At 44.7% G+C, this 143,155-nt stretch overlaps 2 protein-coding genes across 4 annotated transcripts; one reads left to right on the top strand and one right to left on the bottom strand.

Annotated features, from left to right (window-relative positions):
* The first annotated feature begins 49,226 nt into the window (after positions 1-49,226).
* On the top strand, positions 49,227-113,381 carry HPCAL1 (hippocalcin like 1). 2 transcript variants are annotated; one of them, XM_084202169.1, is made up of 5 exons: positions 49,227-49,416; positions 64,973-65,016; positions 107,662-108,064; positions 109,180-109,285; positions 112,244-113,381. In XM_084202169.1, the coding sequence occupies exons 3-5, from the start codon at positions 107,687-107,689 to the stop codon at positions 112,339-112,341; spliced, it is 582 nt and encodes a 193-aa protein (XP_084058295.1). In that variant the 5' UTR covers positions 49,227-49,416; positions 64,973-65,016; positions 107,662-107,686; the 3' UTR covers positions 112,342-113,381. The 2 variants fall into 2 exon arrangements, with proteins under 2 accessions (XP_084058295.1, XP_084058294.1); XM_084202168.1 differs by having other exon boundaries at positions 64,973-65,019.
* An 18,384-nt stretch (positions 113,382-131,765) lies between these two features.
* ODC1 (ornithine decarboxylase 1) lies at positions 131,766-141,789 on the bottom strand. 2 transcript variants are annotated; one of them, XM_084202176.1, is made up of 11 exons: positions 141,546-141,789; positions 138,445-138,593; positions 138,105-138,278; positions 137,763-137,935; positions 137,343-137,477; positions 137,092-137,173; positions 136,678-136,761; positions 135,235-135,397; positions 135,034-135,146; positions 134,556-134,770; positions 131,766-132,226 (listed from the first exon to the last, which is right to left on the bottom strand). In XM_084202176.1, exons 2-11 carry the CDS (start codon positions 138,544-138,546, stop codon positions 132,085-132,087), a joined length of 1,383 nt encoding a protein of 460 aa, XP_084058302.1. In that variant the 5' UTR covers positions 138,547-138,593; positions 141,546-141,789; the 3' UTR covers positions 131,766-132,084. The 2 variants fall into 2 exon arrangements, with proteins under 2 accessions (XP_084058302.1, XP_084058303.1); XM_084202177.1 differs by lacking the exon at positions 141,546-141,789 and adding an exon at positions 141,288-141,385.
* Between the last annotated feature and the right edge of the window lie 1,366 nt (positions 141,790-143,155).

Here is a 143,155-nt window from a genome sequence, read left to right as displayed (position 1 = left end):
CAAAATTAGAGTTGATTCCCAGCTGCAGAATTCGTGCTTCCTTTCTATGCAGACACAAAGTCCATCTGACAAAACAAATGTAAAATAAGGTAAACTTCAAGTTGGAAACATGATCTGTACTTCTTAGAATCTACTCCCTCACTAATCTGAAGAGACAATGTTTTTCCTTTGGTCAAATATTTAAACTATTTATCCCAGATTTGACCTCAGTAAAGCACTTGTATTTATTGTATTGATTTTGTCTGCTTTACTGTGAAGCTACTGCACTGAATAACATCATATAGAAATTTCTAATTTTTTTTCTTGCAGGCTTCTGTCCTGCACACTATCTCTGGCTCACAGATGATCAACACATATTATTAGTATGGGATTAGCTGGAAATTGTTCAGCAGATAATATATCATTATCTTAGATCACTTCAGTGGTTAAAGCTACCTTTCAGCTCTGCAGCATTTAAAGGATTTTCACGGTTCACTTCTAGGCATGCCCAGTCCCTTTTCTTATCTTTATACAGCCATGGTTATAAATTGTACAAGTCAGATCAATAAAAAAGGATTTTGAAGAAGGGTGAAAATAAATGTCATGCTTCATAATTTCTTTTAAGACATCACTATCTTTATTATTGTCACACCTACACTTTGCTAAAAATAAGCACAGGTTAGAAGCCAGAGTTAAATTCATTTTCAGATATGTCCTTTTCAGGCGTTCCCAAAGAAATATTTGGAACTGATATTATACACCACCACTCTTCCAAGTTATATTGCCTTCAAAAACTCAGAAGCAAATCTTCTCCAGGCTTCCAGCCCAAAGGATTTGTGGCATTGTCACTCACTGTGAAATCCCCTGTGAGCCTCTTGGGCCCTAAAGCACTCTCAGAGGAAGCACTTGCTTGGTGCTGAATTTGGGGGCTAAAGTTGCTGGTGGTTCTTTTGTATTTTCACGTGTATAAACACCTGCTGGAAAAGAAGAGAGAGGGGAGTAAGGAAGAGAAAACCAGATGCTGACAGTGCAGGAGGCGCTGGGCCCACGTTAAACCACATGGAATTCCATCTGAAAACACTTTTTTCTCTTGTGAGGGTGGCCAAACTCTGGCACAGGTTACCCAGAGAGGCTGTGGAATCCCTGCTGGGGGAGATGTGCCAAAACCTGACCGGATACAGTCCTGAGCATCCTGCTCTGAAGAGGTGAGGTTGGATGAGTTGTCCTCCAGGAGAAACCCAGCTACAAGGGGCTGAGGACCATTCCAGCCTCATCCATTTTGTGAGTCTGAAATTTCCCACTGGCTCCAGGAGCTGCATGTATCCTGCAGATGCCTTAACACATTGAAAGAGATGGTGCAATCCAGCATCCCTTAAGAGAAATCTACCTGTGTGTCTCCTTTCACACGTGTGTGGAAACCTATTTCTTTTGGAAAACACAGCATACAGACTGAACACTTGCAGAGATCATGTCTGAATGTACAAATATAAAAGCAGGGAGGGAAGAGAGAATCTTGCTGGGCTGAAAGCTTTATTGTGAGTTATTGTCTCCTGCAGTGATCAGTGAAAGCAGAGGGAAGCCTCTTCCTGTTAGGAATTACAAGGTCAACCCTTCATCTGTGAAGACTAAAGCTGTTGAGAGAACCTGCAGAGGTTATATTAGAGTTATGGATTGACATCCCAGAGACGTCTAATTTATAACATCAGGATTACATTCCTCTGAATTTTCTTTGTGATCCAACAGCCGAGATGTGGTATAAATGCAAAAATAAAGTATGAAATATCTCAGCTCATTTAAGTGCTCTTTTGGTAGTTTTTCTCTCTTTAAGGAAGGTAGGTTGCTGTATGTATGTGGATACTTTTTGTTTTGAAGTGCCTTCCTTTACTTTTGTTACAGGTTTTATTGTGGTTTTACAGATGATGGGATAAAATAAAATTTAATGAGTCTGAAAGAAAAATGAAAGCTAGAGAAACAGCCCTTACTGCTTCCTCCTTGGTGTGTTCATGCCTGCTCCTGGGGTCTGGGACACTGCTATGTCCAGCAGCCTCACCAGACTGTTCCTAGCCCAGATGCTGCTTGTACAACACCAGGGTTGGGGGGATGTGGAAGACAGACCCTGTGATGTGGGGATGATTTGGAAATGTTTAGGAAATGCTGCCTTCTTTAGTTTTAACACTCATCTTTCTTTGTTCCAGCTAATAGTGTCTGTTATGCTTTCTTTACCAGGGGAAGTATTCTTCCCTGGAGTGCAGTGCAAGGAGAGGTATTCACATCTCTGGTGGGGCTTGGCTGTTAGGATTTATTGGCTGAGGCTGCAGGAACACTTGTCCTCACACCCCATTGCAATGGTGATTTCTGCATTTTCACAGATGCTGCCCTCATTTGAGGTCATCTTGATACATCTGACAGGCCATCAAAACAAGCCTGCAAATGACATAATCAGACAACTTGTGCAAATAATTATATTGAGAAAATTTTATGCACAAGGACTACTAATTAGGAGAAATTGAGGCAGAGATGGGGAAGGAGGCGTGAGAGATCAAGAGACCGGGAGTGAAAGATGGATCCAAAGCAAACATATGCCACCCATGCTGCCAAATTGTTTGTTTTAAGGGGGGATTGGGGTTTACCATGTGTGAAAGCACAGTACTGCTGTCCACCTTGATAAACAATTGTCTTGTCTCCAGTAGACAAAATTGGAGGGAATTCAGCATGCAGCAAGCCCACAAAATTGTCTGAAAATTAAGCCTGGGTGGAAAAGCTGAGAAATCCAAGACTGATCACAGCATCCTGAGCTTAAATATGATTGTCTGAGAGGAAATGTGATGGCTACAGGTACACAACAGGAAACAGTGAAGAGGTCAGGGATGGAGTATCACAGTTAATGAGTGAGGACAGAACAGAATAATGGGCTCAGTGTGCGGCTGGACTCAAAAGGTGACTACAAAAATGGCACAGTATCCAGGCAGTCTCTTTGTTGTTTGTGATGTTTGAATGGCTTTCCCAGGCAAAAAACTGCAGTTTAACAGTGAGCTGATGCAGCCTTGCTTTCTGCTCTGGGAGGATGTATTTGCAGCAGAGGCTCCCTTGGCAGGGGAACTTCTCAGCTTTTGCTGGTAGACTGGAGCTGCAGGAAGGCACAGCGTAGTGAGGGAGCAGGAACCTGGCTTGGGGCAGGAAAGAGGGGGTGCCCTGTCCCCCAAATCAGCACATCACAGGGTGTGGACACAAGTAAACTGCAGAGGCCGTGGAAAGAAGAAAAGTGAAGGAAATGGGCAGTGCTACCAGAGGGAGGAAGAGAGGAGGTACCCCTTAGGAAGGACAGCAAAGGAACTGAATGGACGCAGCTGGACAGCCCAGGAACAGGATGATTCCTGTGTGCGTACACCTTGCACTGACAGAGGGGCTGAACTTGCTTTACTGAGTATGTGAAAACCCCAGGGCTGCTGCTGCTTCCAGCAGAGGCGGGCAGCACTGCACACTGAATGTAGGGCTGCTCTTTCCTCACTCCCCAGGGTCCCATGCTCCAAGAGAGGGACTTGGAGAGTTCAGAGATGGGTAGTCAGAATGCTCCTTGGGAGGTGGGCAAGCTCCCATTTTAGAAGCTTGGAACTGCACTTTCTGAAAGCTTGTTTGCACTTCAGTAGCACTGAGTTAGGTTTCTTCCTATAGCAGACAGTAGTGTCTCATTATTAAATACATTGATTGCTTTATATGGAGATAGATACTCCTTAGCTTGGCTACCCTGTCTCCAGGTAATCACTTACTTTTGTGTCCCATTTACAGTATAAAATCCATTCCCTCTGTTTATGCCTTGTTTTGTGATGTATTTATTTAGAAAGTGCAATCATATTTCTTCTCTGCCCAGGGTGAGCAAAATGAACCATCTTTTTTCACTGCTCACGACAAATTGTAATCTCCTGCTCATACCAGTTAACCTCTCTTTACAACTACCCTGCTTTTAGCCCCTCTTTCTTGTGTGCAGTGGGCAAAACAAAGTTGCAGATTAAAGCCATTTTCTGTTGATACAGATTCTTCATCCTTGCTGGAAATGTATGATGGTTTCCTAGGCATTCATTACATAATTTTTTGAGGCTGGTGAGTGCTAGTAGAATAGGTTTGATTAGCCTGACTTCAACAGCCTAAAAGACTTGAAGACAACTTTGGAAACAAAGGAGAATGGATAGAATAAGGTATAAAGTAAGGGTGGATTCTGCTACCTGTACCTGGTGAGCAGGGCAAAGTGCCACTGCGCTGAGCATCCGTGAAGTGGTGTTGCAGGGAGGAATGACAGGAAAGCAGAGCTGCTGCTGCTTTAGCAACTGCACTGTCTGTGAGGAACTGGCTTACAGGGAGGGAGGATACTGCGAGGATGAAAGCTTTGGCAGCAGGAATTTGCTAGAGGAGTTTCCCTGGGCCTGTCCCTGTGGGAAAACTCCCAGCAATGTTTGCAATAATGGTCTTCACGCAAAGTGCAGTGTGCTGGCAAACTGGGTTTTGGCATTGCCTATAAATAAGAATGGAAGACCATTTTAGGATGGATCTTCAGAATAAATAGGGTGAATGGATGAAGGAGGACCCAAACAAAGGTTGTGATCATGACATGTGAGCTATGGAAAAATTGATGGGAAATAGCAGAGCATGCAGCTATTGGGGGTGGGGTGTCTAACTCCACAAACAGAGAATTTAAGGGAACTGGAAACTTTACAGACGACTCTCACACAGACTCAGTGGCAACTACCAAGTTGTGTTGTACAATATGGCAACTGCCCAGTATGTTGTACAATAGTTTTTGCATGCTCCCATTAGTAGCTCTTTTGCTGTGAGGAAACTGAACATTGTCCTTGCCATGTATCTGTGTCTGGCTGGGCTCCACAGGCTCCTGTGAGGCTCTGAGCAGACAGTAAAGCCCATTTCCACATGGACCCCTGGTCTGGACCAAGACATCTGTCACTCTGATATCACCAGCAAGTGGCTGCGTGGTACCTACAGCAGCCAGGAAGCAACTGCTTATCCTTAAGGAGATGGAAGACTCCAGGATATAAAGGAATGCTTTTGCCAGGCTTGCCCATTGATGCATTTCAGCATTACTTTCACAAATGCATTACTTAGGTCTCTAGTTGTAAAAAATCACTTATTCAATATTTCAAGTAATTTTAAAATAATTGTCTCCTTCTTGGAGGGTGTTCTTTCTTGTTAATATTTCCCAGTAAGGTGGTACCTGGTCCATATTTTAAGTCATTCTCAGGAGTGCAGGATCAATCAAAATACCTTCTGCAAAGTATGACTATGCTATGGAACTTGATGCAATTTGATTCCCTCTCTGATGTCATCCTGAGCAAACCCTTAACAAAGGACAACTGACCTTGAACAATACCCAAAAAACACATTCCCATTTTGAACTTACTTGAGATTCTCCTGCACTGCACATTCACAAAAAATTCAGGGTGAGGTTTTAGATGGGAGATGTGACCACGGGGGGAAATGTTGTCTGGCAAGTGCTTGTGGTTTGTTTATCTCATCAAGAGGAAGGACGCTTGTGTAAAGCGGTGTCTAAAGAAGTCCATTCCCGGCTGTGCAAACAGCAAAATCTTGCTGTCAGTAGATGCTTGTGTTTCCACTGCAAAGGTTTAGTGGTTCTGTATTGCACAGGTCCTGGAGTAATGGCAGCAAACTCTCCTTCTGGTGGGGATACTAACGGAGCTGCAATAAACTTTCCTCCCAGACGAGCAGCCCATGGACGTGGACGTGGTTGAGCTGCTGGTGCCTCCATCACAGCCAAGGGGGTTGGAGCAGGATGGTGGCACAGCCTTCAGATGGAGCTCCCCACAAATCTGGGATGAGGGCTGGAGGAGGAAGGGAGGTAAAAGTCTCTGGAAAGCCAAGACACACTCGGGAAGAGGTTCTGGCAAATGTCCATCAAGGCTGCTGTTAGAAGGATGAGGAGTGTGATCAGACTGAAGTAAAGATTTGAGACGACTGACATACCGCTGGGAAAGGAAATACTAATTTCTGAATGACTCAGACTATAATATTGTTGCTGATGGCTGTTTTGTTTCCTTAAACAACAGTTTGCATGTATGCAGTATATTTAAAATCAGCTTTATTTTATCAGCTACTTATAAAATCAGCTTTATTAATCAGAAATTATTTTAACAGCTACCAAAAGGCAAAGGGATGCACCTAAGATATTTTTACAGGGTGGGTCATCTGCCTGTAAGGATGACCATGACAACATGCTCATTTGATAGGTGAAGGTGTTATTGATTCATACCCCTGTACCCATCCTGGATGTTGGGTGTACAAGGGATTGTCTCCAGGATCTCCTGACCTGGAATGATGAAGGTGCTGGACTGAGAGAACAGTCACAATGTAGGTTTGAATCCCAGTGTTATTTATATATTCCTAGTCACTGAAGTTACAGCTCCACCTAAATGATGACCATGACACTGGTAGTTGTTGCAGCATCTGAAAATACACCCCATGAAAGGAGAGGAGATTTTCTCTTTTCTGTGAGTTGAGAAATCTCATACCGGCCTCTAAAAACAGGAATAATATAATTTATGCAAATTTTACCTACTAATTTGCTCATTATAGACTGTCAAGTGTAAGAGTATGCCAAAGGGATAGATGATAATTCTATTGTAATATTAAGACATAAACTCTTGCATCTTTTTGTTAAGCAATGTGAATGTACAAAATAATAATGACTTGCAGAAACAGTGGAAGACTGCCTCAGATTTCTCTGCTTTTTTATATATGTAGCACTGGATTGTGGCAGTAAATTTAAAATTGGTCCTCCTATATTCACAACAGCTTGAGTCAAACATCTTGGCAGGACACTCCCCTTGAAATTACAGAAGGGAATTAATTTTTTCAGTACTTGAACTTGTGGAAATGTTGAAGCATGTCCAGCTAGACGGCTGTTAAATGTCTTTAATCAGACAGGGTTTTAGGTGAAGCTTACTCACCACAATATTAACTTCTTCAAGGATTTTCTTCCTTCTCTAAGCACATACAAAACCACAGGGATGATGGACAGATACTTTATTCCTGAGTACTGTTAGCTTTTTTACAATAACCTGAGTACTTTCTTGCTATCATAATAAATTTAGAAAAAACCTGAATGTATGTGCTAGAATTTGACACGAAAATTAGGTTGAATAAAGAAATATTAGAAAAATATTCATTTAATGAGGCATATCTTAGCTCTCCAGTTCTGACTTCACATTTTCTTTTCAAAGTGTCCATATGTTTCAGGAATCTTTGGGTTAGAAGTGATTAGGTATTTTTATCTTCAGCTCCTGGCTGTCTCCACTTCTCAGAACTAATGGAAGTTGCTCCTCTCATTTTTTCTTGAAATTTGACAATGGAGAGACCTCTCTGCTTGTGTGTTAACAGAGTTCGACAGATTATACAAACCTGCAAAATATTCATCTTGCAGATGAAGGATGTCAAATTAATTTGAATTATCCCTTTAAAGAGCTTGCACACTGATTAAATATAAGTGACATTTAAACTTATAAATTGTAGCTTTGTACAATTGCATATAGTAATGTAGCATTTCTAGCACGCATGGCTATAAAAATGCACACTCTCTTAAGAGCAGTGGTTCAGCTTTAATTTTAAGAGGTGTTCCCCATTTTCACCCTAGAGATTTAAAGGTGCTACAGAGGAATGGTCCATGCAAGGTTTTGGGATGGAGAGGGTTACAAAGCTCAAGTCCACACTCAGCTGTCAGCAGCAGGGGTGTATCTGTCCCTGCCTTTGCCCTGGCCCTTATTCATGAGGATGCCCACTTCTGTAGAGGCTTGCCCAGCTGGACTCCTCTGCAAGACAGGGCCCTTTCTATAAAACAATACGGAACAGTCCCATATCTGCCACGATTTCATTTTTTGATGCAAAAAATCTACATTTCTATGAATAGCTGCATAAAAACGCCTTGTGTAGCTGAGCTGGTGTACCCCCAGTCCCCCTGGATGTGACCACTGGACCCAGCTGCTCCAGCACCACAGAATCCCTGGGATGCACCTTCAGGCAGGGCTGAGCTGGGGAGCGTAGCGGGCTCCTTTGGGGTCAGCTGTGCTTTGCTCTCCAGGCAGGGCTGTGTGTGCTGCACCTGCATGCACACTGCTGGCACGGGCTGCACTTGTCTACGTTAGCAGCTGAAGGGGCTGGAGCTGCCCAGGGATCTCGTGTTCCCTGTTGGCACAGATGGTGCAGCACAGGGTGACAGGGGCTGCATCAGCCAGCAGGTCCCAGCAGCGCTGGCTCTGGGTGCCCCTGCCTGTGCATGACAGATCCTAATGCTCCTCCTGTGCTCTGTGCAAGAGAACTGATGCTTCTTAGTGAGTGATATTGTAGGCATAGTCAAGGACAGGAGGAGTCTGAATTATCTTCTTGGTAGCTCTGTCATAAAGCACAGGGCGAGGCAGAAGCCTGAATGCTCTGAGCAGGACATTTACTCAAGCTGGTGGAGCTATGTCCTCTTACTGTCACAGTCTCTCTGATGTGAATTTGTATTATGGTTCCTCTTTGATACTGAGGACTTTGTGCTCTTTAAAGTTCTTGAGTGGGTCTTTTATAAGTGGGAACTAATGTTAAATGCTTCCCTGACTTGGCTTGTCAGCTGCTTAATGAGTCAGGAGAAGAAGGGCTGCAATATGTTTCTGCCAGTGGAGTTTAGCCACTGGCTTTTCTGATTTGTGCAGAGCTGCTGGGATATCAGCCCCCTGGCTGGTCTGGCAAACTGGTCTGGCAGTGAGGTTCTGGTTTGAACCAAAGTGCTCGTTTAGAATGTCATGTCGACATGAAGCAGAGGAAATGGGTTTAGCTTATACAGAAATCCTCACAAAAATATACCTCCTTTTTGTGTTAAATATTTTCTAGCTTTCAGTTCTTTATAATTAAAATAGATTCTCCCATTTCTAGCCTTCACCTCCACATAATGCCTGTTTTTCTATCTATCTACTACAACGTAGACAAAGATACATAAATAAAAGATTCAATGAACTGCCATTCAGAATAATTCCTTTCCCTTTGATGCTCCACTGTCATTTTCTTATGGAAACAATATTATCAGGCCAAATAGGCCTCTTCCCCTCAAGACTCCTTCACATGTTGTGTGAAACAATACTAAGTTTGTGGCATGTGAGATGTCCCTTTGAATCAATATAGGAGTGAAGTAAAGGGTAAAAAATTAATTATTCAGTGTGGTTCAGATTTGCTCATGCAAGTGAGTAAGCTCAGAGCTCTGAAGTGTAGTAGCAGTCAGAAGTTCTGCTGCCAGCCTTCCTCTCATAAAATCACCTGGTTTTTTCCTCCCTGTAGTCAATGTTGCATATAATATGCACAGATTGACAAGAAAACACTGCCTGCAAGGCTGAAAGCAGAGCATTTTGTGCACTAAAGTGCTTACTGAGCACTTTTGGGAGTATTTAGGTTCTCAACTCTTGGAGACGGTCTGTGGGAGCTGTGTGTTGAATTCCCATGTACCCACTCCAGAGAGAGGGAAGGACCCTCAAAGATATATCCTGATTCTTCCTAAAACTGCCTTCATTCCTTTTCCAAATTTTTTGGAGCACTGAGCTCACTTTGGGAGTACAAAAAATTAGGTCTGCTGCTCTCACTATAGATGGGGACACCTGTGGTGAGTGGACAGCACCTTCCTGGAGTCCAGGTTTGCAGGAAATTGAGGGGAGGGAAAGGTTTCCTGTAGTATAGCCAGGTGACAGGGGAGGCAATGTCAGGAATGGTGCAGGCAAGGAGTGAACCATTTACCAGTCCCTAACTAGAGCTTGTACTAGGGAGAAGACTAGGGTTCTCCCATACGGATTCCAAGGAAACTGGTTTAGAAATTCTGCAGGATGTGAGGGATGAAGTAGAGGCACAGGCACAGTGGGAAGTGCTGTATTTTTGCTGTGTTACAGTCTCTTACCTTTGCCTACTCTTGCTAAAGAGAAGAGGTATCCTTCGACTCAGTCAGAAGAGCCAGCTATTTTCACATCCACCTAATGTGATGGATCACTCCAAAATCAGGGGCCAGAATATCTGGAGCTAATGACTGGGGAGGGAGATGGCAGCTCACATGAGGAGAAAAATGAGACATGGTGTGAAGTACTCAAACACAGGGAAGAAATTGTGCCCTCGTGAATTCCCAACTCTCAAATGCAAAGTCTTCGTAGTGGCTTTAACTACTGCTCAGGGGTAGTTCTGAGAATCACAGAATATTTTGAGAATATTCTGAGTTGGAAGGTTCTCACAAGCATGATCAAGTCCAGCTCCTGGCCCTGCACAGGACAGCCCAAAACCCCACACCCTCTGCCTGAGAGCATTGTGCAAGAGCTTCTTGAATTCTCTCAGGCTTTGTGCTGTGACCACTTCCCTGGGGAGCCTGTTCCACTGCCCACCCCTCTGGATGAAGAGCCTTTTCCAGCCTAAACCTCCCTTCACACAATTTCAGACTGTTTCCTTAGGTCCTGTCCCTGGTCCCTACAGAGAAGAGATCAGTGTCTGTTCCTCCTCTTCCCCTCAAGAGGAAGTTATAACTGCAATGAGGTGTCCCCTCAGTCTCCTCCAGGCTGAGCAGACCAAGCGGGCTCAGCTGCTCCTCAAAATATTGAGTAGTTACATCTCTTCTGAAGATGAAGGCCAAAGCTGTTATTACCTTTCTATCATCTCTTGCAGATGGCATTCTGGCTTAATTCTGGTATTATTTCAATTTACATGGCAGAGAATCACAGCTGTAACTGCTGACATTTACTCTTCTCTGCAGAGAAGCCACGTACAAGGACCTAATTCAGCACAGCAGTTTAGTGCAAAGTTTGTCTTCCAGTGAAGTCTGTCAAGCTCCAAGATAAATGTGTGTGTGTGAGAAAGGGTCCATGGAAATGTCTGTTCAGCCAGAACCAGTGTAGGGTAACACCTGCCTTCCAACCCCAGGTTAGCTGGTCCAAGTCATGCTGCTTTACTGAGGCTGAGAGGGCAACTCGAGCCCCTCTGCAGAAAATAAAGTATTTTCAGTCTCCAAGGGTGGTGTCTCAGTACTTTTTGTAACATTTAAATCATTTTAAAGGGTGTTTAAGAATTTACAGTAAGCCCTCAAGTTCTTCCACAAGCCACAAATTAATTAGCTTGTTCCTTAAATTCCAGCAAGTTAAGTGGAAATGCTTCAGAAGTTCCTTTCCTGGAAAATGTAAAACATCCTTTGATTAACTCCCCACTTCATGATAATGAAGGCCTGGGGTTTTTTTCAAAGAGCTTGATGTGATTTTTAAATTTAAGATCGAAGTAGGGTTTTAGTCAGTGTTGGAGATTAAACTGGTACTTTACTCAAAGTTGGAGAGAAAAAATTTAGTTGGCCACCAGCAAGGAGAGACTCTTCTGCCAATGAGAGAAGGACCATCCAGCTCTGCCTGCTGGCTGAGGCAGCTTGCAAAAAAACCTCAAAGCAATGTACTACTGCAAGTTACAGACAGAGACAGAGCAGAGGCTGGGGCTGCAAACCTTGTGGGTGCATGGTATCATGAAACATAGAATGGTCTGGGTTGTCAGGGACCTTAAAGATCATCCAGTCATTGGCAGGGACACCTTCTACTAGACCAGGTTGTTCAGATGCCCATCCAGCCTGGCCCTGAACACTTCCAGGGGTGGGGCATCCACTGTACAGGATTCACCTGCCAGCTCAGTGCTCACAGCTCTCTGTGTCTGTCATGGACCTGCAGAATGAACCATGGCTCAGCAGACTGGAAAGGGTGTTTGAGAGAGACCTGTGGACACTGCCCCTGGGCCAGGCTATCCACATGTCCTGTCAAACCATTGCCTCGCCCTGGTGACCAGTCAGCCTTCTTTCCTGCCACAGCCTCTGGAGATTTGGGGATCCTGATGTCTCCTCCTTGGCTTGCCTTTCCTTTAATGCATACACAATTGTCCATCTTTTTCAACTGCTCTCAACGGTAGCATTGGCTTCCCTTCCCTTGGTGCTTGTTTCTAAGTCCTGTTTCCTGGATCCCCTGGCTGGCAGATTTGAAGTCAGATCTCCTTATAGATGACAGTAAAAGGAAACTAAGCCTCTTGTTTAGGAAGCTGCTGAGTGAAAAGGTCAGATAAGATCTAAAGGGATTTGAGAGACTGCAGAGAGAGAATGGGCTGCATACAGGTGCTGAAAAACCACAACCTGGCCAGTTCCTGAGCAAAGAAATAATATTGTCATCTACCTGGAGATAAAATGGCAAGCGGGAGGTGTTATTTCTTGCAGGTCTAATTGCAACCATCTAGCTGAGGTAGGTTAATTGCCAGTTGCTCAGAATAGGTCCTCTGGGATGGGGTTTGGATCATGGATCCACAGAAGCAGAGGTTGGACATTACACCTGTCCTGATAGTGAAGCCTTCTCAGACATGGCCTTGGAAGAGCTCTGTGAGCATACACTGCAGTAGAGAGTTGTCAGCAGGTACAGATGAGGCATAACTGCTAAAATACACAGCTTTACTGTGAAACAGGCAGCTGAGAGCCATATATGGTCCTTGAGCCAGGGAATGGCTTCAGGCAAGGCCTGAAAGAGTCAGCAGAGCTTAAAAATCAAGTTTAACCCACTATATCCCTGTTCTCAGCTCGTGTCTGCAGTGAGACTGAGGGCTAGGGAGACATCTCCATGGCCTTCTGCATCCATTTTTACTTAAAAACTGCTGTTCCATGTCCTGGGGTTCACTTTCACTAAATTCTGGATGAGAAAATTTTCCCACTGAGTTAAGTGACATTTTGCTTTTTAAATCCTGAAATGCTTCATGAGTGAGCGTTATGACACCTCCAAAGGGGTGGTATTTATTTTGTGCCAGTGCCTGTGAGCCCTGACTGTACAAGATGACTCCACAGAGCTAGGTGCTATACCATTATGACCAGCTAGGTGAATTTGGAAAATAGCAGATACCCTACAGTTCCTGATGTGTTTAACATTTCTGCTGCCCCACAGGATCCAGATACACAGGTGCCCTGTGACATGAGAGGGCTCATTCCCACTGGCTGAATGGTAATTGCCTTGCAGCCCATCACACAGCTCACCTCTCAGCAGGCCCTGGGTGAGATGTCCCCTGTCTCCTCCTTGCCCTTTTCTGCTTGATCCTCACCTCAGATATGACATTTTTCTCTTATGAAGTTGCAGGGGGTCAATGGGCCTCACATTTTTGCCATCTCACTGAGAGGCTCAGTTTGCTTTCCCAGTACTGGCAAAACCTTTCCAACAATGGGTGTATACTAAAGTGTCAATAACCTTGTTTTACTTATGTAGTTTGATTTGGACAAGGCAAATCTTGGCCTTGGTTTGTTCACTGTTGAGGAATACTTGCAGTATGTGTAGAGTGTGAAAACCTCTACAAGCTCTCCTGGTGGCTGTATCCTTAATGCACAAGTTACTACAGTATGGTTGCTAAAAAGGCTGTGTTGTTTTGCATGACATTGGTTACTCAACACTAAAATCTCATTCCTTTAGAGGGATAGCTTGGTTGAGTAAAGCAACTGAACTAAAATTCAACTAAAGATTCTTCTAATTACTTCATAAACCACAGAATTAAAAATTTTATGATTATCTGGCTCATAAGGGATTAGACTTGCAGAAGGGAAAAAATGTTATACCTGATCTTTGTTACTAGCTACGTAACAGCTGATTTTGTTTTCCAGAGGAAACAAAGTAGGAAGTTTCAAAGGATGAAAATATCTGGCAAAAGACAGTTGAGGGGAAAGTCAAGAGTATAATAAACTGAAGCCTAATGAAAAGGCATTCTTAGAGGGTAGACAGAACAAATACTACAAATACTTGTGCAGTAGGTCATGAAAGTCTGGGGAAGATGATCAGCCCAGCAAAACACTGCTACAAGGTGGTGTTTTTGAATTACAGCTGTTCAGGTGCTTTCATCCATCTTCAAAGTAAGAATAATGTTAACCTCTCTCATACTCTCAGGTCAAAATGTACTGCCTTATTTTTCCTTCAATGGAGACATTATGGAAGGTTATGAAGTAGAAAACATTGCCCAGTTACTGCAGGAGAATTGAGTTCCTCTCCCTCTAATGACAGTTTTGCTCTGTAATATATCTATGTTTTTATACCAGCCTACTGCTTTTTTTATTTAGGTTGTGACATAAGGCAGGATACAGATTGTGTACTTCAATGACTGTAGTACTATTTAAGGAAATAACAAAAGCCAAAGTAGCTGAGAGTAAAATACTCTACCTTATTTTAACGGGAAAACTTGCAAAGCAAGCGTGCTACAAGGAAAGGCAGTTGTAGAGTCTCAGAAAGTAGGTTAGGGTACCCAAGAGACAATTTAAATGAGCTAGTAAGGAAAAACAGATCTGGGACTGTTTTGAGATATTCCTCTGATGATATTGTAGAAATGAGTAAATCCAAGAGAAAAAAAAGTCACATTTCATATCTACTGTTTCATGTTGTGCTGATTTCTCAAGACCTCAGAGAATCGTTTGTATGTAAACTGTGGGAAGAGGGAATGCCAGGAGGAGACTAACATCTGTGACCCGGTGTAACAATAATATAGCAAAATTTACAAGGAAAGGCTGGGTTTTGTTTCCTATGATTGAGTGTAGGAGAACCTTTTGGGGCCTTTGTTTTTTTGCTGTGCACAATGTGTATCCCTGCTAAACAGTTATTGTTGCTACCAAGGTTCAAGAATTAAAGCCCACCCTGACTGGGATGTCACACTTTAGCAAGATACACAACAGGACCTAATACAATTTCTTGGAAGGCGCAGGAGAAGAGTGAATCATGGCACAGCTGAGATGAGGAACATGAATTGTGGTGTGTGGGCTGGGAAAGGCTCTTGCTAAGGCTGCTCTGAGCACTTTACCTGTGCCTTTGGCAGCAGCATCTTGGCACAGAAACTCATATGGTGCAAATAGCAGCCAAAAAAGTGAAGCACTGCAAAATACAAGCCATCAGTTTAGGCTCTTGCTAGCCAAAGGCAAGTCTTTTTGCCTGAGGCTGCTAATGGAGGGGGCTGTAGGCAGTCCCTGCTGCAATTTCCGTGGCTGTGGGCACCTCTGGGGTCTGGTGCTCTGGGTGCTCTCATTCGGCCAGCACAGGAGGGGTTCTCAGTACAGTCAAGCCTCAAATCTTTGAGCTTGGCAAGCTGGTCATTTTTTCTCTTAATGTAGAAAGGATCCTTCATTTCAAAGACAGTAAAATACTGACAGGCAGAATATTCAGTGGTCCTAGAGCAGCTTTTATGCCTTTGTTCAGTTACGCTCTAGTTGTTCTGTCAGCTGAGAACCTGCCATAGGGGAAAACACCACTTACGCCCTGTCCTTATTCCTTTGTAGCATCCCCAGGTGAACAACACAGTTTAAAAAAGCCCTCAGCATGACCTTCTATCTTCTTTATGACATGGCTCACTCACCTGAAAATAAGATTTTATCTGTTGGTAAAATTAGAAACCTTTGTGTGAAGTCAAATTTATTTCTACAGCAGTTTGTAATGACATTTATTTCATTTGGGATTAAATTCTGCAATTTTCAAAGCAGTAACTGTGAATACTGCTGAACCTTATGCAGCAGAACTGCAATTCTAAGCCCATTACAGACTAAGATAAAAGTTCTAAATCAGCTGGAGCTAGGTTTACAGCATACAGATTTTCACCCAATGTTACCAGTTTTAACCATTTGGTCATATAATTATAGCAAAAGAAAGTGTGTATGCAAGTTTACTTGCAAATGTTGATATTGATATAGAAAACAGAATTCAAACATTTGAATAAAAATCTTGAGGAAAAGCAGTGGTTAAAAACAGAGGAGAAACTCTGTCCAGCAGTGTGTGACAATCAGACTGATCTTCCATCCCTCAGGATTTCCAGAATCGAGTACTGTTTATATTTCTACCTACTGGATGATAAGAAGGAACAAGCATTTTTGTGTGCACAGGTACAGATGAAGCCTAGTTTCCAGTGTGCTTGTCTGACAGTTCCCCTGGATGTCTTATCCTTAGGGAACAGAGGGACCTCATAAAAAGGCTCATGTAGCTGGGCATTGAGTTGTGCCTTGGACTACAGCTTTTCCATTTGTCAAGGCACTTACAGCATGTTTCTCTCTCCACTACTTGCTCAGCCCTTGTGCTTATGATACTTGAGGAACTAGAATATCTCTGCGTTTTTTCTCTTCTTCTGTCAACTTCTGGCTGGGATGAGCCGGAGGGTTCAGAACTTATTAGAAGGAAACAAGAAGAAAGTGTGGAAGCATTAAGCCTTGTTCCCATAGAAACCTGTCTAAAAAGCATTTTTGTTGTCAGATGGCAGGCAGGGAGAGCGGCTCGATGTTCCTGAGAGCTTGGCCACAGGCAGGGGAATATGCAGGTGCTCTCTGATTTGTATCTCCATGTGCTCAATTCTGTGTGCTGTCAGCAGGGCAAAACTAGGCACCAGGAATGCCCCTCCTGGCTGCCTCCTTCTGGCTGCTGATCCTGGGTGAGGTGGAGACCATATTTTGAAAAAGGACTGCATGCCTGCACCCAGGGAAGGAAGGCATGTTTTCAGCACAGCCCCACAGAGAGCCAGGAATGGGCAAAGAGACCAGGCAACTACTGAGATAAGCACGCTTCCAACTGGATTCAGAGAAGAGAGACTTCTCCTTAGGGCTTGGAGGGACTGCACAGGGCAGGCTGCAAACTAAGGGCCTCCATGAGGAGACCAAAGTTTAGCCCAGAGGCTGGGATAGAATCACAGAACAGCCTGGGTTGGAAGATTACACATTTACAACCCCCCTACCATGGGCAAGGACACCTTTCACTGGACCACGTTGCTCTAAGCCCTGTCCAGCCTGGTCCTGAACTCATCCAGGAATGGAGCATCTACAATTTTTCTGGGCAACCTATTCCAGTGACTCATCACCTTCACCATAAAGAATTTCTTCCCAGCATCCAACCTAAACCTATTCTCTTTCAGTCTGAAGCCATTCCCTCTTGTCCTATCACTGCATGCCCTTGTAAAAAGATCTCCAATTCCCTTGCAGGCCCCCTTTGGGCTCTGGAAGGCTGCAGTAAGGTCCCACCAGGGCCTTCTCTTCAGACTGAACAATCCCAACTCTTTCAGCCTTTCTTTATAGGAGAGGCACTCCATTCCTGCAATCATCTGCCCTGCAAGGTCAGGGATGGCAAGGAAAATACTGGCTGACATCTTACCTGAAAGCTGACTTTTGCTACATACAATCTTATTTTGCATGTGAAACAAAGTCTCAGAGTTGACACTCTCTGACTGTTTTGAGATCCACCTTTTAGTTTGTACTGTTTTGTGGTGAACCAGTGCTTTGCCACTGCAGAGCTTCACTCCCCATACCACTTAGCTATAGCATAAAGATGCACAGCAGCAGAGCATGGCTGCTTTGAGCTGGGAGAGGGAATGGTTTCACTGTGCCTTGGTGAAAAGGACTCTGTTCCTGGAGAACACATTCTGCATGGGGGCCCTGTCACTGGGAGTCTGGGGACTTTCCTCATGGTTTATTGAGGTACACCAAGTGGAAGTCAGCCAGAATGAGCAGAGTTTCTAAAAACTCAGGCCAAATTCACATATTTCATCATTGTGTATTTTAAAAAATTATATTCCAGTGTCCAAGTTTTCATGCTGTATCAGGCAGCATGCTCAGGCATTATGGAGAGATTTTTTTCCCTCTAGGTCCTTCCACATTATTTTCCCAGGCCAAGCACAATATGTCCTAAAGCATCTCAACTTGTTCTGCACACTGAGGGTGCCCTTTGCACTCCTGACCACTGCATGTGCTGGGTCACTGTGCAGAGCAAAAAGGATTATCTCTTGAAGATGCAGGTTGCCAGCTCAGTGGACAAGATTCTACCTAGGTTTGTATGAAGGGTATTTTCTGAAAAACCTGTGTAGGGTCTTCCCTGAACCATTTAATAATGAGGAAAGAAAGGGCAACAAAGCCCAGACAAAATCTCCCAGAGGAGCACCATATTTTGGGCTTCGTCCATTGCTTTTGCTGATTATCCATTTCCATGTATTCCTAAAACCTTCTGGGACCACATTCTGCTCAGCAAAGCTCCTTGTTTTGCCATCTTCAGCAGGATTTCAGCTCTTAAATGTACTGCACTTAATATAAGTTGGCATTATTGTACAAATCTGAGCTGACATTCCTGTATATGAGTGGTTACTGTGGTCATCTGAGCTCCTTTTGGAAACATTGTTCTTAAAGAACAGAGCAGTTGCAGTCTTGGAAAAATGGAAAAGAGATGTGGAAGAATAATGAAAATGATAATTGGAAACCACAAAAAACCCAGTTCATGGCTTGAGGTGACTCCTATTTCAATTTTGACAGTGTGATTCTGTTATAAATGTTCTTTTCTCTTTCCTCACTGGGATGATGTTACATTTTGGTGCTGATTTGAGATGGCAGGGTTGAAATGCCAGGCATTTCTACCCTCCTTACTTGCAATTCTGTATCAAAGAAGATGCAAAGTCTTCCATAAATGTGTATGTAGCTGTGGCTGAGGGGTGAGCAGTTGGCATTCTGGTAAAGGCCTGATAATGCTGAGCCAATTAAAGATAATTCAAAACTAAGTTTTGATTCAGTTACTGCAGGCCAACAACAGTTTTTGCAGAAAACGAATACATTTTTTCTCTAAGCATTGATCATTTTTTCCATCCATGTCAGTTGAATCTGACAGCTGCAGATTTATGTCAGACAAATTCCTGCTTCTTTGCATTAAAGTTTTTGTAATGTGTTCTGTTGGTGTCTTTGAAATCCTGAGGTTTTTTTGTAACCTGCCTAAACTCGAGAAACTGATGAAGACAACCAATTTAGATTTTCTTAGAGAAGAACTGGGTCAAAAGTTTTCACCTAAAATGTGCTGCTCCTTTTTAAACTAATTTTCCCTTTATTAAATTATCTAAAACATTGAAATGGAAATCTTCAGACTTCCAGAATGACATTTTAAAGGCACAATGCTTTCTTAATGTCAACAGTTGTTTGTGGGCGTAGCTTGCAGGTTTTGGAAAACTAGTTCACTCTCTGCCACAAGAAAATGTCTTCATTTTCCTCATATAATGAAATGTGAAGCAAATACTGGAGAGGAAAGTCTTGCACAAGGAGATGAAGTAAGTCACTTGTGGTTGGGCTATCAGCCAGTTGCAGGGCTGGCATGGGGGCTCGGCCCTGGAGGGTCTCACCAATGCAGCTCACTCAGTTCCCATCATTCAGCTTGAACTGATGGTTTTTAACTACAACTTCCAGCTGGAAAAAATGGTTGGCTGTATCCTATTGTGCTTCTGGGGATGCTGGTTACTTGGCAGGGCTGAGGGCAGAGTTGTTCTAATGCAAACTTTGGGGGTGTCATCCTTTGGTGGTTTACAATTTCTGTTCCTGTCGAGGGGTGTGCTGTGTGATCCATGACTGAATGTAGCCACAGAGACCCATCTTATCAGCATTTCTACCCATCAACATCTTCAGTCTTTATTCAGAAATGGGAGCTATTTAAAAAACAGCCTATGAATACGGATTCAATGATGTTGTTGTAATTACTGTACCAGACAAGATGGCTCATTTCAGGAAGGGGAAAGTAGTTACAAATGCAGCATTTCATAAAAAGAGACTTTAATTAAGTTGAGAGGCAAAATATAATAACAATCTTCTTAATGTAGACATGCTGTATCAAAGGTCCTCAGACTCACAGGAAGATTAAACTGGTTAAGGTTTCTACATCAGCATTACTCTTGAATTCAGCACTAGCCAAAATGAACAGGATCATAAAATAGGCAGGTTCTTATATAGCAAACAATGGAAGGTTTGCAGGATTTAAAAAACTTTTTAATTTGGATGAAAAAACTTTTATTCACAGTGAATGGTTTACTAGTGCATGCATTGGTATAATGAGAGATAGAAGATCCCTGAATTAATGAAAATTACCCAGGTTCCACCTCACTTCTGCCCAATAGAGCTAAATCCTGGCCAGATCTTTTCATATGTATAATGCTATTCATATGTGCACTGCTCCTACTAAAGCACTGCCAGTCATGGTAGCAACTTCAATGGCTTTTCCCATGTCCAGTGGGAGTCCTTCCCTGGTGGTCCTGTGATGTTCCACACTGAAAATCTCACTGGCTTTCCCAAGGTTCTCCAGCTCTTGTGCCCCGCTGGAGGCGTCTTTACATCCTACCCCAGCTTGTACATGTTGAATTATTTCCTCTATTTCTCAGTTTTTATTTATTCTCCATCCTTGGAAAGTGACAGGGCTTCTCTTTGGGACTTGGCATACAAAAATAATCTCAGTGGAAGCAAATACTTTTTTTTCCAAACTCTTTTTCTCCACATAAGCAATAGATTCCTTGTGTTTTTTAGAAAGCCAGGCTGTGTTGGCATGATCCCTAGGACTGCATTGGAATGAATGGTCAGCCTGGGCCAGCTCCTGGGTGTCCCTTCTGCTTGTATGACATCAGTAAAGCCCCTGGGCTTGGCTGCTCTAGCAGCAGATGGGAACATCAGGGGCTGGCACTGGAGCTGCTACCCCAGGAAGGAAAGGGTGAACTTTTCTGGTCAAATAAGCACCAAGTGCCTCTTGTGCTGTGGACTTGTGCTGCCAAGTCCTTAAAACCTTGTGTAACCTTGGACTTAAATCAGAGACTTCATTTCCTATCTTTGACACAGACTTTTTTTTTCTGAGTCAGGTAGGTCAACGTCACTACAGATAACTTTATAAGCCCAACTCCACTTGCAGTGATAATTTCTGGTTAGCTTCAGTGTGACTTAAGCATTTGGATCTAAATTTTCTCTGTTTATGAAATTTGGATCCTTTGCTTCCTATTCGCCAAAGCTGGCAAGTGTGTTCTTTTGTGCATGTGAAAAAAATTGTATAATAGGAAATGCTACAGTAATACTATTAATTATTAGTGAAATTATGGCACAGAATAGTAAATGAGGGTTGTGAATCACTATTTCCTTCAAGATCTTCATTGGGGCTTTAAAGTGGGGACCAAACCAAGACTATGGTGCTATATGCTAGGCTGTCATTTATTGGTAATTTTAATTATAATGACCCTTTTGGATGAAAGATATTTTGCGAATCAAAACATTTGTAATCATTCAATATTTCAGAGCTACCCTCCTATTGCTGACTGTCATTACTGGGAAGAAGCAAGCCTTTTGGAATTCAAATGATTTACAGAGATCACCATTCGCTGGGATGTCTCCACTTTAGTTGGCAATCTATCAAATACGCTGTCAGTGGGAGTCCAATTCTGCAAGATGAAGACCAGTCAAATCCACTGGCTCCACTGCACCCCATACTGGTTTTCAGCCCAGTTTGGAGATGGGTTCCCAAACATCCATTCCCAGCCACGGCTGGTGGCAGGGTTGATCACAGCTGCTTGAAATACTTTCAAAGGTGGGAATGTTTCACTGGCAACAGGAAAGATGCTGAAGGCTCCTGGACAAGGGTCTTGTTTCTACAGCACCAGCACTTTCAAAAATATCCCCAGAAAAGCATTTTCTCTGCCTATAATATTTTAGTTGTTTGTGGTTCTTTTCTGCTCATCAGGTTTGTTGACAATGATCAGGTTTTGAATAACAATGTAAATAGCATCTCTTTTCACTATAGTATGTGCACAGTACCCTTGGGAGATAAATGACCTTTGTCTGGTTAAGGGTTTAGTTGGGTGACTTCTGCCATCTACATTTAACTAAGAAAATACAGAGGGCATTCTTTTGGCCTGGGGCCAGGAAGCAGTTTCCCTGGGCTGGGGTTATCTGTCTGCATGTTTGGGTCTGCTCTCATGGCATGCTCCCACAGACAGGGACTCATTAGGTTCATCTGGTTTCATGCAAAGGCTTCTCTGAATGATTTTTTGCTGAGCTACCTGGGAAATCCCTCCTCAGTCCGGCTGCTCTGCAGCTTTCAGAGGTATCATTCAGCTGTTTGATTTCTGTTCTGGGGCTGGCTATGCCATGAACATTCCTTTCCTGCTCTCCTTGGGGGTCACATACACCAGGTCCCTCACATCCCAGCTGTCCTGGGGCCCTATTTCCCAAACTGCCAGGAAAGCAAGGTCATGGCAAAGAAGGGGGAGGAAATGTTTTTCTTCCCATCTGTCAACCCCCATGTTATTAACATCTGCACTGTGTCCAGTGGTGGACAGTCTAGTTCATCTGAACTGGTTTGAGGCAAGTGCTTCTTGTTTTTCAGCCCAAAGTGCAGAGATCGGTGCTCAGTGTCTGTTTCCCTGACAGCAAAACACTAATTTTGTGGAGAGGGAGACACTTGGGAAGATTTAAATCGGGAACCTTTTGGCTCTTGAAACACTGGTTTTGTTCCTGGCAGATGTTCTTAGCACAAGTCTTTAAGAAAGTAGGATATGAGGCTGGGCTGTCACTGAATGCCTGGGTGGTGCAGGGTGGTGCAATGCACTGGCAGAAGATGGGCTGGAGGAGACATGGCTCTGCCTCTACACAAAGTGCTTGAGAAACTGATGAAACAGAGGGGTAAATATGAGCCTGGTGATATCGTTAATGTTGTGGTTGAGCTGTTGAACCAGAAAAAATTGAGAGACCAGGGTTCTCCTTTTTGTCCCTTACCCTCTCTCTTTGCCATCTTTAGCTGGCCTCTGCTCATCATGCCCTCCTGTCACATCCAGTGAGCAGCTGCAGGCTCTGGCAGCCTTCCCAGCCCTCCTCCACTGCAGCTGGAGACAGCCAGGGCTGCTGCTGGCCACACTATCCCAAGAGGCTGGATGAAAACACTTTCATCAATCAAGACTAGGTAATTACATTCTTTAAAAATAATGAGACCTAGATATGAAAGCTCTTCTTGTGTCTCCAGCTGCACTTACACCTCTGCAAATCCTTAAGCAGCAAAGTGTCCCACTGCTTGTTGTGGTAAGGTGTAGAAATAGCTCACTAATTTATAGATGCAAACCCATGGTAATATTGCTATGGCTAAAAGCTCTTCTTATGTACTGCTGTCCATTTGGGTAATATTAATGTCTGAATAGGTGAAAGGCAGTGTTGGGTTTCTGTTGTTTTAAGTTCCTTCTAAGTTGCTGTCAGTTTGGGAATTTAAATACCTATGTGGGTAGAGTTCCAGTCAAGCTGTAGAGGTCCCATTCGGATGATGAGTATCAGGGTTATTTTCTGATCCATGGAGATACTAAAATGTGCTTTGTGTGAGGGAGGCAGGCAGTGGTCAAGGATACTTGCATCTTTTATGACTTATTTGATAACTGAATCTTTTCTTCCTATTGCAGCAATCAGACTAATATATTCAGTTTTCTGATTACTTTCTGAAATCATTCAGCAATTGCAAATGCTTAAGCACCTTCACAGATTTTGTTATCTGCAATACCAGAATTAAACATATTAAATAGACAAGAGAAGTAAATATTGCTTGCTTTTCCATTAGAAGTATTTCCCATTTAATTTCTGAGATGTCACCAGTATCTGCATGATGCCGGTATCATACTTAGAGAATGGATTTGCCTGGTAAAACATGAAAAATAATAGTATAATATAAGTTACAGTTTCAGGAACAAGGAATTGCTCAAGTGCATAAACCTGCCTAGGTGATGATCCAGCCCTTCCCAGAAACATGGTTATTTTCAAAGTTATAGAAGAGTGAAGCAAGAAAGTGAGCGTGTGGTAACACGTTCACACCTTCTTTCCATCTGCACCTCCCATCTGTTGAGAGGCACAGGTGGTATTTCTCCAGGTTGGTACTCTTCAGTGGGCTCCTGTCCTCCTCCAGATTTGTGTAACTCCGTTTTTTGCACCCACAGGCTTTTTGTAACCTGTGGCAAGGAGCACTAGAGATGTTGTGTAATCAGGTATTTTCTGCACTCTCAAAATTTTGACCAGCTGGAGAGGATTAAATAAAACTGATAGGAGACAGGCTGAGAAATTATCATCCTGCTTGTCTTCTCTGTCCCACCTGGACTTTGGAGCTCTCTGAGGTGCCTCTGATCTCTTGTCTCCCTGGCCTGAAGATGGCCACTCTTGAACCTGCCCTGTGTCCCTCCCAGCTCATCAGTGCTGCTGGAGATGGAGGGCACCTGACCCCCCACCTGACCTGCAGGTGTTCTCTGCATGGCCCCAGCACCACAGGGACAATTTCTCTACTGTTCTTTGCTTCTCTCCTTACTTTTATTATCAGTACTTCTAACTGCAACTGTGCTGAATTTTTCTAAACAATCCCATCTATTAACAATATGGAAAAAGTAATCTGAAATTCATCTTAGGCAGGATTAGATTTTTTCCATGTGTGTCACTATGTATTTTTCCATTAATTACCTACCAGCTTGCTGCCCAAGTACTGCTCAATGAGGTCCTTCTGAAATTCTTCAGATTTTTTTTTGTTCTAAATAACTCCATGTCAGCAGTAACATTTTTTGATATCATTATTCAACCTCTTTACAGCTCATTACATCCATTATAACTTTAGCATCCTTTTCCTGAGTAGTAATGGATTGCTCAGAAACCTCTATCATGGAAGTAAAGCAAGAGCTGTTCTTGTCTATTTATCCACATTGAATTTAATTTGCCATTATAGAAAATTATGTTCCTTTAAAAAACAGAAGATATTTATTTAAACTAGATTTTTTTAAAGAAGCAAATAATGAAACACAAGATCTGTTTTGAGATATGAAATTATGAAAAGTGTATTAGGGCAGAACTTGTTATAATAGCTGAGAATTTAAGTTAATATAAATGAAATAGACTATTTAAGAAGGATACTGCTTATTTTCAAAGTTAGAAAAAGTAAGATCATAAAGCTCCTAAAAACCACCTCACAAGCATCTAAAACAAGGGGGTTTTTTTTGTCAAAATAAGAAGTTTTACCGGTGTTTCATCTCAGCAGGAATGCAGCAGTGGGGTTTTTTTCAGCAAGTTCATCTTGTTGAGCTTAAAGCAAAATTAATTGAAAGCTGAAAAACTGTTTCAAAATAGAAAAAAATGAGTGTGACTTTTCTGCATTCTCATAGAAGTGGGATGTGAGGAGAGCAGTTTTAATGGTTTCAATGTCTTGACTGACCCTGTGGTTACTGATGGCCAGTTCAATTAATTTACCATAGAAAATACCTAAGTTAATAAATAAGAAACTTTTTGAATAGCAATCATATCTCATTAAGGACTTAAGGACTATACAACCAAAATAATTGTTGTATGATTTTTAAGTTGCTAATATGCTTTGCATCTGTATTTTTAGACAGAAAAAATTTGATCCCAATTACCTAAGGGAAAAAACACATGCAAATAATAAATCTTCAACTTATATTTTAAAACAGGAAATTACGAGCTACATTAAAAATTTGCAAGCCAGATGTACAGAGAAAGCTTATCCACCAGTCCTCAGATAGTACCTCGTGTATCTCGATCTTTTATTAAGTTTTAAAATGTTGTATCTTGGTGAATGCTAGAAAATAAGAATTATTTGGTTTTTAAATTTAAGTAACTTATGCAAGATATGAATAGAATTAATTTGTTTCAATCTGCAGCTGACAGAACCTATTGAAACATGAAAATTGCAGGTGGTCAGAGTCCACCTTTTAGGAGAGAGCTGCTGCCACTGGAGGTGTCCTAATCTCCTGATCTTGCTTCCAAGCCTCTGAGCAAGATCCCACCAGAGCCAGAGAGTCACACACTATATTGGCTTATGGCAATAGGTTAAAATAAAGGCAAATGGCTGGGTTCTTGAGAATATTCTGGCTAAATCTTGATGCAATTTAGCAGCTATTCCAGCTAAACTTAGTCGTTGAAAACAGAGGTCTCCTGGTTTGGAAGAAACCAGGTATTCCCTTCTTGTAATACTCTGCTAATGCCTCCAACACACTGAACTTGGGCAAATTTGGATTTTTAGGGGCCTTGGTAGTGACCTGCAAATGGCCATCAAATGCTGCAGCTTCTGCTGGGTGAGGTCTGGCACTAGGACCTTCCTTCATTTCCACAGGCTCCTCCTGGGCTCTTCCAGCACTGATCTGATTCCCAGAACATTGACTGCAAAGGAGGCCTGGCCTTGTTTATGCACGTGTGTGTTTTACCTCTAATATAAAAGAAACGTGGTAATTGTTCATGTTGGTAATTGTTCATTCTGGTAATGGTTGCTCTTTTTCATCTGCCCCCTTTGAAGTATGAATTAACTTCCTTGCTTCTTCTCTGATGAGCTAAACAGGGTGGCCTTCCTGGGGGAGGATTCAATCAACATGCAAATGCCAGATTCTGTGGAGAATAGATGACACCTCTGTCTCAACCTTTGGGAACTTAATTCATAAAGCATTGTAAGCAAAATAATTGCTTCTCTTTTGAGTCTGCAATTCCCCAGTACACTATATTTGGTGTTCAGGAAGAAATTATCACTGTGCTATCAGATAAAAATCTGGAGCTAATGGGAAACACAAAATTTCATGTCAGGGAAATACAAAACAAGGTCATGTAATTTCTGCACATAATTGTGATAATGTAGGGCCTAATTCAGTAAGACCATGAAATTCATTCACTGAACAGAAGTCCTGATCAGACGGGTAATTCTGGGAGTGGATTCCTTTTTAAATAACAATCGTGAATAACATTCCTAACTAGATTTAAGTTGGGATAACAAGGCACTGTGGTAAGCATTCAGATAAGACACATTAGATTTGATCATAAGATGCATATGTAGATAACAATTTAAAAGTTTCAGGAGTCAGCTGACTTGTTTTTGTCACATATAGCTTTTTAAAGCAAAATATAAGAGACTGCCTGATTAGGGAGATAATATCTCAATTGCTGATTTGAGGGAGAACTTGAGAGCAGATGCTCTCACCTCAGATCAGTGATGTAGTACAATCAGGCAGGTTTCTTTTGACTGTGGTATTTTTGTGGATAGACCAGATCAAGGAGATGGATCTTCTCTTAAAAAGCAGATTAAACATGTAAAACCAAAAAATACCCCACCTTTTAAGCAAAGAAAATGTGACTAGAACTACAATGTAAAGGGAGGGTGCTAAACTTGCCAAAGCAAAATACCTGTAATGCTGTTACCAGCTTCAAAAGAAGCCTTGTGTTGGCAGCGTTGCCCCCCGCGTTAATGCAGTGCTCCTGCAATAGCTCAGGCAGCAGAACACTGACAAAGCTGATTATTTTTAAAGATGAGATGAGGAGGAGACAAAAAATATCTCTTAATGCAAAGCAGGAGCAAGAAATGGCATGGGATAAAATAAGAGGTAAGGACTAGAGTTCTGTGCAGGCTCTGCCTGGGTGGCTTGGAGCAGTTCAGAAAGGACCATGCCCGTCCCTGGGGGCAATGCCCAGCAGGCAGCAGGAAGGGATTACTGGATAATTGCAAGTGCATGAGGAGGTGTGAATGAATGTGGGGACAGGTGCAATCACAGCTGGGTAGGAACACGGCTGGAAACACTTCCCATGCCCAGCTCTCCCAGCCCTGGCAGCTGGTGGCAGGGAGGGGACAGCTCCTAGCAAAGGGACCAGGCTGGCCACGCTGCACGTGGCTTGGCCCTTGGGGAGGACCGGGTGAAGTGCTTTGCAAGGGTGAATAAAGGTGTCTGTGTGCCCATCAAAGGAGATAATCTGCCACAGCAGCTGGGAGCCAGTCGCTGAGGCAGCTGGGTGCCCAGCACTGACCCCACCTGTCTTAGTGCAAAAACATGCTCTGTATTTCCATGTACGATGCCCCAATGTGCCATAGCTGCAATCCTTCTGACAGGAGGCAGAAGCACCTCATTTCCTCTGCTTTTATTGCCACTTGGTACAGTTCATGGAAATGAGCATGGCCGTGCCTTGGACTAGGTGAGGGAGTCAGCAAGCTCTGCCACAAAGCTGCCCATTGAGAGGTAAGATTATCCCTTGGAGAGAGACTTTCTTGGCTGTAAGATAAATCTAGTCAGGTTTCCTTGTGCTTACATTTATGAGTATGTTTGAATGAAGAAAAGACATGCTCCTGTTTCAGGATTCCTTGCTGCCTGTGTGGCTGTGCCTGCCCCTCACCCATGTGTTGGTACCCGCTGGCAGCAGCCACAGCCTTTGCCAGCTGAAACTGCAGCTTCTCACACAACAGGACCCCAAGTCAGGGCATCTGGATGCTACCATGGGGTCAACAGCAGCATTGGGTGGAGGTGCACAGCATAAAATTTGGGAAAAAGAGATGTTAATATGGGACAACTGCCACTGCACTCCTGAATTTCAGAAACCAATACCTTCTGCATGCACACACTGCTCTGTAACTGGGATTATTGACAGGACTGACAGTGCTCTCACAGCACTGGAGTGACATTGCAGTAATCTTCATCTCTTTCATTACCAGCTCCAGAAATAAAGGATATCTTATGTTGGCATCTGCATTATTTGCAAGATGTTCTCACTATTCATCACAATAATTTTGTTCCTTCTCTCTTTCCTCTTCTCCCCTTCTGTGTATAAATGCAGCATATTATCTAGGTTCCATGATTTTCTTTCTCTTATTGTTTCTCAGAATTGTATTTCCCCATAAGACTGACCATGCAGTCTGATATTGCTTCCTTTCTGAGAGTATTAGATTTCTCAACAGATGAAATATGGACACTATTAGATGGCATTGACTTTTTTAAAGCTGTAAGTAGTGGCTGATAAAATCAGTAACACAGATCATTTTAAGTGACCTTTCATCCTAATAATTCTTTGGCTTTGTCTGATACGGAAATTAATTTTACATAATGTGAGAAGATATATGTATGGAGTCTTGAAAGAGCATATTTTCTTCTGAGTTACTGAAACTTGCAGCTGTATTTTCTCTTTGAAGTTTGTGTCATTCTTTGTGGTAAATGACTGAAGATGCTCTCTGGCTCAAAACTTTGTGCAGTGAAGATGTGGCTGATGTGCTGCACAGGTATTGTGGTCACACTGTGAGTTCTGTAACTCTGTGAGGGTCTGCAGGAGCCCATCTGTGGCTGGCCCTGCCTGGCTGTGTGAAGGTGAGGGTTTGCAAGGGTTTGTTGTCAGAGACAGCAGCACCTCCACCACAGTGATGTCAGTAAGGATGGTGTTGTGAAGGTGGAGTGGCAGAGGGGCCTCTGCAGTGCTGGAGTGCTCTCAAGGCTGTGCCAGCAGCTGGAGAAAGCATGTGTGCCTGAGGAGGAGGGTGGTGGGATGAAGCTGCCTGGCCAGGGACTGTGCTGTGCAAAGAGGTCCAGCAACTTGTGATCTTCAAGGAGGAAGGTTTGCATAAAGAGCTGAAAGAAGGTCCAGCAGATCTGTAACCCAGAGGTGTTGGGTTTTCTTCATTTACCATAGACAGATGGGTAGAGTAGATCCCCAAATCCAGAAAAGCCAGTGCCCAGCCTCCTCTGGAGAGGAACTGCAGGGACTCACTAAGCAGAAGACAAAGCTCCCACTCTTACCCAGAGTCTCTGTCTGCACATGTGAAAGAGGACTGGGTTGGGAAAAGCATCCTGTGGCATTGGGGTTGGGGTGGGATGGAGCCAGAGAGTGCAGCTATTGCTGCTGCTGGGGAGGGACTGATGGCACCTGCTCTCTCTGAACCAGGGAGGTGGAAAGAGCAAACTGGGGGAAAGCTGTGCTGGTGACAGAGCAGTGATGCTGTTGACTCATCCTGGGGTAACATTCAGAGGGCAGCTTTTGGGTGTCTGCTCTGTTGAATGCTGGGTGAACAAGTAATTGCCATCAGCAAATGAGAACAAATGTCAGCTTTGCTTTGAGGCAAGAACACCCTTTAAATGAGGGTAAACTAAATCCATGAAAGGCCCAAAGTGCTTGAAAATGTGGTGCTCTGCAGTATAGTGCAGGGTAATACAGAGAAACATCTTTTGTGGGTAACTGAGCATGGATTCCTGGAGCTGTAACACATGACCATGGAAGGTCTTCTACCAGCTTCTAACTTAATCTTGCATATTTTACTTTCAGAAACTGTAACTGGGCATTTTAAAGGGGCTAAAGATGACTGCTGGCACCAAACTTTGACTTTTTTTATGGCACTTGAGATAAAACTTGTTTAGTGTCTAATCTTTGCTTTTACTAAATATGAATATTATTACTAGTAACTTGTATTTCAATACCTTTTCTCTGTGCTTCCAGACTCTTGGAGAAGAAGGACATTTAAATTTTCACAGCTATGTGAGTTTAGAATTACTAAATAATTTCCATTCTCAACTCCTGTTTTCAGCTGATTCTGCCTTATCAAATAAGATTGAATCCAAATTAATGACATATTATACTACCTGTCCCAGAGGTTGGTGGCTTTGCAAGCTTCAGCAAATTTGATCCATCAAATTTGGAAAAAGCCTGACACAAACCAGTTTAATTTCCTTAAGTCAGAATTCTCGGAGCTCTTTAGCCTGAGCTGCAGTGCCTCATTTTGGAGCAGGAAATGAAGCTCAGTGGGAGGGTTGATTTCCCTCTCCTCAAATCTGGCCAAGACATAAACCTCTGGAAAAAAAAAAAATCACTGTTTCACTTACACTTTAGATATATGGTGCTGAGGGTGAGTTCTCAGGTGATTCCATCTCCAGACTCATGCTCCAGCCCAACATAATCTCAGGAACTCTTCCTCTGTAATCGGGCATGGGAGCCAAGGATGAAGGAGTGCCACACTTGCAGTTCAGGCATACGGATGCATAAGGCAAGGCTGTGAAAAGCAGGTGGAGGCAGACTAGGGAGTGGAGAACAGATGTAGAGATAGACAGGGTGATCTGGAAGGTAGCAATAGGAGCAGGGTAAAAAGCACAGTAAGAAGCTGGATATGAACAAGAGGAGAGAGTGGAGAGGCAGGTGGGTTGGTAATCAATGGAACATAAAACCTTCTAAGATCAAATTCAGGATGGGCGAGTTTCTTCAGCATGTGCCCCAACAAATGGACAGGAAATAACATCAATTAAAATGTGAATGTCTTCCTACATTGAAGATAAAGGTTTGCTGTCAGCTCCATGAGCTGAGTTTGAAGGGATTCACAGATTGAAGCAGCCTAGTGGGGTAAGGACTGCTTTGGGGTGGAGCACAGAGGTGATTGAGGCGCCTCACACACACAAGAGATGATGGGCTGGTGCATCAGAGGGAAGCAGGAAAGCTTCCCTGAGAATTCCAGTGGAAGGTCTCCTCAGGCACTGTGTGGAACAAGCCACCACAGAGGAACACTGCTGCCATATTAAGCAGACGAGTCTCTAGTGATAGCATTTGAACAATACCATCAAAATGCTGGCAGACATGTTTCAGAACACTCTAATATCTTGTATAATATCAGCTAAGGAATGAATTGCTTTTCCAAGCTTCATCAAGAGAACTGGGACAGATTGGCAGAGCACATCATACTGCAGGATGCGTGACACTTTGAAGGAGGGAAGTACAGGAGACAGGATATACTGAATTTAATACCTTTTGTATTAACCCTGACAGCAGGAAATAGAGCTCTCTGTGTTTCTGTGCTAAACCTGAAGGGATCCATTCCCCATATATGCTGAACCCTAGCACTTTTTGCCAGCTGGGTTAAGGGTCTGCTTTTCTCCTCGAGGAAAGGACTGTGAAGGGTTGGCAGCATTTGAGCAGGGTTGATGCAGAGACATAATTAAAGGACAAGGCAGTATGAAAATTAGTGGGCAGACACAGGGCATTGATGGCAGGAAAGTGGCAGTCCTGCAGCTGGAGCACAGACTGAGTGTGATACCTTGGCTGGGAGAAGAAGTGAAAAGCTGGCAAAGAAGTGAGGGATGCAGTGAGTCATGAAGGAAGGAGGATGGGGGGGGGTGTGGAGTGCTTTGTGCTTCCATTCAGTGCCAGGGAGATGTGAGCAGCAGTATTTCAGTTGTAAATGACTGATGCAGGCTTGGTTTGAAGAAGTAGCCTTGAATCTCTGCAAAGCATTTTTTGGAGGCAACATTTGCAAGAGCCATTTCCAAAACGAGATCAGTGCTCTCAAATCCAACTGAGGAGGCTTTTGTGGAAGGTGATTCACCTTGCAGGGAGATCAGGTGCACCCTTGTTGGGGAATGAGGGCCAGGAGAGCACTGAGCAGTTTCAGCAGACCCCCAGAGCAGCCTTGAGGGGCTGTTGGCTCTCAGACCTCTCTTGAGTGCAGTTATGACATTCCTACAGGGAAGGAACCTCTACTGTGCTGCCAATTGCATCCTGAGTTTGACCACCTTGATGGGATGCAATACAAACCATCCCGTGGTCACAGAATGGTTGTTTGTAGACTGTTAAAAAAATATGATTTTGTAAGAGCAAACTCAGTTAATTGAATTTACTCATTTGGAAATTTTTCCTGAAGCCTTTTTTGAGATCTGCATGCATTTAGTATGTGCCTGTCTTGTAAGTGCCAGAAGAAATTGAATATGCAGGTCATGAAACAGACCTTTGGATGGCCTCTCATTTAGGGAAATGAACAGATATTTCAAGCAAGACTGAAAAATTTCCCTCCAGGGAGATGCTTTTCTGGCAGAGATGGCCTCAACTGTCCCTTTTGATCGCCATATCAATGCAAAGAAGTGTGTTGGGGTCTTACTTTTAAAACTGGGCAGGTTTTAAAACCCTCAAACACTGGATTTAGCAGAAACACATAATGTAACAATTTAATGTTAACAATATATTAATGTAAACTTCATATTGAGTGCTTCCTCTCCTGCCCTTGGACTGAGACTAAAACAGAGCAGTTCCTTGCCCTGGCCCCTTCTGTCTCAGTCCCCAGCTGGGACCAAGCTCAGGGTTTCCTTCCTGCAGAGTGAAGGGAGAAGTTGGCATGACCAGAGTCCTAACATGGGTCTGGGCAATGTCTTGGTCCCTCTGCATGCAACAGAGCCTTACAAATATTGTTGGTATCATTAATAGTTCCCTCAATAAGATTATTATTATCACTATGGGCTTTTTCTTGCCTTCCAAAGGTCTGCATTAGAGAAACGAGCCTCAGGATGCATTTTCAGTGAAGAAGTAATGTGCTCAGAGAATTTAGGATTCATCCTAAAGTAACACTTTCCTGAAGACAGCTTCCATGGGACATTTTCTTTGAGTACTAGTTATCTACTTTGGAAATATGATTCTACAACTTTACTCATGTTCTTCATATAAGTAAAAGAACATAAATTATGAGCTTTGCAGTCTGAGTCAGGGCAGATAGGTAACACTTGAGAGGGTTTGCAAACTGGTTCTCCTGCTGGCTGCATTATATTTCTATAAATGCTGGATTCAGGGCTGATACCATCAACATGGGCCTAATGAAGCAATGCTGTGTCAAGAGAAGGAAATAAAGAGAGAAGGAAAAAAGCTTCTGTTTGGAGATGAAATTTACTTTTCTTCTTCTAGTCTCATTGGTTTTGTGTTACTCATTTAATTCTGTGGTCACTTTTCAAGATCTCCTGCAGGGGATTTTGCCTCCTCATCTTCCCTGGGAAGAAGGTTATGCAGGAATTTTCCAGCTGTGCTCAAGTACTGAGCAAATATGAAATTTAAAAATGAAAAATCTCTATTTTTAAAAGGTGAGAGCCAGACATCTTTGCACAGAGTTGCAGGAAATGATAGATGAAGTTTGGAAAGTTGTTATGAACATGAGTGATGCAGCTGCCTGATCTATTTGTTAGGTACTCAATTTGTGGCTTAGCTTTAAATGAAGCTAAATGCCAGCTGTCAATCTAGCTCAGAAATGGTACAAAATCTGAGATTCTGGCTGCAGAACTCGTGTTGCTCAAGGCAACCTGCATTAATAGTCTGAGGAAGCCCATCTTGCTTTTCTTACAGTACACAGTCAGCCATTTGGGTGATGTATATGCTACTGTCTACTGTAAGTGTTGGTGATACTTTCCATGTAGAAAATTCCATCAGTGTGACAGATATGCACTGCCAACACATCAAAATGGAAAGCCTGCTGCAATTCAAATAGAAATATCCTGGGAGGTTCTCAGCAGTGTTGAATTAAGGCAGGAAGAATAGATCAAATGTTTTTTCCTAAGCTCAGTTAACTCCATGAGAACAGGACACAGCTGTGAGTCCCTTCAAGGCAGTACACTTGTCTGCCAAGTTAGAAGGCAATTATTCTTCATAAATCTGTCTTTTTAAATCCAGGCAGATCGATAGTCTCGTCCATCCTTTGCCTATGCAAGCACCCAGAAAGGCTCTTTTAGCACCACCTACCACGAAGCACCCCTCTTCTCAGGAGAGCCACACCACGGAGGTGATGGAAGCCCTGGCAGCCCTGCACATTCCTTTACAATGGTGGATGTAAAGGTATGTTCATTTTGCTCCCATTTTTAGGGCTTTAACCAAGAAGTCTCTGTTCTGGTTTTAAACATCATCTTGGCTTCAGGTATCTGACCTCTATGCAAAGAAATAGAATACTCCTAAAAATGTGTTGTCTAGCTAACAGACGGAAAAGTGTTGCAAGAAGACAGGGTGGTTTCCTTACATCCATGTCATGGTTACATCAGTATAGAGCTTCCAGAGCTGCACTAAAATTGGCTTGGTTACAAGACAGTCATCTCCTAATAGCCCTATTTTGCCAAATCACCCAGGCTCTGAAAGTCAAAATGGCTTCTGCCCTTCCTGGTGACCTGTAATCATGGGCAGACATCCAGCAGATCCAGCGAAAGCAAAATCTGTTTGGTGCAGTTGTAAGCAAAGCCTACATAAAAATACGTGCTCATTTTGATCTGAGTAACACACTGGTGATTTCATGGGGGTTTTTTTCTGCTTTCAGATTGAGAGAATGCTTTTCAGTATTTGCAAAGTGCATTTTGAGATTGTCCTGACTACAGTCATTACTGCTATGGTCTGTCTTCTCTGGCTGACATTTGGCCCTAAAAACCCAACAAATGCTACATGAAAGTGAGAGGAGTTGGCATAAATTGTTCTCTCCCATGCTGCTGTGGCACAGCAATGAAAGAAAGGGTGTTCATTTTTCTTCTCTTTAAATTTTATTTTAAAGACCATATTGATATGTTTCTATTCTGTTATCATGAAACAAAGCAAGGAAATGAGATGTTTGTCCTTATTAACAAGCCTCCAGACAGAATCCAGCAGGAGAAGTGAGACGAGGGGAGATGAGGGGTGGGATGTGGCGTGGAACAGATTCAGCAGCAAGCCCTGGTCCAGCTGCTTGGTGACACTGGGTATGACTGGGCAGCCTGCAGACACACCCTAATCATTGGCAATGTAAATACAGTGGGAAAACATGTTCTAGGTATGAAAAAGTATGGGAAATTCTGCTGGTACATAGGAAGTTTCTGATTTAACTCTGTTGGCATCATAGAACAGTCCCCCAGTTCTTAGTCCCACCTCTGATCACAGTATGATCAACTTAAAAGTTAGGTGATATTGTCCACACCCTCATTCCACTGAATTCTGAAACTCTAGGATGGAAAAAAACCATTGTTTCCCTGGATAACACATCCAGTGCTGGACTATTCACCCTCATGATGAAAATGTCTTGCTTGATTCTCCTGCTGCATCTCTGACTGCTCTCCCTTGTCCTTTCGAGGTGTGGATCTGTGAAGAAGTGAAACACCTTTTGAGAGGCTTTGTCCTTCCCTGTAACCCACCATGCTATTAAACAGCAGGAGGCTCCCCACCTCCAAAAATGCAAATGAAGAAATTAGGCCTAAGCCAATATATTCATAATAGTTTCTGTGAGATTGAAAGGCCATGTGAATCTCAATTTGTGAATCATTTCTGCTGCAAAAGCAGAACAAATTCACAAAAGTGAACAGCTTGGCATTGGCACTTCCAGAACAGGAATTTGAGGGGGTTTTCTATAATCTTGACTTTGAAGAGACTTAGAGGTTGACAAGGAATTATGGAAAAATAAGGGTTAAACAACCTGGAAGATGAACAGCAGAAACACTGCTCTTATTTTGACCCATCTGTAATTTGTTGTTTATATTTCAGCTCCACACAAATGGAGAGAAAAGCAATGAGCATTACTTTCTCAGCTCCAGAGGAGACCAGAGCAAAGCCTGCTGGTGACTTCATGGGAGCCTTGCTCCAAAAGTGGTGAGGCGTCACTGGGCTTAGACAAGAGGGCTTCCACTTTCTCCCAGCATCTCCACTGAGGTGTTGAACTAAATTTTAAAGCCGTGAAAATGTAGAAAACTGCAGCTGTGAATCCTCTGATAAATCACAGAAGTACAGGGCTAGAAAGAGTCACAAGGGCTCATTTAATTTTTTCTCCAGCCTCAAGGCAGGTTGTACCACTTCATCATTTCTAACCACCCCCTGTCTGACCTGCATGTAGGATGATGGAAATTTCAGTCTCCCTAACTGCTGTCCTTACCTGCAGGATTTTTTTTTCCAATGCATGCTCTGAATTTTTGCTTGCTTTAATTCAAGCTCATTGCCCCTGCTTATGGTATACATCCATTTATGACAACATTTTATGTAGATGGGGCATTATGTTTCCCTTCAGGCTTCACATATTTAGGTTAAATCCCTGTTCAGTCAGCCTCTGCTCCTGGGGTGTTTTCCACCCTGTTTGGCAGCTGGGCTCTCTGCAAGCTCCACTCCTCAAGACCCAGCACATCACTCTGTCTGGTGTGGAAGGGCAATTTCCCATTGTATGGGCTCTTCTCCTACTATATCCACACTAGAACATCCATGCTTTGAATTGTCATTCTGCCCTTTTCCTGCCCACAGCTCCCACCTGCTTTGCTTTATCCATAAGCTTACAGGCATACTTTCCATTTCTCCATCATCTGAACCCTCGGCAGATGCTCTTCCCTTTAATTGACCCTAATGTTTTCAGACACAAGGGAAAAATATGGGATGCCTTACCTGCCACCCTCTTTAGAGCGCTATAAAGCTGAGTTTCAGAGAAATGGATTTTGTTCCTCTGGGAGCAGGAGCCCCACAGCAGAGCTGAATGCATTTTTGGCTGATGCAGTAATGCTTGCTTCCTCTCTCCATTTGCTTCATGTCCTGTCAAATACCTCCTGCCCTTGCAAACGAAGGAGAGGATATCTGCTTATAGTGCACACCCCTCTTGTGCACTTTGAATGGCAGGGGCAATAGAGGAGAGCCTTTTGCTTTGGAGGACACCAATGCTCTTAGTAAATGAAGTCTCTGGAAAATCACAGTTCACCACTATGAAACGAGCCCTTGTTTGATAATGTGCTATGGCAGTGCCCAATAACTTTGTACTGCTGATGAATAATGCCATAGCAGGGAGCTTGTGGGAACAGGAGCTGACACAGGACAGACCCTCTGCCAATTCACAGCTGTCCTCAGTCAGGAGCTATGACAGGAAGTGCCTGGTCCTGTGCCAAACAGGACACTGGACAGTAAAACAGCTCCTCTGAAGTAGTGGTAATCTCCTTATTGGTCTGTGAGTAGCCTGCCCCTTCTGGCTTGCACAGAACTGAATTCTCAGGTGATCTGCTGCTGTTACTAAGAAAAAGCAATAAACTCCTGCCTCTCTGTGGGTGTGCTCTTTTACCAGAAAACAACAAGTAAAGGCAGAGCTGGTCTGGGGGAACCTGTGCAGAGTTTTGTGGAGCTCTCTGAGATGCTGGGGGCTCTGGGACTGCATGTCTGCCACAAACCAGTCCCCCAACACTGGCTCCTCCAGCCTCAATTAAAACATGCCCAGTACACAGCCTGGCTGCACATGTTAGCCCATCAACTATAAAAATCCCACATCTCCCTACCTGAGAGGGGTGAGTGAAATGGGCAGTCCCAAAGATTCAACATCTAATTGGGCACAGAAATGACTGGCTTTAAACTTAGGAAAATGAAAGAAAACTTCTGTGTTTGCTTGCTGATGACTCAGGGCTCAGGTTTTAATGTTTTCAAACTTGCCATGAAAACTATGGACTGGAAACATAACTGGTTAGGAAATGGAAGGTCTGTGTCTCCAAGCAACACAATAATTCCAGCATCTGGGGCTTTGAAAAAAGCCTAGATGTGATATGGTCTGCAAAAACCTGGGACTTTATGAACTAGTGGTAACACAGTAGACATGGCAGCGGAAGCAATGTAGAAGGGAGACAGGTTAAACTAGCATGTAACAAAATATTTCAGAAAATATCACTCCCTATTTACACCTGGGACATGAATGCTAACCTGAAACAATTGTACTCCTTTCTTTTATGCTTTCCCTACCAAGCAGTGTTACTTTAGATTTCTTCTCACTTCATCAAGTTATCTGGTAGGGGCTGCTTTCTCTCCCTGGGCTGAATCCACCCCAGGAGGAGCTGTCTGTAAGACTATGCAATTCTGCCCAGTCTGAATTTGATCCACTATGCTCAGTTGTCCTACTAATGCATCTGTCTTGGGTCTAAGTGCTCTCCTGGCTTGAACTATAATTATCCTAAAACTAGATTTTTCTAAATTTCATTCCCTTGTAGCTTTTTATAGTTCTGTGAATTAATTATTCAGAGCTGTAGAAGTTCTCAGCAGTGCTTTTCCATAGCCTTTATGGACATGGATGCATTTCACTCATGTAGAGCAGAGAACTTCAGATGGGGACAAGGGAAAGACTTTGTCCAAATGTTAAACACACTGAGTTCAGCACGTTCTCCTCTGACACCATCTTCTTGAATATTTTGAGGCATAGATAATCTCTGAGGCTAAAAGTGTCTGTATTCCCTCCCTGGCTTTTTTAGGCTTTAAAGTCTCCCTTTTCCTGCTACAGGTTGATGGCACTTGTAGCACTGTGGGGCAGGTGGGGCTGCTGTGAGCATGAGGAGCAGTGTGGCTGCAGAGCTGAGCACTGCCAAAAACACCTGCACATTTTGGCTGGGACGGGGGTGAGTGCAGCTGGGGTGCAGTGGAGAGGGAGGACACGGGTTTCTAGCCTGGAACCAGAAGCTGGGGAGAAGTCAGCAATCTCATTTTGCTGCTGAGAGAGAGTGGATGTGTGTTTGGGGATGGATGGCCAGGTTCTTGGGGACATGTGAGATGAGTCTCTGGGATGGAGGCTGGGGAAGATGTGTCCGAATAAAACACAAAGCTTTGTTTGCATTTCACTTGAGCAGGAAGTTATTAGGGATATTTGAAGGTTGTGGAGGCATCAAATCACAGAGCTATTGGGCTGCTCCTGGCACAGCTCCTCTGGCTTGCTCAGCCAGGCCTGAGCAGTCCCCAGAGGAGTTGTGGGGGGAGATGTGCCCACATGGAGGTGCTGCTCCTGCCCTCAACAGGCTCACCCCATCTTCCCAGGGAGTTGCAGCCCCTTCTTTCACGGGACCCTTTCCCCTGGAAAGGGCAGTCACACACTGGGGGTTCCCATCACCCAGAGCAGGGAAGGGGAAGGTCTGTGCTGCACTGCCAGGCTCTCAGCAGGACCCTGGGTTCCCTGCATTTGGCTCTGCAGAGGCAGCACAGCAGCACCAGCAAATGAGATTGAGCCTCTTCTGCCTCCCACATCCTCCTTTGGGTAAATGCAGAGTGTGTACTTTAATTAGTGATGATACATGAGGGAGACAGGAGATGAAGCAACATTCAAATTAAGTATCTGCAGAGCTGGTGAGAAGGTAAATATGAGCTCCTAGACTTGGGGATTTTCTTTAGTCCCTTCTTTTTGCCGCAACAGTTTGAGTTTTAATTCAAAAAGCAAACAAATTGTTGTTGCAACATTTTTTTCCACCAAAACACCTCTTTGAGGTCCACCTCCACAGACCTCTGAGCCTTATGGCGCTGCAAAGCCCAGGGTGGGTTGGTGGGGCTCCCACTGCAGCTGGGGCCAGCCCATTCCCATGCACAGCATTCCAGCAGGCAAAGGGTTGTTGTTTCATGCTGCAAACCCACACTGAGGGTGTGGGGTGACACCTGCACCATGCCAACCCTCCTGCAGCAGATCTCCCTCTGACAGAGGCAAACCACAGCAGGTTTGGGGGTTTTCCTCAGGGGCAGAGGCTTCAGTGCCTGCTAACTGCCTGACTCCTCTCTCCCATCCCTTTGCTCGGCCAGGGGAGCTGTGAGGACACCTCTGCCCCACCTCTGCCTGTATTTCTGCTCCCATGATCAGGAATGCCTGCTCACAGCTGTGTACTTTGTACCACTGCTCCTCCTGGGACACCTGAACAGCTCCTTCTGCACACTGAGCATCCTCTTCCCCACTGTCCTGGATGGGCCTTCCAACTGAAACTGGGTGGGATGCTGAACACAAATATTACACAGGTGCCAGAAGGATAAATGAAGGCTTATTGAAGAATAAATTAACCTTGCATTAATTTTTTTTGTAAGTGCTAAACTTCCTCTGTGCCTTATATGACAGATTTTTGTTTGCTTTTGTAAGTAGTAGAGTATTTAATTATTGGACAAAACACGTTTCATAGCAAAACACATTTTTTAAAGCATTTTGAACGGATAAACATCAAGTATTCCCACACCCTTTGCTATGATTTCACTTTAATAATGATTTTGGTGTTTCAGTATGAGTCAGGCAACAACAGAGGAATTGCTGAAGAAATTTTGCTAAGAACCTCTCTGAAAAAACAGTTATGAGTCAGAGGAAACACAACTGAATTTTACTGGCTCGGGACTGGCTTGGTTGGATCTGTAATTTCAGAAACCAAATTCCACATCTGGAGCTGTCTACAGTTTAGCTATTAATAGGATGTCTGTGTTTTTCCTTCAATGCCACCCCTGGGAGATGGGACCTGCCCTGAGGAAGGGGTGGCTGCCACCCATACCAGGCACAGAGAGCCCCACCACAACAGGAGAACTCCTGCAGTGATGACTCAAAACGAGCAGCCTTGTTTCCAGTGGAAAAATGCATTGTCAGTGTGAAAGAAAAACATAACTAGCAGGGGCCAGAAAAGGAACTGGAAGACCCCAAAAGCTCCAGAGTCCTTACTTTTGCTTTCTGCCCCTGCCAGTGTAATTTGTTTACCTATCTTTTTGTTACCAAAAATTAAATTTTGTGTGCCATTAAAGGCTGGTTGTTTCTGACAGGATACCAAAGAAAAGCAGCAGTTGTGTCATTTCTGGGAGCTCATGTGTGGAAGGCCAGAAACATGTTCTTTGCCTATTGAAGCCAAACTGTATATTAATTAACCAGTGCTGAAACTCTTACAGGAAAGGTGACCCAGTCCAACACTTCTAGGAATACATCTAGTTTAAGAACTTAATGGATGCTCTTAATTATTTCTCAGTTTCTGTCAGCATGAAGGCATGCCTTTAAAACCTCTGTCAGAATAAATTTTGCTCAGGTACCACCAGCATGGAGTAAATAACTAAATTTCTCTTACTTGCCTGGATATAATTTGATATGAAACACCTGGTATAATGATAATATAAAAAAATCTGGTGGTATTTGCATGGCATTTGGAGCTCAGAGGAGCTGCTGTGGCTCCAATAAGCTGTGCCTTCAATGCTGTCAGGAGGATCAGCTGAGCCAGAACACCAGTGGGATGCTGATAATAACACAGTGTCACACATTGTCCAGGATCCTGCTACTGGGCTCTTTTATTGGATTATTGCCTGTTTGGAGAGGGGAAAATATCCTCTGCTTGAAGCAGAGTGCCTCATGGTTTGTGATGTGATAAAAGGTGATCAAACATCCATGGAAACTGTGAGATTATATTTTAGTTGCAAAGTTGCTGCCTCTCTCTCTGTTGGTTTTATTTAAAAAGTGCATGTTTTGGTAGTGCTGTGGCAAAGGTGGTGCAGGATGCTTGGCAAGGCTGGGAAGCAGCCTGCCCTGGGGAGAAGCCCTGTCATTCCAGCAGGAGCCCCCTACCCTTGGCTGTCACAGCCCCAGCAGGAGGATCTGCTCCCCTGTGCCTGCCCCAGACTGGCTCTGTGGGATCCCCTGTTGGGCTCTGCAGCTGATGGGAACACACTCATGGATATTTCAGGCCAGGGATTGAACGTGGCTGTCTGCATGCGCGCAATTAAGTGTGGTTTTCACTACTTGAAGTCAAAGCTTGAGGCAGGAGAATCAGGACATGCCTGCAGGAGCATGGAGGATCTGGTGATTATCTAAATGTGTAATCAATACCCCCATTTACTTACTAGTGTGCATTTGTCAAATGTCCAACAGTGTGATTACCCTATTTCAGTATTTTCTTCAGGCATAAAGCAACCTTTCCAAAATTACTAACTTTTTTCTCATCGAAAATGTTGTTAATTAATACTTTTAGTGTCCTCCCCTGTGATTTGCTTTCTCTTAATTACCAACATGAGCAATACAAGAGTGCTCCACTGCCAGTGCCAAAATTAAACTGACTTTCTCCAAATTGCACTGACTGATCCACATGGCTGTGCCTTCAGGTACTAAGCAGGAGACCTCAATCCCATGGGAAGTGCTGCTTTATGAGGCACTCTGTTTTCACAGAACCACAGATTGATTTGGGTTAGAAGGGACCTTTAAGAGTCATCTAGTCAAACCCCCTGAAATAAGCAGGGACCTAGATCAGGTTGCTTAGAGCCCCAATCAACCTGCCTTTAAAAGTTTACAGGGATGGGGCATCCACCACGTTTCTGGTGGATGTGCCAGTGTCTCACCATCCTCATTGTAAAACATTTTTCATTCTGTCTAGTCTGAATATGCCCTCTTTTAGTTTAAAACCATTACCCCAAGTCCTGCTACAACAGGCCCTGATAAAATGCCCTCATCTTTCTATAAGCCCACCTTAAGTGGGCTTATTTTTAATGGAAATTTAATGGAAATTAATGTCAATAATAAGTATTTCAGGGTGGTTTCATGCAGATGGGAGCAGCATGAGGACATGGGTGTCCCAGCAGTAAGGTTTGAGCCCTGGATGAGAAGTGCAAACATGGTGCAAAGTCCCTTAACCCCAGGGTGCTGGGGAAGCAGCATCCTGCTGCCAGAGGAATGGCCTGGCTTTTGCAGGGCTCTGGAAGGTGTCCCAGAGCATGCAGGCTGGAAGAGCTCTGCAGCACCATCTTGTTGGCTCCAGCATCCCAGGAAGCGCTGTCAGATCTCTTTATCTTTCTCTTTTGTTCAGCCATATGAAAATATGGGGTCTCAGCAAAACTAAAAGATGCTGTGGGAAAACACCAGGCTTAGAATATTATTTTTCATTGCCCTGATTGAACAAATATACCTGCTTTAGAAAAGCTTGGCAAGGCAAGAACTAATTTTAATTTAGACACACCAGTGTTTTTTTCATACTTATTTTCTGACTTTTGCATTCTCCAGTTGTTTTTCAGAATAGAAAAAAGTAACAGTATTGATACTTTCTGCTGCAGTGAAACACTTGAGTCTTCTTGCTCTATTTCCCCTTTCTCAGCGTAAATTTGCCATGTTCAATGACAAAACCACAGTTCACTCTGTTACATCTCACAGAAACGAGTTTTTCAATGGCTACTTCTCTCTGTGGGAACTCATCCATTTCAAGGGCTCTCTGTTATTTTCTGCTCAAATTAGACATGTCATTTTGTGTTTAGAAATTGCTGCTGCTGCCAGCATGAGGAAATAGGCTGGGTGGGGATGCCAAGCCCAGGTGGGAATGCCAGGGTATCACGGGCAGACACCCAAGGCCCTGTGGCTCTGCCCTGCTGGTGGAAATGTTTGTGCAGAGACCCTGTGGGACAGCAGGGTTGCTGGTAGATGCAAGTGGAAATAATCATGAGCGGGCTATGAAGTGTAGGGAATTCCAAGTTTTTGCTAACAGATACAGCTAAAATGCCCCTGGCCCCAAATTTTGTTTGATGATGAATCCTAGCAAATATTGTAGCAAACCCCAAAGTGAAACTCTCTAGCAAAGCACCGTAGTGAGAAATGAAGCTTTTACATTTTCCTTCTTTAGCAAAGTCTTTCTCTTTTGGCGTAAGAAACTTTAATATTAAAATCTTGTCTAAAACACCTAACTTTAGTGTCTGACATAGCAACTGCAGCCTGGGAGGCAAAATCAGGTCCTTTTTAGGTTTCCATGTAATAAATGGGTAGACAACAGTAAATTAAATGAAAACGTGTCAGTTTAATTCATAAATTCTTCACCTCTGTCAAGCCTAATTTTTTTTAATATCTCCACCCTCAGTCTTTCTATAATGGGAGAGAAAAACCACGCAGCCAATTTTCCTTTATGTTGGTTTAATTGTTGCTCTTTTTGACTTTGAAAAGGATACCAAGTGTTCTCATATATGTAAATGTGCCTGATGGCTTTGGCTGTTCAAATACTGAGGCCCCCCCCCCGTAGTCACTGGGGTATCCCTGGGGTAACCTTAATACAAATGTAGGTAGAAAGAGCATTTTTGTATTTGTCCAGCTGTGCAGGCTCACATCTGCTGTTCTCAGGCTTGCTGCCAATCATTGCAGCCCTTACCATTTATTTTTCCTCGCAGGGGAAGAAAGCACCCGAGACAATCCTGCTAAGAGAAAGGAGAGCAATCATGCAAAGGTGGACTATTGACACTATTTTTCTTACTTTTTTTTTTCATCTATCTGATGTTACTGGCATAGTGGTAGGCATAGTAAGTAGGTTGGAGATGAAAAAGCATGCAAAAACTACATTAAATATTGTGTTGTAGCTACATTCTCTGAACACTCATTTTCCCTTGCTTTATGTTATATTAGTCAAAGTAGACAAAGAGCCTTCAGAGGTAGCTAGCAGATTTCCTTCTCCTGCCTCTCGCCATCCCACAAGGTCATCTAAAACAGGCCAGGGAAGTACACTAGAAAATACTGCAGGGAACAATCTTGCTTTGGTAGGAAAATGCATTATAAAAGTCTACCTGCTCTTTTTCACTTCCAGTTTCTGTGATCCAGGTGACTGGCAAAACCCCTTGGCATATTTGTTTCAGTAGTACATTAAATACTAGGTCTGCCTGTTCAGGTGATGCTGCTTGCCTGTACAGAAGATAAGAACCACGGATGCAGCTGGCATTTCCCAAGTTATGTTTGCTTGGTTAGTCTGACTTGGAAATGCAAAGGAGCACAAAGAGGGGTTAAAGCTCTTAAATAGAGGGGGCAAAGGTTCAAGCCCCAGCATCTGGTAACAAAAATAAGAGGTTTTATAGATGAACATCCATTGGTTTATCACTGGAATTCAAAATCTATCAAAGAAAATAATGTTCTGATAAACAATTTTTCCTCTTATTTCCCCAAGCACCTGCCAACCAGCTTGATTTTATCACAGGTAAATAACACAGGCTCATGTCTCCCTTACCGTTCTCATTTGAATTTCTTTAAAGTGATCCGTCATTAAGGGATTTCCAAAAACAAGATGAAATGAGGATTTAAAAAAAAAATTACACTGCCTTTTGAAACGATGCTTTCTTCTTCATCAAACATACATTGTGAGGAAGCTCAGTGATGGAGGGGACCTCAGGGCTGCTCCTCCAACCTCTCCTGCAAGGTTGTTCTGCAAATGGCCCAGCCAGGCAGGAGCTCCTTCCCAGGCAAAGCTGCTGGCCAGAAGCTTTCCTTGGGGAAGTGCCCTGTGCCTCCAGGACTGCAGCGTGGGGATGACTGGGATGACCATGTCCCAGCTCAAAGGCAGCAGACATGCTCTTGGCTGTCACTGTTTGCAGAGGAGGCAAGTCCTGGCTCTTCTGGGAGAGGCAGATCAGAGCCAGCCTGACCCCAACAATCTCCCCTGCCAGACACCTGCCCTTGTCTGGAGCAATTTGTCACCTTCAAGGACACCACCAGCACTTTCCATCCCAACAATCATCACAGATATCAGAAGACCAAGGGGAAAAGAGGACCTCAATCCTTAATTCTTGCCAGCATTTTCTTCTCTTGCTTTTTGCTGGGCTGGCCAGGTCAAGTCGATAAACTGTTCAAAAAAGGTAAATACCGCTTTAATCTCTTCCTCCAGTTAATCATGGCAAACCACAGGAAGGCAGATAGCAATTCAAGATTAGCAATAGCCTTATGAAGCTCACATTATTACCAAAGAAATTTAAAAAGCCACACACCTCAAATACCTTAGTTTTCATCTAATCCTTTGATAATTAAACCCCAGACAGAAAAAAAAAAATCACACATTATCTTCAAATTTTGCATAGTTGGAATGATGCAAATGAATCAAATTTAATCCCTCTTTGTTTCTCACTCCTAACTGTGAAAACAGAATGAAAAGCAGAAAGAAAAATCAAACAAAAGGTGAGATTCCAGAGCAGTGGTAGATTTAAGTTTGTGAAGGTCCATGCTGGGTCATCATGGGATTATTACTGACAGGCTTAGCAAACACATCCCATCAAAAGAAGAACTTTGAATCAGCCACATATACCCAGTGGGACCAATTTTGCAAATGTTTTCACAGAATCAGAGAATCATTTAGGTTGGAAAAGACCTCTAAGATCATCATATCCAACAATTAACCTAACAGGGCCAAGTCCACCACTAAACCATCTCCCTAAGTGCTACATCTACCCATCTTTTAAATACCTCCAGGAATGGTGACTATACCGCTCCACCCAGGGCAGCCCATTCCAATGCTTAACAATGCTTTCTACAAATAAATTTTTCCTAACATCCAATCCCAACTTTCCCTAGCACCTTCCCTTGAGGTTGCTTCCTCTCACTCTATCACTTATTATCCTAGAGAAGAGACCGACATGCACCTAGCTATAACCTCTTTTCAGGTAGTTGCAGGAAGTGATAAGGTCCCCCATGAACCTCCTTTTCTCCAGGCTAAACTCCCCATCTCCCTCAGCTCCTCCCCATAAGACACGTTTTCTAGATCCTTCACCAGCTCCATTGCTCTTCTGGGAGGGGAGAAGCAGCCCTCACAAACTCGTTGTAGGAATGGATCTGCAACCTCTTTTCATCTCAGACTGTTTGTGAGCAGTTGTCAGCTTTCTATAGCCACTTTTCTTAATTTCCCCAGGGATTTCTGTAACTCAGGAATTGATCTTTAGCAAGCATTAAGACTCTAAATCATCTGTCATCTTGGTGGTATTTCTCCGATTGGCTGTCTATCTGGAGTGAACCAGCTTGCATGCTGGAAAGCTGCGATTCTCGAAGAAAGAAGCTGGACATAAATTATTGCAACATCTCATTTGGATCTTGTTGTGTGTTCCCCAATAGTTGTTGAATACAGAATTATTTTCAGTGTTTATGCAATTACTTGTGGGATAATACACATAACATTAGAGGGTCTGAAGAGAGCAGCAGCCACAGGCATTTCTTAAGTAAGCACTCACTGCCCATGGAATGTCCCTGAGCCTCCCGATGCCGGCCGTTCCTGACAGACACGTTCAGAGCTGGGCTGAGCAGGGTGCAGAGCAGCACAGAGACCCATCTGAGCATCACCCCCCCAGAACACAGTACTCACAGCTGCCAATCCCCGTGGAACCTGAGCAGCCTGGAGAAGAGCCACTGCAGCCCCACGAACGGCTGCAGCTCTCATCCCAAACCTGTCCCCCGCAGGTCACAGGGCGGCGCACACAGAGGGAAACCTGCTGGGGCGACAGCCACGTTGATAATGATAGTGGGCTTGAGCACCATGAACTGTTTTCTCTCGCCAGACGTGAGCCCTGAGGGCTGTAAATTTGAAGGAGGCCCCAAGTAGGTACCTGTGCCGTTGCCACCTAGAGCTGGGCGGGGTGGTGTTGTCACCTGTGCCAGCGCCCTGGCTGGCAGAGCAGCCGGGGAGGCACGGCCCCATCCTCCGGTCCAGCCGTGCCTACGTGGGCAATGCTGGCACAGGGAAGGGTTTGCTGGGAAGCCAAGGGCATTACTCACATGTCTCCTGTGAGGAGAATCCAGCTTCAAGCAGGTGAAGTTGGCAGTGCTGGTGGTTAGATAGAGTTTTCCATTATATGTTCCTGGTTCAGTTGCTTCTAGTTTAAACTGTTCAGGTGCTTTAGTTTCCAAGTTTGTTCCTTTCCTTGGCTGACATTTTTATTATTTTCTTTTTAAACTGGCAGGATGGTTCAACTATTTTTGAAGGGCCTTGGAGAAAATGGTTATTGTTAAGTAACATTTTAATCTCTGCAACATTTTCTTCTTTTTGCATCTATGTATCCAGATTCAAAGTATTCCAGCTTTGGAGTACATGTGAAAGGTTTGGTTTCTTTGTGTATTTTTGGTTGGTTGGTTTGTTTTGGTTTTTGTTTTTTTTTTTATTTTCCCCGGTCCCTATGAAGATCTTTTGGACTTAATGCAAAGATAAGCTTTGAAAAACTGCTTTGATGGTTTTTAAATTTTTCTGTTTGTTCCCCACCCCCCTGTTTTGTCGCTTAGATCTTTTAGTATCTTTTTCCCGGTGTGGCCTTGATTTCAGCTCTATTCAGTTCTTATCTCAAGACAGCACTGAAGGTGCTCGTGGAGAATCCTATAAGGGGAGGCTGAGTGAAAGCTACTGATAAGGCACAATGGCAACTACATTAAATTCTCCATATATTTTTGATTTGAAACTGTGCTGGGCAGGAGCTGGGAGGGGGCAGGTGGGGAGGAATATCCTAACAGGAAGATTCACTTTGTGCTACATGCCGTATTTCTGAGCAACGCTTCCAATCACCTTCCTCAGGCAGCAGATTAGCATCAATCCCTAAATCCCCTCCATTTTGTGATGGGGTACGGGGAGAGGCTTTGCAAGTTCATGTCTTGCACAGAAGAGCGAGCGAAGGGTGGGCGCCTGTCTCCAGCGAGAGGGACGGCACCCGTCCAGACTCAGCCGACAGCACCAAGTTCACCTGTGCCGCTCTCCACCCTCTCGGGGGCCATGCCGACACGGGATGGGGGCACTGCGGTGGCAGGGGGCTTGTCCCATTGCTCTGTTCACCGGGAAGCGTGGGGTCCATGGGCTGGGAGGCGGCTGCGCTCGCTTCCAGCAGCCGCTCCAAGCGGCTACTGCTGCCGCCGTCCTCCCTCCGTCCCCGCGCACCCAGCACGGACACCTTCAGCCGCGCTGCGGGATACGTGCAGGGCCTGGGGGGAGCTGGGGCCGCGGGAGAGGTCCCTGTCCGGCGTTCTTTTGTTTTGGGGGTAAACACCACAAAAGAAAAAAAAAGGAAAAAAAACAAAAGAAAAAAAAAGGGGGGGGGGTGGTTGAAACCCTCCAACATCAAAAATCAGAACTTTTCCCGCCCCGGTCCCCGTCCCCGCGGTGCCGGTGGAGCCGGCAGCGAGCGCCAGCGGGGCGGGCGCAGCTCCCCGCGGGCGCGCAGCCCCGCGGAGCCCCCTGTCCGCGCTGCCCCCCCGGCCCCGCACTTCCTGCCCGCGGCGGCGGCCCCGGCGGGGCCGGGCAGGGCGATACCAAGTGTCCGGCGCGGCGGGAGCGGCGGCGGCGGGCGGCCCCTGCGCGGGGCTCGGCGCTGCGCACGCCGCGGGGCGGCCGCGGAGCGGCGGTGCGGTGCGCTCCGCCCCCCGGCGCGCCCGCTGCCCCGCCGGGGAAGTTGCGCTCTGTCCCTCGCTCTCCCTGGTCCCTCGGCGACGGCTCCTTCCTCCCCCTCCCTCCCTCCAATGCGCCTCCCGCTCATTTCCTCTTTTCCTCCCCGCTCGCCGCCGCTCCGCAGGCGCGCGGCTCGCCCGGGCGCCGCCGCGGAGTTGTAGCTCCCAGGAAGCCGCCGCGCCCCCGCGCAGCCGCCGCCGCCGCTTCCAGGCCGCCCCGGGACCCCGCTCCGCCAGCCGGGTAAGAAGCCGGGGCTGCTCCGCCGCTGCCCGCGGAGCGGCGCGGAAACTTCGGTAGGGCTGCGGGAGGTCTGCGCGCTCTCTCCTGCCGCGGGCACTGTCGGAAAGCCAAGCTGGAGGGAGGGGGGAGATTCCTGGCTTTTGCCGGGGGTATTTTCGGGGAGAGAGGGCTCAAAATGTCCTGTCTCGATTGTGGGCGCGGGGCGCTCCGCGCATCTCTCACATCCCCGCGGGGCGCGGAGCGGGGCGGCTGCTCCCTTCGCCGCCAGGAGGTGCGGAGCGGATCCGGGCGCCCTCTTCGCGCCCGGGGGATGCGAGCGGATCCCCCCTCTGCCGCCGCCGGGCTGCGGTGTCAGCCCTCGCCTCGCCCCGAGCGGAGGGAATTGCCTGCGTTTCCCCTGCCCTTAAAAAACCCCAAGCCGTGTGTATGTGTGTCCTTGTATGTCTGCGGGTGTACGGATATCTGTACATCTGTGTGTGCATATCCCCGTGCAGCCCGCGTGCGTGTTCGGCTGTGCGTGAGCCTCCCCGATGGTGAGGGGCGTTTCGCCGCTCTGCTTTATGGTGGTTAATGGTTTACCCGGAGAAGTTCCCGACGCATGAATGTTGCAGGGCCCTCTGAGTCAACTCATACAGACCCGGACTTCCTATTGCCAACCTTCCCAATCGGCCTTTTAAAAATGCTGGCGTTTGCCTCTGGTGAGTTGGCTTTTTTGTCGGTCTCCTTGCCTGAGAGATGTTTGGGGCTGTGCTGGAGGCCAGATGGCTGCGGCCAAGGTCAGCCCAGTTCCCTGGAATCCGGGCAAGGGGGGACACCCTACTCCTGTGAGGTTGTGGCAGCGAAGGCATCCGTGCCTTTGCTGCCAGCCGTGGTTTGCATCAGGCTGCTGGGGGACCTGCTGGAGCACATGGCTCCAGCACACACTAGCTGCCGAAGTAGGGAGAATTGCAAGAAAAAAGAAATAGAACAAGGCAAGTGTGTTTACAAAAAAGTTTCTATGTAAATAAGTTCCTGCTCGGTTTGGGAAAAGGTCATCTAATGCGTTGTCAGGAACGAAAGGTTTGCTGAGAAAAACAGCTGGGTGCTCAGTAGGTCTGTCTCCTGCTCATAGCTGGGTGATTTATACCTATGTGAAAAAATCCTGAGCTTTTTCACAGGAATACTTGTAGTCAAGCACTGTAGCTGAGAAATGTCCTGTAATCTCATTCGCAAGTAAAAATCTGATAGGAAGATCAGATTTTTTCTGTGGGAGGAAGAAAGGAGGAAACAATCACTCCCTCCTCAAAATATTTTCTGTTTTTCCTAATGGGAGCCATTTGTTGTAATTTCAGGTTCAAAAGCTCTTCTTGCCTGAGATGAAATTTGAGCAAAGGCTGGGGGACTGTTTCAGCAGCCACTGATATGCTGTCAATGCTGGGGTCCACCAGCATCCTTGGGTACTTTGTGCCAGGGAGCAGAGCCAGGAGGAGCCTCAGTGCTTCTTCCAGGGCTGAGTATCTACCTCGCTCCTGACCCCTCAACTCTTCTCAGGTGCTTGGATTGAGAACCCTGTGATTCAGGTGAATGGATCTTAGAGCTGAGTGTGTTTGCCTTCATGTAGCGTGGTGGGGCTTGGGGAAGAAGGTAGATCATCTCACATTTTCCTTAGGTTTGGCAAGGAGGTGTTGGCCAGGCAGCAGGACGCGCATCACCTTGTCCTCACGCCTGTTCTCTGCATTTCTTTGTTTCTTGCCTTTCTCTGTGTAGAGGTGGAAGTGTAGGAAACTGTGAGGGGAGAAAATGGGTGCCACTGTAGAGTGGCTGTTGCAACACTGTCAGGAGCTCTGCTGAGGAGTCAGCCCTGCTGGCAAAAAAAGTGCTTTTGTTGGCATAGCTTAGTCTGTTCAGGGAATTGCTACAGTGCTGGAGTGGGGTTTGCTCTTGCAGCCGGCTGCTTGCACTGGCAGGAACTTGTGTAGACAAACCTTTCTAGCTCTCAGATGAGGCTGCCACTCTGTCGGTGCAGGCAATGCTTTGCTCGCTGCATGTTGCAGCTGGTACTGTGGTGCCCCCATTGTACCACCCGAGCTCATGGGCATGGAAGTAACATGGGCCAGTTGTTGGGAGACGGGGATGGAGATTAATTTGTAGCCTAAGTAACATTAAACTTGGATTGTGACTCCACAAAACAAAAAAAGGCACGTAACCGGGGTTTAGAAATGTTGCAATTAAAAATACACATGTGACGTGGTTTTTTTTCTTTTTTTTTTACAAGCAAGGCAACATTCTTCTGAGTGTTGAATAATTTGACACGGGGAGGACAAGAATGCTGGTAGACCAAGGGGGCAGTGTGGATTAAAATTCTGTATCATTGAGTTTTTTACTTCCTTTCAGTGATGTGAAACTGTAAGCAATGATGTTGCACTGTTTGCGTGTGCAAGATGCACTGATACTCATGGGAAGAGGATCTCACACTTTTCCAAAGAACTGCTGGAATTTCCTTCAAGCATGACTTTTAGGTCAGATTCAGGAAAAATGCAATGTGTTTTCCAGTTAACAGAAGAAATACAGACTCTTCTTTTAAAATATGTTTTCCGTCATGTTCCTAGGATGCTTTTTAATATATGGGATCAGTTTCTTTGTTCGTTATCTGTATTAGAAAATTGTTTGTGTCCAGCATCTGCTTCTTCATTGAGCTTAACTTGGATACAAGTTACATTTCTTTTGGCAAGAGGTTTATCTTACATTGTGTTAACTGTGTTACGGTATTGTGTGTGATCCTACCCATGGATAATGAAAAGATTTGCTTTATCAAAATTGTTGAAGTTTAGCTTTAATGAACAGAACTTGTTTTCAATCAGTGCCTAAAATTTCCATTGTTCCAATAACCCTCTACCAGCCGGAGAGTATAAGAAATGCAAACAGTTATCTTTACTACATCAGTCTTTTGCTGTATAAACGGTTCCACAAGTCGGTTTTGTTTTGCTAACCTGCTAATTAACCCATTGATTTCTGCATTTCTCGCCTCACCCAGATATCACCCAGGTAGATATCCTCTCCCTGTTGTCGGTGCTCTGCTGGCAGAGGAATTGTGAATCCTTGAACAGTGGGGGCAGATACTCCATGAGGAGTTCCTTCCTTTACCTCTCAGAGTCTTTCAGTGGATAGGAGAGAATTTTCATCTGACTCTCCTGGAAATGTGACCTTTCTGGAAGTCTGGTGTTGCTTAATGACTGGGAGACCCACAGGGTCGACTACAGGATGAATTATGCATTCTCCTGCTCTGATTGTGCTGGAATTAGAAGGCAGGAGCTGAGGGGGGGAGGGCAGATCAGTCTTGTAATCTAAGTAATATTGCAGTTCTGGATTGCACTGCATGAAAGACGCCTTTATTATTATTAAGAAACGCTGCTTATCATTTGCACAGTAGGTTTGTAGATACCTGTGATAACCATTGTGAAAGAAATGACAATGCTACTTGGGTTGTTTCGGTGTTTCTTGTCCTGTAGGTGTGCATCTTTTTAAATTCAAAAAGAGTAGCAAGTAATTTAAGGAATTCTCCCTGATGATCAATGTTAGTTGAGATGCTTGGAAACCCATGCCAAGCGCCATTCCGTTCAAGAGATGCCAGCCTTTTTCTTCCCTTGCATGCAACGTATTTCCCAGTGATTGAGCTGCCTGTCTGAAGGTGCACAACCTACTTGAAAAAGCAGCAAGAAAACTTAGACATAGCTATAGTTGTGTATGCTTCAGGCATCAGCCTTTGAGAGCTTCTACCAGCTTTTCTGGTGACTCCTTCAAATATGTTCTAACAGTTTTTTCTTTTTCTGCCCTCTGTTTTTAAAGGAAATCAGGCTGTCTGATGGGGAGGAGTGCAGCTGCACAATTGCATGTTTAACAGCTGGGGGGAAAAAAGAAGGACGCTTGCTAGTATTTCAGTTACTGTAATCTTAATGCATTCAGAGAGGTGTTTAAGCTGATGGTATCCCTTTAAATACCCACTTGGGTTGGAAAACACTGAATTGGTGACAGAGACTTCAAGGGTGGAAGGCATGGCTTGCACCTACAGAGATACTTGCTGAAAAACAGGCGTACTGAGATCCTGATATGTTTGCCAAGAGCAACAGCTAAACTTGGGCAGCTGGTTTAGCAATTAAATAATGTTTTGTTTTGGACAATGGGTTTATCATAATGAATTAGCCGGTGGACTAGTCAGAGTGGCAAAGGGGTTTGTTTTTGATTCCCCAACCATGCAGGATACCTGCTTTGGGCACGTACTTCCCAGCAATGGAAGTGCAAGAAGCATTTCACACGAATTGTCTGGGAGTGGGAGCGGGTATGCTTGTGTGTCCCTTGTGTGTAAACTCCAGATTCTTGTAATCTCTTGAAAATAAAAAAGTGATGGATGGTATAGCTTGGGCATGGAATGAGGAAATTCATGGTGCCTTGTGCTTAGAAGTTGGCGTGTGGCTCATGCAAAGTCATTTTAGAATAGTCGGGGGCGGCGGTGGGAGGAGGGAGGAAAAGAAATGCCTTCAGGGGGCTGGGAGCCAGGCGTGGGCGTGCTGCAAGCCGTCCTCGCCAGCCTTCCGTGAGCTTCTCATTCACCTCTGCTCCGCACAGCCTGGCCTGGCTCTGCAGAAAGGAGCTTTTCCTTGCTCGGAGGTAGCAGGAATTTTTTTCAGGTTTCTTTCTTCCAAAAGGGCATTATGCGCAGGATGCTCTGTTCTTGGCAGCTCGCCCAGTGTGTGAGGGGAGAAAGCTCACTGGTTTGGCCACAATGCAGATAGCCACTGTCAAAGCCAGTTAGCATATGCAGGGCATCTTTTCCTTTTTCTCTTAAATAAAGCTTTTTTTTTTTTTTTTAATTTAGTAAGCAAATTTAGTTTCTCCAAACACAATCACTTTCTCTTTCTTAAAACTTATCTGGGGAGAATTTCTTTGTAGGGCAATTGGGGGTTGCTGGCTGAAAGCTGCTAGTGTGTGAGAGGAGAGTGGGAGTTCCATGGGAAGGATGGATGCATAACCATTAGCACCAACTTTGGTTATGAAATGTGTGTTCAAAAAATAAAAGCAACCAAACTTTGCAGCGCTTAGGAAAGGCCTGGAAGCAGCACCTGTTCAGTGTGTTAGAAGGCATTTGAAAACCCTGTATCTCCCTCGCCAGAGCTGAAGGGAAGGCAGCAGCTTGAAGCCTCGGCTTGGGAGCAGGGCCTGGCAGGAGCTGCCTGGCCAGTGCGTGTCACAGGCAGCTGCCTTTCATCATCTGCAGAGTGATCAAAGCACTGTCCTGGAACAAGCTGAGCTTTCTGCTTTTCCTTCTAGTTTCCATCCAATTCAAGGTTCTTTTTCAACAGTCAATACCCCTGTGTCTTGTGTCATCTCTCTGATGTCCCCTCTGTGGTGTCCACTCTCCTAAAGCTCTTGTGCTGAGAGAGCTGGAGTCACTGTACAAGGGCAGGGGGGGAAGAAAGTGGGATCAGTATAAAACCCTCCATGGTTAGTCACCACAATTTTTGCTGGGCTGACTTCTATTGCTCTTGAGCTCATGTATATCACATTTGCTTCAGAGGGGTTCTGGGAGGCTTTCCAGAAAATGGGTGCTCCTGTGTGTAAGAGTTTATTAAAGGAGGCACTTATGCCAAATAAAACGTGGGTTGAAAACACAGATGTTTGACAGTAGTGGAATCACATGTGTTTCTGAAAGTCAGAACCATTTAAGTGGGAGTTAGCACTTGCTTGTGTCCAGCCTCTCTAGTGGCGTTGTGCAGTGAACCCTGGATGGTTGCATCCAGCTGGAGGATGGCAGACCAAGACCATGCCTGACGTTTGCCCAAGTCCCATGGCAAATGATTTCCCTTGGCTTAGGCTTGGAGTGAAGCAAACTGGCTGAAATCAGTTGTGGGAGACCTTTTAATTTCAGGTGGTTCCCTGCTCATCGGCTGGGGATGGTTCACTGGGTGCTGCACTCTCAGTGACGGCTGAAGCTCCTTCTCTGGATGTCAGGAGTTTGGTCACTGCCCCTGCCTGTCCCCACAAGGAGCACAGTGTGAGCCTCAGGGGCTGTGATCCTCCATGCCAGGCTTGTCCCAGGAGCAGCAGCTCTGCCAGGACAAGTCAGGGTTTCTTCTAGGGTTATCAGAAAATGCATCAAAAGATTTTTTTTTTTTTAATGGAAATAAGATTTCATTCCAGCTGAGGATAATTGAAGCAGTGGTAATGGTCTGAAAGTAAATGAGATTCAGCTCTGTAGACTGCAGCCACAACTTTCTGTTCTGCTGGTGTCACGCTTCTTAAAATGGCATTCATTCCTAAATCTGGCCCTAAAGCTCTGTTTCAAGGAGCTCTGTTTGTCTCAGGAGACAGGAAAAGATCACGGTTTAATTCATTCTTTAGCCCTCATCTCCCATCTCCTTAAGGATTCCCTGAACCTGCAGGCTGAATTTCCCATGGGAAGCCTTCTGACCTGGTGGGATTTGCAAGGGAGCAAAGAATCTGTCTCATCCTGTTCAGATGGAGCAGCCCTCCAAAGCAGCTTGCAGTTTCAGGCTGAATAATCTGTGACTCCAGCAGTGCTTCTTTACCAGTCACAAAGAAGAGAGGAATCTTTGCGGGGGGAAATTCCTTTGCTGACCCTGCCGAGGTACCACTGCACTGTGCAGAATGGAGGATGGGTGCAATTCTGAGCCTCTCACAGCGGGGATCTCCCTGTCTCTCTTCTGACAAAATGTCTTTGTATGCCAGATCTGGTCTCTTCAGTCACACCAACTGTGATTTCCCTTCTCTCAGGTTTCCTGGTGTTCGACTGTGTCTTTCATGGCCCCTGCTGGGGACTGTTGGCAGGCTGTTCACATGGTGTGTGCTGTAGCTTCCCAAAGTCCTGCCCCTTAAGTAAGGCACCCTCTTCCGAGCTGATAGCACCAGAAACAGCTGAATTTACTGAGTGCTTGCTTTTATGGGTGTAATTCAGAAGGCACAGTTTGAAATGAAGGTGCACTTGCTGGCCATTTTCAGAGCTCTGATTTGTTGCAGGACAATTCAAGGATGATCTTCCTCATATTGCCTGAGCCATCACCTTCTGAGCACCAGAGGCTTCACAGCCAGGTGTTGGTTAGTCCCATTTGTGTTGAAACATTTTGAATTAGCTGTGCTGAGCTTTGTTTTCAGATGTTTGATGCCCAGTGCTGGTGCTGGGGTCTTCTATGTATCACTAATGGGTTTGATGGCTTTTTATTCTTGGTGGGGAGACATGTTTCTAACAAAAACCTGTGCACTGTTTGCTCAGTTCCAGGAAAGCATTGCAAAAACATTTTGGTGGAAGTTTTGGTATCCTTAAGGTGTATGTATGCAAAAGTGCAAGCTGACTATTGAATATTAATGGCTCCTCAGTGGCTTGTGAGAAGTGAGCCTTGAGGTGGAGTAGCCTTGGATGGAAAGATGGACTGTGGTGTGTGAGTACCACGAGGGGTTTGATGCTGCGCCTGTGGCTCTCCATGCCAGCACACTCTCTGTGTCGTGCCCAGTGCTCAAATGCAGTGGGGCCTGAGGAAGATGTGCAGGTGCTGGGGCAGAGCAGTGCCACAGGCTGAGCTGCTCAAGGCCAGCCACCAGTGCCATGTCTCTCTGTGGCCGTGACATGCCTGTGCCAGGTTCCGTGTCTCTGGCCGCAGCCTGTGGCTGGTGTGCTGCAGGGCTCGTGGGGTACCAGTTTGTCAGTGCTTGTCTCCCCTCCTCCCCCATCTCATCCTGCTGCCCACACCAAGCCATGGAGATGCCAGGTCCTGCTCATGATATCAGCCTCCATTTAAAGCCATTTCTTAACCGTTAGTCAAAAGTGGGTGAAAGGAGAGGGAAAAATCCCTGACTGGTGTGGCGACAGGGACAGGTCTCAAAGACATCAAGGTGGTCACTCTCAGACTTCTCCAGGAGCCTGGTTTCTCCCAGGTCATGGCTCACACCGTGTAAAAAGACAAGGGGACTTCCAGCATTGTTACCCTGGTGTCCCTGTGGCTCCTGGGGAGGAGTGTGCCCAGATGTGTTCCAGAGAGCCCTGCTGCTGGCTGAGCCCATCTGCACGTGCCCTGGTTGTGCCGGGACAGGCTGTGCCAAGGTAAATTGTGGGCTGCTGGAGGCTGCCTGTGAGGAAGGGACAGCCTGTCCTGGCAAAGCAGGGAAGACCCCTCAGCTTAGAAAAATCTTTGTCACCTGAGGTTGGTATTTTACAACCTCTGAAACTGCAATTGATGTGTGCTGGAAGTTTTGCACTTAACGTTGCTTTTCCAGTTCTCTGGAGGTTAACAAGACACTGGTGCATCTGGTTTTTGCTTTGCTTCCAAGATGGTTTTCCCCTTATAAAGATGAGAGTGTGTAGATTTTAAAAAATTAATAAATGATCTGCCCAGGAGCACTGGTTTGTGATAAACTTAATTTAAATGCAGCTGCATATTCTGTAGCTGGAGTGTGGTTTTATGTAGCATAAAAGAGCCTCAATATGCAGAGAGGATTAAGGTTATGTGAGGCACCTTGGCTCTGGCATAACAGTTTATATCACTATAATTTGGGGTTTGAATTAAGTCAGGTTTCATTCAGTCCTTGGAAAGTTTTTGAACTGTTTCAACTATTGATCTCTTATATCCCTCCATCTGGTATCTTAGCCAATATAAATTACAGTCAGCTGTAATAAAAGGCAGTTGACATTAGGTCCTGTGTAGCTGCTTAGCAAATCTCATTTTAGCAGATACCTCCCTTCCCATGACCTTCCTCATTCATTCTATCGCTCCCAAATCTTTATTGAGTAACTTGAATGTAATGTTTAGTTTAGAGCATCCTGTGAAGCAGAGAAATGCAACTCAAAAAGGGGCTAAAAAGGGGAAGAGAGAAACTTCCTGGCCAATGAACGTGTAATTGCACAATTTGGTTAATTGTATTGGAAAAAAAGTTTAAGAGGAAATAGGATAAATAACTGGCACTGTTGTGTCCCCAGCTGCCTGTACTGTGTTTAGCTGAAGGCTGATTGCTGGTGTGCAAGTCAGACCAGGCAGTGCGTGGCATTTGTCAATAATCTTCTTGGGGGAAAACCCCAACATCTAAGAACTCTGTGATTCAGGAAAGGAAGTGTGGGGACAGGAGCCAAAACTAACATATAATGCAGACATGCAATCTGGAAATTTGGGTTGGGGGAATTTCTTCTGCCTGCACCGAGATGAACCTGTGGCGGAGTAGCCCATGATGTGTTTCATGAAAGGCGGGGTTGGCATGCAGGTTTCTCCTTTGCACGAGCTTCTTCTGGCTTCTGTTGATTTCCCTGCTGTTTCCCTGAACCTGGCAGGGATCACAGCTTGTTATGATAACATCAGTCAGAGATAAGATTCCTGTACAGAAGGCTTCAGGCTGTCAATGGTTTAAGTACCATGTTGCAACTGTGTTCAATAAATAAGCCTTTGGGAATTCTCAGAATGGGGGTTTTGGAGGTGTGGAACAACAGTCACTGCAGACCTAAGCTACTAATGTGGGTCCTACCATTTTGGAGTCTGCTCCAAGTGTTTCTGTGCTATAAGGAGAGCTCCAGCAGAGCAGATATGCAGTGAACATATATAGGGCAGCATGGAGCATTTCCTAAAATCCCACAGGAAAAATCTAAGGCAAGAGATGTGTTCATTTGGTAGGATTTCTGTGACTTCTGTGAGCCCAACTCAGATGTCTCACAGCTAAGGTGTGGTGTTCCTGCTTGGGCAGGAGCATAAGTCACAGCCTTCCAGAGAAAGATGTTGGTCTCTTACTCACTTGGAGAGTTTAATTTAAGCTCCCAGGTGAATATCTTGTGCTCTCAAGGACTTGTTGACTTACCTGATAGACTGATTGCCAAGGGAAACTGAAGGAAAGCAGGGCAGAGATTATACCACCATCCCTGCACCATCCAGCAGACCCACTCTCCTTTGTTTTAAACTGGGTTGTTTAATTTGGAGTTTTGTTTGTTTTGTTTTGGGCTTTTGTTTGTTTGTTTTGTGGAATTAAATGGTTTTGGTTTTTGTTTGGTTTTTTGATGGTACAATAAGGGGTAATGGTTTTAAGCAGAAGGAAGGTTGCTTTAGCCTAGATGTAAGGAACCAGTTTTTTACTATGGGTGTGATGAATCATGGACACAGGTTGCTCAGGGATGTGATTGTTCCCATCCCTGGGAGCATTCAAGGTGACATTGGATGGTGTTCTGAGCAACCTGATCTAGTTGAAGATGTCCCTGCTCATTGCAGTGGTGTTGGGAATATCACCTCTAAAGGTGCACTCCAAGCCAAACTATTCTATGATTCTACCTCCACAGTTCTTTGGGGTTTTTTTCCGTCTGAGGGGTGGACTTGGCTTTGCATTTCACTTCACAGTTGCAGGTTAAATTCACCAAGCAGTGCCAGGGTGGCTTTGAGAACACATGTAAGTACCAGTGATACAGCAACAGGCTTCAGGTTGCACAAATTTATGTTGGAAGGTTGTCTAAGTAAACTGCAGAAGGGAAACCCTGGAGGCAGAAAGCTGGCAGGAATTGGACACCTGCTAAAAATGCAGGCTGCTTTACAGCATGTGAAATCAAAGCAGCCTGGGAGCCTGTTGAAGCTGTTCTGTCAATAGGTGTAGAAGGTGTTCCAAATAAGCAATACATGGCCTCTGAAGGATGCTTTGAACACCTCCCTGTTGCTGTTTCCTGATACTGTCAGTGCCTGGTGTTTCCTCCATGCTCTGGCATTCTTACCATTATTGCAGTTACTGAGGGTGTTGCAAGCACATTGCTTAGGTGAAATGGTAACGGGAGAGGTGCCACTAGAGGAATCTGAGGCAGAAAAAGGAGGGCAGCTGTGGGCACAGCCTCAATCTCTCTCAGCAGTACCAGCCTCTCAGGTGATGCACAGCCCGAGGTGTTTCTGCACTGCAGCCACAGCAGGGTATTGAGAAGAACATTTGAAATAGCTTTTACATTAGCCAGTGTCTAATTCCCTAACTGGAGCACCCTGGAGGTCAGGAAGGGCTGCAAAACCTGCCCAGGAGCCTGTGCTGGGCTGCGATGGGCTCTGGGCTCTCTTGAGTCAGGTTGGCATTGCTCTTGGGCAGTGACTGTCCTTTGGTGGCCAGAGTGAGCTGACCAGCAGCTCTGCTGGGATGCAGGGCCTTGGGGCCTCTGTTTCTGCCAGGGAATTCGTTTCCTGGCGTTGTGGGTTGAATCACATGTGGAGGTGGGTTCCAGGCATGGTGGCCTATGGGCCTGGTGTGAGAGATGGGGAGGAGAAGGGAGTGAGATGTGAGTGGGAAGAGACTGTGCCTTAGAGGAAGAGGTCAGTGGACATGCTCCAGTTGGTCACCCAGCACAAGTGCTGGCATGGCTGCATGTGCTGTCTGGATGCATCCACAAGCACATGCAGAAGTGAGCAACCAAAGCTGAGGTGCGGTGCTGGGTGATGAGTGAGCTGCCTGGGGGGGCTGGAGGAAAGTTAGAGTAGAATAGAACAGCTCAGTTGTAAAGATCCTACAATGATCATTGAGCCCAACAGGACAGTTAGTTCTTGACTGTCCATGGAGTATTGCTGCCCACATGTGAAGGGAACTGCAAAACTGTGTGTCCTACAAGCCTTCATCACTTTGTATTTGCAAGGAAAAGATTTAAAAAATCCCACCACATATTTATAAAATAGCAGAGTCTACTTGAAAAAGAAATTGCAAATAAGAGAGTGCAGAGTCTTGATGTAGTCCTGGGAGCCTCTCGGCTGCTGCGTGCGGCGTTTGCAGGCAGGTCACGCCACCCACCAACGTGGCAATGTTAATAACAGTAATGATTTGTCTTACTGCAGTTATGAAAGCTGAACCTCAGAGGTGTGGGAGGGCTTTATTGGTAACTGGCATCACGACTGATGGAGGATGGTATCAGCCAAAGGGGAGCAAATGGAGGCTAGAACAGGGCAGGGTGAGACAGTGACCAACCCAGGAAGAAAATAGCCACAGCATGTGAGGCTTCTCCATCGAGTAGAAAGAAACCTGCTTAAAATGTAATGCCTATGACTCAAAGTAAAGGAATGGGGTTAAAATCGCTTTGAAAAACAAGACAAAAGAAAAGTAAAGGTGTCTGCAGTGCCTTTGGTGCAAGCCAAGGCCTGTCCAAGGATTTTGCAGGACATGGCAGAGCTGCAATGCCCGTGGGGCAGGCAGGGTGGGTGATATCTGACCCCTCAAAGGGAGTTTTACCCCTGTCAGATCAGAATGTGTTCTGAAAAAATAATTTGTCACCTTGGTTTCTCAGGTCTCTCAGTTAAGCTCTCTTTGTAAGGAGGATCTTTACACATGATTATTTGGAGCCGTCTTCTTAAGCTTTTTGCTAGCAGCTCTGAAAATAGTAGACTGATGTACTCACCTCTTCCTGCCCAGCCTCCAAAAGTTTCTGACATCTCTTCCTTTAATTCTGCTTTGTAATTGAATTTCTGCCATGAGTTTCTTCTGCTAATTCATTTATAGCATACTTTTAATTGTCAGTGAATCTGAATACTGCATGGACTGTAAACACAGAAATTAATGTGTGCTATGCAGCTACCCTTTACTCCTGCAGGTTGGAACAAAGGTTTTCTATGATTTCAGACATCCCTGAAAGTCTTTTGGGATGCCAAAATCCAGCATCTGGACTGTGAAATTCCATTTACTTTGAGCATATAAATATGGCCAAATAATATTGCACTGTTTGGCTTGTTGGATGGGGAAAGTATAACAATTTTGTGGCAGCAACACAGAAGAGAAATGAAAAGTTTGTGGGTTGTGCTTCCTATTTTGCCATTGACCAAGTTCAGTCCCTATGTGGTTTTTTCATTGGGGTTCCTTTGTTTTGCAGCTTGGAGAAATAACATCCATCACTCTGTAAGATAAGGATACTGAGTTTTTGTGATAAAAATATGTTGAATCTAAAATTATTTGCTTAAATGTTTTTGTTGCTGCCAGGTTGCAACATTTAGGAGTGCCTGTCCAGGGATCTCAAGAGTAACAGAAAATTTCAGGGTAACAGAATGGTGTATTAGAATTTACTTCCTGGTGTAATTAAAACCTGCCCTGATGGGGGAAGCTACCAGGATAAAATGGGAACACAGTCATTTAGGGGGCACACACTTAAGGGCTTTTCTCTTTGCCTTTATTTTTCCTTCTAGGCTTTTTTGGGCTTTAGGGAAGTTTGTTTGAAACTGCTCCCCAGATGATGGGAAGATGCATGTGGGAAGTTTGGTTTTCAGTACAAGCCAATTAAGCAGCATCACTCCCCAGTCATCAGGGGGGAGGGCACCCTCAGGGGATGACTGGTGACCCCATGTCAGGGCAGGATACCCTGACCTCATCTCTGTGACACTTGTTTTGTTCTTGGGATTTGTAGAAGGAGCTGTGTTTCCACTGGCTGCTTCACTTCTTTTCAATTTGTTCTTGGTGTTTATTTCAGAAAACCTGTGGAGAATTTGTGAGGTTACCATAACAATCAAAAACCAAAATATATAGTGCTAATTTTTTTAAAGGAGGAGATGGAATTGCAGTGCAGTCACTCTGACTTTTATTACAGTGTTTTCCTGGAAGTCAGTAAATTATTTTCCTCCTAGTCATCTTCTGGGTGCTTATGAGTAACAATCAGCATGGGTTAGTTTGACAAATAATGTCAGACATCCTAATTACTCTCTGGAGCAGGCTAACAAGTCCTAGAAAAAGAGAAGATGATATGATTTACTCCAATCCTAGTTAAGCTTTTGGTGATGTTTTGATATTCATAGAAAAAAACTATGGAAAAGAAATTTGGTTGAAACTTATGGATAGTGCAAGGTAGGTGTGCTGACCACAATCCAGACTTAGCTTCTGTGTGTGACCAAGCTCAGTGTTGTGTGAGAATTTCCAAAAGCTGACCCTATGGCATGGGTCATTGTTACTGATACATTTGATAAAATGCTGGTTCAGACTCCACAAGTAGCACCAAACTAGGGGATAGTGTAAGTACCTGGGGGGAGAAAGTGATTTGATTTTCAAGTAGCTTTGGACAGAACCACAAGATGACCTTGGAGGGTCCATCATTCCCACCAAAAGGCTTTTAGTGTGGGCTTGCATTTCTCTCTGGTGCATGGGTTGGCTGTACAGAACGCTCAGGGGTGGTTGGAGGGCCTCCTCTGAAAAGTGTTGTGGGGCCATGGTGGGTCATACGTTGCTTTTGCAGCATCTTCCTGCCCCAACAGCCACAGACACATGCTTCCATAAACAGGGGGATGGACTTTGTGCCCAGTGTTGGGATCTCCTGGTGTTTTGGCATTGCTGGAGTACTAAAGCCTGCTTGGGGCACTGCACCTGAGGGAAGATGTAAAAAAATGGAAAAGGCCAGCAAGGATCTGAATAGCAGGACTCAAGAGGAAAGATGGGAAGGAATAAGGGTGTTTGGTCTGGAGAGGAGGTGTAGGATTGGCACGAGGAGTTTGCAGTGTCAGCAAACAGCAGCAGCTTGCTGTAAGGGGAGAAATATGAAACCCTGTGTCTGTAGGGGTTAGGGCCAGTGGAAATGAATGTGAGTGGTATCATGAAAAGCAGGAACTGCTGCTTGCAGGGACGGTGAGGTGCCAAAGGAGACTGTTGGGAGGCTTTTTCTGGGATGTCTGTGGCTGTGGTTTGGCGTTGGGCAGACCACGTGTGTGTGCTAGGTGTGGGCTGGAGGCACCTGGGAGCTACACACAGGGGGATTTTGTTTGCAGAAGTTACAGGATTACTGGGTCAGGCAGGAATCTGGCAGGAAAGAAGTTTGTCTATTGGGTTGGAGAAGATGGATTCTTCCCATCTGAGCCTGGCCTTGCTGGTGGAGGAGAATCATGGTCAGCTCTGTGAGAGAGGGAATCAGAGCAAGTCACTTGCTTTCGATTTTCTAATCCACAGATTTTGAGAGATTAGGAATCACGGGAGAAGGTGAACCTTGCTGCTGGTGCTCTGATCTGTGACTCCTTGAAGGCTGATGAACCCTCAGCATTCAGAGCTGACAGATGCTGATGGGATGCAAATTATTTTTTTCCTTGAGAAACATGCTCAGTGAAAGCAAAGTGATTTCTAACCTTTCAGAACAATGCTTAGTGGCTGCAGTAAACTTGGAACTGGCTCTCTCATATTCTTCCTTTGTTTTGTTCCAGTTTTTACATCTTGGTGTAGTAATATTCTGTGGTATGAGCCAAGCAAGCCTTCTGAATCTGAACCTGATTTTTATTTTGAAAGATGGCTTTTTACAAAAAACTATTTAAAATAAAAAGGATGATTTCAACAGATTATTGAACATCAGAAGAATTTGCTGTCTGAATTCAAGACAAATCTGTACATTTTTCAACACAGAAATAATTCTTATTTCAGGACAAATAATAAAATGCAAATACACAACAAAGCTGTTTCCCGTTGTAGGGTAAGAACCGGAGCAGGGTTTTTGCATGTTTAGACTGTTTCTGGAGGTTTTTTTGAACTGAGAACAGTAGCTTTAACAGGAGAGGGCAAGAGTGTGAAGACTGTCACTTAGAGAAAAGCTGTTATGTAAAGCATATTTTGTTTGTGCCTTCTCTTCCAGGTAATCGAGCCCCGTGGACTTTCTCTGAAGAGATTCCAAAATAGGTGGTGAGTACTTTGCAGACCCTGCTCCTTTTGAGGCACTCTATAATTTAGTAATAGTAAAACTAAATGAGAAATAGAAAATGCAGGCTTTTTGTTCTGCATTGAGTGCAGAAGTTTGCATTTGCTGAGTTAATGGTGTGCTTTAAGTTTAAACCTGGCAGGGCTAATCTTTAAGCAGGGGTTGTTGTCAAAATGTTAAGATTTGCACTTAATAGTAACCTTTGCTCTAAAAATAATTTCCTGAGATTGGATAAGTGAACTGTTACATTAAGAAAAAATACTTGACTTTAGGGATAATCTGTACAAATTGTGCTGCATTTTTTGCTAAAAGCCTACACGTCCCACTGGGGCAGTGTTTTCTGTGTCAGAAAGCCACCTTAGGATTTTTTTTCCCTTCTGTTTTGTCCAAGGTGTTAATCTAAAGGAATGCAACTTCCAGAGAGTTATATGAGCTGCATAACCCATGCTAATCTCTGCCACATGTGACTGATTTTGTTCTGCCTGCACCCAAAAATCCATGCATTTCATTTTATGCACTTCATTAGGTTCTTATTTGTGAGAAAGTGAAACATTAAATCAGTCAAGAGCTGCAGGAGGATGAGATTGCTAAGAACTGCCAACTGGTGCCATTGCAGGTGCAAAAGGTTGATGTCAGTCAGAGCAATTTTTTTCCTCTGCTGGAGCTGGTCTCTGCAATGGTGCCAGCTGAGGTCCTGCTCTGTAACACCCTTTGCTGTTTGTTTTTGTTGTTCTAGAGAAATACGTACTCTATTTCCTTTTTCAGTTCTAGATTTCTTTCCCATGAGATTAACCAGATTATGTAATTACCCATTAATTCCTCAGGAAGTTCATTCTTTCCTTGCATTTCCCTAGTGCACAGGATACAGGCCATTAGAGCTCTTGTGTGCTCAGGCTGGCTAATGAACCGTGGCCGAATGCCCCAAACCTCTAATGGCCCAAATCTGTGCATTCCCATCCATCAGATGCCTTCTGATACACACGGTCCCAGGCTGATTTGAAGTGTCCATACAGGTGAAATGTAGTCATCTGCACTGGTAATTTCTCAGGGCAGGGGAGGATGATGGAGTTTGGTGTGTCTGTCCACCTAAATATGTGTTCATTGTGCTAAAAAATGGTTACTTTGTATTTATAAGGGGCTTATTTAACACCCCTTAAATGTCTATCTTATCAACTCCCTCTTTCAGCAATGGAAACATCCCTTCCTTAATAAGCTGTTTTATCCTTACTTTCTTATCCTTATTGAGGTTTACGTTCCTAAAACTTGAGTTTTACAAGCCAGAATCACAAATGCCTTTCTCAAGAATGCTCTAGTGAGCAGTAGCTTATGAACCCCTCTCTTTCCCAGCCCTGCAACTAGAATGGGGTCTGTATTGTAAACCTGCATGGTTTGTATTGCTGATTTCCGTATTGGGACCTGAATATTCAGTGGACCTTCTTTGAGAGGTTGAAAAATAAAACAAAACTCTTCTTCTGAGGACAGAGAGGAGTATGAGATGGATGACAGTAATACCATGTGTGCAAAATCCAGGTAATTTTAAACTGTCTCCTTAAATTGTACTTAAAGTTGGATTTTCTTGTTTTCTTGTTTCAGGTTACACCTGAACAGCGTATGAGTAAAAAATCACTTGTTGGTACTCCAGACTGTTTGTTTAATATGTTTTTCTCCTGGGTAGTCTCTTTGGGTAGTGCTTTGAAAAGCTCCTGCAGTCTTTCCTGGGAGCTTGGGCTCCTGATGCACTTTTGCTAACAGAGCTTAGAGTTGGGTGGTTGCACATCACATTTTTCGATGCTTCAATGGTCTCTATTCCTCACGTTTTCAAGTTCAGGTGTGTGCATGATTTCAGTTTGGGAACTCATATGATCCCTACCAGAAGAAGGTACATCTCCAGAGCATGACAGCTCTGTATGGAGCCTTGCAGCAGTCAGGCTGCATCAGTTCATGTTTAACATGGAGTAAGAGACAGACTTGCAGGCAGACCAGTGCTGAGCCTGATGGGCATTTCCAAAATGTAATGTGTGGCCAGTTGCACCTGGATGGCTTCAGAACACAGTATGAAACTAAAATGTGTATGAGCCTGCCTGAAGGTAGCTTGAATTTTACCCCAGCTACACACATCTGGAAGTGAGGGTGCTGGCCATGGAAGGGGGAATTGACATTTGGATGCTCTCCTGCTGGGATACCACAGGTCTGATGCAGCAAGCTGCTTACCTGTGTTTCTGCCCCTAAGCACATAAGCAGCTCTGGGCAGGGAAGACCAGGGAGCCAGACACATGATGGGACATGCACAGGACACCTGAATGGACAGCTGGGTCAGGGGCTCCATCCTTGGCCTGTTTCAGGGTGGCTGTGCTGGGAGGGCAGAGCTGGGATGTGGGCAGGAGGGCTGTCTCTGTCCTGGGTGCAGGGGGCTGTGGAGGGGGCATTGCTGTAACCCCTGTGCTGCTCTGGAGGAGCACATGAGTGACTGTGGCCTGTGGCCAGGGAGGGCAGAGGATGGGACATGAGGTGGTGTGAACATCATTTCAGAAACTGCCTGCTGCTAGCATGGGCATGGGGCTCTGAGTCTGGAAGAGGGCTCCCCACTTCTCTGGTCCAAAGCTGGTGTGTTTGATGCATGAAAGTGAAACTTTTTGCAGCCAGACTGACAGACCTGTCCTACCAAACTGGCTTTGATAAAAATTCTATTTTTAAACTGAAAGCTGAATTAAGACCTCTGCAGCCTTTGTGTTTGTGGGGAGTCCCCTTGAGTGGGAGGTTGCAAGAAGTACTGGAGGGTTGAGCTTCTGAACATATCTCAGGATCACCTGGGGCAAGACATGGAAGTCAGGGAATGTTCTTGCCATGGGTGTTGGGAAGTTTGTTGGAAATATGCTGTATGTTCTGTGCACAGAGCAAGGCATGTTCCCATGACTCTGGTCATCACTAGACATCCCCCCTCACCAGGATCTCCTCATCCTTGAGTCCTGGTGCCTTTCAGCTTGGCTCTGCCTCTACTGCCCTTGTCAGCATTTCTCTGCCTTCTCTATGGCCTACCTGTATCCCCATATCCAGGGTCCCATGGGATCACCCTTCCTGTGAACATTCAGGCTCTGCAGGAAGAAAAAATCCCAGCAGCGGTGCCAGGCTGAGCATTAGGGCAGAGAAGAAGGGAGCAGGCAAGATAAGTGGGAATTTGAGGCTGTGTTCTCCTTCCCCTGGGCATCAACTGCACTACAGCCTTGAAAATCTGCCTTGTTTCAGAACTCAAACTCAAGTCCTCTTGGGGAAAGGAAGACCTTTCAGTTCTGATAACTTTTCCTGTTACCTTTCTCTCCTGTCTGGAGGGAGCTGTGAGGGCCACGTCTGCCATATGTCTGCCATACATAAATCTATACTGTGGGTGCAGGGAGGGGAGATGGAAGTGCAATTAACTGGAAAATGTGTCTTAAAAAAGAACAAATGGGAGCACAATAGCAAATGAAGTACCTTTTGTGAGTAACTTATGTAACAAAGTAATTGAAGATAATTCATTATGGTTTAACGTGTCTTCAATCAAAGCTTCCAATTTTTTCCTTAGCTACCTTTAAAAATGCTATTTGAGACTTCAGCTTTTGCATTTTTATTATAAATAGGTTTTACTGATGTCTCCTCTGTTTAGACTTTTCTATGTTGTACTGCATGTTTACTTTCCATATTCACTGTTCAAGGATGTTAAGAAAAAAACCCCAGAATGACTGTGCAATGCTGCTGTTCAGCTGTGTTTGTTTTTATGAATGACTCTCCTGCATGAGTGCTCACAGCCTTTGGGATTGCTCACTTTTCAAAAACTTTTAAAATTCAAACTTTCTCCTTCATTCTTTACTGTGATGGGGAAAATCTTCTAAAAAGAAAGCAGATTTTCTTTCTAAAAAAGTAAGCTCTTAGCCAAGATTTCCAAGCTGGAAGACAGTGGGTCTCTGTAATTGCCCTGTTTTCCCCACTGTGCACTGTGCTCCCCCAGACACCACCTGCCTTCTCCATTTTGTAGAGATGTTGCTATGTAGCATGAGCAAGGAGTGTCTCCTAATGCAAGTATCTCGTGTTGATTCACTGCTATAGAACGCTTCATCCCCTAAGAGTGTGGGATTACAAAGCATTATCATGCTCAGATTGACTCAGGTAGTACTATTTTTATTTAAGCTGTCTTAAGGTATCGTTGTGAATCTTTGGTCTTGCAGCATGGGTGTAATACGATTTACTATTTTTATAAAAAATCAACATGTCTGTACAAATCCTGTCTATGGCAAGAGCTGCAAAGATTAGTCATGAACTCAACGCTTTTTTTTCACCCCCTCCCCCCCCCCTACAGTGAGTTGTTACATTTTTAATTTTCCTGTGACCTCTACCGTGTTAACCAGGCTCAGAAAAAAATGAGGTGATGCCTTGGCTTATGGTGTCAGGGACTTGGCACTTGCTGGGAGAAACTCTGGTGTAAGTGGGGGGCTTTGGTGTAAGAGGGAGCAAGGTTTGGGAGAGCTCAGTGGAGTTACTTGGGCAGTCACCAAGGAAGTGCAGTGGGTTTCACCTGCCTGAAGCCTTGAGGACCCTTCTAATTCAAGCAGATGAGACCTGCCATGACCAGCAGTTCTGTCCATCAACCTTGCTGGCTTTTGTATCAGGCCCCACTGGCCTTAATTTTAAAAAATGGTAATTTAAAGTGGATCCTTACCTTGTTCAGCTCCTTCTCATTACCCTGCAGCAGTTTGGTACCCTGGTAATGCAAAGAAAAGCATGCATCCTAGGGTAGAGGTTAGCTAAGGGATGCAGTCAGAAATACCTACAGACAGCATGTCTGTCCAGCTGCATGCCTGCAGGTTGGATGGACTGCCAACCACTGTGTTTCCAGAGGGGAAGAAAAAGAAATCATGGCCTTTTTTGGAAAGGGAATGCAATGAGATGAAGTCTGATTTTCCTCAACTGGGACAAATATGAAGGTGATCAAAATAAGTTCCTTTGCTGAGTGGAGTTACCCACTAAAAGTCAACGTGGTTTGCAAAGATGGTGGGTGCAAAAACTGCTTCACTACACTGCTTTGGTGATCTAGGAATTGCATAGCAGAGTTACAGTAGCCCAGGAAATATTTCCCTAAAGCTGCTTGGATGCAGCTCCCTTTCTGGGAACTCAGTAGAATGGACATTGCCACTCCTAGACTTCCCACCTCCAGAATTCACTGGGATGGGGGCTGCTCCAGGCCTGGGAATGCAGCACTGCCTCCTGAGGGGGAGTGTCTGGGAGCCTTTCTGGCCTTCATCAGCATTTGTAAGGAGGGGTGATGGAGAGAGAGGCTGAATGTGGGCATCCTCCTGGGCTCTGTATCCTGGGACAGCCTGGCTGGTGAGCGGCTTAATTGCTGTAAGCGGCTCACGGCACCCAAGGCAGCAGGAGGCAGCCATGGCTGCGCTGAGTGTGGTCTGCAGTTGTGTATGAGCATACAGACAGACAGAAGGATCATTTCCATCCCCACCAAGCCTTCATTTGAAATGAAGGGGGCATTTCATATGGGGGGGTTTACAGTCTTCTCCTTAATTACCAGGAACGCAGAATAACGTTCAATAATGCTTGACTGCTGCCTTAAGCAGAAAGGAACTCTGTGGTACTGGTTGGAGGCTCCACAGTTCCGTGTGGGAAGCACAGTGTCCAGTGAAGGGGGGAGAAGATGCTGTGGGTTTGCCAGTGCAGGTCCCCAGCCAGCTTCTTGCAGAGTCCTGTTCCCTACAGACCACGAGCTGTTGCAGCAGGTGTGGATTTCTGGTCTCTGTTACCCCACTTAGGCTAGAGGAACATAAAGTGCCAATTTTGCCACTACAAAATATATGGATAATTTTGACATAGGATGCACATTGCTTTGTACATGGTTTTGTTTGGCAGGCTTCGTTTGGGACTTTTTGGGAGGGGGCAGTTCCCCCAACACCACCAAGTGCTGCCTGTACATCTGCTGTCATGTGCAGACATTGCCCTCCTCCTGCACTGTGTTCTGGTGAAGTTCCAGCAGAGCATCAGTGGGGTTGCTGGGGTGAAAACTTTTTGTGTGAACAAAGAGAGTCTCAGCTAAACCAGGCAGTTTTGTTTCCTTCTCCCTATGCATTTGGTATTTATAAATACCACCCTTGGGCTACCATAAAATCTGGTCTCTTAGCAGTCAAAATCCAGCTGCTCCTTTCCAGAGAGCTGACATGAATTCCCAGGAAAAGCAGACATGGCCATCAGACCCTTGTCTAGATTTTGTTGTTGTCTGGAAAGAAGCATTGGGATCTGCAATTGGACTAGATGAGTGCTCTGGGTCTTCTTCCAACTAAACTACTTTGCTCTATTCCAGTGCAGACAGGATTGGAGAGCTGGAAGAGGACAGGGCTCTGGGTCCCAGCTGTAGCTGTGTTCCTGATTTCGAGCAGGAGTGGTGGGAGAGATTTTCTTTGCTAGGTGCTTGCTGGCTGACTATCTTAAACCCTAGAGCCCAAGAATTCATTATCTCAATATTGAATTCATCAGTAAATTGAGTGTAGTAAATCTGTTACAGTAAAAATGAAGTGGATTAAACTACAGAACTTTGTATTTCACCCAAAAAATCGCATTTGGCCTCCACTGAATTTCAAAGGGAATATAATTATTCAGTGAAATGCACAGGCAAAATAATTTAGGAAAAATGTTACTTTTTCTAATTTGGGGAGGAAATTTCATTTTAGGTATTTACCATCCAGAAATTTTGTGTTTTGTGGCACATCAGTATTAAGACATATCCTTATGGGTGTATGTCATGTCTCCTTAGTTGTTTAACATTACTGCCTATTTGTCAGAATAGCTAATTATCTAGTTCTGATAATTTATATTGGAATCACTAAGGCAGCTTGTTTTCAAATCCTTTTTTTTTCTAGGTGAAAATACCTTCTCTCTGAATTATAATGAAATATTTTAACGCTGCAACAAGGAGCACAATAGATAGGTATGTTAATACTAGTGCCTGAAAATATAAAATTGAGAATGTAAAATCTGTGCTCACTGGTTTCAGAATATGCCAGGAATACCTTCCCTGAGTTTTCACATGTTTTCTAACTGTTTTAATCTGAAGAGAAGAGCTTTTTTCTTTCATTTTGGTTGGTTATTTGTTTTAAGTTTGACAAGTAGAGTTCACAGACTCAGCTCTTCAGTCACAGAGTGAAGTAAGAGGATTGAATGGTCCCTGTTCTCCACTATAAAAATAGTGGGAAGTGAATTTACCTGCAAAGTGGCAGCTGAATGGAGGACTGATAGAAGATAGCAGGTGCAAAAGGAATTTCACGGCAGACAGGTACTAAATGATGCATTTTGTGTGGTACCTGGGAAATGACTTCTGAGTGTCCTCCTGAACCTGTGTGTTTTAAAGATCATAGCCTGGGACTCTAGAAAAAAGGGTTTGGTTTTACAGCTTATCTGGTTCTCCATTTGTTTCCAGATGTTTAACAACTTTGTGGTAGTGCTCCCCTCCAGCCATGTTTTCTCTGCACCCTGGATAAAGAGTGACTTAGTAGGAGAGTGGGCCTTGTCATGCTTTCCACCCCTTCCTGTGATGATAAAGAATATCTAAACAAAGTATAAGTTTAATTTTATTTCTCATTGCATCTGAAGCATCCTTCTCCCAAGCTCTGCAAGATGCCCCTGCTGGGGATGATGGTGTCTCTGCCTGGACAGCCAGGCATCCTGGGGGAACTGAGCAGCATCCACCTCCATGGCAGCACCCACACAGAACACAGGGTTTGTTATGCCTAAACACAAGTCAACACTTGTAAGAAGTGGTTTAATAATGGGAATATCAGCAGACCCCTGAGTATAATGCTGCTGCTGTATGCTTTCATAAATCTAAGGTTTAGGTATGACAGTTAGGATACATGGCATTGGGAGTATGTGAAACAGCAGTCATTAAACAAAAATGAGCTTTTAAACTAATGACAGCTGCCTAAATGGCTTTGCAGTGAAACAGATTCCCTGAGGCTACCATTCTTCAAATAATACAGGTCCTATTGACTTTAAAAAAAAGCAGGGAAATATTTTGTTTTCATGCTGTAGTACTGCTTTTACATTCATCCCAAAGGTCAAGCTGTGAAGCGTTGGCTAGGCTTTAAACTGGAGGTGTTAGAAAATAATGAATTGCAATATTTCCAGTAATTCATTCACTGTTATTCCCCTGAATTAAGCCATATGCCATACCAGGGATTCACACCTGTTCCAAAATGCATTTAGAAGTATGGGGACACTTTTCTTCATCTAAATGCAGCTTGGTCTTTAACTCAGTAGGTAGTTCTGCACAATATCTCTGTTATACAGAATTTTATCCAAATGTCTTTATCAAAACCTCTTTCAACTCCTGCTGATTTAAAATTATACACAATAAAGCAGCATGTTACTTTGTCTCCTTTGAGGACATCATTCCCAGCCTAAAGCCAAAGGCTTAAAGATGCATGTTTTGTCTTTTCCTTCATGCCAGATGTCCTGATGGACCATGGCTACCCATATCTGAAATGCACTGGCCAGTTTCCTTGAAGACACATTTTAAGCAGGTTGATGGTGGCAGAAGACCACCACTCTCAGTCAACCACTTCCACATCCTTTTAACTTTGGCTTCTTCCCTGCCCAAGTTTGTTTTCTTCCTGAAAGTGCTTGTTTGGCTTCTGTCTTCCTGTCCCCCTCATTCTTCACCTTTATCAGAACTCATGGGTTTTTTGTTCCTCCTTTTATTACCAGGGATAGAGGAGAGGACAGAATAACCCATACTGTGAAAGGATGTCAAACAGCAGAATTTGGTTGTTTTGCATCATATCTCTTCATACCATACACAACTTGGAGTCCACTTCTTGCTCTATAAACCCAGCCTCAGTCTGGGGCTGGCCTTGCTTGCTGAAAAACTCCAGATAATTCCAATTTTTTATAAAGCAAGCAGTTCCACTACAAATGTATGTGAAATCTGTTGAGAGCAGTCAAATTTCACTTTCTTCCTGTCATGAGATGGCAATTTAAGCTGAATGTTGAAATGCTCTCTGATGTTCCTTGGAGCCCTGCAAGACTGAGCAGAGGTTAGGAAGGATGGGCCAGAGGTCTCCTGACAAGCCAGGGATGTTGTGTGCAGCTTTCAGAACCTGACAAATTCTCTTGCAAACCTTGCAAATTTCTCACCAGAAATCCTGGCTCTCTGCAGGCTTTGGTGCTCCTGGGAGACCTGGATAATACACTGTTCTTGCCACCACTTTTTTTGTTTGCCTCTGTAGCCTGTCCTAACCACAAACCTGCTTTCTGTGGGCAGCTCTCTGTGGACGAGGAGGGCTGTCTAGTTGTGGTGACTTCAGCCATATTCTCTCCTAGGGATTTGTACTCTCATCTTCCTAGGGAGTATGCTTGAGTCAGGAGAGAAGAGTGGAAGAAGAGTTATATTAACTAAAACACGAACATTTGAACAGATGGCTGACCTCTGTAACACCAAGAACTGTTTAATTTTAGAAATTTGCAGGCTGTTTCAAGTTTGTCGTGCTCCTTGCAACCATCTGAGCATAGATATGCAGTGATTTATTAGCCTACTGCAAAGCTTTGTTGTTTGATTTCCCTGCTGTTTGAAACACTGAGCTTTAGGTTGAATAAGCAGGATCCTGGATCATCAATGGGATTGGTTCCCTTTGTGACAACTTCCTTTAAACCGTTGAAGGCTGAGGGGGAAGAGATGCTCCTGCTCATGGTGGAAGGAGCTCAGCTCCTCTGTTTTTCTCCCTTCCCCAGCATGCTCAGCCCTGGCACAGACAGGGGCCATGGAACAGTTAATTGTGGGCAGGGAGGAGACAGATGATCATCCTGCCCCAAATCACTTAAACGCCTTAGGAGTCTACCCTTGCCTGTCTGAGCGAGCCAGCTAATCTTGCAGTGAGCTGCACAAGTGGGCACTGAGTTATATATGGTACAAACAGGGAGATGACACAAAATGATCAAATTCCCCTATCCTACCCCTACCACAGCAAAACCTGCGCATCCTTTGCTTGCTTAATAGTAGAAGAACATCACTGTTTGAAGAAAATTGTTTCTGGCCATGGGGAGTTCTCGTGCTCTGGAGGCTTTTAGGTCAGGGCTGCACATCTTTTGAAAGGTGCTATAGGCCAAATGGGTGGTGACTGGGTGCCAAAATTCTTGGAGAAATTATTTGAATGAAAAGGTGTTGGACTAGATCAGTGGTTCTCAATGCTTTTTGTGAGATCACAGTGAATTCCAAAGAACTGTGCTTCAGGAACTCGTGTGGCAATTTGAAAGAGCAGTATCTACTTGGTGACCACACATAAAGTCTTTGGTGCTGTCCTGGAGACCTGCTGGGATTAGTGATGCCAAGAGTCCCAGCTGGGATTCAGTGAGTCAACATTGGAAGAATAACTGAAGGACTTGAAAAATATCTTTATAAGGAGTGTACCATGTTAGTCCACCAAAAAGTGAAGGAAAAAATAAATCTGTATCAGTGCAGCATGTATTTCTTTTATAGAGATCTGGCTTATCACTATGGTTGGCTCTTCTTAATTACTGCTAATGATTCTGAAGGCTGTGCAGTTGGAAATGGAATGTGGCTGGCCCAGAGTCAGGGCACAGCAGCTTTTATCAGGGCCACTCAGAGACAGACCATCTGCAAAATGTATTTATTTTTTTTCTTGGTTGTCTTCTCAAAATAAAAATGTGATGCTGTGAGAATGTCCATTCCATCCTATTCCTACACTCCACCAAAGCTGCCATTTTCTGAAAAATTTTTTTGAAAGTTGTAGTTGGAAAATGTCTGTTGACTTAATTCCTCTCTTGTCATTGCTGCTTGTCCATGAAACCCAGATCTCTTTGCATCCAAGCTCAGCTGTAGCTCAGCTCAGAGTATCCTTTAAAGTGTAGTTGCTTCATGCTCATTTGGGGTTTTTTAGCTCCCTTCCTTTGGCAATGGGGGAAGTGCAGGCATTTCACACCTGATGGAGGCAAAGCTGGTGCCTGCAGAGCCAGGGGCTGTTAGAGAAGGGGTGACACTCCCATGTCAGGGTTCCTTGCTCAGCCAGGAGTTGGAGCTCCAGCACCCCTGCACCCCCTAGCAATAACACAGGAGGTGAACAGGGATTAGGTCTGTAGCCAACAAAGGAGACTTCGTCATTACCGTCAACAAAATTGTCTTCTCAGGAGAATTCTTGGAAGAAGTAGCTCTTTTTTCTTTTTCAGAAAGTATTTTCCCTAGTCTTGGTGCCCTCTCTGAAGTGAACTTAGCTGCTTGGGACACTGGGTTTTGTTTTAGAAATAAAATAGTCCTTCATCATAGAGCTCTATTTAATACTGTGCTGTTCAAATCAGTGGGGGAAAAGGGATAGTCCCTCTGTGACACTGATTTCATAACATTTTTTTTAAACTGATAAACTTAAGGCTTTCCCTGAAAAAAGCTTAAGCAAATCATGGCATGTTTTCCCCACAGTTACAGTGATGTAATCCAGCTTTGGCCATCCTTGCCTAGCAGTGGATGTTTCTGGAGGAAGGTAGAGAATAGGGGACTGTAGTTAGAAAGGCAAATGCAATTACAAGAGCAAACAGTTGTTTATATTCTATAAAATTGGTACTCATTGCTCTCACCTTCCTTGCCTTAAGGTTTTCTCATTAGAAACAGTTTCTGTAAATACCATCTCTTCCTTTCCCCTTGGAGAGATCTCAAAGAGCTGGGCTGGAATTAGCATCTGGGTAATCAATAAACTCTAATCTACATGATGGGCTTTTTTTCCTTTAAGTTGGTTCTTTCCGTACTGGAGAAAACATGTCTAAAGCAAATGTAAAATGAAGAAGGGTTAGATTCAACTTGACTCACTGTTACTATATGTGCTTACAATTTTGCAATATGAAAGTCTTCTAAAACAATTAGAGTTATTGCAAGGTTGACAACTAAATTATTAATCTACTACCAGACAGCCAGTGCAGTAGTGTCTTTGAAACAATTTTTGTGCCTCTTTCCTGCTGTTCTTTTCCTCCAAGTCTGATTTAACGATAAAACACTGACCATAAAATAAATAATGGTGTGTGGCCTGCTTCTTTTTCAGTCTTCTCCTTGGCTTCAGCATTGTGCTTCTGTCTTACATTGAAAAGTGTGTAATGAAAGGATCCAAAAACTGCCCTGAGCCAGAATATCCAGTCTTGTATTTCATTTGAGGCACATGCTTAAATTATCTTGGGGTTGGCTGGATTTGTTTGTGCACTCAAGTGCAGTCTTAATCCAGGTGAATAATGATACTTGAAAGATTTTGTTGATGGGAGGTCACAAGTGTTTTGCTTTGTGTTAGTGGCGTAGGTGCAGAGCATGGGAGAATATTCATTGGTCATCCCTTTGTCTGGAGCAGTCCTTGTAAGGGGAATACCTGCCTATATTCTGGTTTTGTTCTCAGAAGGTCTCTGCTTTTGGCTGTGCAGTGTGGAGGGAGAACTTTTCTTGCTTAGTTAGGGAGCTGAATCTGCAGCTGAATTTGGGGAGGTGACTAAACACTGTAAAATCCAACCGTTTGTGACAGAAAAGGCAAGACCACAGAGAAGATTCCAGTTTGGTTCTTCATGCATTCTACAAACTTGTACATTTTTTACATTTTTACAGCTACAAGTCCTAACACTGTGTACTATGCTGCATTGAGACAAGTGACTCAGAGGAACCCTCTCAACACCTGTTTGCCGTGGACCTGCCTCTGTGCTAGTTCTGGTTTTAATTGTCTTCCTTTTTAAGAGATGTCCTCAAATGTGGCCTGAGGTTAGAGGCTAAGCTGTTCCTCATTACTCTGAATAACAATGATACATTTGGTTGGATGCCCCGTTGAGCCAGCTTGGAGCCAAGGAGCAGCAGTGGAGCTGGGCATAAGTCATGGAGTTACTCACAGCTTCTTAACATTTTCCTTAAGTTGTTTTGGTTAATAATGCAATGTAATAATAATTCTGGACAATAATAGGTTTGCTTCTCTGCCTTGTGTGATGCCAGTTCTGTTGTTGTGGAGGTTTTGCATTTAGCTCTCAATAAACACCAGGCACAAAGCCAGTTGCTGTGTGCATGGTTGACCACGACTTGATGAAGCTATAGCACATTTTGTCTGCACTTGGAAATATTTTCTTGTCCCTTAAAGGCAACTCTGTGCTCTGACAGTGACACTTTCATTGGAGAATGAGAAAAGTTTGACACTGGCTCCTGCTGTCCCCCTTTACAGTCCCAGCTTTCTCAGGTACATGAAGCACCTTTCTTAATTCCATACAGTGGAAGAAACAGTCCTGAAGTGCTCATAAATTGTGTACTTTGCATTTGTTCAGTATGCTGAAATTCAGGAGGGAGCTTCAGAGAGATATCTGTGCTATGTTAAGGTTATTCAGAGCAAAGCTTGGTTTGTTCTTAATGCCTTTGCTACCAAATTTTAGTAGGTAAAGGTGAGACAGACTGCTCAAACCCAGCAACAGATTATTATTGTTTTGTGGGGCAGCTTTGGTGTCTATTCAAAAATTACTCAAATGGCCAGTGCTTATAAATAAGCAGTCTCCCTTCCTCTCAACCTGCAAGTTTGGAAGATCTGTGCTGAAGTCAGAAAAGGGATGCAAGGGGAGCATCAAGAGCACCCGTGCCTCTGGGTGCTGTGGGATGAGGCTACAAGTGGAATGATCTCATTTAACCTCATTTTTAAGATATTTTGTTACATTCTCATCATCACACTCTCATCATCCTCTTGTTTAGGTTTCTCTGTGAGGTGTTTGTGGTCAGCATGTTTCAAAATAGCAGATTTCATGAGGCTATGTTGATTGCAAAGCTCAATCTCCTGTAGTTGCCGGGAGCAGGGAGTAGACTCCAGCCCAAACAAATTTCTCCCCTCTTGGATGCTTGCCCTGGGGATGGGCTGTTCACCTCCACCCTGACTAGAAACACTTTCAGTTTCAACTTGATCATGGGCTGTTTAATAGTTTGAAGGGTTTTTATTGTCAGCACTGTGGGTTTCCATCTGCTGTTCCCCATCCTGATGCAGTAAAAGACCTTTCTGCTTTTGTTTTAAGATATGTCAGCCAAGTGCTGCTAGTTTCCACTTTCTGTACTTTTTTAAAAAAAATTCTATCATTGAAGAACGTTTTGATCTTTGCTCTTTGTTTTTATTTGCATGACCTAATTTAGCTTGACTTTGGCAATTTCTCTTTCCCCCTTTGTTTCCTGACCTCTGACACAGCTGTCTTTGCTGAGCAGCCCTTCTTTTCCATTCCTCACATACACTTTGCTTAGCCCTAAAAATCCCTTTTTGGTGGTTTTTTTTTTTTTCTCCAATTAGATAATTCCCTAGATATCTCCCCTACTTTGTTTGGGGTTGCTCATTTTTGCCATAGAGGTATTCTAAGCTTCTTACAAGTGTGTTCCTGAGCACTTCCATGCTGCTGACTTCCATGCCGAGTTCCTTAGATTCCCATAGCTTATGGGAAATTGAAAAGATGAATTTTTGTGTTTCCCTAAATCACTTCTCCATGATTTCAACTGCCTCCAGAGTTGCTTTCATTGAGGACTTTTAGTTACTTACAGTGTCTAAATTAGAGCTGCCCTTTTCTAGTTCAGGAGCTGGAGGATTACAATTGTCTTCTGCTTCCAGGAATATCTGTGGTCAGCTCTTGACGTTAATAGTGGGTTCTTCAGTTGAGTATTTTGGGAAGTTGCAGTCCCACAGTAAGATAAGCCCTGCTGGCACTTCTGTCTTGCTGTGAACCTGGGAATCTGTCCTGCACTGCCAGGCAGGCTCTGTAAGGTGTAGGATAACCTGTGACGTGGCCCCTCCTTCTTCCAAGTAGTGTTGACCCCATACCACTGCAATCCTTTGGTGTTTCTTATTGTGCTGCCTGAGTTTTCTCTTGCAGTGCCCTTCCTCTTGGTATCAGTATGTTAATCCGTGCTCTTGTTTCTCACTCATCATCTGTGAATTCTGGCTAATTATCTGACTGCTGCTATTAATATTCATATGCTCTTTGCTCTCCTAAGTTTGGGTATTATGTGCTTTTTTGTCCACATTTACCAATCCCCCCATCTGTTTATTAAAACCAGATGTGGGAATTAACTGATTTTCCTGATTATCCTGTCTCTCGAGGTGTTTTTTCTGTAGTTTAAAAGTCCTGACTGTGCCTGCTGTCATCACAGAAGGACACATCTCATACACAGAGAAATGTCCTTTTTTTCCATGAATGCCTTCTGCTGGTGGAACACCCTAAAACTTCCTTTCCAGTGTCAGCTCTTGAACCATATGGATGACATTAACTTGTAATAGCTTTTCCTTCCTTTTGTAGCATCTAAAGGTCCTCAGGGATGATGCTCAGAGTCTAAGGCTGGTCTCCCCAGACTCTCTATAGCCTAGAGGGAGGCAGACACCACCAGAGAGCATCTAAAATAGATTTCTGCTCCAAATTGCCTTCCTGGTCTACAGGCAGAAAGACTATCCTCTTCTGGGCTAAATTTAGTCCTGAGCCTGGTTCATGCCTGTGGTTGAGTTTCCATCTGCACACTGAGACCAAGAGCCCTTCTCTTACTGGAAGGCCAGAGATAAACCTCTGGGGGAAAAAGGAACTAGAACACTCTTAGTAAGAAGAATCAAGTGAAGTGGTATAAATAAACAGAGCTGAGGACAGTACAGTGGAGCAGCCAGGGGTCACAGAATGGAAAAGGAGATGGGGAACCGGAACATGATGGATAGGAGTCAGGCCTCCAACACGTGAGCTGTGGCATTGCAACCAGAAGCAGCTGAAAGACTTTCCTGGTCTTGCATCATCTCTCCAAGCAGGAAAAATGAGTCCAGATTGCTGTGTCTAAAGAATTTTTGTTTTATTTCCCATTAGGAGGGTAGACACAAAATCAGATTTCCACTCCAAGTTGTCTTGTATTTTTAGCCTGTGATTGGATTGCAAATGCACACTGGATATTTACATTTCTGGAAGCAGACTCTGGTGCTGTTGTCTTAACCAGGATCCAAGTTAATTTGCTGAGCTTCCAGATGGGAGCCATTTGTTTCTCTATTACACATTTGCAGGAATGCTTGATTTAATCTAGATTTTCTAGCTCAGTAATTTGCCTATTTTAGCATTCAAGCATTTTCCCTACCTCCCTCTCAGCTTTTTTTTTTTCCCCTTATCCTTGAGATGAATTATCCACTGTGCAGAATAAAGAAAATAGATTTTGCAAAAGGAGCCACCTGTCCATCATCTATCCAGTGTGGAAGCTCTTGGGGAGCTGATTGTCCTTCCATCTCCTACAAAAGGTTTCCTAAGAGGTGCCTAAGTGCAAGGTGTAGCTGGTACAGCCTCTTGGCCCTGTTTCACTTAGCTTGTTGAGGCTCATTACATTTTGCTGTTGTCTTTGTTTTAAACTGTTTAATGATCACCTTATTCTGGTCTAGTCCTTGTGCTGAATATAGATGTTGCTACACTTACATTGGCTCTTTTATGTTGTGGGTAGATAAGGATATTTGCAGGAGGAGGTTCATAATTTTCCTTAGCAACATTCAGCCTCCAGTGCATTGAGTGGCTTGTGATTGTATTATAGCCATTCCTTTAATGAAATTTTGAACTACATGACTCTCTTGCAATCCCTTCTGCCTGGGGTTCTTAGATAGCCATGCAAGCACCATGTGTATCATTGCTGTGACATACAGGGCATACTGAAGGAGCAGAGGAGGTGCAGACAGGTGATGTTAGCTCATGAGCCAGCCCTTTTCTTCATTGCTGCATTTTCCATAACTGCTAAGACTGTGGTAGGAAAAAATGATGCGCCATGTTCTAGCTACTTTAGTTTCAGAATGAGTGTAATGAACCAGCTTGAGGTCAACTTTATTATTTCTTCTTCTTGTGTGACAAATTCCCAGTGCTCCAAATAGCCAAATGTCATTCCAGAAAAACACAGAAGTGCTGCACAGAGAGTTTGCATCCCTAAGCCCTGGAGACACAGCATGTCCAGGGTGACAGGCACGATTGAAGCTTCTCTTGAGCAGGTTGGGTCCACTCTGTGCAGAACTGAGCACGTGGATGGATGTGTACAGCTGCTCTCTGTGGTTTCTGTGTTGCTTGTGGTGATGGAGCAGCTGAAGGAAGCTGGGGCTGCCAGGGAATGTGCAATAGGCAACTGTCCTACATCATTCCTTGCTGAGGTGAGTTGTCTGTGAGGCAGTGATGATGGGAATGATGTGAGGCACCAGAAAACATCTTTTTGTTTTCATCTGTACAACATAGAGTCTTGCTGCCTCCTGGTCTGGGACTCAGGCCCAAGATGCTGGGGTGATGTTTTCAGCCAGGTGCCCAACCCTTGCAGCTGCAGTGCAAAATGGGATAGCTGCCTGTGCAGTCAGGTGATTATAGCCAGGCCCTTGGCACCTTTACCTTTTGGGCATGAAAGGGTCAACACTGGCTTTCTGCACAGCACATGAGCAGACAGGTTTTGGGGTGCTTCATCAGGTGATGGAGGAGATGAGGCAGGGGAGGTGAAGCAGCGCTGTGGCTGTACCCTGGAAGGTGGCACAGGCTCAGCAGCATGGCTCATCCTCAGCACCAAGGGCAGGGCATACAGCTGGTACATGCTCAAAGGGTCAGGGCAAAACTTGGACATGATTACCAGCACCACTGGCAGGCTGTTAAGCACCACAAAGGCAAAGGTGAGGTAGTGGAAATATTATAGCAAAAGATTATTTTGTTAACAGTTCTCGAGTCAGCCTGCCAGGTTAATAGACAGCAACTCAAACAGGGTGGGATTTCTTTAGAAGGAATAAAGTAGTATAAGAGATGTTTAAATTCTTGTCTTACATATTTGAAGACAATAATGAGCCATTAGTGGGAGCACTGGTTTAATTTACTTACAGGAACTGAAATTACATGATATATTTGACCAGGAATATAATTTTTCACATTATTTGATATAAAACGTACGTATTTTATTAGAACATTGTTTCTTATCTCTCTCTACCGCTGTAAAAAAGGATGAATATAAAAAAGAAAACAGTAAGTTTTGATGTGTAGCTTGGAGATAAGCTTGCTGCATGGAAAAGGCCATCCTGGAAGTTTTCTCCTGCTTATGCTGTGCATGCAAACTCATTACAACCCTCTAGGAGTGTCTCAGAGTCTTTTCCTGCCTCAGTGTGATCAGGACACTGAAAACACAGGATAATCCCCTATGCTCCCCCCAGTCACAGTGGCATGCATGTGTTGTGAAAATGGCTCAGCAAGGCTGCCCTGCAGCAGCCCGAGCTGGTTCAGGCTACCTAGGAAATCCTATTAAGCCACAAGTGTCAATACAGTATGCACAACTTTGGTGCAGAGGGGACTATTTATAGCTTCAGTAAGAGTATTGTGTGCACAGGGCTTTTCTTTCACACCTAATCAGGCACCTTGACAGACTCACAGTCTCTTTTACCTGCTCAGCAGCTCGGGTGCCAGACCTCTGAGAGCACCTCTGAGTGTTTTAGCTGGAAATCCTCATCATCTTCTAAGAGCAGCTGAGGGCCATTGAGGAGGAGGAGGCCGTGATTTTCCACCTGCCTCTCTGCACACCATCTCCTCCTCTCCTGACTCACTGGGTTCAGCTGTTTGGCTCCTGGGGCATGCAGTGCCCTGCTGTCACCATGAGCCTTGCTGGGGGAAGAGGAGGGTGCCATATGTATGTCAGTGATGTCGTTATGTTTCTGAAGCTCTTCTCAGTCATGAGTGAGCTTTGTGGGGTAAAGTGTGTAGGATCAGGAGGTTGGAGGGACAGAACGTGGCAGAGCTGCAGGATTGGTACCAAGGCAAGGTGCTTGGCCTTCATGAGAAAGATGATTTTCCCACCCCACCAGCAATGTCAGTTCATGTTTTTTTAAGACTGACTGGGGAGATAGGAAGGACTCACCTATAAGAAGTTTCCAGGCTGGAGTAGTCCAGTGGTGGAGCAAGAACCTCACCCTTGTGAGTGTGTGTTCACACTCCAGTTTTAAGCTTTGGCATTTGGCAAGCACACTAGTAGTATGTCAAGGAATTGACATGAATTAGTTTCAAAATAACACAGCATTGAGTGGAGCACAAAGAACAAAGGGGAACACATTCCTTCCAGCAGCTGGCTTGGGCTGGGGTCTCCCCACTGCTACAGCCCCCTGAGATCCTGGCACAAAGTGCAATCCAATGTGTTAACAAAGTGTATGAGCTTTCTGCAGGCTTACTGCATCATATCAAGTGAGTTGATTAGTGTGACTCTTGATTTTCCTGGGTTTTTATGTTCTTATTGGGAGCCGTTTGTCTCTCTGCACAGGAATCTGATTAGCTGAGACTTGCTGGCTCTCTGGTATATGTTGACCTATAACGTGAAGGATGCAGCAATAAACACAGCTGGGCTACTGGGAGAATCTGTAGCACTCTTTGGAGGCTGGGAAGGAGACACTTGAATGCTTTTCCTTTGGGAATTTGATGATGTTTGGCCTGAAGGTTCTGTGCCAGCATTCCTTGGGGGGGCTGGCAGCATGTTTCAGCCCTCTGGTGCTGCTCTGTGGGGTGTCTGTGTCCACCCCTGTGGTGAGACAAGAGGGAGCTCCCTTGCTGTGGGCAGGGGAGCAGGAGGCCGGTGTTACTGCAGTTTCAAAACTACCCCACTGGCAGAGAGGTGAGGCAGAGCCTCAGGCAGTGGGAAAGGGAACATGCTGCTCCTGCAGAGCTAGGAAATTGTAGCTGACTGTGATGTTTCTGCAATGCTTGCTAACAATAAGCACGCTGCTCCTTGCACAGCGTGGTTAGTTAGTTAAGTGGGTTTAAATTCAAGGCTCCTTCAAGAAATGGGACATAGTGTAAGGCTTTTCCTTCACCCAGCAAATACACCTCTCCATTGCTCCACAGAAAATCACCTGCAGCTCTTAAGCGAGGAGATAATTAACTTTGGCACCAGGCACCTTGGTGCATGTTCAGAGGGGGCTGCTTGGGCACAGTAAATAATTGGATAAAGCATGGACAAGGTGGCTAATGACACACACAACAACCAACAATGAGCTGGTTTGGAAACCCGGTTTGGCTGGTTGAGATGGGCCAAGAGGCCTGAGCGAGAGTGGAGCAAGGAATAGTTAGTAGCTAACATAATCTTACCACGTGTTTGTTTGGTTGGACTGGGAGAAGATGTTCTGCTTCAGCTCTGCTTCCTAAAATGTACAAAAATGGTTGCCAGCTTTTCCAACAGATTTTTGAATTAATTGAGGTATTGGCAGGGCTGCATTGAATCTACTTTTTATTGTAGTGCAGAGCACAGTGGTTGGAGTGACCCAACTGTCTTAGCTTCCACCTTTTTATAAACACAGACATTGTTTTTGTTGAGGTTGTGGAGCAAAGTTTATGTCTTCAAGTCTTGTAATGCTTGAAGCTGTCCAGTCCATCCTTGAGCTGCTGTGCAAACTCACCAAATTCTTCTTGTCTTGGAGGTAAAATCAGTAGGGAGATATTAAAATTGAGGCAGATGCCTTCTTGTGATTTCAAATGTCTTGTTTTATCTCTCAAGTTTGTTTTCATCAAAACTGATGGCTTACACTTACTGTCCAAACAGTATGGTATTCAGCAAGTAGTGAGGACATTTTTCTGCTTGGGATGAGGCATTGCCAGCAATCTCAGGGTGGTGCAGAGCTGGCGTGGCGTTTGCAAATGATCACTCATAAAGCCAGTGCTGTGATTAATTAGTGTTTTCAGAGCTCTGAAGCAGGCATTTCTGCATGAATAATGTTCGTGTCTAAGTGGCACTCTGCTGGTATGGAGTTTCCCTTTGAACAGAAGTTGAGAACAGGTAATTTTGCCATTAGAGCCTGAATGTAGCCACATCAAACTGTGGGCACAAACTGGGCCTTCTGTTAAATGTATTTGCTCCTGGAAGTTTTTGTCGCTTAGATTCAGGAGTCTTGCTGCTCAAGGTGTAGAAATGTGTGTACTGACCTAATGCCCCCTTCCTTTTAAAGAAGGTGAAGTTTCAATAGACATTTTGGAAAAAACAAGAGATCTTTCAACTTTTTATTTTAACTTTGAGGGAAGCTAGGTTCTGTACCAAAAGCTCCTAAGGTGAACAGGTGGTTTCCTCCTAGCTCAGAAGTTCCACCTGTTGACTGTAAAACTGTCTGCTGCTGGGAAACCTTTTAACTCTTTCCTCCTGCTGCACCTCTGAAACTAAAGTTTGAGGAGTCACTTGAGATCCTGTAGCTTGTTTATCTGAAACACTCAAGGAAGTTACAAGGAATGATGACTGAGGAGCTGCAGAAGAGAAGCAAGAACCAGCTTCTAGTTAGTAGGTATTGAAAGCTGTGGTTGAACTCACGAAGGGACTCACAATCTCACATTAGCTCTTCTTTCTCCAAAGAGTCTGCAGTGAAGCTTTGGAATTGTGAACTGCAACTTCTGCCAGTGTTCCTGGATGTCCTGGATGGTTTTTGAGAAGGAGGGAAAGGGGAGGACAAGGTGAGAGCAGTCACCCCCACTGACCTCTCTCTTCAGGCTTTGCCTGCTTCATGGAGAGACTTGATTCAGTGTTTGAGAGACTCTTATTTTGCCAGTGTAGGACCAGGGGTACTGAGGGGCATAATGGAAATCTGTGGGGTGATGTCTGCTCTACATCACTGCCCAGGAATTTTTGAGCGTTGGGAGGATGCGAAATGTGAAACCCGTCCCTGGGTGGAGTGAGCACGAACATGTGGTTTATGCATGTGGTTTTGCTTTTTATTTAAGGGAGAGAAAAAAAGCTAAAAATAAACTGCTGGCTTGCCTCCACTTCCTGGTTCACACAGGGCTGTGAAGGAGCAGCCAAAGGGATGGGGTGGCCGATCCAGCCTGGAGATCCTCCTCCCTGAGCCCAGGGCATCTGGAGGGGTGAGGTGAGGGGGTGAGTACAGGGCAGCCAGCACCCTCTTGGGCAGCCAGTGAGGAGAGGGGCTGGTGATGTAAGGCTGTTCCTTCTCTGGGTGCTGGGGGGTGACACTGCAGTAGTCACTTGGTGTCTGTCCCACCTGGGATGGCTGTGCAAAGTTCCTCTACACCCACAAATATTTGTTGTGGGGTGAATGTTTTGGTCCTCCATCAGTCCCAAGTGTGTGTTTTGGCAATGAGGGAAGGGGTTGGCTTTAAACCCTAAATTTTAGAGAGTAGTTTAGAGGTCTGGAATGGCCTAGAGGTCTAGGAGAAATGGATGAACAAGCAGAGAAATAGTGAAGCCATCAAAAATGTGTAATGTAATGGCAGCCCCTGTGCCAACACAGCAGTGTGGTGACAGGGTGATGTCACTGGTGCCAGGGCTGAGCCACTGGGCACTGGGGACACCAGCTGTGCCAGCTGCAGAGGGCTTGGCTCTCCAGCCAGGGAGGAGCAGTGCGTGCTGGGGTGGTTTGCTGAGCCGGTTCTGGGAGAGCTGCAGGGAAGGGAGAAAGGCATCTCCTGGCTGAAGGGATGGTGCAGCTGTGTTTGTCAAGAGTTGCCCCGGGAGTTTATTTTTCCATGAAGGTTACTACATTTTGGTTGTTTGTTTGTTTTGAAAGAAAACCTAATGACACTGTAGTCAATGCACAGGTGATTAAAATGTTCATAATACGAAGATGTTTATGAATAAGTTGACAAAAGCAATAGGAAGTTGCATCGTGCTCTCTGCTCTTTACAAGCAGGATTGAAATTGCCCAAGGTTGTCCTCAGTAAGGTGTTGTGGAGCCTGGTTCTGGCCCAGGCTGCCAGCAGAGACAGTTATGTTATCCATGTGAGCTAAATTTGTTTTACTCCACCTTGTTTGAACCTCCATGAAGCTGCCTTACTTGTCTTAAATCTAGAAGCTAATGATTTGGAAAGATCTGTCTGAAAATCCTCCTAAATTTTGTCAGTGATTTAATGTCATTAGTCCTACCAACGTCTCTGTATTTACATTGCATATTTATACTTCACAGCTTGGTAGTTCTCAGAGGTTTAGAAACCTCCTGGAAAAATTTGTATCAAGCAGTGAAGCAACCTGAAGGGTAATCAGTGACTTTGGTCTTTTGTGATCTCAGTTTTCTGGTCCATATTAATGTATTTTTCCCACAACTTGGAGGAGATGGTGCTGGCAGGTTCAGCTGTGGGCTAGTGGAGTGGCACCAGGAAGGTGTGGGCTTGTTGAGCAGTGGGCAGCACATCTGGGATGGCTGATGAGAAGCATTTTAAAAGCATCAGAGGATAATGGATATTGTATCTGAATATAAAAGGTACTTTAGAAGTGTCTGGAGGGGTTGCAGATTGCCCGTCTAGCTGGCAAAGCATCTGAATGTCACAGCTACATGAAGAAGCATCTTGCCATACTTGGGATTTTTCTGAAAAAGAATAAAATTGATGGATGTAACTTTGTGGAAAGAAAAACGTGGCTGGTGTGGTGCAATTGGGCAATCTGGGTTTCTTTCCACCTATTTTTTCTCTAAAGCAAATCCCAGCCCTGTTGGCTCCTTCTCTGTTGCATGGCCCTGTGGGAATGCTCTGGGCTGTGGCCACTGAGCACCAAAGCACCCAGGGAAGAGATGCTCCAAGGGATGAGGCGCTCCTGCATTGACTGGAGCACTGGCACAGGGGCCAGGAGTTTGTCTGCCATCACCTCGTCCTTGCTGCTGTTGCAGCCCAGGGATGGCCTGTGGCTTTTTATGAGCTGCAGGTTGTCCATCTGCTTGGTTTGCCTCTGTGGGGGAAGAACTGATTCTAGCACAGGGATGCTCTTGGAGTATCTGACAGTTTCAGCTCGCCTTGAATTTTGTGACTAATTGCTGCAGCAATTGAATTTGGTGTCTGAAGGCAGCACTGCAGTCATGCATGATGGGAGGGGACAAAACTAATTTTTCTGTTGAGCTTCTTTGAACACTTATTTTAATCCAGCCAGTTTGGCCAGTTTAGTTGTTGGGTGTTTGGTTGGGTTTTTGTTATTTTGAGGTGTGTATGTGTTTGTGGTTTCTTTGTTCTTAAGAAAAAATAATAATCTCTTGCCTCTTTTATGCAATGTAATTAGACGGCAGAGCGAACTATTGAATAGCTCTGGCTAAAGCTGTGAAAAAGTATTTTTAACTTCATGCTGTTGCATGAAGGGTTTTCCTTTTTCTGCCTTTATGATGCCTACTGCCCTTTTATATTTTAGCATCTGTTCCTGTAAGAATGTGGAAGGAAATGAGCTGGCTCAGCAAAAACTGAAACCCAAACTAATCTCATGCTGTAGTAAATTCTCAATAGTCTCATTGTCCATGGGCACTTCAGCAGCGAATCTGGGGGGTGGGGATAGCAGAACCACTGTTAAACCTGAAATGCACGGCAGAGAAAGCGCCCAAGCCCTTTTGTTGTTTTCCCCAGCATCCCACAGGCTTCGCTCTGCGGTCCATGAGCTCAAAGGCCAGCAGCAAAGCACCTGTGTCTGTGGCTGGGGTGCTGGGTGGGCCCTGCTGGCAGGGGGCTGGAGCTCCTGTCACCTGCCCCGCGGCGGGGCAGCCGGGCGCTGCCAAAGCTCCTTATGGGCTTTGCCAGGCTGGCTGCCACGCGTCCCGCAGAGCCCTGCTGTCCTTTCAGCCCGTGCTTCCCCTTGCATAACTGCCTGAGGTATTACACTCCCTGCAGCCCTCCTGCAGCACTCAGCCTCTGTGCTCCAATAAATAGCTTTCCAGCCAAGTCACTCCGTAGGTGAGGCTGGAAGTGTTTTGAGGCAGAGGCACCAAGTTTACATTCTTGCCTATTTTGTTTTGTGGGTCTGTTTCATACCTAAATTCACTGGGAATATTTACTGAAAGTATATGGAGAATAACATTTCTCATTTAAAAAAAAAAGAAAAAGATCCTGGTAGCTTGTGAACCCATGGTGCTTTCTCTGGTCAGAAACTGAAAGTGAAATGGATTTTTTTAATTGCTTTATCAGACTGAGGGAAGTGTGGAGATTAGTAGAGCATACACAGAAGGAAGTAAAGCATCTCTCGAGTGTTTTAGTGATCTGAGTGACTAATTTGTTTAGTACGAGTTGTCACTGAACCTTCGGTTTGGCACTTAGGGTTTTAGTTTGTTAAATAGAAGTAAATAAAGCATGGAAATGGAGTTTCTAACTCTTGTGGCCCAGTGTAGCTGTGCATATATTCTTCAGTCTGTCAGGCAGGTTTGCTCAATCCGTGTTGGTATTCCCCAGCTGGGCTTTTCCATGTGAGGTGTTGATGGGTATGAGGGAGGTGTTCCTGACTCACCTGGAGCACTGTGTCCAGCTCAGGAACCTTCCACACAGGCAGGGGCATGGACTTGTTGCAGTGAGTCCAGAGGAGGGTCATGAAGATGGTCAAGGGGATGGAGCTCCTCTCCTATGAGGAAAGGCAGAGAGAGTCGGAGTTCAGCCTGGAGAAGGCTCCAAGGAGACCTTATTTCAGCCTTTCCATATGAAGGGGATTATAAAAAACCATGGAGAAAGGTGGGGCATTTTCAGGGGCCTGTAGTGACAGGACAAGGAGCAGTGATTTTAGACTGAAAGAGGGTAAGTTTAGATTGGGCATAAGGAGCAAATTTACTGTGAGAGTGGTGAGAACCTGGAACAGGTTGCCCAGAGTTGTGGATGACCCATGTCTTGAAGTGTTCAAGGCCAGGTTGGGTGGAGCTTTGAGCAACCTGTTCTGGTGTAAGCTGTCCCTGACCATGGCAGGAGTTGAACTGGATGATCTTTAAAGGTCCCTTCTGACTCAAACCATTCTGTGATTATGTGATTATTTCAGTCTGATCTGGTGCCAAAATTTGCATCTGTTTACTGGCAAGGACTAATATTTATACTGTACTTTAACAACTGTTGGCACTACTGCTTGATGGAGGTAAGCAAAATTCCTCTGAGTGGAAAAAACGTTCTTCAAGTTTAAGACATGAGACCTCTAATATTTTCAGTCAGGGTAAATGTAATGATATTTAATGGACTGGGAGGCAGCAGTAGGAAAAAGCACCATAACCTTTTGAAGAGAGGAAGTTTTTTTGTTTTTTTTTTTAAATTATTGTTTACCAAGCATTGCCATTTATCAGGCAGCTCCTCTATCTTTAGCCCATCTTTAGGCCTGGTAAGGACTGACTTGAAAGGACTCTCCACCTCATCAGTGCAGGGTGATGTTTGCTGCTGCAAAATGTGTTTCTGCAGCCAGCTGCCTGGCAAAGCAGGGAAGCCCTATCAGCTGCCTTTCAGCTTGAATTACCCGCTTTTTGGCACAGCAACAGGCTCTTTTTGGCCCAGTATATAGTGCCTGGCACAGCAGAAGTGAGATCTCAGCTGCCACTTCTCTGCATTGCAGCAGGAGCTCTACAGCATCTTGCTTTTGTTTTGGAGCAGCCACTGACAGGTGTTCCCCCTTGCAGAGCTGGAGCAGTAGGCTTTGCCACTAGTTAAGTTTAACTTGTGCTAGCCTGGGATGTGCTCTTAGTGAAAAAATGGGAGCTCCCACTGCTAGCGTGGATGCTTGAAACCAGGCTACTCGTATCAAATGTAGCACAGTCCAGAAGGTGTGCATGCATTTCCACGGATTTCTCCTGGAAAGCTGCAGGCTTGGAAATCCTGGCAGTAGCACCATCATCAAGAAATTGGATGTGTTTTAGTGGGGTTATTTGTGGGCAGAGAGTGGTGCTGTTTTTGAGGAGCTCTGTGAGCTTTTCCTGAGGCGCTCCCGGCAGCCCCTGTGAGCTCGTGGTGCGGCCTCGAGGAACGTGCTGCTGCAGTTTCCTCCCTGCTGAAAACAGCACACAGTGGAGAAGCAGTCACTTCCATAGGAAAAGTCAATATGGGGGTTTTATGCACACACAAATTTTATTCAGTGGCATGCTGAGACATTTTAATGAGTCACATGTCAGCAGTGATGGGCCATCAGAGTGAGTGCCCAGCTGAGCAGAGCTGTGCCTGGCCAAAGATGCCTGCATGCCCCAGTGTACATGCAAATGCCATTATGGCATAGCCTGAAGCTCTGGCAAACTTGGGGTATTTTTGCACAGTTTCTCCCCGTCCATTGGCTTGCACGGTGATCCAGTCCAGATGGACTTTCTGGTTTGCAGAAGGTCATGTGTTGCTCTGGTACAAATGCTGCTTGGAGCTAGGGGAAGAGTTGTGCTAGATCCCTGTTGGCCCACCCATGGGTTAGAGCAGCAAAGACACATTTCTTTCGATGTAAAATTTCTTTAAAAAGGGAAAAAAATTGCTTTTTTTCAGCAGCAAATCTCTCATTAGCTACAAGCATCATGGATCTGTAAGTCACAAAGAATCACTATTTGCTCAACTGCTTCTGCTGCCCCTACAGTGGATCCTGCAACTCCTCACACTCCAAGGGGCCTACAGCCTGCTTGTAGCATTCAGGGGTATTTTCTGTCACCTTTTCACTGCTTAGTGAGGGGGGATTTTTTACTGTATTTTTCAGACCAAACTGCCTGATAGACTTTCTGCTTGTTTCAGCTATTCCTCAGATGTGCCAGATCTGAATCTCACCCTTTATGAGGGAAAAAAACCCATTTATTTTGAATAAAATAGAAATATATATGTGTGATACACAGCTCCTGAATAGCAAATAGAGAGTGATTGTGGTCTCCCCTAGTAGAGGGTGTGGTTACATTTGGTTCCTTGGTTGGCTTTGTACAACCCTACTGTTTTGTTTTTAAAACAAATAGGCTGTTATTCCCTGTTCATGCACTGGATGAGTGATAAAAGTGGTCCTCCTCATTCACCTGTCACTGAGAGCTAGAGAAGAAACTGGAAAAATCCTTGTATGACTCGCACTACTAGGTTTTACATGTGGAGATGTTCCGGTGATGTGCTGGATCACTTACATCTTGGCATTGTTTTTCCTCTGAGCTTTACATCTCATCCATTAGACCTCCTCAGCAGATGGGTTTTGAAGCTCCACATTCAGGGGTGCACAGGTCAGGTATCTGGTGCCATGACACTGCCATTTGCCATCATCTTGGAAAAAGATCAGGATGTCATTCTGAGAGAGCAGGGCCCCCGCTCGGATGGCAGGAGCAGAAAAGGCATGAAACACAGGGCTGGTCTGTCCCTGAACAGGGGAGAAGCTGCTCTCTGGAAGTGTGGAGGACAGCCCAGGCAGAGCTGAACAGAGATTGACCCAAGGCACTAAGGTCAAAAGGCAAATCCCCTTCTTGGAAGAGTTCCCAGTGCAGATAAGGAAACTTGGTGTTGAGATGGTGCGTGCGGTGCCAGGGGTCAGGAGGCTGTCACTGCACAAAGTGCAGGAGAGGATTTCTGTGACACGGGGAAAGGACACTGTGTGTCTGAGAGGAGACAAGAACCTGCTCAGTTAAACCAGGAAAGCCAAGGCTGATGTGGGAGTGATTGCTCTCTATCCCTGTCTGCAGCAGAGGGGAAGTTTCCGAGAAGATGGTGTTGGGACCAGAGCACATATGGTTGCCAGCACTGAATACATTTGAGGTCAAGTTAGGAGCTGGTTTTTGAGCCAGTAGAGGAATGAGGCCTTGACTGGAGTGGTGGGAGCAAAGCCTCGCTGGCTTTTGGGATAAAGCTCAGAAAGAAAACCAGTGACTGACACTATATCTGCCATATCAGGGCCTGAACATAGTTTTACTGAGAGGAGCAGCTCGTCTTCAGGAATACTGGAAATAATGAGTATTGACTGCATTAAAGTATATTAAGATATATCCAGTCTGACATAGCTCTGTACAGAAGCCATTAGGACAAAGCTGAGTAACAAAAGCGAGTAGGACATTAGGACATCTTGGAAACAACAAGAACTAGAGAAATAACCTACAATAGCCATGTTGAATTTGCAGGAACTGTGGCAATCAGCATCTTTGCTTCAATGCATGCCAGTGGTGGATATGCCTTTCCTGGGCTAGCACTTGAGCAGGTCTGACTCACTCTTGGCTGCAAATTTGGTGTTGGCATGGGCTGCTTCTTACTGCACTTTGCCTTATTTCAGCCCAACAGAGTCACCCACCCATCAGAGTGCTAGCCAGATTGCCATGGGGTATGAATTAGCAGGGGAAATCCAGGAATTTTATAAGAACATTCATTGAGAGCGGTTTGCTGTCCAGTGAAGCCAGAGCCTAGCAGATAATTGCTACGAGAAGTAGTTTTGATTCTCTCACTCCTTTGTAAAGCGGGACAGGAGTTGAGAACTTTCTCTCCCAAATTTAAACCAAGTGCAGTTTCAATGGCTGTCTCAGCAGGTCAATATCACAGATGTCTGTTCCAAACTGCTGGGTAATTGCTTTGTGCAAAGCCAATAATGAAAGAATTGTTTTCCTCCAGGAATGTGAAATTTGCTTATTCGATCCCATTGCTGTGCAAAGCCATTTCTTACTGTAGCAGAAATGTATGCACAAGTCTGTTCTTTCTGACCTGCCTGTAGCTTTGTCTTTGTTGTGAGAATATAATTTGGAGTATATTTTTTCCACATTGCCTTGTAATCTGTCTAGCCTGATATTTTTCAGACCTGTGGTTTCCTTCCTTCTCTCTCTTATTTTCTGTTATTAAGTCTTCCACACCACTGAAAATGTCTGAGATGTAAATTTTGGCAATTTTGGCACAGCACAAGTCTTCTTTTGGGTTATAATCAATGGATGCTGTAGCAGACTAAGGACAGGTTGAAAAACAACAAACAGGCTTCTTGCTGTGGGCTGATGCTCAGGATGGAGAGCAGGGAAGATAGAGGTTATTACAACTGAATATGTACCCTAAAATGGATGGATAAGATAATTGATGTGGTGCTGTATAGAGGAAAGATCTGGATGGTTTGCAAGTATGTATTACTGTATTTAGGGTCTGATTCTGTTACATCCAAGCAAAGTAAATATTCCATTGGTATTTGTTAGGAGGGGGATGGTTTTTTGTCAGTGCCAGTCATTTTCTCATCAGTGTTGCTTCCAATCCTGGCTCCCATGTTTATGGTCTGTGTGTGGGACCATTTGAGAGGAAGGAGAGAGGCAAGGCTGGAAGATCCCATGTAGCTGCAGAGGTGAGGAAGGTGGAAAGAGCTGAGGGGGATGGAGCAGATTGAACGTCTCTGTCCATCAGAATAAACGTGCTGCTGCAGTCTCATAGGCCATACGAGAAAGGGCTGAAAGGTAAATGGGTCTGAGAAATGGTATGATGTTGGAATGGCTTTACAAAGTGTAAATGTACACTTTGATATTCCTTTTTCATCAAAATATGTGCTTGATGGGCAAGTCTGGCTCTGCACCTTTGATGGCAGAGCTGAAAGCCTTGTCAGAGGTTTTACAGGCTTTTTTGTCTAGTTGATGCCACTCACAATAGGACTGGGGGCAGCCCTCCCCCACTTCCCACTTTCCCATGCTGGAAACTGCAGCAGAGCAGCAGAGTTCCCTAGGAAAGCCTCATCAGCCTTCAGCTGGGTCCAGTCAGACAGGACTGTATTTCAGCAGCAACCCTTTTGGTCTTCAGCAGAGTCAGGAGGTGGTTTATTTAAAGCCCTGGTCCTTTCTGTGGAGGAAGTAGGAAGCGCTTCCTCCCTGTAGATCTCTATCCAAAGCTTTTGTCCACTTTCTTACAGTCCCACCCTCTTGGAGTCACTCCAAAACCCAGCACGCAGCCAGAGCTGTGTGCTATTGTTCAGCAGGGTCATCCTTAGCTGCAGCTCCTCTCCTTTTCTAAAACACAGAGTTTGGGCACCAAATGCTGAGGAGCTCTGTCCTGGGCTTTGGGATGTATAAATGCCCGTCTGTCTACTCTGCCCTACCATCCTCCTGCAATTGGAAATGTCAGTTGCAGAGGAAATACGGGGTTCGACCTTCCTTTGGGAGGCTGTTTGATTCTTGCCACTGACTTTTAGTTGTGAAACTTACAGGTGGTCTCAGAATAGGTCTGACAAGTCATGATCTCTGCAATAGAGGGTCAAGAAGCTAAAAAATTAACATTAACCACAAGAATGCAAGAGCCTAAAATGCTTTTAATGTACTACTGCTTACTCTCTTCAGAGCAGGGGTGGGGAAATATGGGATTATTTCTGGTATGCTGTATTTATCTCAGAGAAGCCCAGCAGCAGGATCATGCCTGTGTTTGCAGGGGAGTAAGAAGAGCCTGAATGACAGGCTCAGTCAGGGAGGAGTGTCAGCTGGAGGATTTACCTGGTTCTTCCATGGTCCAGACTCACTTCAGCTGAGCAAATAAAACTTCATCTTCCTCTGGCAGGAACCTCTCCCCCGATGCCAGTGGGACTCCAAACATCTTTATCAGTTGTAGAACTGACTCCTCTGACCCTGAGGGTGGTACATTTGCTGGCCTTCCCTTTTTTAACGTATGTAGTGCCAACAAAGAGCTGTTAGCAGGCTTGAAGGCAAAGGGAAGCGGCCTTGCTCTTGTGCTGAAAGATGATGTGTGCACCCCCCAGGGGAAGGCATCACTTCAGAAACTTTCAATTCCTGCACCATCCTCCACCATCAGAGCCCTCCTTTTAACCACTGCCACAGCCTTTAAACACTTTTTTCCTGTTCCTTTCAAGAGGAAAATATAAATGATAAATTATTGTGTTGATCTTACGCAAACGTTGCATTTACGGAAAGATCTTGTTGACATGGTTTCTCGCACAGGATACCTTCTCCTCCTGCAGAAAAGTTGCTGAAAGCTTCCAGGGAAACAGATAATGTTATCCTTGGGGAAGGGAAATTAAAAAAAAAAAAACAAACTAAAAATGCCAGCCTGGTATGTATCTAGTGTGGATCTTGGTTTACAAAAGATGCAGAATTTGGTTTAGTAGGATTGTTTAGTCCTGTTAGAAGTGGAGCAGACTAGTAGTGGATACCAGGTGTAGCTTAGGGTCTTTTCAGAGACCAGGGTGATAAATTAAGAGGTTACAAAATGCCTGAGGTCAGTATCCTGACCACCTGCTGTGGCCATACCCAGGAAAGCTTATCCGTACATGGCCTGATATGTTAAAACCGTACAGATTAGATGCTCTTTTTGCATTTGCTAAAATGAAGTTCATGAAGATCCTTCCACCCAAGAGAGGAATTCTAAGGGGGTATCAGGAGCAGATTTTCTCCCTCATCCCCTTCTCCTCATGTGAACATGAAAGTCCATCTTCAGCATCACTGTTGAGAGAAGACACATTTCCTGTTTTTGCAGTTGAGACCTTCACCGATGCAGCACCAAGGCGGTGGGACAGGATGTGCCCCATATGTGATCTTAGGTGCAGGTCAGCTCTTCTCATCCCACGCTGTTGGGATGCTTCCTGCTTCAAAACTATCACATCTCCTTCCTGTTACTATACCCAGTTAGGGAAGAAAATACACTCATTTGGCCACTACTGGCATCAATTAGATATAAATATAAAATTCATCTTGATTTGATTTTCCATTTGTTTCTTACCCAGCCTGCTAACAGAGGCTCAGCTCCAGGCAGCCCTCACCCACAGTGCTCAGAAAAACACATTTGGTGTGGGTATTGCTGGGGATGGAGCCCTGTGGTGGAGGTTAATGAGAAAAATGATGTCTTGAGTGCAGATTGCATGATTTTCTTCCAAGATGATTTGCATCGAAGTGTTAAACGCTACACAGAAATACCAGAAGAAAGGATTTTCATAGGGCTGTTCTTGGTGCCCCTAAAATTACCAACATATCTTCTTTCTCCTCTGATATGGAGCACTCCCTTTCTTGGAGACAGACAGTCATATTGTTCTTCTGCATAATTTATAGTGAATGCACTTAAGAGCAAATCAAACTCTTGAGTGTTCAGGATTAATGGAAGTTGCAGCTACTAAATGTGTGGGCTGGGACTGGAGGCGTCCTGCCATGCTGCTGCACCAGCCTCCTCTTGCCTTGGTATTGACAGCTGGGAGAGTCCAGTCAGTGCTGTCTCTGACAGCTCAGTGAAGGGATGGTGCCCATTTTTGTAGGGATTTTAGAGGAACAAGTCAAAAAATCATATGGTGTGCTGTTTTCCGGAGATAACTCTCCCATTTCTAACGATGGAAGCTGAAGTGAGAGGTGAGAGAAGGTATAATTAGATCCCTGAGCATCATGCATGGCCAGAGAGATGGTCTGTAATATCATTGCTGCCCAAAAGGGCCATTGTGTTTGGGGTCCACCTGACAGGAGCACCAGTGCCTGTGATCATTTGGTCTGGAGTTCTCACCATCAAGGCACTGCCTTGGGCAAACACCCACGAGTGCCCTTGCAGGTGGTTGCCTGTGGGGAGCCACCAGCCTGGTTTGCCTTGGCGTGGGCAGTCCTTGCCATGCAGGGAGGACAGCAGGACATTGCAGGACAGCTGGGTGTCCACATCCCTCCATAAATGTTGCTATAATCCAGCGCAAGGTGCTTGCCATTGTGTTCTCAAGGCACAAAGGCTGCCCTGAAAATAACCTGAACACAAACCTTGCACCATGTTCCTGGTGTAATGCTTTGTCCAGGGTGTGTCATGGTGGATCCATGGCTTTTCTGCACAGGACAGCAGTCACTGTAATTTTGGCTCCCTGATCTAAAAATGAATTTTAAAAAATCCCCGTGAGATTTGTACAGTCACATGCACCAACTTGAATAATATCCTTAGCTATTCTAGAGCTTGGGCTGTTTCCTACCAGCAGATTTGGTCTTCTGCTCCTTGAATTGCTGCATCCAGCAGAACCAGGTTCCTTCCTTATTAGTGGGATGCTGTTCTCATGTAGTTATTTCACTCTCAGTTTTTAATTCACATCTCTTAAGGGGAAAAATCCAGGAAAGTTAAACTCTAGGTTTGCTATTAGATTTGAAACTTCAGTGATTTTTTCATTCAACAAACAGGAAAATAAAGCTGTGAAACAATTTGATTACTATTATTTACCACTGAAGGGGAAATAAAACACTATTTTAAGAAAAATTTTGTTTTACTGGAGTGTATTTTTACAAGGAATTTAACTAGTGGCTTTTGTGCTATTTTGAAGTGATGATCAATTTGTAAAAAAAGGTACTTTAGAAACCTAGATTAATAAAATGAATGGGTGCATATATATTAGATGTCATATTTTTGGAACAAAAACAACCTGTGTATTAGTAGTAAAAATTGTGAGTCATAGTTGCGAATTTGGAAGTTGAACATGTTGGTAACAAAAAATTTTTCTCTTTTGGCTGATTTTTTCCCCCCTCAGTATATCTTTATACTTTTAGTTAATGTTGAATTTTTGTTAGAGGTAGCTGGTTGGCATATCGCTAAAGCCACATTTTGTAGCATATTTTTGTTGCCTCAAGTTTTAGCTTTCATATTATCCAGATTCTGTTCTGCATTAGTGTGTAACTCTGAATTTCATGTAAAGTGTTAGCAAGTTCTCCTCACAGTTTAGTTCAGACACAACAATCCTTTCCCAGCCAAGAACCAAGGACGCCGTTGCAGCTTCAGACCCAAAAAGTGTAAAAAGGAGAGAATTGAGGAGAGCAAACTGGGAGGATGGGACTGCATAACCTGAACCTGAATTGGACAATTAACCCCAATATGTAAATGGAGCAAAACTTATAAAAGTGTGAAAACTCGTGACTTGGAGTCCATCTTGGGTGGAGCCATGGCCGGGCTCTTGCACTGCCCAGGGTGTATCCCCTGAAGGCCTTTTAGTAAATCCCTGCTTTATTCCTTTAATGCTGTCTAGCTTCTGTTCTAGGAAGACTCTCAAGGCATCATTTTCACTAAGGATACACCTGCTAAAGAAAGCTTTTTTAGTAAAATAAAAAGGTTTCTTTTCAGTCTTTGAAAGCAAACCCAGCTCTCTTCCCTGCTCTTTTCAAAGTAGCTACCCTAAAATGCCCTTGATTCCTCCAAGCCCCATACCTCAGCACAGTACCTGAAGCTGGGGAAGGGAAGAATGTCAGATCTTATCCTTGTTTTATTTATTTAGGCATCATTAGCAGTGAGGATGGTCTTGCAGACCATGCCTGAGGGCTGGGTATCATCTGTCATTGTCTAGTTAGCCAGTGTCCTTGTCCCCAAACTCTCCATCTTCTCCACAGGAGTGGCTCTGATGCTGTGGAATTTGCTCAGGTCCTGTTGGCAGAGTTTGACTAATTCTTCTGAAATTTAATCTGGATTCCTTTCTCTCAGGGCTGTGATTATTCTGTAGAGAATTTTTCTGTGATTTACCTTCATCAATTAAATAAATGCATCATAGGAAACTTCTAAAATCTAATGACAAAACAGCCCAACTGTGTTATTTCTGTGGTTTTAATTATATTAACAGCACAGTGCCTTGTGCTAATTTTTGTCACTTTTCTCCTCTTTTTCTAAAAATGTTCTCTCTGATTTCCCAGTTCCCATCAGGAACCTTCCCCTATACTGCAGGCCAGCACTCAATGAGTTTTTTTTTTTTTAATTATGTATTACAATACTATATTCAGTGAACATGACGTGGGTTTTTCCTCATGCAACCCAACCTTCTCAGAAAAAGACCTTGTGCACTGAGACATTGTGCAGATATGTTTTCCTTGATCTGCAATATTGTGTAAACAAACTGTAATTTTTTTAAGCCTTGCCAACTTTGCACAGCGTCTGAAAAAAATAGGACTGGCTGCTTCTCCCTTGGTTTTGTTTAAAAAGAAAGGACAAAGGGAGGAGATGAGGAAAATCCACTCATGATTTTCTTTTCCTGTCTGCAATCACAGGCTGCATTACTGCCCAAACTGCTCCCACCCAAATTAACCCAATTTCCTAATTGACTTGAAAGATTTCTGTGCTTTTCTTACTGCATTGGGAATATTTGCCCTTTACACTAATAAGCTCTCCTCCCTGAGATGGAGCACATCATGGAGAGCTCCCCAGAGAACTGCCTCATTTCTGGTCCTGACATGGGTCTCATCTATTGCTCACTAGCAACAACTCATGGATGTTTGGGGGGAGTTTGTGATTCTTTGGCTTCTTTTCAGTAGCTTGTAACCATACCATCCATGGCAAACTCTCCTCTGCTGGGGGGGGTCGGTGTTGGTGGGCACAATGGGTGCTGCAGGTGTCAGCATGCCCATGCTCTTGGCTGTGACTCCAGCACCTGGGAAGATCCTGCCACGGGGATCTGCAAGCACCTCTTCACCTCACACTTGTGATCCGAATGTGAAATGGTTCTCAGGTTAATGTACTGATGCTCCTTGTCAGTGACTAACTGATTTTTCCCTGTAAATCAGGAATATGATCCTGAATAAAGTGACTTCAATAGATGGGAGCAACCCAGACACCTGTAAACGAATTCATTCTGTTTCAGCCTTTGCAGCTGACTCTGTGAAATGAACGTGCCAGCCTTTGTCTCGCATAGGTGTTTGCAGGGTTGGAGTATTTGTAATTAATCTTCATTCAATATCATTCAATATCATGCTTTGGCAAGGTGAGGGTAGGAGGTTATTTATAATGGGTTTTTATCCCAGACGTGGAATCAGGTTTTCAAGACCATATAGTTCCTGGGTATGTGTTTATGGATAAACTTACACGGCGAGGTGGCTCGAGGTCTCTTTAGCAATTCACTCTGCCTTTCGAAGGACATTCAATGATCGTGTGTGAATTGTTACTTAATGTTCTGAAACTGAAATGTGGGTGGTACATTGAGTGGCCCTTCCCCTTCACCCGCTGTTTTTAATAAACTTCTGAAAAGGATTGATCTTGAAAGTAAGTTTTAAATAAGCAATGTTTCTAATATAAATAAAAGCAGAATTACTCACTGAAAGTGAAAAATTTAAAAAGACCATTTATTTATTTAGACTGGTCTTTTCTTCACTTATCAGGTTTCGTTTTTCTTTCTGTTTCCCCGAAGGCAGCAGCTTTAGCAGCTTCAGCCCCTCTTGACGGGAGCCTTTTGCATCTCAAACCCTGCAGGGTTTGAATTTTTTGCGGCATTATTGATTAAGGCATTTCTTTTATCTCACAGCTTCTATTATTAGCTTTTCAAGAGGTGAAGATACTCCTTTTTGCAATTCAGACTTTATCAAAAGGTGTTACTTTTGGGCCCGCGTCTGCAGCCTGGGAAAACGCGACAGGTGCTGCAGTGGCTGGTATGTGGGTGTCGCGTTTGCCGCAGGGCAGGAAAGAAGTTCACATGAGTTTACCAGGCAGGACCAGATATCTATAGCAACGTATTTGTATATCCTGTGCCTTGTCTGTTGCAACGCTCGTTGCTTAGGATACTGACATTACAACATGTAACAAAATCTGCTCTTCACTCTGGAGTTCATTATCTGCCCCAGCCCTTGTAACTGCACATTTCCCCCCAGCCCCGGCTCAGATCAGAACCCCCGACCAGCCCTCGGCAAAGCCCGCTCCAGAGGATGTTGTTATAATCCTGTTTTGCAGCCTGTTGCTGCATGATCATTTTTTACCTAAACATTTGTCACTAGCTGGGGTGTGTGGGAGCCCATCTCCCTCTTACAGCTTGGCCCGCGGGAGCTGGAGGCTTCCTGAACACATCTGTGTGTGGCTGAGCTGCTGCTACCCGTGCAGGAAATGCACTCTCAAGGGCGTGCTCCTGAACTGTGCCAACACAGACCTTCAGTGGCTCAGGCTTGCCTTTGGACCGCCTGTGGGGAGTTTCTGTGGTGTTTTGTTTGGTCGGTTTGTTTTGTTGTTTATTTGTGGGGCTTTTGTTCGGGGGTTTTGTTTGCTTATTTGTTTGGGATTTTTTGTTGCCGTTTTTTGTTTTGGTTTGTTTTTTTAATACAAGGATCAAACTTTTAAAGAGAGAGCCTCAACGACAGATCTGATGCTTCAAGTATTTTAATAAAAAGATATTCCACCCCTGTTGAAATGGTTCTTGCATTTCAGGCCAACCCAGAGCAATGTTTGCTGCCTGGCTTATGCTGTTCATTTTCTTTGGGCTCCTGCAGTCATAGAGGCACTGTGCTACAGCTTCATGACTGCAATAGATTTGACACACTTATTCTGCTTTATAAGTGAGCACTGCAAGAGAAATGGTGCTACACTTCCCCCCTGCTAAGCAGATAGCTCAGATAATATGAAGAGTATTTGTTCTGTTTCTCTGTGCGCTGCCTTTCCCAGCTGGAAAGCACCTCTGTCCTATAGACAGGCATTTCATCAATTTTCCTCTTTTTATTAGCACTAAATTAGTATCCAAGGGGGTTTGCACAAGGAAATACATCTCGAAGGAGTTATTCCTCCTTTTGCTGCCGTAACTGATTTGCTGAGAGGATCCCATCATGAGCTCATTTCAAGGCGGTTTTGCTTTCACAAGCTTTTCAGTAAAAAGCTGGTTTGGTCTCTGGCTTTCTGGGTTACATGGTCAAAGCGCACTTCTACCAGCTGTGGCTGGAGGTTGACAGAGTGCTCTTGTGAAAGTGGGATGCACTGAGCTTTGTTACAAGTATTTCAAGTACTTTAGTGCGTGGAAGCTGTCAGCCAGTCCATCTGTTGGTAAAAACACAGAATTGCTACTTTAGCTGTTTCAGACTTTGCTACAGTTACTCCCCCAGCGCTGCACAGCCCAATCTTGCGGTTTAACCCCAGCCCCCAGTGGGACGAGAACGGGGTGGGGGGGGGGGGAAAGGTAAATCCATGGGTTGAGAAAAGAACAGTTTAATAACTGAAATAAAAGAAAATAATATTATTATAATGATGATGACAATTGTAGTGAAAAGGGAGATAATAGAGAGAGAGGTAACATCCAAGAGAAACAAGGGATGCGCAGTACAATTGCTCATCACCTGCTGACCAGTGCCCAGTGCATCCCTGAGTGGTGATCGGCCCCCTGCCCTGACAATCCCCCCCAAGTTATATTCTGACCATGACAGGATGGAGTATCCTTTTGTTCAGTTCAGCTCATCTGTCCTGGCTGTGCTCCCTCCAAATTTCTTGCGCACCTTCTCACTGGTAGAGCATGGGAAACTGCAGAAGTCTTTGACCTGGGGTGAGCACAGCTCAGCAACAACTAAAATTTCAGCATGCTATCAACGTTATTTTCATTCTCAAATCCAAAACACAGCCCTGTGCCAGCTACCAGGAAGAAAATGAACACTGCCCCAGCTGAAACCAGGACACCAGTGTGTGTCTTGGCCTCAGTAAAAGACCTTTTTGCTCATTGCTGGGCTTTTGTTATGAGATTTTTGCTGATTTTTTGTAAGCCTAGAAGGACAGAGGTTACATTTAGGTGGGAATTCTCTGTCAGCTTGGTTTTGAGCCTGGCTAGAATTAATTTGAATTAGAACAGGCACCACATAATTTTAACAAAAATTTTGGTGTGAAACTGGAACAAAAGTGCATTTCCCCCTGTTTAAGCCTTACATGGCCCAGGGTCTCTTTCACAAGCAGCGATTGACTTGCTAAGGCCTCAGCTCTGCATTTAGACTACCAAGATGCTCCTTGTCTGATCACCTCAAGGGCATTCCTTGCATTGTTTTTCTTACTGCTGTGATAGTGCCAGATGCTCTGAGGGCTTTTGCTCATCAAGGTAGGCAGGGACAGACCTTGCTGCAGTGCTGTGGCATCGCTTCCCTGGATTTCACCCTGGTGTGATGGGAATTGAGGGAAAGGCAAGCTGTGCTGCAGTTAGGTATCTGGTTAACTGCCCAGGGCAATGTTGGGTGCAAGGATGTCTCTTCTGCTTTGCTTTCTACACCCACTGCAACAAGTGATTTATCTGGTAAAGGCTCGCTAAAAAAAAAGCAACAAAACACAGCCCTAATCACAGGACTGACCAGAGCATCCCAGCCCTGCTCCCTGTGATTTCCATTAGCAGCCATCCTCTGAGTGGTCTTGTGGCTAAATCAGCTGCTGAGCCTCTGGAAAGTGATTTGATGAAAGCATTTTATAGCAATTGAATGAAATGTCAGTTGGATGCCAGCAGCAGGGGTTGCTGTCATGATTAATGAGATATTTAGGCATTTCATTTTGAAGGAGCTACCTGCAACACAATTTACATCAAAGCTGGTTTTTTTAGATGGGCTTTAATAAATTAATGTTAATGTTGGTTATTTAATTATTCACATGAAATTGGTTACAACTGCAGGATTGCATTTGGGCTGAACATGTTACAAAGCCTTTCAGAAAGCTCATATGCAAAAAAAGGTTGTGTTCAGAGCATTGCACATCTTCTGATATAAAGTGATGTGAAAGAGGAGGAAGGGTTGAAAGGGCCTGTAATCTTTTGAATGAAAACATTGCTTGAATATAAAGCTTTTGAAGCTGATATCTAATGAGCATCTCTTCAAATAACAGGATGTATCTACCACTAGGAGAAGTAGTGAAATCTAGTTCTAGATTCATTTATTTATTCTATTAATCTAGAATTATGACCTCTCTGTTGTCTAGGGGTGTCTATTTTTTAAGGAAACAGGAATGATAAAGGTATTACAGGAATAGGGAGAAATTATATTAAACCTTTTCAAACCTCTTTTAACTACAGTTGAAAGTTTTGCAGTCCTTAACCCTGCGAGTCAATAAAGCTGAGGCAATTTCTGCTTAAAGCCCAGCTCCTGCCTTAAGTGGGCTCTGCTGTTCCTCCTGCCCCTCTCCCAGGGAATTCTGATGCAGTGGTTGGTGAGACAAGGATTGCTTTTCCAGACACTAATTGTTACAAAGCACCTGGGAATCATGAGGTGGAGGGGCTCACTGAAGGCTGGAAACTGCAGGCACCTCCTCACCCAAGGAGAGGAACATACTATTACAATTTCTGCTCTTTACAAAAATGGATCACGTCTGATCTATTATTTGCTCCAAGCTGCTCTTTTCTGCAATTTGACTTCAGCAGACTAGAATATTGTGTTTTCTGCCCTTGGCACTGCAAGGATGACTCTCTGGAGCAGAGAAGATTCGAAGATGGAAAGGCAGTGGCAGTAGCTGAGAGTTAGTGGTTTAACTGGAGGGCAGCCTGATGCTCTCCTAGGGGTGATGCTGGCAGGGACCAGGAGCTGTAGCATCCCTGCACAGCTTGTTGGGAGCAAGCAGAGGCGTGTCAGGTATGTGAGAAAACTCTGCAATATAATGGACAAAAATAAAGCTTTGGAGTTGAAGTATTGGCAGCTTTTCTAGAAAACAGAAGTGCTAATGATAACACAGTTGTCCGTTAAGCCCAATGCACGGAACTAACGAGCAGCTGTTTGTCTCTGAGCATTAAGCCACAGAGCAGGATGTGGATTTTTTACATTGCTGAGGCAGTGCACAGACTAAATGGAATACAAATAAAACAAGCTTACATTCTGCTGTAGAGCTGCTTATTTTTTGCTGACCTTTAGCATTTTAAATTTTTTTGGGTTCTTATGCACGCTTGGAATTTTTACTCTCTGGGAAGTGCTTAGCCCCTGGTTTTTCCTGGTTTTTGCATGCTGTGCGGCTCAGCTCTTGCAGTTTCCAGGTAGTCTGCAGTGTTGGCCTATTACTAACCTGTCTTCTGCATTGAATACATCTCTGAGCAAACCCAACAGGCACAACAGTCTGTGCAGAGAAACATCATTTATGCAAACCAGTCACAGGGGTTTGTGCACGCTTGTGAATAAACTTCTTGAATATGAGGAAGGACATACAGCTCAACCTCTAGCTCAGCAGCACAGTTTGATATTGCTAGGTAGCCATGAAGGACTGCAAGGGATAAAAGTAAGAAATTATCAAGGTTTTGTTTTTTTCCTGTTGTTGCCTGAGTCCAGACTGACCATGTTTCATTTTGCTGAAGGAGCTCTCCTATTGCTGGGCAGTCTCACCTTGTATGGCACAACATGGGCATTGTCAAGAGAGAGGACAGACCCAGCCCTCCCCTGATATCCTGATGAAATCCTGGATTTTATTGTGCTTTGGTCCTGGTGAAGGAATATTGAACCTACTGAATAAGCTTCTCTTAAAGTATAAACCCAAGTAAACCTGAAAAGAGTTGCTTTGCCAAACATTTTGCTTTAAAAGGCCTTATTCTCTGATTCTCTGGGAGGGCTGGAAAGGATGAAATCCCTTGTGCTGGTGCTGCTGTTGCAGTGATCCGTCTGCTCATGCTGCCTCCACGACTGAGAAAAAGAGGGAGAAGTCCTTTGGGCTGCTGCTGTTGAGCATGGGCTGTGCTGAGCTTACCCTTGCTGCACCCTCCTGTGACCCTCAGGTGCCACAAGGAGCACCAACCAAGCCCCACCATGCAGGACCAAGATCCCACTGCTGTGGGGCAAGGGATGCAGGGAGGAAGGAGAAGAGAAGCTGTATAAGCCAAAGGGTTTCAAAGAGCATTTGGACAATGCAAACATGACAGGCGCGGAGCCACCTGCCCCTCTTGCTTCTTGTTCTGCTGCATTTACTCTCACTTTTGAATAGATGGATTTTTCTTTTCGTCACTGCTGCTGTCCCTGCCCGCTCCCGCTCAGTCATTGCAGCAGATCAGCCTGTGTAGGAATCCAGAGCTGGGCATCACAAGCCATGTGATGGAGGAGTGGGATTGCAGCACAGAACTAAAATACTGAGCTCAATTATTTACCATATAATAAGGATTAATAATAGGAATTAATATTTCCCAAATACTTCCTCCTGAACTACGTTCCCCTCCACAGCATATTAGTCACTGAGAGAGCCTAGAGGAGAGGAAAGGAAGCCAAATTAAATGAGGTCTTTTCCTGGTGATTTATAGCATCCTTTTTCTCCTCTTTCCCCCTTGCCCCAGGGGGACCCTCTGTTTCTAGCAGGGTTCTACCTCTCCCCAGCCCCCCTCTGCCTAGTGTGGCGGGAGCTCAGGCAGATTTTCTCTTGCTTTGCAGCTGCTGAACCCAGACCCAGAAGAGGATGGGGAAGCAGAACAGCAAGCTGCGCCCCGAGGTGCTCCAGGACCTGCGTGAGAACACTGAGTTCACAGACCACGAGCTGCAGGAGTGGTACAAGGGCTTCCTAAAAGATTGCCCCACGGGCCATTTGACTGTAGAAGAGTTTAAAAAAATATATGCAAATTTTTTTCCCTATGGCGACGCGTCGAAGTTTGCGGAGCACGTCTTCCGCACCTTTGACACTAACGGCGACGGGACGATCGACTTCAGGGAATTCATCATCGCCCTGAGCGTCACCTCCCGGGGCAAGCTGGAACAGAAGCTGAAGTGGGCGTTTAGTATGTACGACCTGGATGGCAACGGGTACATCAGCCGTGGGGAAATGCTAGAAATAGTGCAGGTGAGGCATTATCTCTATTGGACATCTTATTTGTGTTGCTGTAGCCTCCTCACCATGAGACAGCTGGAGCTGGAGATGAGGGATGTACTGAGCTGGGTCACTCCTGCCCCAGGGAGGTTCCTGAGCCCATGGTATTGTAGGAGCCGTGATGGGACCTATGAGATGCAGATGAGGAAAGGCCTGAGAGATGAACAAGGCACTTGTGCAGCTGGCCTGCAGCCAAAATTCTGCAGCTCTCCCTGGGGGTTTCTTAGTGTGATGTTCACAGGATCAAAAACCCTAAATGCAAATTCTGTTGACCTGATTAATCTCAGAATTAATGCTTTGAATCTTCAAATCTGAGTCAATGTGAACTCTGGATGAAAGGCTGTAGCATGCCTTTGTGTCCTAAAGGCAGAGGACATGTAGACCACAGGCTGTAGTGGGGGCAGGCAGCACAGTCCCCTGTGCCCCTGCTTTACATGCTGGCAGGCGTTTGGCCTCGCCAGTGGCTGCTTGTCACCCACTGTGCAGCTGAGATGTGTGTCCTGTGCAGTGCAAGGCAGTCATGCATCAACCAGTGCCCTGACACTCATCCTCATGGCTGGGGTGGGATACTTTAGGTGGAAATCTAGGACTGCAGACACTCTAAAGAGACCTTATCTTTATTCATGTTCTTGTAAGTCAGAAGAAGCATTTCCTTACCCATCCACAAAGGCAAACAACCCCTATTGCTGTATATTTATATTCACCACAATCCATGTAGCACCTCACATGCCTACATGTAACTGGGTGGAGGGTGAGAGCCAGACAAAGAGGTGCTGGCTTAGCCCTGCTGCACCATTGTCTCCTCTATTTTAGCTCAGTCCTGCTCATACATTAATCTAGACTCTGACTTTCAGTTAAACTGACCCAGCTCTTCTTTTGAAGCACAAATGAATACAGGAAAGAAAAATAAAAAAGCTGCAGTCAGAAATTCCCATCAATTTTGGTTTATAAAGTCCTGCAGCTGCCTGCCAGGGTCAGCTGTCTCTTTTTGTTGCTACAGGCTTAAATTCTTTTTCTCTGCCCCATGCTTTATCATTTGGGTTGTGTTTTTCTTATATCTCTTTTTTAAATTTTTTTTTAATACTCAGGCAATTTACAAAATGGTTTCATCAGTAATGAAAATGCCAGAGGATGAATCCACTCCTGAGAAGAGAACAGACAAGATCTTCAGACAGATGGACACAAACAATGACGGTAGGATTGCCACTGGCACCCTTTCCTAAGGTCTAGAAATAGAGGTTTTCTAGCCCAGCCTTGGTAGATGGCAGAATTTTGGGAGAGGGGAGAAAGGAATGTCCCCACTGGTGCCTCTGGTCTCTGCCTAGCCTTGTTGAGCATCTCTGGTCCATGATAAATAGGGTGAATAAGTGAGCAGTGAACAGAGGGTGAATTCTCCTGCTGGGGGGCTGATAGGGGAGCAGTCCTTCCTGGCATTTTATAGGTGAGTCCCCTTCTGCAAAGGCTCCTCTGAAATTCCCATGTCTTTGGGTTATTTCCTCTAGACATAGCACAAACTTGGCACAAGATTTTGTTCCCACTGCCCTTGATAGGGTTGCACTCCTGGGTTTGTCATCAGTATCATGAGTCCTAAATGTGGCTGGGACCTGAAAGCAAAAATTCCTCAGGTCCATAACACTTATTTTCTGTATGTGTTTATGGCATGTATACATACATGGTCACACACCTCTGTTGCACTATGAGCATTAGGGAGATGTAGCAGCTCCCAAGCCAGGTTGTGGAGCTCCTTGATAAATTATCTGACAGTGTACACATCACAACCCCTTCACCTATGCTGGCTCATTTCCTTGGGTTTGAAGAGTACAGGCAAAAAATGATCCATTTCCTCTTTTCATCAGCCTGATGACATGTTTCCTCTATTCCCATTTGAGTGGAACTTTTGCCTGGGAATTACCCTGTCAGAGGCTGAGGTGGCAGCTGTCCACATCAGTCAGGAGCTGTGTCCCACTGATGTGCTCAGTGAGAGCAAAGACTTGATTCTAGCACTGAGATATGGAGACCTGAAAAAATACCATCTTATGTACACAAAGGGTTTTATTTAAGAGGATTTTATAGCTGCATTTTGGTGTCTGCTGCTGCAGTCCCCAGGGCAAATTCCTGGCCTTGCTGAAGTCCTCAAGTATTTTACCTTTGACTTCATCAAAACTAGCACTTCATCCCCTGGCTTGACATGTGGAGGGCCCTGAAATAACATGATTAAAATATTTTTGGTCTGTGGAAAGTAGCAATGCATGCAGATGTGTAACAGAGTAGTGGTCCCAAAATCTGCCATATATATGCATCCTCCATCTGTTGCACTTTGTTGCTGAAATAAAATCATCCTATTCCCAGTAAAATATCAGCCCTGCAATCCATGCAGTGCCAAGGAATAACATCTGCACGTGTGTGTCTGAGGCTGAAAATGTTTCTTCCCCATCTGACTGCTGGGCATTGCAAATAGATTTTGATTTCGGCTTTGCTTTTAAGTAATACAAGGCAAAGGGCAAACCAATAAATATCCTGATAATTAGGAGACTTCTGCTTTTGTTAAAAACACTTAGTTTGGGAACATTAGCTTAAAAGCCAGAAATTAGTGTGTCATGGGTTTTTGAGCTTCTGTAATTTCTACAAGAGGAAGGCTTGCTCATTCATGGAATCATAGAGCTATGTCCCTAAGTGCCACATCTACATGTCTTTTAAATGCCCTGGGCAGTCTGTTCCAATGCTTGACAACCCTTTTGGGGAAGAACTTTTTCCTAATATCCAAGCTAAACCTTCTGTGGTGCAACTTGAGGCCATTTCCTCTTGCTCTATGGCGTGTTACCTGGGAGAGGAATTCCTCCCTGTTCAACCTGTTTTCAGTGCTAGCCACCAGGGTCATTCCTCTTCCATCCCCACAACAGGCTGGTAGCATCCTGGGGCTGGTGCAAACTGGCACAATGAGCTGGTGCCTCTCTCTCTTTGGGTGCATGTGGCCAAAAGTGGCAGCAGGCAGCTCCCAAGTGCAAGATGTTTGTGTGTGGGTCCTGTCTTGAGCATAGCAGTTTGGGGTGGGTAAGGATAGCCCTGGGGTGTTGTGTGAGGGTAGGGTAGGTGAGTGCATGAGCTAAATGGGAGATCACTAGACATGGTGTCTGGGGTGCAGCAAATGCTTGTCTCCTCCTTTTCATAGAGAAAATTTCATTTTTCATTAATATTGCCATATCCCATTTCTACCCTGGTTCTGAGTGCTGGAGCAGGGGAGTATTGGTGCTAGCTACCTGCCAGGGGGCTGGATCACCCCACCATGAGATCTGAAGGACCAGATGGAATATTTCCTCCTTGCTGTACTGGAGTTGTTGCTCCTTCAGAGATCAATTTTCAGACCCTCTGACTGTTACAAGGTCCATCCAAGTCAGTTCCTCCGGCCTAAATTAAAATGTTTAAAACAGAAATTCTCAGGAGCAACACATAAGTGTGCCCCAGGTTTGGCTTTGCTTGTAAAAAAAGAAAAAACAAAACCCATCCTGTTCCTGTGCACCCAGAAGGGCACAGCAAGTGACTTGCAGTCATAGAATCATGGAATAATTTAGGTTGGAAGGGGCCTTTGAAGGTCATATAGCCAAACACCCCTGCAATGAGCAGAGACATCTTGAACTAGATCGGGTTACTCAAACCCCGGTCCAACCTTGTAGGTGCCAGAGAAGCCATGACTGCTCAGCCCCATGTGTCACAAGAAACAAGAGGACAAAGTGGGGATATTTGGAATATTTAGGTTTCAAGTGTTGTAGTAATAAAAGCATCATTTCAAAGCATACATGTGTTCGTACCATACCTTGTGTTCATGTGTCATGTTATTCATATAGTCTGGTGCTGAGCAAAAAGCTGCCAAATGCTATGGGAACAGTTGTTTTTTAGATTTGGGACTGTCTTTTTAAATAAAGAAATAGCAATTATTATGCTGGATTGGTTTGCAGAAGAAAAATGCATTTGAGTTTAAAGGCTTGAGTAGGATTTAGCTGCTGTACATTGCACTAAATTCCTCTCGATGCCTTTGCGATAGATTAAATAGATGTTACGTTGCCTCGGTGAGGAGGGATTCTCTGCTACAGCAATGGTGACAGGAACAACTGACTTTTAAAAAACGATTTCCATTTTGGTTGTCCTCCCTGTCAGGTAAACTGTCGCTGGAAGAGTTCATCAAAGGTGCCAAGAGCGATCCCTCCATCGTGCGGTTGTTACAGTGCGACCCCAGTAGCGCGAGCCAATTCTGATGAAAGCGGACAGTGTGCTCAGAGAACCTCAGCTTGTGTCCTTCAAGCTTTGCTCGCAAACAGATGCCTTCTCAACCATCCCTCCACACTTCGCGGATAAGACCCCGTTGCCAGACTGTGTGTGTGTGTGCGTGTGTGTGTGTGTGTCCGAGCGAACCAGCCCTCGCTCCCCTAACACCAGTGCAGTTCTCCTGCGGCAGCTCCGGTTCTGCTTCCCCGTAATGTTACCATTCACTCTGCACATTTGAAACATTAATCGAAAGGTTTGTTTACATGCAGCTACGAGAGAGTTCAATGGCTGGTGAGATACCACTTCACTTAGTCTGTGAGAAAGGTGATGTTCCCATAGTTCCCGAGAAGATGCTAGGTAGGACTTTTACCCAAAATAGCAGATGGTAGATAATTTATTTTGCTTCAGAAATTACTATGTTGGAAAAAAAAAAAGAAAAAAAAAGTGGACTGAATGGAGTAGAAAGTTTAAAAAAAAAAAAAGAGAAAAAAGGAAAAAAAAAAAGCAGCTTTCCTGGGCATGGTTCCAATTTTCTTTTTGAGGAAAATTGCTTGCACTTATCTAATGGTCTTTACTTTCTTTTAATATATATATAAATTATATATATATGGTGAAGTAAAATTTTAAATATTTAGGTCATCTATTTAAGGCATAAAATAGAATTCAAGCTTTGTTTCTTCTAGTCGTCTGTGATTTATTCAAATCTTGGAGATTGTTTTTTTGTGATATTTATGCATTAGCAAATTGCTGTTCCAAAAGAAATGCATGACTAGCAGTTTGTGGATATTTCACTCTGTTTAATTCCTGAATGCAAATATTTGTTCATTTTTACTGTCAGTCATTCCGGTATTACTGTATTAACAAAAGACCTGAAAGGAGTTCATCCTCATTTTGTATTTCTCAGTGGAGTCCTACTTTCTGGTGGTTGCTGCGTTAAATGGCTTTTGAGTGCCCCAAGGTGATGTGACTGGCACTGCTGTTCTCAACTTGGCTACACCTCCTCCCTTTTGCTGTCGATATGTTAATAGTCTTGTGCATTCCAGTGTTATTTAATATCTGCCTAATGCCAAGAAATATTAATTGAAATAAAAGACTACTTTTCTTGTCACTGCCTGTCTTGATCTAAGCCATGCACCAAGTTCCTAGAGTCAGGTATTTGGGGAAGGGCAAGGATGGCTCCCTGCACAACACCTCTCAGTCTTGTCTGAGACACATTGCCTTTAAATGCATAGGGATTTTGGGAGCTGGCTGTTGTGCCTGGGTTAGCACAGTGGTGTTGGTGCCTGTGGAATCCAGCTCCATCTCAGCTGAATCCATGGTAAAGATTGCAGGAAGGTGAGAACTCAGTTTCCGCTGGATGCAGAGCAACTCAAGGCAATGAAGGAAAAGCTGCTGGCCCTGCTGGCTGGGCTACCGTGACCACAGCTTTTTAAAATAAAGTTCCTGTCAGGTACCAGGTACTTGCTGGATTAACATTTGACCTTGGTAGCATGGGAAGCAGTTTTCTCTCATTCATCAGGTCTGCCAGTAGCTGCATAAGCCTGCCCTCTCTGCAGAATAAAGTATCAAAAAATTATTTGGCCCAAAGTTAATGTTGAGCTTGTAATGAAGGGATTTCTGCTGTGTAGAATGTTCTAGTAGTGGTGAACTAGAATTTTCTATTATGTAATAATACTTTAATACTAAAAGAAAGAGAGAGAAATGTTTGCAGTATCCAAGTGGAAATACATTTAATCAGACTTGGTCTACAATACAAACTTGTATCAGTGCTGCCAGCAAAAGACCGTGTTCATTTTTTCCCCTGGAAATTCAAATTTGAGCAATTAAACCAACAGTCCTTTCAACCACAACACCCTGCTGATGAGGCAACCCTGAAAGGGATGTTAATCAGAAGCCTGCCTGCTTTCCCAGGGCAAGCCCAGAAAAAAAGCCCAACTATTGAAAAAAATGGAATTCCACAGTAGCTGATAGTCTGTTTCCAGCCTTCTTGTGTTCATGCTGTCAGTCTGTCTGCCAGGAGATGCTGGAGTGTTAGATATTCTGCAGATGTTCTTACACTAATGACCTTTCTTGCATGGGTTGGGTCCAAAAGCAGCTGTTTAGATGTGAACTGGCCACCATGAGCTTTGTCATTCCTGTATCATTCTGAGAGTGTGAAAAAATGTCATTGACCTTGTCCTGGGATAGTACCTCTGAGGTGGACCACAACATTTGAATCTTGTTTCTACATTCTTAAAATGAGTCAGGCATAATCAGTCAAGCATTGCATGATCTCTTGGGTACCAAAGATTTAAAAATTGTTTCACTGCAGCATTCATAAATGCAGCAGCTCATTTTCATTTGCTTTTCTAAGTGGAAATTTTACTGCCTTTTCCTGGCATCTCACTACTTCTGGTTTCCTTTGCTGACTGTAGTGAATAGCAAGTTTAAGTAGCTGTTTAATAAAGCCCGAACTCTTTTCATATGGAGAAAAAAAATCTCCTTACAGAAGCTTATTTTGATAAATAAGCTTACCTTGTTTTTGCAGAAAGAAAGTGAAAGAACCTAAATTTTAGAGGTTAGAAAGTTCCCATTTCTTTGATGTTACAATTTTTTTCTCTGAAATGTGCCAAGGTATCCATGATGGAGTTTGCTGCCTGCCATAGTCTGACAAGCCCCTGCACAGCCCTGTGCAGACACTGGGATTGTGTCCTGCTTCATCGGACCAAATTTCTTCTGTCTTTCCCTTTGTCTCTTTAAACTTTCCAATCCCAGATTTGGGGGGTTTTCCAGTTATTTCTCACTGTTTTCATAGCTTTTAAGGAGTTTCTTCTTTTCAGGGCAAGATGATTTCATTTCAGACTGGGACTGGCACAAATGATGTGAGTAAGATGCTCCCAGCTTGCCTTCCAGAAAGAAGTGAAGGAAGATGCCCAGGAAAGGTGGTCATGCATGGCATCCCATGGAAAATGAGAGATGCTCTGAAGCCCAACCAGGCTGAACTTTTCAAAGGTGGCTTCTGATATGGGGAACCTTTTAATTAAAAGGCCTACTAAGTACTAGAAAGGGTTTTATCTGCTGCTGCCAAGCAGCTCTCTTAAAATCAGACCTGCTTCACAGCCTGAGGTGCATTCACAGTCACTGGGTGACTTTGATCATCTTGGCTGTGCTTGAGCGGCTCCTCGGAGGATGTCTCTGCTTTCCTGGCTGGTAACAAGGACTCAGAACAATTTCCAGGCTCCTCCTCCAGGATGCAATTTGCATGTTGAGACAGGCAAAGTTCAAAACCAGCTGAGAAATCAATGAAAAGATTAGAGAGCTTTACTGCTTGTTGGGCTCCCAGGAATGTCTTTCATAGAAAGACTGTTGTGCAGAGGTGTTACTCATTTGGGAAATCAAGTCTAGGTGATTAATAGGAAACTTCAACTTGTGAAGTGGTTTAAGTGTTTTTGTGAATGGTATTTTTAGTCAAAAATGGAGTCAAACTTAGCAAAAGTAGTTTAGTACAAAAAAATCTTCTAATTGTGTCCATTTTTACCTCACTTTAATAACCAATGTGATTATTTTCTTGCCATGGAGATATTGAACACTCTGAAAGCTCTGGCTAATTACTACATAAATTCAGGATTTTCTGTTTGAATTGCAGGTCTTGTTAAGCTAATTCAGAATTATGTCATTGTCTTTCAGATAAAGTCTGTCTGGTTGCAGCCTAACTCTCCAGCATGGTTGGCAGAGGTGCTTGGGTTCAGTTTTGAGTGTCTCCCTTGCCAAGTTTGAATTGGCCCTTTGTTTTTAAATCAGGCCCTTTGCAATGTATTTTTAGTATTAGCCTCTGAGTAATAAACTCCTGTGAAGAACAACGTGAACATTTCTGCAAGCACGGGGCAGATGGTCTCCATGGATAGTCCTCAATCCATTATGCAGGGCTCTATTCATATTTAAAGGTTAGGAACAGCCATCGACTTTAATGGTCCAGTGGGCAGACTGGCATTTTGAGCTCCCTGTGCTGCACCATGGCAGATACAGTGCTGATGAACCTGATAATTGCTGTTACCTCTTTTGGGAGGAGAGATGCTTTATTGAAAAGGAAGAGGGTGGGAGAGGAGAGCAGAGCATCTCTGTGTAGGAGCTTTGGAGATGTGCCTGCATCGCTGGGAGCACTGTGCAAGCAGACCTTACCTGTTGCCTACATGTATCCAGTGTGGTGGTTTGGATGCAGACACACTTCTGAACACTCTCATGTTCACTGTGGCTAAAGGACAACCAGTCACCAGAGGGTCAGGTTAATCCCAGGCTTTCAGCCATGTCACACGAGTCAGAAACCATTGCCAGAAGGAGGCAAGGAACTGTCATGGCAGCAGCCTGGTGTCTTTGGGGACAGATGGGCAAGGTCACCACCCCCAGTTGGGTGGGTTATTTTAAGAGCTAGCTGGCTCTTCCTGATAGAGAAACAATTTATCACAAACAAAATCTGTATTGATTGGGCTGTCACTAGAGGGAATAATCTCTCACATGAAGGTGAAAAGAAGGATCCCCTCCTTGCTCCTCTCTACACACATTCCCACACCTTGATGTTTGGTGTTGCTGGGTCCTGGGTGGGTCATGATCAGCTCCCTCAAACCCTCCCTGCCTGTGGACTGTAGCTTTGAACACATCTTTAGTGTCTTCTCTACCCTGTACCTGGCACTGGGAGCTGTGTCACTAAACCTCTGACCACTGCCACTTCACAGCTGTGCTTCCAGGGCACCCACTCCAGCATTTTTTTTTACCTTTCCAAAGCAATGCAAATCCTTTGACCAGGACTTTGGCACGTTCCTTAACATTTTTTTCTTTGAATAAACTGTTCCATGAAGCAGTATGGGAACTTAGTGCAGAAGGTGGGTCACACTCTAAAATCCAAGATGGTCACAGATGTGTTACAGCAAATATGACAAATTACATGCTGGGTGAAATTTGCCTCTGCAGTGTCACCCAGGCCATTCTGCAGTGAATGAGGTGTAAGCAAGGGAGCCCATTTTTCTCTGGCACTTGGCCGGACCTTCTCTTTCCAGCACTGGGAATGGGTTCTCTGAAGCAGAGAACAGGAGCAGGGACAAGGCCTGCCTAAGGGTCCCATCATGTCAAAGTCACCCACAACATAAACTTGCATTGATTTTCCCAGGTCAGGACACAGACAACCTTCCAGTCACTATTTGAGTTTTGCTTTTTAGTTTCCAAGTAAGTACTATCCTTAAAGCCTAATGTGGGTATATATACATTGAGACAAGATTGAATCTAGATTTTCATCAGCAACATGTGGAGAAAAGTAGCCTGAGAGAAGACCTTATTGCTTTCTACAACTACCTGAGAGGAGGTTGTAGCCAGGTGGGGATGACTAACAAGTAAGAGGATGAGGGGAAATGGCCTCAAGTTGCACCAGGGGAGGCTTAGGAAAAGAAGGAAAAATTTCTTCACTGAAAAGGTAATCAAGCACTGGAACAGCCTGCCCAGGGAAGGGATTGAGTCATCATCCCTGGAGGTATGCAAAAGATGTGTAGATATGGCCGTGGTTTAGCACGGACTCTATGACCTTACAGGTCTTTTCCAACCTAAATGATTGCATAATTCTGTGCTGCGGCTGTGCGCGGTTCCGCTCCAGTCTTTCCTCACTCACAAGAGCAGCCATGTATTTCTTCAATGTATTAAAACACCCCTAATCCTTCCTTGACTTGTTTGCATGAGAAGAAGATGCAAACTGCTATTCCCCCCTGGTATCTCCATTTTGGGTACATGCAAGGAAAGCCACCTTGTTCCTCCGGTGGGGGGTTTGGGTTGTAACCCAGCCCATGTCAGTACTGTGCTGAGCCTGCACCAGTGGTCGTGAACTCCAAAGGAGGTATCTGGCAGGCAGGCTGGCTCTCCTTTTCACCTCTGTAGGACCCTTGTTCCTGCTTCTAAGAACTGTTCTACAGCATTTTTGAATTTTCTTACTGCATCTTCATCGTGGTGGTGGCTGCAGGGACAGCCCATCCCACACTTTCTACACATAGCCATGAGACTGTGCTGGAGATCTGCAGAGCGGGGCTGGGGTGTTCCTTGCCAGGTCTTAAACCAAACATGAGTAATGAGCAATAAGAGAAATCAGGCTTGTTTGAAGAAACACTGAGATGCCCAGCTCAGAGGAGAGTGCCAGCTAACTCACTAGGATATTGGCCCATCTCCTCTTATGGAGAAACAGAACTGAGTAAGGGAGAAACAGAGCTGGTACAGGTAATCCTCTGTCTGAAGCTGGAATTGTCTTTCATTTGGGTTGTTTGGGAGCAAGACGTCTTTGTGAATGGTTTTTAAAGTCTTTTGGGAGCAATCTGGGGAAATGCCATGTGCTGAGCATCACAGCATGGAGCTGGGAGCATCATCCTCTTGGGGACACTGAGCCCTCATTTGGTGCAGCTTGTAAGAGCAGCAGGCTTTCCCATCTCCAGCTGCCTCTGGGTTGCTGTGTGGGAGCTTCAGCCTCCCCACTCTGGTGCAAAGGTTCACTCACAAAATGGGGGTGGGAGAAGAGACCCCTCCTCCCAGCAGACCCAGCTGGTGTGAACAAACACCCCACTCCTGGGGCTGCAGCAACAACTGAACACATGTGTTTTTCCTCTTTATTTTTTTCTTTAATATTTTCCTGGACCCTTTTCAGGGCAAATTCCACTGCTGAGTGGATGCATGGGCAGTGCATGCACAGTGCTGTCAGCTGGTTCCTCAGGGACAAGGTGGGTGCATAGACTGTGCCATAATATGCCATTAATGATCAGGAACAGAACACAAGCATTACAGACACTTTCCTTGGCGAAAATAAAATAAACTCAGCTAATTTAGATGTTAGTGTTGCACAGCCATGGTTATTCCTTTGCTGCTTTCCTTATGAACTATTAATATATGCGAGGCTCACAACAAGCAGGTTTGATGCCTGCTAAAGGACACAGGCAGTGCCATTGCATGTGTGTGGTGACACCAAGGAGCAAGGCTGCCTGCACACTGTGGACAGTGCTGGTGCTTGGAATGGGTTTCAGGTGCCAGGGTTTACCCCACACTGCACCATCCTCCATCTCACCAGCCTCATGTGCAGTGAGGCCTGGGGGAGCTGCTGCTGGCAGACACCCTGACCACTCTGGAGAAATGTGATCTTTGGGGAAACTGGCTTTCATAGCCTTGCTGTGCCCCACCTGGGCAGCCCTGGGGGCTAAAGATAACCATGTGTAAAAGAAGAACTTCACTTTTAAGCAGGAATGGCTTAAGTCAGCTTTAAAAACAGCTGTTGAACCCTTCTGAATTACTTGGCAGGAAATTCCACATCTACTTTTCATTGAGCTGCTGGTGCTTCAGGCATGTCACCACGAGTCCCCTGTGGGAGCTGCTGACAGCTGCAGCGTATAGCAGGGCTCCTCAAGCAGCCCCCTGTGGGACTCCAGCTGTCCCATGAGGATCCCAGTGTCTTTGGGACAAAGGCATCATGGGCCACATTGGTGAAACCTTCAGGAGTACTCTTTTGAGGAAACTCAACAACTCCAAGTCTGCTTAGACCTTTAATAACTGCCAGCACTGCTACTAGAAACTGCGAAAAAAACCAAACAAAAAAAACCCTTTTCCTTTGAGAGTGATGCTTTCCTGGAGTGCCTGTGAGAGAGATGCTGGCCACCCTGGCTGCATCTCCATGTGGCCCCTCCTGTGCCCACCACATGATGCTGTCCACACAGCAGAGGACAGGGACACTTCAGTTGCTATGGAAACATAAAAAAGGAGCCAGGAGTTTAATATTTTTTCCTTTCATAGCAAAGCAACTTGCTTGAAACCCCACTTTCTATTTTGGGTGACTTTGCAGCCCCCCATGTTCACGTTCTCTGCACAGCTCACAGCATCCACACTGGGCTGGATGCTTGAAAGGAATAAAACATCCCTGCCCAGCAGCATGGCACTCCTGCTGCTGGGCAGGTGTGTTTTATTCCTTTCAACCATTGCACAACCATGCATGGGATGGTCTGGCAACCAAGGCAGTGAAAGGGACCTAAGTCTTCTCTTCTCTGATCTAGCAATTGTCTGGCAAAGTTACTCTCAAGGCACTTGTGCTTTGCACTCCCCTGCATTTTTGGTTGAATTTGGTGGAATTTTGGTAGAATTTGGCATCACCTAGAATACAAGGAAAGGGACAAAGAGGACTGTAAAGGACAATTATGATGAATTTCCATATTCTGGTAGCTGATTCTCAAAACAAAGCTCACATCACCAAGCCTGCCAGAGTCCAAGAAGTGTTTGGACAATGCTGCTGAACACATGGTGTGAGTCTTGTGAATGGTCCTGTGCAAGGCTGGAAGCTGGACTCGAGGATCCTTGTGGTTCCCTTCCAACTCAGCATATTCTGTGATTGTGCCACCAACCAGCAAGGTTTGTGCTGTTCCTTGCATTTACACCATCATTTTTCTAATTTTATTTTCATCAGTGCCAGCTGCCTTTGTTAGGCTCCTTCCACCCAGCTACAAGTTTCAGTGCTCTTATGTGGCATGTGTTTTTAAACTTCCTTTTTATGCTTCAGCCAGCACCAATTGATGGTACCTCCCCCAGCAGCCCATGCTTGCTTGCTTTGGGTGTCCCACAAATCCCAGCAAGCCACCTCAGAGCTGAACTTGTGGGCAGGCAGCAGGCACTGGTGACAAGGGGACTTTCTTGAAAGTGTCCATCAGCTGATGCCACCAGCAGTGCACAAAGCTTATGGCACTGACAGTGTGGTTCCTTACTATACTGCTTTATACTCACAAGCACTTTCCTAAGGACAAGGCAAAATGTCCTGCCTCTGGGGTTGCCTTGTTCCTCCCTAGAATGAGCAATTCCCACCTCTGTCCTGAAGTCTGAGTCACTGCAAAATTTTCATCTCCATCAGCACCACAGCTCTGTCTTGAAGGCTTTTTCTGAAGATAGACTGCTGAAGCTGATTCCTTCCTCAATAATGTGATTTAAATCACCCTTCAATCACTAGTCATTTCCTCACCTTGTGGCAATAAGGACAAATTAGCAGCTCAAATAAGAGAAACCTGTTTCTAAGAAGTGGGTTCAATTTGGAGTAGGTTTTTGAGAAGTGACTGCCAAATTCGGATCAGTTGGTTTCTCTGCTGTGGGTGTATGAAGGAAAAGGGCACAAGCAGGAAAAAAGGCACATTCTCATGTTGGGCATGACAGTGATGCAGAAGGAAAGGGTTTCTGAGCACTGTAGGGGGGTGCTACTGGAGCACTACAGTCATCCCTGCCTGTGTCCTCTCTTCACCTGCACCAGAAGCTCATTGCCACAGTGGGTAGATTTTTCTGGGTGGCCCAGCACACCCTGAAAGTCAGTGCTTAATCAAGCCCTGAAAGGTGAGGGACTCTATCCCACTGATGGTATGTAGCCACCTGCATCATTGAACAGCAATGAGATTTACCCTCCAGCTTGTCTCCAGGTCATGCCTTTTCCTTAAAAATTTTTAATATGACAAAGAGTGTTGTTGGGAAGGTGTTAAGACCCAGCTTCAGGGGTTGGTGTGGTGGGCTTGCCTCTGGAAACAAAGCTCAAAGTTCACTTACTCTGCCCATGGGATTGAGAGGATTAGTAGTACTTCAGAGAATTGACCACAGCCATACCAGGCTGGCTGGCCATCTTGGATGACTAATTAGTGATTTACAAGGAGTTGGAGCCCATAGACATGCTGTGTTGTGTCCTGGAAGAGAGGATGGAGTCGCACAGTGAGTACCTGGGTAAGCTGGGGTTTCATACAGGTGAGAACTGAAGTGAATGTATTTGTCCCAGGCGGGTTTTTAACTATATCCATGTATCTTAAAGTAACAATCATCATCAGTAACATCCCAGAACAGGAATATTTTACTCTTTATGCCACCAGCATGATGGTGAGCAGCCAAGCTATTTAATTTTTTTCCCTTAAGCACAGTTGCAACCACTGCTATGGGTGACAGCAGCCCAGGCTGAAGAGCTGCTGTCACCTGAAATGCCAGAGGAAAAACTTTCCAACAGCCTGCTAAAATGAACAAAAAGAAATTGCTTGGCTTGGTAGCCACCTGAGTGCACCCAAAGAACAGAAGGATGAGAGTGTAACCTCTTTCTAAAATCAATCTCCAGTAAACATGATACCAAATTATTAGCTGGGGTTTCTTTTAGTCACTCCAGGGAATGGTCTAAGGAGCTTCAAATCAGTAAGCCTCATATCTGGACCAGAAAAAATCAGTAGAAACTATAGCAAAGTACAGACATTGCAGTTGCCAGATAAATGTGATGTATAAAGGGAAGAGATAGAATGAACTCATACAAATGGAAGTTGTGCCTGATAAATCTGTGATCTCTACAGGAATGAAGAGGTAACACATTCTTAAATGGTCTGAAAAGGGAAGGATAGATAGATAGATAGATAGATAGATAGATAGATAGATAGATAGATATAAAGAAATTTACTGGTGATACAAGATTGCTTAGGATCATTAGAGATTAGGCAAAATATTGCAGTTTTTCTCCATATTGATTCTGAGGCAGCAAAGCTACTACCCATTAACTAAAGCTTAGTTAAGTTACCTAATATTAACTAAAAGAAAAAAAAGTCTCTATAAAACAGTAGTTCTAACCATTCATACACTTTAAATTCAAAATTTAAATGGTATTGGGATCACTTTGGATAGAGTCAGCACGCAGTGCTCACCTTACAAGACAAAGAAGCTTCTGGAGAGCCTTACAGTTTAGGATGTTACTGACCTGGGTAAAATGGTTCCCTGGGCGTTGCACTCATCATATGGGGTTACACTGGCCTCTAGGACTCACTACTCCTGCTCTGGCACAGCATGTCCCCCCTGTGCAGCCTGTAGGCCCATGTTTCTGTGCCTTTACCTCTTTGCTTGAGAATTTAAACTCTCTACATGGCAGCTGGTACCTGGCTAAATCACATACAGTGTCAGCCATACCCGTGCAGAGCAGTGGCAAGAGGCTTCCCAGCTGCCTAATGCAACCAGGAAACATTTTGATCAGCCCCTCTTGACCCCAGAGCTAATGCAGGCCAGACAATCTGCCTTGGTAATTTGTGTACCAGGCTTGTACCTTTGGCCTGAGGCTGGAGACGATGTCAAACATCTGCTGCTGGACTCCTGAGAGTGACGTCAATGCTCTTTTGTCCTAAGTCTGGTCCTGGCTCAGCTGCATCCATCCCTCCCAAAGATAAATTGTACTTTATTGTGTGGTATTGCTCAGGACAGAAAAAAACTCATTAGATAGCAGCAATTCAGCACTTTACACTCATAGTAATAAATAATGACCAAGCTAGCATTTTTTCCCCCTTTTCACTTTTTCTTTCTTTTCTTCCTTTCTGCTGGTGCACAGACTCTCAGAAAGAATAGAGGAGCTGGCAGGATGACAGAGGATGCTTGCAGAGGGTCCCTATGCATTACTGGGGACAATATCAATAAGCCAGGGCAGCAGAAATGTGCTCTGCCTTTCTGCAGTCCCACTGGTATCCTCTGCCCAAGCAGGGTGGTTTTCTGCAGAGACAACAGCAGTGGGAAAAACTCAGGGCCTCTCCCAGGGCACGTCTTGGGGTGCATCCAAGGGCACACCCAGATTAAGCTGTCCAGCCCTGGGTAAGGGGTGAGCTCCGCCTCCCACATGCAATAGGCACTGTAAGATACCTGTCTCCAGCCTTCCTTGAGCCATGGGATGCTTGTCTGGTCAGGAGTGCAGGGAGCTGGGCAAGGCTGGACTCATCTGCTGCAGAGGTTTTTAGGGAACCCTCACTCTTCCAGCCTGCCCTTATCTCTCATCGGCTGCAGACACTTCCAGGAGTCTCTGCTGAGTCCCACAAAGCCCTGGACTTGGTGGCATTGGGCAGAAGAACACTGGGTGCTGCTGGCAACCCGCCTGGAGGGATGCGCCCTGGGCAGGTGTACTGGGCCTCTGCTCTGACCCCTTCCTTCTCCACCATCTTTCCCCAAGCTCAAAAGCCAAAGGTTTAAGGACTTGTTTTCCCTGCAAGCTCTGTTTCCCTCGCAGCTTGCCTCAACGCCAGTCAATTTATTTGCTGATAATAAAGAAATTTCCTCTCTTCTCCCAGAAATGCGGCGTGCGGGCAGTAACCACAGCCTCGGGAAGGTGCCGGAGCTGAAGGCCGTGCGCTGCTGAGGGGCAGGCGGCAGCGGCCAGGCCCGCAGTGTGGGGAGCCTGCGGCAGGGCGCGGGGAGCAGGCCCTAGCGCGGGCCGCTGCTGCCATCTAGCCACGGTGCCGCTCGGCCCTCAGCCACGCCGCCTCCTTCGGCTGCCTTCTGCCCACGCTACTGCTTTGCTGCAGCTTTCCCCTTCTGAGCCACCAAGAGAAGGTATCTTTAAAGGTGTCTTCGTTCGGCCCACCGTTTCCAGGAGTGCAGCGGCAGCGGCCACAGACGTGCGGGTCGCTGGGCCCTGCTCCCCGCAGGCTCTGTGCGCCGCATCCCTCCTCCCTGACATTCACCTCTCCTGGGGGAGGACACCCCCGTGCCCTGCTGCTGGCATGGTTACTGGATCCAGCGGCTCTCCCACTGTCCTAAGGACACCATCAGCGTCCTAAACCTGAGGCTGGGAACGCTTCTCAGCTTTTGAAGTCATTTGCTCCCTCCAAATGTCTGCAGCTCTCCCAGCAGGTGAAGCAGTGGTCAGTACATTCAGCTGGGGACAGGAAAACTGCTTTAGGAGGGTGAGACGCCACTTTGTAAGGGTCATGGCTCCTGGGTGAGGAGTCTTCTTCATGCCATGAAGCAGGATGAGACTCTTCCCTTTGTTCCAACAGCAACTCTGGGTCTTTGGTTTAACATCCATTACCAGTTCTTCCCTGCTACTTTTTCATTTTTTTGAGGCAGGAGTGGGTCCTCTCCTTTCAGCAGCTGCTCAGAGGCTGCTGCCCAGTTTAGATCCATTTTAGCACTGGAGCACAAGCCCTCACCAAGCAGAGCCCCACAGAGAGGCAGGCAGCCAAGGCTGGTAGTGCTGGCAAACCCCACTGCTGAATTGAGGGAACTGCTCTGCAGGGCTCAGCCCCATGGCACTGCCAGACCCACTAGGGAGCAGGGTGATGACAAGCACACTAGGCTTGGAAGGCACTTCAGGAGGTCTCGAGCCCAGGCTCCTGCTCCAAGCAGGATCAATTGCAAGATCAGCTCAGGGCTGCTCAAGACCTTGATCTGTCAGGTCTCAAAAGCCTCCAGAGATGGAGCCTGGCCAACCGAACTAATTCCTGGCTGTCCCCATGAAGCAAGTTTCTCCTTGCATCCAGCCTGACTTCCAGGTTTCCAGCTTGTGTCCACTAGCACTTGAAATCTGCAATCCTGCAAAGCTGCTCTTCAGAAGGTGGCATAAATCAGTTCCATGCATTTACTCAAAAAAAAACCCCCAAAAAACCAAAAAAACAACAACAATCAAAAAACTAAAAACTCTGACAACAGCAATCCTAAATTAACCCCAGCAAGGGAGAAGAATAAAAAACATCACAGAAATAGCTACTGAAAGAACCAAGCTTCAGACTGGGCTCCAAACAGGAAACTGGAAGCTGACAGGACATTTGAGTTAACAGCCTTAATAAATAATTTTTAAAAACCCAGCTCTTTTTGAAGTTTTCTGTGTATTAAACCCTCACATCCTCTGTCTCCCATCTCTGTGAATGGATGGGATGAGAGCTTTGGCTAGGGCTTTTTTGTGCAATAGCTTAATTATTACTGTGCAATAGCTTAAGTATTACTCTGTACATACTTTTTCTGTGTACATACTTTCTTATTTGCATTTGTTCACTCTAGTAACATCTCGCTCATGATGTGTTCTAACATCGGGAGTGTGGGATTCATTTGAAAGCTTTCTGTTTCACTCCTTTCCTCCTCCTTCCCCAGCTCTGACCGACAAAGTTTCTTGGATGCATTTTTTTTGAGCTGAGCTCCATCTTGTGGGCTTTTCCGTGGCTAATTAGTCACCACGTCCTTATCTCCGGGAAGATCTCCCTTGGCTCCGGTCACAGACGAGCACCTCCCTGCTTTGCCTGCAGCCAGCTATAATCATAGAATCAATCACAGAGTTAGAGGATGGCTTGGGTTGGAAGGGACCCTTAAAAACCAGCACCCTGGAAGGGAGAGCTTTCCACCAGGCCAGGCTGCCCAAATAACCCACAGGGGAATGAAACTGAGATGACAGAAGGTGAGTCCCATAGTACCTGACTTGTGAGGAGTTTGGGAGTTATTCTGGTGGGGGTGCAGGAGCAGTCTCTCTCCCCAGAATGAGCAGTCTCTGGCAAGTTGGATTTTATTTTGCTTTTCACTTCAGTCAGATGATTTAATTGTTTAAGGCATGCTTTGACTGCAGAAAAGTGGGACAATCATTGCTGAGAAAAAATTATTGAGCTGTTACTGTAAAATGCTGTTGCTACTGATGAACTATAGTTAACAGCAGGTAAATTGAGTACTTAAGCAGGCTTTTTTTTAATCTAACAATGCAATAGGTTATTTTCTTCTTATCCTCACAGTAAGGGCAGCAGCCCTTCTTACCGAAAACTGCATCCATGTTATCTTGTTCCAAGCATTGCAATCCTGTGCTTTGCAAGATTGCCAGTATCTTATTTTTTCCAGCTAGTGAGCTTAGTAGCCAAATATAAAAGGTGATGTTTATGCCAACTGAATGTCCAAATCCTGTTCTCACACGGTAGGGAAATGCTGTCTCAAGGTAGCTTAAATAATACTTGTAAAATATTTTGGGAATTCTTTGTACTGAGCTGCTACAGTTGCCCTTTCTCAGCTCCTTGCTGAGAAACTCAGTGCTTGCTGACTTCTCAAGGTACTATGAGCCTCCTCATCCCTAGCAATGATAAGGTGTTGGTAGCAGCCCAGCTGGGAGCACTGGTCTCTGCATCACTGTTCTGAAAGTGTCTCTGCCTTTCTCTCCCTTCCTGAACTGCTGCACAGCCTTGCTGGCTGCTCTCTGGACTGGAACATGGCAGCTGTCTCCATTCCACAAAAGCAGGCTGAACCAATTAGTCCTTTGCAAAGCACTTAAGAGAGCATGAACTGAAGAAACTGTAACTGGAAGGCACTTTTTTGTGGGAATACTGTGGGTAAGACTGGGATCAGCTCTCTAAAATGAGTGAGAAAAAGAAGGGTTGGATTCAGCATGCTAATGCTTTTGTCTTCAGGCAAAGACGAACACATAGAGGAAAATTGTTGCTGCAGTATAAGCATCAAGAAACACATTCAAATAAGGGTCTAATATTTACTGGACTGTAGCAATACTTGCAAGACTGCATGGACACACAAGACTGCAGTGTGCTCCCTTGAGGAAGCTCCCTTTGTTCGCCAGTGATTTCCCTGTAACACTTGTGACTTCTCCATGCTGAAGTGGAGGGGACTCAAGGAGCCAGTGGTCTTCATGCCCTCACCTTCACCCTCAGACTCATCCTGCAAAGGGCATCTTGGTGGCTGTGCCCCTCTGGGTGCTCATCATCTGCTTTCCAAAAGTGGCACCACAGTGGCTGAGCTGGTCTAAACACCTCCTGTACTGAGAACTACAAAACCAACTGAATAGCAAGAGCAAAGCTTGCCAAAACCCAAGTCCCAGCCCCAATATATGCTCCCTACTCTCAATGTGGTTTTAGGGTGGACAAATACAGTGCTTTAATGAGCTTAAGACAAATTTGAATTGCAAGCATTTGTGACCATGGGTCCTGAAACCAGAGCATGACCATGGAGACACCAACTGCCTTCAAACTGTAAAGAAAGTCAGGTGATGCAATCAAAACCAGGGACACTCTCCAAAGAAAGTCTCTTGCACTCCTTTTGGTACTGATCAGTGCTTCTTTCAAGAGAAAATGAAAAATAATAATTACTGAAATAATCGATGATATTTTTCTTTTTGTCAAATAATATTCATCTAAGCTCCTCTTGCAATACTTGTGGATAATGATTTTTTAACTTTTTTTTTTTTTGTGGAAGAGGGCTGGTTTTGATCTGGAAATCTTGCTGCAAATTGATGCTGTGTTTAGCTATAAAACACCTATTTAAAGGATAGTAGTTTCTGGGGATGAGGTCTGTGGCAGAAGAGCTCCCTCCAGCAGCACCAGGTTTGTTTCTGCTCCTGCAGTCATGGGGACCCTGCTCAGTGCTGCTCCCAGCTCTGGGTTTCTCTGCTGGTGAAAGTGAGGCAGCAAAATTGACTCTGCCATAGCACTGACACTTTGCCTGCAAGGCCTATGTAGTAGCCTAGATGACAGCAGCTTAAAAAGTAAAACATGAGTTAAGTGGTCACGCAGTAAGACAAGGGATCTCTGCCCCATGGTATGCTGCCATCAGCAACTTTCCCTTGTCCCTTACCTCCTCTCACTCTGTGTCAGTATTCTCCAATCTCTCCTATAACATTTCCATCTTTGATTTTCCATCTGATGCAATTCCAGAGGATGAGTGTTTCTCAGCTTTTATTGGTATATGAAACTACCTCTGCACTAAAGAACATCAGCTGAACTCCAGTACAGGACATGTATGGCTACATGGGGACTAAACATAAGGTCTCCGGTATACCTTAAGTTAGATCTCAAGTATCTTCACTATACACAAAAGAGAAACAAAAGAGAAATGGGGTGATGAGAAGCTATCTCAGGCATATGTCTTGGTATTTTCCTCAGATATTACTTTTGTTTACATGTGTGATCCCAGGAGAATCTACATCACCATCACTGGTGCCAGCAAGTGGAGTGAGCACCAGGGACATTTGGAGCAGGGATACCACAGACCCTGCTAATGTGCTAGCAAAGCCCACAGTGACACAGATGGAGTACCATACAGAGCAAGGCTAGCAAAGAGCAAGCTGAAAGGCATAGGCTATTCTTGGCTCCAACTTTAATATTTGTTGAGCTAATTACATCAGACAGATGCAGCTGATCTCAATTTTTCTGGCACGCAGCTCCTCCCTTTCTCCTGCATCAGACAAGCCTGCCCCAGGGAGGAATAATTAAGATGTGCAGTTAGAACAACTGGATTTGATTAATAAACACACCAAAACAGAACAAAGGCTCTACTGTCCCAAAAGGCCATCAAGGGGAGGTCAAACTAATAGGAGCTCGCTGCTTACTTTGTTATATCTTTGCTGTCCTACATGGTCCCTGCTCCAGCAATAAACAAATTTCCCTATTGTGGATTGTAGGGAATACCCACAGTCACCCTATGTCCAAATGCTGTCACTTGGGGTATTTTAAAACCAATTAACAAATGGACAACTAAGATTCAGTGGAAGCCAGGAGTCAGGCAGCCGTGAGATGAAGTATCCCAAAGCCCAGAACATCTGTTCAGCATAACCTGAGAAAGTTAAGTCTTGCTTAAAGACACACCAGCATTACTGTAAACACTTATCACTCCCAGCAAGTACTAAAAGTCCCTTGGCAAAATCCATGGGGTTTTTTTAATACAGAAGAGGCTTAGATTAGCCATTTTTAAACACTTGACACACTTGTTACACATGGCTTAGAGAACATCAGCCAAGTCTATGACATACCTGCCTAAGAGAGAAAGGTAAAGAACTACGGTCAGCTACATCTCTTTTGGGGAGCATCATATGGATCAAAATGCTGGTTAGTATGCTTCTACAGTCCTGGCCTCCAGAGATGTGCATTTTGGATTTTTGATACAAAACCTACTGAAATCAACCTGCCAACTTCTTCTCAGTGAAGCTCACTAATTGTTTCCACAAGAGACTGCCTCCAAACTATCTGCTGGACATGGTCTCCACCAGCTGTGAGTAGGGGAAGACAGACTGTGCCACTTTCCCAGCAGGACAGTAGGTGCTAGCGCAGGTATCACATAAGATCTCACTACAGCTGGACTTCCTTCTGACTCAGAACATCTGCAGCCTTCAAACAGGCACTTTGAAAAAGTAGCTACATGTCCTTTAGTCAGCTGCAGCTCCTCAGAGTATATTTTCTGCACACCTGTTCAAATGCACTTAGCTTTGGCAGAGCAAGATGTGGAACTGTTACAGTATTAACATTTGGTTACTATTTACTACCTCTGTTTACAGAGGTAATGTAAGAATCATTACATTTCCAGTTGAATTTGGAGAAGCTAAAGGAAACCCTGGTTTGGATGCAGTGAGCTTCTATGAGATTAAGGCTATGGCTCCACTATGTGTATGTACTGAAGTCTGCCATACTAGAATAATAATAAAGGCAAGTGCTATTTTAATCACAAGCTTGAAGCTGCAAATAAAGCAAGTAAAGTCACTTGGGATGCTCCAAGAGACTTGGGAATGAGGTACCATCACTCTTGTTTACCCTACTAATTCAGCTAATGGAGAGTTTCTGCTGGAAGCACAGAATGGAGGTTAAACATTGCCTTTCAGAGCTACTTGTACACAGTTGAAAATCAGCTTTATTTCTCTTCTTGCTGGAGTCACTGTTTCTATCAATGCCAATCTTTGGACAACCTTTCAAATTTAAAAACACTTACTCCAAGTTAGCTTAAGCTTTAAGTATTTACTCAATACATTAAGATCTTTCTCTTTACACATCAGCCATTTCCACGGCATGCCTGCAGTCTAGGACCTTCTGGCAAATGGATCAAATCCAGCTGTAGAACCAATTAGTTTATCAGAAACATTCTCTAATTTTAGTGCAAAAAGTGGCAGCAAACTAGCATAGGTTAAACATAAGTCAGAATACTCTGTTTCAATAAGCAGACTATTTTATCACCAATACCCCCTGTATTAGATGACACTAAGTAGTAAATACTAGGAGCTATCACATTTAATCCAAAGGCAGAAGGGTGGCACATCTTTTCATAACGTTAAATATGAGGTTCTAATCATATTGCACATACAAAAGATGTCAAGTCCCATTTCTTGTCTCTTTTATACTAAAGCCCTAGGCAACACAGGTCAGAGAGCCTGTCAGCCACAGTCTCAGCTTCCTGGGTTTTCCTGCACCCTGTTTTAGTTCCGGCACACATAACAAGCAGTATGCCACCCATGGAGCCTGTGCTCTATTCTCTCATTACTGACTAGATGTGTTTATAAACAGTCACCAGTGCTGGCCACAGCACTTGCAGACTAACTTGCAGAAAACCAGCACTGCACTGAACCTCCAATATGCAACTGGGTACACACATGTTCAGTACTGAAAAACAAACGTGAATTCACAAGAGTTCACACAGTATTCAATTTGTTGACAGTCAACTTTCTTCTAATCACATATGAAAAAGGACAATTTCATTTCCCTACCTATAGAGGGGATTTCCTTCACTTCAGCTGAGAGAGCAAGGTAGGGGAGATCCATTTATTAGTAAGTTCTGGGTTTGCAGCAGCTGGTCTGCCCTCACATATGCTGTAAGAGCCATCTATGACACATTAATTTTCTATAGATTAATGAAACACAGGGCCAGTTATTTCAATATACTTTATTTTAAAACAGGTAGGTCACAAAGCACTAAGCTTAGCCCGTTCTGCCAATACACAAGCTACAAATACTTGTTTGACAGTTGAGGGTCAGTCTTTAGTAGCATACATGAAAAGTGAATAAAAATCCATATAAAACAATATTCAAATAGTTTCCATAGGAACACAGATAATTGTGACCCATATCTCCTAGTCATTTTTCTTGCATTTATGCCAAACCTAAATGTTAAAAAAAACACTAAAAATTCTACCAAGAATTAAGTTAACAGTCCCCCAAATGCCCTAAATTCAATGACTAACCTTGCACTTAGTTACTAAATATTACCTATACATTAATACTAGCTGAAGCACAAGTTGCTGGATATTCAATTCCACTTTCCCAGGCACAAGAGACTGGCAGACTAGCAACATCCTGCTCCTCCACCTCAGCTAGGAATCCTTGCTCCTTGATCTGCTGCATTAGTTGCCTAGAAAGAAAAAAATAAAGAGTGAGTCAAAAACTGTTTCACTGCAATCTACCTAAAAATGTACATTTTTTAAAATTGTCAGTGAGTATGAAATTAATTCTTTATGCATCATCTGCAATCCTGATATTATCATAGAGGGAAAAAATTAAAAATAATAAAAGCAGAATCCATGCAGGTCACTTGTGGCTGGCTAGGCTTTAGGGTAAGTGCCAATACCAAGCTGATTTTACCATTTCCGTGTAGGATTTAGATTTGCAAAGATGCACCCATACAGCTACATCTGTATACCTCATGCTATACTGATTTACTGACTTAGTGCTCAATAGTTCAGAATTTCAGATGTGAAAATCCCTGACAACTTGATGGTCACTTATCCCACACCCTCACATTACTGGGTAACTTGAATCAAGGAAAAGTATGGATTACAGACTAGGAATATAAAGGAGCTGACCAGACCAGTAGAAAACAAGCAGCTCCTTCCATATTCAGACAAAGGCTGTACTAAAACACAACCTCATAAGAACTTCAGTTAACTGAGTTTTTGGACTTAGTTCATAGATTCATAGAAAGGTTTGGATGCAGCCCAGGACAGGTTTGGCTTTCTGGACTGCGAGGGCACATGGATGGGTCAAGTCCAGCCTCTCACCCACCAGCACCTCCAAGTCCTTCTCAGCAGGGCTGCTCTGGATATGTTCATCCCCCAGCCTGGATTCATACCAGGGGTTGGCCCCTTCCAGGTGCAGCACCTTGCAATTGGTCTTGTTAAATCTCATGAGATCCCTACAGTCCCACTTCTCAAGCCTGTAGCGGTCCCTCAGGTGTGGGGTGGCATCCCATTCCTCAGATGTGTCAACAGCAACACTCAGCTTGGTGTCACCTTATAGTTCTGGTCATCTTAGGTATGCAAGGCAAACAGCTGTGCCACTGCATGGCTCCTCATGTATTACTGGTTTTTACTTAGACATATGTTATCATCTTGTCCTTTATCTTTCACAGTTTCTAGTCACAAATTTAGTTGTTGACCTCTAGAATACGTAGATGATATTCCAAAAGATTTTTGCCTGTCCTAGAAAGATTTGTACCATAATCTCATTGATGCATGCCCCTCAGTTAAAGGCCAGCCTTTATCACAGAATTCTCTTGCCAAAACAGAAAACACACATAGGCCTGAAAGAAGGCTGTGCTGTGGTGGACTTGGATTACAGTTATGTTTGCATAATTAAGCTCAGCATGCCTCAGACCAAGTATTAAATTTTAACAGCAACCTAGTAGTAGAGTGAAAAAGCAAATTATTCTCCCACAGAGCCATTTTAAGTTCAATTAGACACAGTTTTGGAGTGTTAAGGGAAGTCTAAAGGCTTCATGTGTTTTGAAAAATGTTTTTGAAAAATCAACTGGAGGTCTTACTAAGGGAAAGGAAAAAGAAAAGCCCTGCTTATACCAGTAGGGTTAGGAGAAGAATAGAGGAAGCTTCCTCTTACTTTTAGGTCAGGAATTCCCCTGAATTTAAAGATTTTCAATAAATTCAAAAACAACCCAATAGCAGAGCTAGTCATGCTTTTGGGTAACACTTCTGCCCAAAAGTCCTCTGCCAGTTCAGCAGGCAGACACCAGTAGACAGGTAAGGGCTTCCTCTTACAGGAAACCCCACTTTTATAGAAGGTGCAATCCATTAACCTGTGTTACAATGCAGAGCACACAGATTACTTTAAAGTGCTGTTTAAGTTGCAGTTTCACAGTATCCTTGCACTTAAAAGGTAGTCCTGCTTTCTTTACTTACCTGCTTAATAACTTCCCATGGAGATCTAGCATTCTGCACTGAGCACTGAGCCAGAGCTCAACCTAAACCAAGGAATAGCTCTCAAACAAACATAGAGATCATACTGTGAAGCAACACTGTTGAATATCCCTGCATCCTGGGATTTAGTAAGCTACTAATTTAGAAGACAACATATTATAACTGGGGATTGACGGGTCTCTGATTACAAGTCACAGAAGTCAAATGTAAAGAATTCATAATGATTCTGTATGTTGTGCAAGAGTGAAAGCACTAGCTAGAATCCAGATTAATGAAGTCTCCTAATATTGCCCCTTTAAAAGCATCTTTCCTATAAGTACGTACAACAGAGAAAAGTAAGTAGTAGCATCAGCATTTTTCTAACCACACAGCAAAAGCTTTCAGAAGCAGTGCATTCTTCCACAACAGGAGGTTTTACAAGAACTGTGGCACAAAAACTACCCTTGCTTGTTAAGGAGTAGCCAACTGATACAAGTTATTTATTACAGTGATCTCAGAAGTACTGATGGATCAAGATACTTAGTTACTAACCATGCTGGTCTTGACATCACATAGTGTATTGTTGGCCTCTGGAACCCATTGAAAGTAGAAGCTGCTGCAACAGTATAGGCACCCATGTTTTCAAACAGGATCCAGTCACCAACTTGCAGCTCGGGCATATTGAACCGCTCAACAATCCGATCTAAGCCATCACACGTTGGTCCCCAAATGCTGCAGGAGTAGCAGCTGTCATCTGGCTTAGGCCGCTAAAGAAGAGAGTGCAGTTTAATTAATTGACTATCAAAACAGAGCTTCCAGAAGTGTAACATTCCCCCTCTGAAGAAAAGGAAGAGCTGCATGCAGGTTCTTCACCTCTGGCTTTGAATTCATTCCACTGCATGCTTCATAAGTTAAATGCCAGAGTCTGGCAACATGAAGGGAGCAGTGAACTGAGAAGTGACTGCTGTGACAAGGCTTCTCCTACACCCATGATACATGACTAGTATGTGATATTTCTGAACAGACATACCTTTTGCAGGACTGGCTTAACATGTGCATGATCATACAAGATGCAGTTGAATGATCCATAGACCCCATCATTCACGTAGTACATCAGAGTTTTGTCATTTGCATCATCTTCATCTGGAAGAAGTCGAGACACCAGTGAGAAAAAGTCTTGGAAAGACACACACAGTTGGCTAGATCTAAGTCTAGGGCTTGATTTACATACCATCAGAACCTGTTTGCTCCTTTAACACAATTTTCTTTGCAATGATGTTGACTGCCAGCGTGAATGCTGATGCAACATAGTATCTTCCTGGCTCTGCAATAATAGTTATTCCAGAATCTGAAGGGAAGTATTTATCCAGTGCTGGGTTGATTACACTTGTGATCTAGGGAAAAAATCAGATGCCAGTATTAAAACTTCAGCAGCTACTCAGGTGCTATCTTAGAAGTCTGAGATGAAGGAAGACCCTCAAATTCAAAATAATATACTAGTGTGAAACATGTAACATCTAATAACATCTATTGTAATTTCTATTGACTGCTTTTGCTTTTTTTCTTATCCAAAATCTTGTTTGCAATTACATTTACTATATACAAAGCAACAAAAGCAGACACCACTTGCAGCCTAAAGTTTAAGTAACAAAGCAGGTCATGTTTGAGGCTGAAGGAAATCACCCCTCCTAGGCTCATTAAACCATCATTAATGCCCTGCAAGTCCCCACACTTCAAATCTGATTTGTAGTCCACTTGTAGTGCTGCTACTTATGCACTATTCCACAGCTCACTAAATCCTAAAGATACCATCTCATGGGATCATAAACATACAGAAGGCTTTACCATCATACTTGAAATTCAGCCGCCTTCAAAACAGTTATTTCCAGGTTCTAAAGTTATCCTGAAGCTGCCTCCAACTGCAACATGACTGTATCATGCCATGAAGCCCAATGACATAATTTGTTTTTGATGCCTCACACATGCCCGTACTGCACCTTGAGAAGCCAGGCTTCATTAGAAGGTACCAAAAGGGCTACAATGTTAGCTCACACTATTACAAGAAAACATATTATGTAACCTGCTGTATCCTTGTATTAACACTTAACATTTAACACCTCCTTGGGTTAGAAGGCAAGGTGCTCTGACAACACTGCTTTAAGTGGAAGTCACAGCAATATTCAGCCCCCTTGTCCCTTCTGAAAGCAAGGCTATTGATGAGGTAAAGCAGACTGGAAAACACTGAAGATCTTAATTATCCAAAAGCTAGTCCTAAATCAAATCCGACACTGACCTCATATGCTGCCACCCCTAAGGGCAGTATGGGTTCAGGACTACCCTTTCAGCCTATTTGGGAGCAGTGCCAATCTATTCAGTCTCAAGTACAGCACCAACTGAAAGAAATCTATGCCAGTAAGAATCAAGCCTGTAGTTAAAACTGGCTTTACTTTTTTGAGACTTCTGCATGCTTGTGCAGTCATTTGGCTATGATCATGGGCTCATCTAATTTCTAATTTTCAGATTAATTCCTCTTTCCCCCTTAATTACATTTCTGACTAAGCAGACATTTTTGCAAATGTGTCTGCCTACAAACAGAAAAAGCAAGATTTTATTTAATCCAGATCAATACTCAAAGCAGACTTCACAACCTGAGAACTTCTTAGCAAAGCTATACCTCTTCAAATTTAAGCTTGACATCTTCAGAGCCAGGGAAGCCACCACCAATATCAAGCAGATACATATTGAAGCCAAGTTCAGCCTAAAATGAAATGAACAGCAATACTGTCAAGAAAAGTTTATAATTTATGTTGGTTTATAATTTATCATTTTAGCTTAAAAAGTAATGTGAAGTCATTTCATTAACACTTGAAACAGAGTTAACACATGTTCAAGTAACAGTAATTTGAGCGTGAGCTGCCAATTTTAGTTCTGCCAGGCTGGTCAAAGTAAGGTACCAGGACCTAAAAAATTCCAACATCATCAAGTCAGTGGACTTAGCTAGCTTTTAACCCCATAAGAGTTGTACACTTCATTCAGTTTTGCCACAACAGTTGAGCAGTAGCTCCAGAAAAAGCAGAACTAGACTTACTCCCATATCAAACACACAGCGGGCATCAGAAATGGCTTGAACAAAGGTCTCTGGGTCTGTACATCCACTTCCAACATGGAAACTACAAAAAGATACAAACTATCAGTTGCTATTTGGCAAATTACTCAAGAAGTTTTGTATAAACTCATGTCATCACATAAAAAGACATCTCTATTGTCAGGTAGACCTGACAATAGAGGAAGGAAAGGAAACTTATTTAGTACAACTGTGTTTTGATACTGTGAGCTCACCTAACTCCAACAATGGCAAGGTCAAGTTCTTTTGCACGCTCCAGAAGAAGCCTGCTGGTCTTAAGTGTAGCCCCAAATTTAACACTCAGACGACAGACTGCTTTGGAATCATCGGTGGTAATGCGCAAGACTAACCTAGAAACAGGGCAAAGTGAGGGGTTAAGTTTCAGTATAACAGACATCATCACCAGGCAGGTGTGATCTCAGAATGAGACTGAGCTTAAAGATACAAGCTGCTCTGTGTATCTCTTCCTAAAGTGCCAGTAAACTCTACAAGATTAGATTTTGCTAGTTAAATGTTTATTAGTTCACAGTTTTGCAGACTACCTTAAACTAATGAAGAACAAGTTTCAGATAAAGCAGATATTTCTGTATCTTGGGAACCCATGGAAGAATTACAGAACAATTTGCATTACTTACTTGGCTTTTGGATGGGCCCTTGCAACTTTCATTAGTTCTACTTCACTATCAAATGTCATCATCTGCACACCACTGCTGGCAGCATGTTTGATTTGAGATACTTGTTTGCAGGGATTTGCATATATTATTCGCTCAGGAGGCACACCAATGCTCTGTACCAGTTGTATTTCAGTCTGAAAAAAAAACCAGATTACACTTGTAGAAGATATTTCTAGATAGGTGATTAATGTAATAAGAACTACAAAAGCAACACCACTTGGTTATGCTTAATTTTACACAAACATGGCTTGTAAGGCTACACAGATACCAGCATCACAGATCAGAAGACAGTCAAGATCTCACCTTACTGGCACAATCAAATCCGGCCCCAAGAACAGCAAGTGTCTTCACAACAGCTTTGCTGTCATTGCATTTTACGGCATAGAAGGGGGTCACCCGAGGAAGGGCCTTATGCCATCGCACGTGCTTCTTCACAATGTCCCCGAGGTCAGCAACATAGAAGGCATCTTTATCATCCTAGAGCAAACACACATCTTAATCTTACAAACAACAGATAACAGGATAAGCCTAGAGGTCAGCATTTGAGGGGGCTGTCTTGTGGATCATTTACAAGGACAGCTTGTTCTATTAGTTTATAAGTTTGTAGCATCGTGAAATGTAGTGGTTTTCCCATCATACTTACAGAAGATGACACTTCATTTATTTTTTGGTCAAGGATATCCTTGGCAGTAAAGCCTTCATCAAGGAAGGTCAACTCAAATTCTTCTTTGCTGAAGTTACTCATGACTTCCAAGATTTCAGGTTTATGTGAAAAGACTTGAGTATGAAGTGCTGGAAAAAAAAAGTTAATTACTTAATTTGAGTTCATATAGTTTACATTCAATACTTCACTTAGATTCATATAGTCATTATATGACCACTACTTTGTGCTCATATAATTTGCAATTATACAGCTCCTACAGTGATCACTAATAGCTGCATAGAATAGACACTTGCATAATGACAGAACAGATGCAATCAGAACCAAGGAGGCAGGCCAAAATAATCTTGCTAGCTGGAAGGCAAGTTCTCCTCTGTTGAACAATTCTATGATGTTCTGAATCTGCTCAAAGAAAAAAAGCAATCAAATAAATACTGTCAGTTATTATTAGTCTGGCTCTCTGTAAGTTTCTGCTCTCTTTTCCTTCACCTCCACATCAGAGCTATTAATATTATGGCTAGCATCTACTTAAGACTTTTTTTTCTTTTTAACAATTCCTAAGCACTACTTTAGCTCACCAGTTTCAGAAGAAAGGGTTTACTTGTTATTGCCAACAGAATCCAGACTTTACTGACTTCTGAGTAGTAACAACTCTCATTAGGTCCAAGCCAGGTAAGTATCTGGATTCTCAATACAATTCAGACTATGCATAAAGCAGACATGAGAACAGGGCTTTCCTTGAAGTTGCTCTGTTGGTAGTCAGAGCTTCCCTGTTCTACTCATGACCTCCAAGCTACATGAGAGCCTCAGCTGTCATGAGTGGCAGATACACACTTTGAGACTGGTTCCTAACTCTGACCTGCAGAAAAAGTCTTAACAGGGATCCCAATTAGGATTTTACAAATCTTCATTGCTAACAGAAATCTACCTGCTAAGCAGACAGTCCCTTGAGAACTAGAACTAAAGAGCAAAAGCACACTCCTCTGCCATCCATGACCCATGAAGTCCATGGGCCACCCTTTCACTGGGTAGTCCAAACACAAAACAACAGCATACTCCATCAAGCTGTTAAGCAGAGTGCGTGCTACCTTTCAAAGACCTCAAGTCTCTACCTTTCAAAGCATTGCAAGTCACTCATGTAACGGGGTCCAGCCCCCTTCCTTCTCTCAGCAATTTTTACACACAAACTAGTCAAGCAAACTAGTTTGTGTGTAAATCAGTTGTGTGACTGAAAATCAAGCAAACACTGAATTATTCACTAATATTAAGTTATGTTACTGTTTCCTTTATTTTCAAAAAGTATGGCTATAAACCAATCGAAAAAGGAAGTTTTATAGCTGCTACAGTTTAACAAGCCCAACAGAAAAAAACAGAAAAAACCCCAACAGAATCATTAATTCCATATATGTGTATAACAACATTAATTGAATTTTATTGAAAAACTTTGAAACATCAGCAATTATACTTCATTTCAACCTTCAGAAACATATGGCAACAAGAACTACTTCATATCTTTTGATAATTTCTCACTTATCAGAGACGAATCAAATTTGAGATTCAAACTAGATTAAGCTTTGATTCTAATAAACCAAACAATCCATTGAACCTCATTCTCCTTCTGCTCTCATTCACGTGCAGTGATAATTCTACCACAAGCTGGATTAAAGTCTTCTCTTTAAAGCCTCTTTGAAAGGACCATAAGAAACAGCAAATTAAACACTTCTCAGGAGGTGCTTGTTACTAAGGAGAAGTTGCATCTCATCATAGACTTGCAGCTTTGCAGAATGCAGTTCAGGGACTTCAGCTGTGGTTAAGAGATGTGAACACCATCAGGAAGAATTTAGTTTAACCTCCCCTCTGCAGAGAGCTGCATGAACAGCACTTTTAACATGTAAAAAGGAAATTACTTTTACTGGCCACAACAGATTTTGTTTAAAAGTTCTTGCAAGCTTTCCATCTCCACCTCATTGCACAATTTTAACTACAGTGTAATTACACAGCATATAGACAAAACACGATCATGTAGGTGCAAACTGTAGCCTCCCAAAGGATGTTTCTATTTGGACAGCGAGCAAAGTGTCTGCAGCTCCCCAGAAGAAAGGCAATTTATGCTCATTTAGAATTTGTCCTCCAGAGCATTTCCCTATTTAGCAGCTGTACTTAGAGCTGAGTCATGCCTGCAGGCTCGGTACTGGAACAGCCAAGCTGCGTCTAGAAAAGGCGCCCGAGGCGCCCCTGACTCCGGAGCCTGTAGAGCGCTGCGGGCTGCACGGACAGGGCCGGCTGCCCTGCGCTCACCGACGCATTCTCCCTGCAAAGCCACACGGTCCCGCAGCAGAGTCTGACGCGGCCGAGCTGGGGCTGCGCTGCGCGGCTCGGCACCGGGACACTGCGGCTTCCCGAGGAGGCGCCTGTCAGCCCCGGGGTGCACCTTCATTACAGCTCGCATCACCCTGCGGCTCGGCCCCCGCCCCGAGACGCCCGGGGAGCAGCTCTCTGCGGGGAAAGGGGTCGCTCCCCATCCCTCGGCGTATTAAAGGCCAGGTCGGACAGGGCTCTGAACAGCCGGGTCTGTTGAAGTTGTCCCTGCCGTAGGCAGAGTTAGACCTGGATGGTCTTTAAGGTCCCTTCCAACCCAAACTACTCTGTGATTCTCTGACCCGCTGCCGGCCCAGGCCAGTATCCGCCGGGTGTGCAGGGGGGCAGCGCCCCGGCGCCGCTCGGCCCAAGGGCGAGCCCGGCCGCCTCAAGCCCTGCTCCTGCCACGCACCTGCCTTTCCCCACCCCGGAAACAGCCCGGCGGCCACGGCGGGGCCGTCCCTTACCCCGTTGCCAGAAAGCGCCGCCAATGCTCCCCAGGCGAGCCGGTCTGGCCCGCTTACAGCCGCCCGGAGCCTCCCGCCTCCCCACCGGGGCCGGGGATTCCCCGTGCCCGGCGGCAGCACCGGCGCCCAGCCCGGGCCGCGCCGCTTGCCAGCGGCCCCGCAGACACGTGGCTCCGCGCCGGCCGCTTCCGCCGCGGCCCCGCCGCCCGCCCGCTCCGCTCCCCGACACAGCCCAGCACATCCCGCCGCCCGCCTCACCTCGCAGCGGTGGCGGAGCTGCTGTCAAGCCCCGCGGCAGCCGATCCCCTCGCTCCGAGCCGCCTCCGCCTCCTCCTGCGAGCCGGGCGCGGTGCGCGGAGCCGGGCAGGAGCGCCGGACCGGCTGAGGAGGAGCGGGGCTGACGGGGCGAGCGGGGCGCCGCGGCTGACAAAGCTTCGCCACGGCCGCCGCGCTCCTATTTATAGCGCCGCGGCGTCGCTGTGGCAACGCACCAGCTCAAACCAGCCGCGATCGGCTGGGACCGGGCGCGCTCCCACCGCCGCTATTGTGACGTACGGACGAACATGCGCACGGCGCCGGGCGCCCCCCGTGCGCCCCGCCCGGCCCGGCCCGGCCCGGCCCCTGCCCCCGCCCGGCCCCTGCCGTGCGCCGGGCGTGCCGAGCCTCTGCGCGGGCTGTACCCCTCCCGGGGCCCTTTCCCCCGTGGGGCCGCCCGGGACGGGATCCACCTGCGGGGTGATGTGCGCGACCCCAGCGCTGCGGGATGCCAGCAGGTGCATGACCCGCGCCGTCCCCGCCGCCGGTTCGGTACCCCCGGGTCGGTACCGCAGCCTTAGCGTGAAAAAGCGGCTGCAGGAGACCGGAGGGTTGCGGCTTCAAGCGATGCCTTTGGCAGATGGAGGAAAGCACTGCTGAGCTACGGGACCCTGAGTGTGTCACACCCCCCGGCCTGTCGGTGGGGCGACAGAGCCATCCAATTTGTGCGGTTCTCGCAGCTGCTGTGCTCGGCACTGACTGCTGTCCGCAGCGATGCTGCCCCTGCCTGCATCTCTGACCACCGAGGGTGTTATTCAAAACACTTCCCGTAACACTGACCGGAGTTTTTCCATCCGCTCTTGTTCTGACACTGGTAGCTGTTTCCACTGTAAGGTTATTTTGTATTCCTGCCTTGTTTTAGAAATGGGCATCCATGGAAAGTGTAAGAAGGCATCAATTGATCCTTTCAATCCGGTTTTAGTTTAGCCCTGAACGACTGTGCTTTCTGTCCTTGTCAGGACAGACATTTTCTGCCCCTCTCCCCCTCTCTTTAAAAAGTTCAAGCCTCACCCCATGCTAGATGGATTAAGCCCCTGCCCTATGGACTGAATTCCTGCCCTGTCAGTGTTTGTGGGAGGATGGAGCTGCCCTTGCCATGCTGAAAAAGTGATTTTTACACCCAGCCACCTCTGGAGCATTTATAAGAGAGACAAGGAACCTTTCTGCAGCCCTTGCTGCAGGGCAGAGCTCAGGGTGCTCCTGCTCCCCATCTCCAAGTCACTGAAGGCTCTTTTAATGGCTTTATGAAAGTAGGCATCTGGGCAGCCCCTACCCTCCTGCAGAGCTGTGAGTGAGCACTGCAAGGTGGAGAAAACCCTCCGTCCCTCATGGGGAAAAGTGATGGGAAATGCTGGCTGCTATGGGGTGGGGGATGCTCTGTGGTGGTATCCAAAGCAAAAGGCTATGCTCACTGGCCTCAGAGGTTCCATCCTCTCACCTCTCTCACCAAGCTCAACCCACTGTATTTCAGGCAGCAGCAGATCAATGGGGTGTCCTTGCCCACCCCTATCCCCTGCCTTCTGGAGCCAGGTTGGGGGTGGAGGGCACCAGGC

Source organism: Fringilla coelebs (assembly GCF_963513975.1).
Source record: "Fringilla coelebs genome assembly, chromosome: 3".
NCBI lineage: Eukaryota > Metazoa > Chordata > Aves > Passeriformes > Fringillidae > Fringilla > Fringilla coelebs.
Note: the sequence above shows the minus strand (reverse complement) of the source record. Positions and strands in the feature narration are given on the sequence as shown.

Coding starts and splice junctions, on each gene's coding strand:
- ODC1 (XM_084202176.1), bottom strand. CDS start 138,546: ATGAGTAACTTCAGCAAAGAAGAATTTGAGTTGACCTTCCTTGATGAA. Junction 137,936..138,104: donor GATTTGATTGTGCCAGTAAG/GTGAGATCTTGA, acceptor TTTTTTTTTCAG/ACTGAAATACAACTGGTACA. Junction 132,227..134,555: donor GTGATGTCAAGACCAGCATG/GTTAGTAACTAA, acceptor TTTTCTTTCTAG/GCAACTAATGCAGCAGATCA.
- HPCAL1 (XM_084202169.1), top strand. CDS start 107,687: ATGGGGAAGCAGAACAGCAAGCTGCGCCCCGAGGTGCTCCAGGACCTG. Junction 108,065..109,179: donor AAATGCTAGAAATAGTGCAG/GTGAGGCATTAT, acceptor TTTAATACTCAG/GCAATTTACAAAATGGTTTC. Junction 109,286..112,243: donor GATGGACACAAACAATGACG/GTAGGATTGCCA, acceptor CCTCCCTGTCAG/GTAAACTGTCGCTGGAAGAG.